Raw genomic sequence first — 144,179 nt, forward strand, 5'->3', positions numbered from 1 at the left:
TAAGGTGTTGCTTTAGTATAGCTCTTTGTAGCTAAAGTGTTAAGGTGATGCTAGGTGGTTACTAAGGTGTTGCTTTAGTATAAGTCTTGATAGTGTTGCTAGTTAGTTGCTAAGGTGATGGTAGGTGGTTTTTAAGGTGTTGTTTTGGAAAAGACCTTTGTTGCCAAAGTGTTGCTAGATAATTGCTATGGTGATGCTGGGTAGTTGCTAAGGCGTTGCTTTAGTATAGGTCTTTGATGCTAATATGATGCAAGATAGTTGCTAAGGTGTTGCTAGGTGGTTACTAGGGTGTTGTTTTAGTTTATCTCTTTGTTGCTAAAATGTTGTCAAATAGATGCTCAAGTGATGCTAAGTGGTTGTTAAGATGTTGCTTTAGTATAGCTCTTGATAGTGTTGCCAGTTAGTTGCTAAGGTATATTTAGTATAGGTCTTTGTTGCGAAAGTGTTGCTAGATAGTTGCTAAGGTGATGTGAGGTGGTCGCTGTATATTTGCTGTGGCATAGCAATTTCTTTTTCAAGTGTTGCTAGATGATTGCTAAACTGGGGACATGTCCCCCCCAGATTTATAGTGACCTCATCCGAAATCTAGCATCTACAAGCATAAACGTTGGGGTTTTAATTGAATTAACTGTACGTTTGTGGAGTTCTGTGTTCCACAATGCCCTCGTTTTTAAACTAGGAAGCGTTCAGTTCAGAGGTTACATTGTTCGGAGCTCCGTGTTCCAGTTCCAATGTAAATTTAACGCACCTTCTCAAGTCCGGGGTTCTAAGGAGCTGGTAGCTGCCTGTAGACTACAGACACAGGCAGTTACCAGCTCCTTACGGTACGTGTCCACTGGCACTTTTTTTCAACGCAATCCGCTGCGCTGGATCTCCTTGCTCGTTTTTGAATTAAAATGAAGCAACAGAAGTAGACAGTCATAAGTTTAATATTTTTATTTTTTTACCAACCTCACTGTAACCTATAGCTCTATAAATCCATATTCTGCCGCTTTCAGCTTCTCTTCTGTGGTTGAAAGGCGCCTGTTCTGTGTGTGTGTGTGTGTGTGTGTGTGTGTGTGTGTGAAGATGCAGCCTGCTCTTCCCTGATTGGCTGGACGCAGCCTGCTTTTCCCTGATTGGCTGGACTGGACACAGTGCGGCGGCCGGATTTATTTGAATAAAGTTGAGCCGGAGGGCGGAGCTGCGTTAAACGCAACGCAACCCGGCATGCACCGAGGCATGCAGCGGCTCTCTCCATTGATTTTATGTATGATGTTATTATGATGTTATTTTAGTAAGCAGTCGCTGTTAACTGAAATTATAAGATGTAAAATGTTAACATTGTCTTCCTGGTCTTGCCTAGGCTGTAGCAATGAAGAAACAAAAAACAATAACAGCGTTTTTTCAAAAACCAAACAATGTAAGTATCATAGGCCGATTGTCTGTTAACTTCCCCAAATGTGGTAGACTGTTATTATTATTATTATTATTAATTATGTTATTTTAGTAAACAACCCTTTAGCTTAAATTACAAGATTTAAATGTTTACATTGCCCTCCTGGCTGGCAGGCAATTCCTGATGACAGTGAGGCAGGCTGTAGTCAGGTGAGACAGGATCTGCCAGGGGGCAGTGGAAGCCACAATAGAAAAAGACAGCATGAGGAAGACGAGACAGAAGGAATACAGACAGTAGAAGCAGGGAGAGAAGAAGGAGGGAGAAGAGGTGATACAGAGGGAGAGGACTGCGACATGATAATGCAATATCCAAAATCCAAATCAACCTGACCCTAAAGTTTTGACACTGACATTCCAGAAAGCATGGTATGAGAAGTTTCCCTGGCTACATGTTAGTATGGGTACTGAGGGTGTTCTGTGCTTTCACTGCTCGAAATACTTTAAGGCAGGGAAACCAGCACAAGCCAAGAGTATCGACCCAGCTTTTGTCAGCACTGGATTTTCTAATTGGAAAAAAGCACTTGAAAAATGTTCAATGCATGAAAAGTCAGAGGGTCACAAAGTGGCTGTTACAACTGCTGCATATGAAACAAGGCCTGTTGGTACACAGTTGAGCAGTGCAGTTAGTACACAGCAAGCAGAAAACAGAGATAGCCTGTTAAAAATAATAGGAGCTGAGATGTTTCTGGCGAGGCAGGGATTGGTAACCTTGACCAGCTTCTAAAATACAAAGCTGAAGAAGATCAGGCATTCACAAGGTGGTTATCTGGAAAGAGAGGCATGCACACATCTTGGGACTGTCAAAATGAGCGAATAAATTTGATGAGTTCATCAATTATCAGGCAAATTGCAGATGAGATCCAGTCCTTGCCAGTGCTACAATATTCCATTATTATGGATGGAACAAGGGATGTCTCTGGTGTTGAGCAGGAGGCACTGTGCCTACGTTATGTTGACGCTGATTTGTTTGTGCACGAAGAGTTCATAGGGTTGTATGAAACAACTTCTACAACCGGTGAAAACCTTGCCAAGATCATTTTGGACGTTCTGTTGAGGCTGAACTTACCAATATCAGGCCTATGATGGGGCTTCAAATATGGCTGGAAAGTATTCAGGTGCACAGGCTGTTATTCAGCAAGCACAACCACTAGCACCTTATATACATTGTGGAGCACACTGTGTCAACTTGGTCACACAACAAGCTTGCGCGAAATGCACTTCACTGGATACATGACCTTGGCACATTTTTTGGGCAGTCTGGCAAACTTAAAGACAGGTTTAAAGCCATTGTTGCCGCTGAAGGGGCAGGGCCAGCGGTGTCCATCAGGCCTTTATGTCCCACAAGGTGGACTGTGCGCTCACCTGCTATCCGTGCTGTTCTCAGCCAATATGCAATGGTGTTAAATGCATTAGATGAGATGGCTGCAGGTCATTCTGATTCTGCAAGCCGGGCAGAGGGTTTACGTGTCCGACTGCAGCAGGGTGTTGTTGTACTGGGACTCAGTGAACTAGAGGTTCTGAACGCGTCTCTCCGGAAAAACACTCAGACAATGGAGGGCATGCTGTCCATGCTGTCTCCAAGACAGCTTGAAATCAAAAAGAAACACTGAACACTTTGAGGCTATCTTTAAGGAGGCAGAGGACAAGTGCGACAGTCTGTCTCTAGAGCCCATTGTTCTACCACGCACACATAGGCCCCCTAAAAGACTGTCTGGTCAGGCTCCTGCATATACACCTGGATCAGCTGTGGATTTTTACAGACCAGAGTTTTACCGTGTTCTAGATACAGTAGATTCTCAAATCACTGAGAGGTTTATGCAGCCAGGCATTCAAAAATTAAAAGAGCTGGAAAACTCACTTCTGACTCCCATGACAAACGATGCAGCAGTTCCCAAATATCCTGAACTGAATGGAGATGACTTGAGAGTCCAACTCACCTTGTTTAAAAACAAGTACAAGGTCAACACAACTGCAGATGCTGTGCATGCTTTGAAAGAAATGCCCCCTGAAGTCCGTGGCCTGTTTGATCAGGTAGAGAGACTTGTAAGGTTGCTGATGGTGGTGCCCATATCATCTGCTGAGGCAGAGCGCAGCTTCAGTGCGTTACGCAGACTGAAAACATGGTTGCGATCGACCATGACTCAAAAAAGGCTCAACGGCATTGCTGTGTGCCATATTCACCAAGACAGGCTTGACAAACTGGACAGAAGAGATATTGCCCAGCAATATCTTCAGGGAAATGAAAGGAGGAGAGATGTTTTTGGGACCTTTTGAGTCTCTTTCTAGAGGGTACATTTGTTAGGCTGCAGAGAGAATTCTTTTTTTTTATCAATTGTGTTTATTATTTGAAAAAATTTACAAATATACATACTTACATTTCATTTCACATTTCATGCCACTTAGGCTATACTTTTTTTTTATTTATATGAATCTGTTGTTTAAGTGTGTACTGTATTTACTTAAGTTAGTATAATAAGTGTTTTCATACACATTGTTTTGTTTATAATCATTTACATGAAGGCATGTTTGTGAATCATTTCAATTTTATTTTGTTATTTTTTGTTATTTTGTTATTATTATTTTTGCACATAGGTTCTTTGATTTTTTGTTATAATACAGTTTCTTTCAGTTTTTTTCAAGTTTCTGTGCTGAGATTGAGATTTTTCATCTTGTTGACATCAGCAAATGTTAAAATAAAAATTTGCAGAGGGCATGAAGTTTTGGTGTGTGATATGGAATAGTAGGCTGTCAGTGATTTGGCATCATGGTGTAAGAATGCGCGCTGATGGCACTGGGGACATATTGACATACCAGACCAATAACAGTTTCAGTATGGCTAGTGTTGATCAGAAAAGTGAATATTCTAAAGTTTATTGCAGCATATATATATATATATATATATGATTTTACAGCTTGGTCCCCCCCAGTTCAAAATTTCCATCTGCGCCCCTGTAAGACGTTGCTAGATAGTTTCTAAGGTGTTACTCTGTAGCTGCTTTAATAACAGGTTTGTTGCTGTGAGGTTGCTATGGCGTTATCAGGTAGTGCTAGTGATTAGTAGATGTTTCTGTAAATGAACTGTGATGCTGATGTTTCTGTTTTTTTGTCTCAGGTGCAGAATGAGCTTCAGGACACCAGTCCCGTAAACAACAGAGATCTCAGAGATACGGCTAACGGAAACACAGAGTCCTCGCCGGCCACCGTCACCTACGCTAAAGTCCTACGACCCAGCGAACGATCACCAACCTGAACCATAACATCCCCATAACATCCGTACTGTTACATCTTCATTATCACCAGTTCCATAACAACTAACACTGAACTGTACTCAGCACTGGACAGTGCTGGCCTGTAAAACTACGGATCATTACATGTACCATAACATGTAAAACCATGGTGCAAAGCATGACCAATAACATGTAAAAGTACGGAGCAAAGCATGAACAATAACATGTAAAACTATGGAACATAACATGGATCATACCATGTGAAACCATAGACCTGACATGGATCATAACATGTAAAACAATGGACAATAACGTGTAAAACCATGGATAATTACCTGGATCATAACATGCAAATCTATGGATCATTACATGGACCATAACATTTTAAACTATGGAGCATAACTTGGATCATTACATGGGTCAAAACGTAAAACTATGGAAGTAAAACTGTGGATAATTACATGGATCATAACATGTAAAGCTATAGACCATAACATGGATCATACCATAAATATTATGGATTATTACATGATCATAACATGTACACATTTGGACCATTACGTGAATCATAACATGTAAAACTATGGACCATTACATGGATCATACCATGAAAAACTATGGATTATTACATAATCATAACATGTACTATAACTATGGGTCATAACATGGATCATAATATGTAAAAATATGAACGTAAAACTATGGGTCATAACATGGATCCTGACATGTAAAACATGGATGTAAAACTGAACTGAATTTTAACTTTTGTTCTATACAATTTCATCTGAAGTTCAGGAAAATTAAGATGTTATAAGATTATAAAATGTTATAAGCCATATTCCTTACTTTTCTGTAAAAAGAAATCCTGTATTTACCTGCTATATACCCTGGTAACTTCAAACAAAAACTGGATTTCTGTTCCACTTTGCACAGTTTAAAACTAATCTTATTATTATTATAAATGACAGTATTTAGAAGTATGAGCTAGGATAAACTTTTTCAGATGAAATAAAAAATCATAATTGAGTTTATTTCTGAAATGTTAGATATCAGACTGTGATTATGTCCAGCTGTTTTCTGGATGTAATTTAAAGATAATACTTTTTAATTGTTGAAGATTATGCTGTTATAAAGGCTGTATTAAATCAATACTCTGAGTTTAATACTCTGTTGAGGAGCATGCAGAATGGATACAGTACTTTCTGGACATTTTAATTCTGAATTTGTAAGGTGATTTTTAATACATGTTAATAAGTGAAATGAGGCTTTTTGAAGGATCATAATTGAAGAAGACGATTTTTTTCCTCCAGTAGTTTTTGTGATTGTGTGTATGTTTGTGTATGCAAATAGTGAAATAAATAAATACATGTTATTTGCTAAAAACAAAGCAAAAACACACTAAACCTGACATGTACAGTTAAATCTACGATTTTTAACTGTTCTATAAACCTCCTACAACCCAGGAAGAATTAAAACACTCAGGCAGTGTGTTTATATAATGTGTGTTATATAATACAGAGGCTCCATCTACTGGAGTATAACAGTATTGAAAATTAATTGATATTATTAGTTAATATTATTAATGAGGAGATCAGTCACTGTTTAAAATATGAATTTTAGTTCTCATAACGCTCAACAGGGCATCTGTTTACAATAGACAAAACAAGTTAAAAAAAATCACACACTTATTGTGCATTATGGAGTGAAATAAAAAAATGAAAAATCAAGTTTAATCAGGGATGTATAAAATGTTTTTGAAATGTTTCTGGAAATATTTGCAGGGTAGAGTATTCTGATATTCTCTATATATACATAGAGACGTATAGGCAGCTGATCCTGTATGAGTGGAGAGATCTGTTCAGCAACATTACACTGATTTCCACCCACTAAATATTATATTTAGCTCATTTAGCCTACAGCTGTTTAGCTCCACCATCCATCCATTCGAGACGATAACTAAATAAAAACAGCATAAAATAATAAAAACGATGACTGAATGAACTGACTGTCACGCCTCAGCCTGTGTCTGTCTGCTGTCTCATGTTTTGTTTACTCTCCCATGTGCTACTCCAGCACATGGCTTTGTTTTGTTATTTTTCTAGCCCCGCCCTAGCCATTAGCGCTGTCACTTTGTGTCTTGTTTGTAGCCCCGCCCCCTTGTTACCCTTTGTATGAGTGTTTGCTTATTGAGTCTTTTGTATTCTTGTCCTCCATCTATGCTATGAGTTTTCTGTTCAAGAATTATGTTTTGGCGTTTCTTGTTTTTCTGAGTTTTTGCGCTACCTGTGTTTGTTTTTAGTTTCTGCTTTAATTTATCTTGTTTCTTTAATAAATGTAATTTTATCTGCACTTATGTCCTCTATCTGTGTGCCGGGTTAGTGCTGGAGATAAAACTAGCTCCTTTAAAAACTGTGTTTTTCCGTCTACAGCTCTGTTCAAACTATAATTTAATCATTTAAATACTTTAATTAAGGGTTTTACATTATGACCTGATTTCTAGAACTAAATTTTAAATGTAAAATATTTACAGTCACATACCTACAATAATAATATGCGATAAATTATATAGAATATATAAATATATTTCACATTCAAACATTAACAATATTACACAACTGGTTAATAAATGTTTAATTTTTATAAATTGTATATAGATAAATTAAGTATAGCTAATAATTCAAGGGAACGGATTAAAAGCGTTTACATACATTTACACACTTTACATTTTAGTCAACTAAATTGACTGTAACTAAAAACATTTCAGATGACTAAATTATGACTAAAACTAAATCCCAATTTCATCACAAGAATTATAAATAGAAATAGAAAAAGAATAAATAAAATGTTGTTGTTAAAATTAACACTGGTCTTATCAGACCAAAGAACCTTCTTCAATTTGTGCTGAAACTTAAAAATACATAAAAACACACATAAATACGCATTATTCATGTTTTTATTAATAATATGTAACAAATGTCAGAATAAAACGATTCAGATGTTGAAAGTGAGACTCTTTAACAACTCAAAAAAATCTCAAAAAATTATTATTCATGAACATCCTAGAAGTACCCTGCATATATAAGTACCTCTTCTTTACGTATGGTAGTGAGTTTTCACGACCTTCCACTGCCTTCAACAATCTTCTCCCAATAACTCAGTTATCTCTGCATTCTGACTCATAATACCGTATTTTTCACACTATTAGACTCACCAGATTATAAGGTGCATTAGGTGAAACTAATAAGGAACAGGGGTGTCGCCATGTTTTCCTTATAATTCATGTAAAAAGGTTAAGTAAAGTAAAAAAAAAAATCTTAAAAAACATTTTCTTTTAAAGTCAAACGAGGATGTTAATCTACACAGATTTCTCTCCTGAAAACTGTTTATTTGGGTGAGTAAAGTGCTTCTGTTTATTTACAGTGAACTCAGATTTCCAGATTTACACTAAGGCTGGGTGCAGCAGCATTAGCGCTAGCCGCTACACTGAGGAAGCCTGAGTGTTCTGGTAAGTCAGGGTGATATTAGCGGTTTGTCTCACGTAGGTTTGTTTTAACACTCAGAATGGCGAAGAGCTAGCGCAGTTAGTGGCTAATGCTAATGCTGCTCCAGCAGTGCTAGCTGGGGGTTAGCAGCAGAATACACTCCGATAGTGCGGTTAAGGGGGAAATGCTAATGCTGCTCCAGCAGTGCTAGCTGGGGGTTATCAGCAGGCTAAAGGCTGATAATAATTTAATTTAGTGATTTATTTATTTATTCAGTAGGGACATTGCACATTGATCAACATTTCAGTTTCTAAATCATTGTTAAATAGTGAATTAGATTAGCGTACAGAAATACATACATACATACATACATACATATATAAACACAGTACAGTACCACAAACATCATAAAATATACACAGTTATCAAGGATTACCAATTTAGTTTGCTTTCAGACGTGTCATAGGTTTATTGCCTCTGAATGGCAAAGGCAAAAGACAGTGCTAAGCACGGTTAGCGGCTAACGCTAACACTGCTGGAGAACTAAACTGAAACTCCTGTATAACTCTGTACTTCAGTGGAGTGTCTTTACTGCTCCTTAATACCTGACTGATAGAATTCATACATAAGGAGCACCGGATTATAAGAAGCTCTGAACATTTTTGGCAAAATTAAAGGATTTTAAGTGCACCTTATAGTCCCAAAAATACGGTAATTACAGGAGAGGGGGACACGCTGAAGCTGCCCAAACTCCAATCCAAAGTTTCCCAACTCTTTGAGTTTTTATTTTCTTATGTTTTCAACTAGCAAAGGCTATAAAAACTACCAACTGTACCAGTAAACACTAATAGTGGGTTTAAGAAACACTATAATATAATTAAATGCTATAATTAACAAATTATGAGATATCTTCATATATTGCAGGTCTATAACTTCAAAATGCTCTTCTTCTGAAGACGGTTTAAACGTTGATCTCGTCCTCCTTCTTAACCTTAGTGTTCCAGTGGCTCCAGACTGTTAAGATTTTTCATTCTATACAGATGAATTAGTACCAAACTGAAGAAAGCAAACACTACTGTGGGGTAAATGTAAATACAATCCACAAGATGCATTGCTTTTTTTCCTCACTAACATGCAAAACATGTGCCAATTTGTGTCAGAATTGCACACAAACCTCCTTAAAATGCTTTAAATCAGTTTAACTGCATTGTATTGCACTGTGTGTCTGTGCTGTGAATGTCTAAGAGCTGATCACAATGCACAGGATTACAGTTCGTCTAGGAGCACTGCGGAATTCGTGCAAGCACCGAAATGTAAGCACTGTCCAATCAGAACACACTACTGAAATTAGGGTTGGGCTGAAAAACTAGTCAGAAGTGAGCACTCATAGATCTACTTCAAACCAGAGAAAATATTAATTTAGTGACAGGATATAAGAGAAATAAAGACTCTAATTATATAAATGAAGGCCAGGACAGTTGATTTTCAGTGGGTTCTGATTGGACAGTGATTATGTTACATTGTGGCACGAATTCCGCGCTTCTCCTAGATGAACTGTAATCCTGTGCATTGTGATTTGCTTTTGCAGTTGAGCTGATTTAAAGCATTTTAAGTGAAATTCTGGCATGAATTCAGCGTTTGGTTTTTGAAAATGTAAATTCTTCTATATTGTTTTTTTAATAAAGAGATCAAGTGCAGTGAAATGTAATGTAACAGTGGTTTTGCATTTCATTTTTCAACACGTTCTGCATGTTAGTGAGGAAAAGCAATGCATTTTGTGGATTGTATTTACGTTTTTCCACAGAGATGTTTGGTAGGGTTTTTTTAATCTGTCACTAATTCCTCTCTGTACTGTTCACTACAAAAATCAGTAGATACAAAAATCCAGCAGATTCAGGCAGCAGTTAGAGAGGCTCATCAATGCTCTACAAGTCTTTGGAAAAGTAAGAATAAAAAAATGAAAACTGCTATAATCTGTGGAGAAGGACGGATCATTCCAGCAGCTTCTGCAGAGAAAATCAGAAAAATGGAGCACAAAAAAATACATTATTAATTAACTAATCGACCACATCACAAAATAATTCAGCCACACTGATTTTAACAAAATTAAAATTAAAATAGTTTTCTTTAATGTGATTTTTTTAAGTCAGTTAAACAAAAAATATTTAATTGCACCGTAACTTATAACAGACTAATAATTATATAACAGTATTAAGTTGTTAAAATTTAACTAGTGTTTATTAATAATTAGCTGATACATTACTTACTGCAATTTAATACAGTTTATTACAGCTGTAAATACTGTTAATTGATGCTGCTGTGTAATTTTTTATTGCAAACTTTTAACTCAAGTTAATGATGTGAACACATTTTACACATCACTTTAAAACTTTAATGTTAATCTAAAACTATAACAGAATAACAGACATTCACTTACTGGATCGTACTTCTGGTGGTTTTGTGTTCTGTTCTGGTTGTGTAGGAAGCAAAAGGTAATAGATGAATTATGTTGTAGCTTTATTATACAGTTCTTGTATTATTATTATTATTAGTAGTAGTATTAAATCGATATTTTACAGTTTTATTACAGTTTACTGTATCTGACTGGATCAGTGTAACATTTAGTTTAATTTTTCTGTCTGTGTCAAACTAAATTCAAAAATAGAAAATTGTGTATAAAACTTAATCATTATTTTTGAAAAAGAAATTTCATCCAAATTTTCAATTATTTATTTTTTCATTTCAGCCTTTTGCAAACAGGATTTCAAGAAAAATGAAAAGGTGAATCTTCTCTCAGTTTTCAGATTTGCTCATGGTATAATCCAACTTGCAAAATGTAAAAATGTACAAATCATAAATTAAAGATTTTTTTTTTCATTTTTCCTGAAATTCTGATTGTAAGAGATAAAAAACTAAAATTGAAAAATTAATGAAAACTTATTTCTGATACACTGCACTACATAAAAAATAAAAAGATTGTAATGGGCAAAAAAGGAAAAAAATTGCATTACAATTTTTAAAGATACAACATGGGGAAAAATAAATAATGTAGTTTTACATTTTCTCAAGTACTTATTTGAGAACTTTCTTAGGAACATACTTGTGAATAAGGACCAATTGTTTTATATATATATATATATATATATATATATATATATATATATATATATATATATATATATATATATTAGGGGTGTCACGATCTCGATATTTTATCGAAATCGATCGAAATGAGGTCATGGTCTCGAGCATCAAAGTCAAATAGACGATGGAAGATCCCTCCCTCTAAGCTACGCAAGCATGCGCGCTACGCAAATGGCGCAGCGCCAGCACAGCGCATCCTATTCATTTAAATAGAGAAAGACGCCCTCAGTTCAGCTGTGTGTGAGAAAAGCAGAGAACAGCTGCCTTTCAACCCCGGAGGAGAAACTGAAAACAGATTTATAGAACTGTAGATCACAGTGAGGTGGATTAAAAATCTTAAACTTATGATTGACTACACCTGTTGCTTCATTTGAATTAAAAAAACATCTTTCTCTCAGATAAAGTTAATAATATATCTTTGTTAAAGAAAACAACTTGTCATTCTCAGGGACCAAGTCTTATTTTCCATGTTTAACTGTTATAGTAGGATAGAGTTCAGTTTGTTAAGGCTCTAATTGTTGTATTATTTTGTACATGACTGTTCCTGTATTTTTTTATTATATATTTTGTTATGTTGCACATTGCTGTTTTAATAGTACACACTGCTTCTACCAAAAAAAGCCACTAGATGGCATTACACTTTCCGCAGTCCCCCTAGTGGCCATTCCGCCGGCGGAATGGAAATCGACTCGGCGGACATTTTGATTAATTATAAACAAATAAATAATGTTTTTGCGGTGAAACCGCTCTGATATGACGGGAGACTCCCCTGGCTCTGTGTGTGTGCAGCGGTGTGTGCGTGAGTTCAGGCAGTCAGACGGGAGGAGGGGGAGAAGGGGGAGGGGTGACATACACAGCAGCACACACACAGAGGGGCTTTAAACAGCTCAGCCTCTACAGAACCAAAACTAATAACTTAACTTTAACTTTTTTCACCTTAAAAAATCATAAACACCTACAGCAACTACAAAATACAGTTTAAACCCGAATAAAACCGCTTTATACATGTTAAACAGCTTACTCACCCAAGATGAAAAAAACGCTATTTTTCAGTGGAGCATTTAAATCCTGAACTTCCCCATCGAAATTTAATCCATCAGGGTTGAGAAATAAAAGTAGTATACAGCTTTCCATTTAGCCACAGATGTCCTCTTCAAAATCCATCAGAGTATTATAATCCAGTGCGCTTTGTTTTTTTGTAATCTGACTCAGAGCGTGATGACTTACGCGCTGAAAAGCGCTGATAATTTATTCAGCGTCGAAAAAAACAAAGCGGGAAATTCGAAAAGCTCCATTGACTTTGACTGACAGCCGTTTCGTCCAATTGTAGACACTTTCAGCTTTCAAACGAGCCATTGTGTGTCAAAATAGACCAATCAGATCCAGAGATACAGCCGTGCGTATGCGCTCCCGTCTCCGCCTATGGTTCTGTGTTTCAGCTTAGCTCCGCCTTTACGCAGCGGTTCGAGGCGGTATATCATTGGTCTGGAAGGCTGTCAATCAGCGAGTTTAGGCGAATCAGCAGTAAATAAGGAGGTTCCTGACCCAGAGGGACAGCGGAAGCAGACGGTGTGTTGTTTTGAGGTGCGTTCACTGTTATTTGGAAGCAAAGCGCTTCGTGGAGCGTTCAACGAACAAAACTTTACACTTATCAGAAGTTTTGCTGGAGCTGTTTGAGTGATTCTGGGGAGCAATTGTACATTAACTCATCAGTGTAACACTATTGATTCGGCCATATGTGTATATATATATATATATATATATATATATATATATATATATATATATATATATATATATATATACTTATGTATATTATGTATATATATATTTATGTATATATATGATATTATGTATATATATTAGTTTTCTTTTTACTTTTGAGTCATTTACAGAGATTTGTGGCTGTATACAGAAGTTTTTGGCCATTTTTGGCCATTTGGCCATTTGGACACAGTTTGGGACACTTGGAGACGTTTTTGGCACACTTTGGTTAAACTTTAATAAAAGTTATAGGCTTATAGGTAGATAAATAAAATTTTGGCTGCTCATGGACAAGTAGTTAGTGCACCTGTATAAGCAGAATTAGTTTGATACCATCATGTTCTTTAAAGATATGATGATTTGTATGTGAAAACAATAGGCGATTTTTATTTTTTTTGAAAAATTGTCAAAATGTATCATCAATAATAGGTTATTTAATTTACCAAATACTGAAAACCAATGGGTCCATTTTTGGACCCCAAGTATCTACTTTCATATGAGCCATTGATCACCAGGGTACAGTGTACAGTTAAAAAAATATTCAAAGCTGAATAGAGGGACCCTCAAAACAGGCGAAAATTCAATTTTTTGGCCACTGTTAAAAGGGGTTAATTAAATTATTTAAATTTGAGCATTAGTGCCTAATGTGGTGTATTACAGATCACTTGTATCACTTTGCATCACTTATATCAAGCCCACCTTTTAAAATAAGATATTGTAAATTTGATGAATCAAACCAATGACTGACCATAGACTAATCTAAAACTGGCATAGACCTCTCTGCTGTAAAAAAAAAAAAAGAAAATCGAGAATCGAATCGAATCGTGACCCTAAAATCGGAAATACAATCGAATCGAGGATTTAGAGAATCGTGACACCCTTAATTAGACATACATTCTGTAATTTAATATTACAAAATGATTTATTTAAACTCATCATTTTGGAACTGAACTAAAAATGAGAACATATCTGGTCAGAGTAACGTTTAGCAGTTTATTTTTCTGACTGTATCAAACTTAATTTGAAAATAGAACACATAACACAAATCTGATGGAGTAATCCAACTTGCAAAATGCAAAAATGAAAAAAATCTGAAAATAAAGAAAAGATTCCTTTTTCTTTCATTTCATTTTTCATTTTTTCGGTCAGAAAATTTAATTAATAAACGTTACACTGACCCTATCCAAATATCTTAACATTTATCCTAAAAAGTAAATTAAGTAAAAAGCTTACCTTTAACGGAGAGATTAATCTGCTGGATGAGATTTTTGTTTTTCTTCTGTATCAGGAAGCATCTGTATTCTCCTTCATCAGAAGCTCTGATATCCTCCATCAGCAGAGAGCAACTTCCCCTCAGCAGATCATCCTCAGAAACAGAAACTCGACCCTCATATCCTGAACCCTGATAAACATCCTCAACACATCTCTCAAACACCAGCTGAGAGGAGATTCTCCACTCTATACAGAGGTCCTGAATAAAGCTCCCTATCTCACAGGGCAGGACCACCGAGGAGCCCACCTGAGCCAGGACAGGTGAGGAGCTCACCTGAGTGAGGACAGGTGAAGGAGGAGAGTCTAGGAGAGTGAGAGGAGGAGGATTCAGTACAGATAGTTTTACCAACCATAATATATTTATTATAACAGCTTATGCAATCACACTACAGTTATTATAAATTCTACACTTTATTGTTATTTCTGTTGGTGTCACTTAATAATAATACTACCTTTATAAAGGGTTTATAACTGAATTATAAAAAGGTCTATTATTGGTTATTATATTAAAATCCCTTATTAACATTTATAAGCAGTTATGATACATAAACTATAAAAGTGATTTTCCTGAAGGAAACGCAGGATGGTTGTGCAGCTAAAAATTGCTCCCACCGTTTGCTATGTTGGTAGCTAAGGTGCTGCTAGGTGGTTGCTAAGGCATTGCTATGATATCCATGGTGGTTGCTATGGTTTTGCTAAGCAAGCAATTGCTAAGGTGTTGCCAGGTGGTTGCTAAGGCATTGCTATGGTACCCATAGTGGTTGCTAAGCAATTGCTAAGGCATTGCTATGGTGCCTGTGTTGGTTACTATGTTTTACTAAGCAGTTGCTAAGTGGTTGCTAAATGGTTGCTAAGGTGTTGCTATTGTATGTGTAAATACGTAATTTAATTGCTAAGTTTAATAATTTAATCAGTAATGAGAATGTGGTATACATTTACATATTAAACGACTGAATTGGCATTCTATATTATTCACTGTTCACTGTTTCTCAGTGGTTTTTTTTCTTTTTATTAGTGTTTTTTTGAACTGATTATTACTATTACTTTACTAAACTATTAATAAATGTATTAATAAGTCATGTATATACCCTTTATAAATGTTGTCCTTTTTGAAAGTGATCTTTGTTATTTCCACTTGGTAACACCATAAAAATCACATAGCAACACCTTAGCAACCAACTCCTATACTGTAACAGCACCTTATCAACCACCTAGCAGCACCATGGCAACTAGGGGTGGGCGATATTCTAAAAAAAAAGACAAATTGTGATATTCTTCAAAAATATGATAAATTCTTGTTTTGAATTTTTAAGTTCTTAAAACTGAAAAAGGACAGTTTTATTCAGTAGAAATTAGCTATTTATTTAATAGCTATTTATAGCTATTAAACAGGCTTTCATGGGAGAATGGCACTAGATTTTATAAGTGATGTCATTTCCCTCTCACCTGCACAGGTAACCAGGAAGATGATCATGAGGAAGAAGATCTGGGGGAGGATGGTCTTGAGGAGGTGGGTGATCATGAGGAGGATGATCTGGGGGAGGTGGGTGATCTGGAGGAGGATGACCTTGAGGAGGTGGGTGATCATGAGGAGGATGACCTTGAGGAGGTGGGTGATCTGGAGGAGGATGACCTTGAGGAGGTGGGTGATCATGAGGAGGATGACCTTGAGGAGGTGGGTGATCTGGAGGAGGATGACCTTGAGGAGGTGGGTGATCATGAGGAGGATGACCTTGAGGAGGTGGGTGATCTGGAGGAGGATGACCTTGAGGAGGTGGGTGATCATGAGGAGGATGACCTTGAGGAGGTGGGTGATCATGAGGAGGATGACCTTGAGGAGGTGGGTGATCATGAGGAGGATGACCTTGAGGAGGTGGGTGATCTGGGGGAGGATGACCTTGAGGAGGAGGGTGATCATGAGGAGGATGACCTTGAGGAGGTGGGTGATCTGGGGGCGGCTGATCCTCATCTTTATTGTTTGTTAGGGTAGAATCTCTAAAGCAAATTTAAAAAAGAAAAAAATTATTCTACTTTAACCCTGTATAACTATTTACCAGTATTATTATTAATAGAGATGTATGTGTGCAGTTGTTATATTAATAACTATGTTAACTATGTTATATTAATTACTAAATTAACATTCTGTAAAATTCACTGTTCACTATTTCTCAGTGTTTTCCTGTATATTTGTGTTTTAGCTGTTTAGCATTGAAAACATTTAATTAGAAATTAGAAATAATAAGGAATAAAATAGTAAAATATGATAAATAAATTGAATACTAATTTTAAATCAACATTTAATATATACGAATAATATATATATATATATATATATATATGTAAAATAGAAAATTCTAAAATACACATATTGACAAATTGACACATAAAATATAAAAGAAATAAAAAATGGTAAAATGATCAGAATGATAAGAAATAAAATAAAAAATAATAAAGAACATAAGAATAAAAATATTAAACATTAGAATAAAAAATAAATAAATAAAAATAAATTAAATAAATTACATAATAAGCATAAAATATTTAAACAGTCTTTCTAAAGGTGATTAGAAACTAAAAGTTTAAAATGAATCAGTGATCTCAGTGACTGAATAGAATCAGAATAGACTGTAAACGAGCCAATGAAAAAGTTTATAGGCCAACAAAACAATAGCTTAGCCACGCCCACTGCACTGAAAAAAAACTGCCAAAAAGAAAAATTAAAAGATTAAAAATTATATGTATGTAATTTTTTATTACACTTTTTATTATGTTGATTTTAGTGTTAGGGATGATTTGTGAACAAAAAAGGTTAAAATCAAATCTACAATGAAAATGTAAAACACTTCCAATCCAATAAACATAAAAACAGTTACTTATTTTAGTTTAGGATTTAGATTTAATGTTAATATAGATATTATATTATACATATATTATACTATTAGAGTCTTCCTTTGTTTGCATTAGAGAAAGAAAACACCATTATTATTATTATTATTATTATTATTATTATTATTATTATTATTATTATTATTATTATTATGGCACATAATTCAGGTCTGAAAGGGTTAAATGTCATAGTCTAAAGATATTAGAGGATATTATTTGCAACAAAACTAATTAAAAATAATCCAGTTAGTAGCTAGTAAATAGTATATTCACTGTATATTAACTGTTACAGGTGTTATTACAGTGTAATTACACATGTATATTAATGGCATTGGTTAAAACAGAAGTTGCAGAAGCTGTACTACTGTAATGCATCTGTAAAAATATATACAAAAATTAAGAGAGCACTTCTTCAGTTTCTGAATCAGTTTCTCTGATTTTACTATTTATAGGTTTATGTTTGAGTAAAATGAACATTGTTGTTTTATTCTATAAACTACAGACAACATTTCTCCCAAATTCCAAATAAAAATATTCTCATTTAGAGCATTTATTTACAGAAAATGAGAAATGACTGAAATAACAAAAAAGATGCAGAGCTTTCAGACCTCAAATAATGCAAAGAAAACAAGTTCATATTCATAAAGTTTTAAGAGTTCAGAAATAATCATTATTTGGTGGAATAATCCTGGTTTTAATCACAGTTTTTTTCATGCATCTTGGCATCATGTTCTCCTCCACCAGTCTTACACACTGCTTTTGGATAACTTTATGCTGCTTTACTCCTGGTGCAAAAATAATCTCTAGTCCCGTAGTCCTAATTGGTTGAAATGTATTGTTGGATGTATTGTTATACCTTAATAACAAGCCAACAATATATTTTAACCAATCACATGAACTTTGCTCGTTTTAATTTAACTTAATTTGTGTGAATTGTTCCACAAGGTTCCACAAGGCTCAGTGCCGGGCCCTATATAGTTTACAATGTATATAAGTTGACGTGTACAGTGTCTACTAAATTTTGGAAACATTTTTATATGCGATTTTAAATTGTAACAATCTTATCATAAACATTACACATAAATGATAATATTGGTGTAATAGAAGCAGTTCTGTTACATTACTTGTACAAATTTAAAGATACATTATCTGAGTTAATAATAAAAAATGATAAAATTATGCAGTAACTTCTTGAAATGATTCTGATATCAAATCAGGTTCCTTATTTGTGTAATAATATTTTCATTCAGAGTAAATACTGAAACATCTGTTCCTATGCCATTTGAACAACTAAACATTTATAACAGAGGTGTGATAGTAAAAAAGTTAAGAGAGGAAGTGAAAATCTTACACATGGTATTTACCCCGAGCGATCCGGACGCCCTAAGTACTTAAACAATTTCCTGTTTTGCACCTTTGTCATAAACACAGTGATCTCACATAGAAACAGTGATCACACATTAACACATCATATTTAATGTACTAAAGTTCACTTCTGGTGTTCCACAAGGTTCAGTGCTGGGCCCTATATAGTTTACACTGTATATAAGTTAATGTGTGTGTTTGAATTTTGAAAACACTTTTTTGCCAGGGTTTTATTATTATTTTTTTTTTTTCAATTTTATTTAAAGTTGTTTTATTGAGTTGGTAACCCAACTTAGTGTAAACAGTTTAATAAAATATTAAATGTTTATTTTTATATATATATATATATATATATAAATAATAAATATATATTTTTTCATAACTTGTCTGATTCAGTAGTTTTATTCTCTTCAAAATCATTGGACATTTATTATTATTTCACTAAAAATATTAAATAATACTACATTTAATCATATATGCGATATTAAATTCTACCATACTTATTATAAACATTACACATGAATTATAATATTGGTGTAACAGGAGCAGTAAACGCTTCTGGTTCCTCTGAGAGTTTTGGTTACTTGTACAAATTTAAAGATACATTATCTGAGTAAATAATAAAAAATGAATTATGCAGTAACTTCTTGAAATGATTCTGATATCAAATCAGGTTTATTAACAGTCACTTGTACTGATATGTTTTCAAGCAGTTCAGTTTGGTGGTTTGATGGTTTGTGATCATGCATCTTCCTCTTGATTATATTTCAGAGGTTTTTAATTTTGTAAGATCTGGCTAATTTTTTAGGTGCTCTCTTGTTTTTTCTTTATATCCCTGACATTTCATAGTTAGTTACTGTACATATACTTAATATATGATTTCACAATTACTAAAAATGTGGTCCCGTAGTTCTAATTGGTTAAAATGTATTGTTGGATGTATTTTTATACCTTAATAACAAGCCTACAATACATTTTAACCAATCACACAAACTTTGCTCGTTTTAATTGAAATTAATTTGTGTAAATTGCTGTTGAATTGTGATGTGTGAGCAGTGGTGTCGGTATCAGATTGTTGTGCATTTTGTCTGCAATCCATACGCCCACTCTGTTACAGCAAGCTGCTGAAAAAAGATCTTTAAAGTAAAAATTAACATTAATTCTCTATTTGTGTAATAATGTAAATACTGAAAAATGTGTTTCTATGAAATTTGAACAACTATACATTTTCTAGTCAACTATACGTTTTCTAAACTAAATTTACTGTATCAAATTAATTTTAACTTAATTTTAATCAAATAATGTGATCAGTTTTAGCTTTCTTCCATTTTTTAAAATCTCTTTCTAAATCTGAGCTCTTTTTAGGTAGAATTGTATAAAGTAGTAGAAAGTTAGGTAGAGGAAGCGTGAAGTTTTACACGTGGCATTTTTTCCCCGTGCGATCCGACCTCTCGGATTTTCATACAGAACTATTTTCCTGTTTATAACCTTTATCATATACAGAGTGATCACACATTAACACATACAAACATCCTGTAAAATAGAAACAGAAATAAACAGAACTGATCATACCGTTAACCTCTGCCCCTCTTTCACACTCTCGCTAGTATCAGAACGAACTTCCGGGAGAATCAGTTCCGGCAGCACAAACGTAAAGATACAGTATCGGAATAAATGCTAAAAATGATGCTAAAAAAGTTCACTTCTGGTGTTCCACAAGGTTCAGTGCTGGGCCCTTTATAGTTTATACTGTATATAAGTTAATGTGTGCAGTGTTTGAATTTTGAAAACACTTTTTTGCCAGTTTTTTTTTTTTTTTTCATTTTTAATTAAAGTTGTTTTATTGAGTTGGTAACCCAACTTAGTGTAATCGGTTTAATAAAACATCAAATGTTTTTTTTAAATAAATAATAAATATATATTTTTTCCTAACTTGTCTGATTCAGTAGTTGTATGTATATGTAAGGCATTGGACATTTATTATTATTTTAATAAAAATATTAAATAATACTACATTTAATCATATATGCGATATTGAATTCGAAAAATGTAAATACTGAAAAATGTGTTCCTATGAAATTTGAACAACTATACATTTTTCATTCAGTGTAGTCGGATGTTGAAAAAACTAAATTTACTGTATCAAATGTATTTTAGATAGATAGATAGATAGATAGATAGATAGATAGATAGATAGATAGATAGATAGATAGATAGATAGATAGATAGATACTTTATTAATCCTGAAGGAAATTTAGGCATCCAGCAGCAACAACACAATACAAGAAGAAACATATTCAAACAAATCAAAACACAGAAGAATAGAATAGAAAATATATAAGGCTATAAAAAATGTACTATACAAGGTAAAGATCTATCTGTAAACGAAGCAGTGCAGTAGATGTTGCTAATGGTCATAAATAATTAAATAATTAAATTGTTAACAGAGCAAAGTGCAATGTGCAATGAAATGATTGCGAAAGCGACTGATGTGACATAGAATATAACATAAATATGCATACGATAGAAGATAGATCTGAAAAGAGAATGTGAATATGTGAATACCCAATCATGAGTAAAGTTTTAACTTAATTTTAATCAAATAATGTGATCAGTTTTAGCTTTATTCCATTTAAAAAAAAATCTTTCTAAATCTGAGCTCCTTTTAGTAGATTTAGTAGATTAAGTAGAGAGGAAGTGTGAAGTTTTACACGTGGCATTTTCCGATCGCTCGGATTTTCCTACAGAACTTAAACTATTTCCTGTTTTGCGCATTTATCATAAACACACAATGATCACACATAAACACATACTGTAAAATAGAAACAGAAACTCTGAACAGAACTGATCATACCGTTAACCTCTGTCCCTCTTTCACACTGTCGCTAAAATTCACACATTCACCTCAGAATCTGAACGAATTTCCGGGAGAATCGGTTCCGGCAGCACAAACTTAAAGATACAGTATCAGAATAAAAACTAAAAATGATAAAATTATGCAGTGATTTTTTTTTTTTTAGGTAATTCTAACATCAAATTTAATGTTCTAAAGGTCACTTCTGGTGTTCCACAAGGTTCAGTGCTGGGCCCTATATAGTTTATACTGTAAATGAGTTGATGTGTGCAGTGTCAAAATTTTGAAAACTTTTTTGCCATTTTTTTTTTGTTTCACTTTTATTTAAAGTTGTTTATTGAGTTGGTAACCCAACTTAGTGTAATCGGTTTAATAAAACATTAAATGTTTTGTTTTTTTTATAAATAATAAATATATATTTTTTGTAACTTGTCTGATTCAGTAGTTGTATGTATATGTAAGTCATTGGACATTTATTATTATTTTAATAAAAATATTAAATAATACTACATTTAATCATATATGCGATATTGAATTCTACCATACTTATTATAAACATTACACATGAATTATAATATTGGTGTAACAGGAGCAGTAAACGCTTAATACAAATTATACAATTATGCAGTACATTTTTTTACTTATTGTAAAATCAAATGTAATTTATTGATGATCACTTCTTCTAGGGTTCCACAAGGTTCAGTGTTGTGACCTATATAGTTTATTCTGTATAAAACTTAATGTGTGCAGTGTGTCAGTGTTGTATTGATATTTTTTATTTTATTTTATTCTTTAATAAAGTTGGTGTAAACAGTTATAAAAAAAACCCATAATACAATATATTTTAAATAGTTCTGTTTCTCATTCAGTTTATTGTATATGAATGTACAGTATGTGTATATAAATCATTATACATTTTTAATTATATTCATAAAAAGTAAAAATAATAAATAATATTGCATTTCATCACATATTTAATATTAAATAAAAATACTGTAAATTCAAGTACTGTATGCTCTAAACCGGAAAAAACTCTAATCTGTTTTTTTTTTAATCTCTTTTTTATTATTGAATGATTAACACTGATCTTAACTGAGGTGAGTGAGATCCTGCAGTTCTTTAAATGTTGTTCTGGGTTCTTTTGGGATCTCCTGGATGAGTTCTTCATGCCCTTCTGGAGTAATTTTGTTCAATCGGCCTGGTCACTCCTGGGAAGGTTCACCAGTGTTCCATGTTTTCTCCATTAGTGAATAATAGTGAATCGCTGTGGTACACAGAGGTATATACGCGTTGCCGAGTAACGGCATATATACACAGTACAGTTTTTAATAATTGCCTCCACCAGCACCTTTTGTGGAAAAAAGGGAAGGAAAATCGCTCGGCTAATGCTGTCTGACAGCCAGAACGCTGTGTGTGTGTGTGTGTGTGTGTGTGTGTGTGTATATATATATATATATATATATATATATAATTTTTAATATTGATATAACACTTCAGGAGAGGATCCGTGCTGAGGACGGCCAATCAACCACTTCTGGTATAGTTGGTAGATATTTAGAACAGGCTTATTTAGGGAGCCCTTCCTTAGGGACAACAGCGGCAGCTGTATTTATTCCAGAATTGCAAGTATCCATAGGCAGGAGGCTGACAAATAATTGATCTGTGTTTGCAGCTGAACTTGTGGCTATCCTGCTGGCTTTGCAATGGGCCGAGGAGACATGCCCTTTGGGTCTGGTGATATGCTCTGACTCTTTGGCTTCACTACAGTGTATTCGGTCTGGTCGAACATCATGTAGGCCCATGGGCGCAGATGGCACTGGGGACGGGGGGGACATGTCCCCCCCAGATTTATAGTGACCTCATCCGAAATCTAGCATCTACAAGCATAAACGTTGGGGTTTTAATTTAATTAACTGTACGTTTGTGGAGTTCTGTGTTCCACGATGCCCTCGTTTTTAAACTAGGAAGCGTTCAGTTCAGAGGTTACATTGTTCGGAGCTCCGTGTTCCAGTTCCAATGTAAATTTAACGCACCTTCTCAAGTCCGGGGTTCTAAGGAGCTGGTAACTGCCTGTAGACTACAGACACAGGCAGTTACCAGCTCCTTACGGTACGTGTCCACTAGCACTTTTTTCAACGCAATCCGCTGCGCTGGATCTCCTTGCTCGTTTTTGAATTAAAATGAAGCAACAGAAGTAGACAGTCATAAGTTTAATATTTTTATTTTTTTTTACCAACCTCACTGTAACCTATAGCTCTATAAATCCATATTCTGCCGCTTTCAGCTTCTCTTCTGTGGTTGAAAGGCGCCTGTTCTGTGTGTGTGTGTGTGTGTGTAAGAGGCTTGTGTGTGTGTGAAGACGCAGCTTGCTCTTCATTAAATGCATCACTACGGTTACTTCATAAACATGGTACAGGACTTTGTCGGCATTGTTTATAAGAAGAGACTCCTGAACATGTGCTTTTACGTTGCATTCACTATTCAGAACACAGGCAGAGTTTAGTTGACTCCCTCAGAATTAAGGGGCACACAGACATCTCTATGAAGGGTTTACTATTAAGTGGCTTAGGTATGGGATGGGTACACAAGCAGGTTCTGTTATTTTTACGTAATGTCCAGGTGTTTAATTTTGTCTGATTTTTGTTATTATTGATATTATTATTTAATAATTATTGTTTATTTTTGTTTTATTTTTATTATTATTATTTTATTTATTTATATATTTTTTTCCTGTTGTGCACTCTCCTGAAGTCTTGCTCCATACTCCAGTCCAGTGGGTGGCGGTAATGCGCCTGTATTTGGTTTGCCAACCGCCATAAAACCTCAAAGAAGAAGAAGAAGTTGGCTGCGTCCGAAATCGCGTACTTAAGCAGTACGTACTGGATTGGGGTGAGTACGCACTGCTTGTTGAGCAAAGCAGTACGCTTTTTCAGTACGCCAGACCGCAGTACGCACGCAGCCTCGGACGCACTACATCCACCATCTTACCTCTGACGCCCTTTCACCTCTCACCCCTCCTAACCAGCGGCACACTTTACAGAGCTTTACCCTAATTAATTTCATTAAAATTCCCTCATTAATCAGCTCTTATTAATAAATAAACCCCCAAACTGTCCTATTTAATAAACACTGACTGTAAATAAAACTTAAAATTAATATTTCCTCAAATATGAAATATTTAATAATAAATATGAACGGACTGTTTAATATTCATGAAGTATATTAATAATACTAGCTTATGCAACAAAACAATTATCAAAAAGTTTCAAAGATAAATACCAAAATGTTAATTAATTCCTGCCTTTCCATTTCACCAGAATTTCCTTTTCTAGCATAAATATTTAAACACATGATCCTTATTGTTATACATTATCTTTTACTGACTGCATTAAACATAAAGGCAACATATATGCATTACTGATGTAAATCAAATATGCTAGAACCAGTCAGTTTCTGGAAAACTGGGGATCATATTTGGCAATAAAATGTAAATTAAAAAAATATTTTAGTTATTTTATTTAATATAGTTTTTCCCTCACTTGCATATTTACACAAATACATTTCCCACAAAATACAAGAATGACAAGTCTTTAAAGTAGCTTTATTTATTTTTTTTATTCATTGTTCATTTTTCTCCCTCTCTTCATCTTCATCCTCTCGAGTAGGAAGGATAGTTGAATCTGAAACACACACAGATTAAAACAGTTTAGCTTGGGCATTAAACAAATATAATATAAATTCTGAACAACATAAAAGTCTAACCATCCTGGCTGGTTAGCTAGCTATTTAATAAAACTAAATAAAATGGTCAGATTTTGGTTATAATTTATTAATGTGATTTTTGGCAACCAGTCTGTCTGTCTGTTGAAAAGCCTCTCTGATATCAGCAGCCTTTTTTCTCAGATGAGTTTATACAGACTGATCAGTATTAAGTTAAACCTGCCCCAGCTCCTCAGCACTGCAGCAGTATACAGGGCTGTAGTGAGTTAGTAAACGCTGGTGTTGTAGAACAGAAGATTAATAAAGAGTTGTGATAAGTTTGATAACTCTAAGCTAACTGATCTCAGTAGCACAGGGCTAACGCTGCTCAGTAAAGCAGTTCAGATACGAAAATAAAGATATTCTGTCTGCAACAGCATTAATAACAAACCCACACCCCTATAACTCGCTACTTTAACTTAAACTAACCCTCATAAATCTCTCATTTACAGCCTGATATCACAAACAACCAAAACAGTTTATATATCTGAATCTCCTCACCTCATAAACTTCTCTCTCTCCACTCCTCTCCTCCGCCGCCCCGCCGCTCCGCCGCCCCGCCGCTCCGCCGCTCACTGACGGGTCACTCAGCTCAGCGCGGCTCCCGGTGGATTGTGGGAAATATTAGCGGGTGAAGTGTGCTGGGCTTGTATACTTAAAAATGTCTCCCGGTGCAGTACGTCATCCGGGAACTTTTCGCGTACTCAAACTCGTCTACTGCGCATTCGGACACACTACCCGATCTCGCATACTGCTTTTGCATACTGTTTAGTATGGAAGTACGCGATTTCGGACGCAGCCCTAGTTGCGAGACCCGCAATGCATTTTGGGACACATTTAGCTCGCTTAGTAGGCAGCGAAGTTTATTATAAATCATGATGCCCTCAAAATCACGTTTGAATCCCCCCTTATGATTCGGACACTCAAAGAAAAATGGCTGACATACTCAATAGTGCCCTAACTAGTAAATAGGGAGCCATTTCAGTCACAGCCTGAGTCTTCGCCCGCTGTGAGTGCTGGGGACTTCTGCGCTCCGACCGGAAGCACCGCGAACCGTGAGTCTGTTGCTATGGCTACCGAGGACGCCATCTCCGTGAGCTCTGTGTGAACCGTGAGTAACGAATCAACTGACTCGGTTGACTCATTCGATTCACTTTCGCTTTCGCTGACTGAGTGGAGTAATAAGTGCACCAACATACTGGGCCCCAACAAAACACAGCGCTTGAACTGTTTATTTGGTGTTTCACCTCTTATCGGTGGTGTGGTTATTAAGTTTGAGTGTTTAATACTCATTGTTTAATCCGAGGGTTTTATTTGTGTATTTTATTTTATTTTATTTTATTTATTTATTACGCCGAATTTATGTTTATTACCCAGAGATTAATGTGTTAAATTTGATTTATATATCTGAAGGGGGAGTGTTTTGTGTTATTTGAGACCTGACCTGGGATTATTTTATTTTATTTTTTCTTCATATGAGTACAGAGACATTCGGAGAGCTAAATAAATAGCTCCACTTTTATTTCTACTAAGTCACGTGTTTTTGTGTGTTTTTCTTTTTAAGATATTGAAATGTTTATGTTATGGAGGCACCATTTTATTATTTGAGTTTTAGCTTATTCAGCTAAAGGGTTATCGTGTTATTCTCAACCAATATTAATTTGATATAATTCTGGGTTAATATTGGATAATGCTGTAGAGTGTGGGGCTGCAGGTTTTATATTGTAGTGGTTCAGTACTGTTATTCTAGCTGTATTTTAATTAATATTATTATGTTTAGTTATTTAATGAGACCGAGGCCGGTGGAAGAGTGTGTAGAGGCATTACAGATATAATTACTGAGTAAACTACACGGAGGTAATGTGTTTTAGTGTTTTTGTTTAATGTGTATTAGCATTAGCCTAACATTGCTACTGAGCTGTTTAGGCTAAAGGGGATTTGGGGTTATTTTTATGTGTATTAATATTAATATAAATGTTTGTCTCTTCATAGGAATCATATGGTGTAGCCACTGTTTTCCCATATCTGTTAATGCTTTTATTTTGTTTTATTTGCCATTTCAGACTCTAAAGGGTATTTTGGTCTAAAATAAGAAGGTTCTGTTCCTTGTAATGCTAATGGTCAGTTAATGCTCATTTTAAATGAATTGACTGCAGTGTAATATTTACAGCTATGTATCTAGACCTCTTTTAGTATTGGAGGTGTATTTTATTGATTAAGGTACTTATAACTTGTTTTTGGCACTGCCTTTTTTTGTTAGGTGGGCTATCCCCTTTTCAAATTATTTTTACTTTTGTATTTTATAATAAATTCTAAATAATATTTTGTAAATCATGTTAAATACCCCTCTATATTTGACTCTATATTGACCACTCTAAAAAACATTTTTACTTTTGTCCTATAGGACCTGTTTTTATTTTTATTGTTTGACTTCTACTATCGAGTCTGTGAGAAAAGGGGAATGTTTAAATGTACACTTGATCCTCTTTTGATATTTTATTGAATAAACTGTTTTTGTATTCAAACAGCTGTGTGATCATTTTAAAGTGAACCATTGTGGTGAAAAATTATTATTACTATAAATAGTTAAATAGGGCTCTCTCACCCTTTATAATCAGAGAGTGGCGTAGTCTATATTTACAGGTATATAAGTAGTGGAGGCCACATAGTTAAGAGCTTTAATCATCATGTCCTGCAGAGGGTGCAAGTGCACAAAACACATAACTCATATTGTTAAACACTCCTATAGAGAATAAAGAAACAGGAAAGTTCATTTAATTATATGAACTTTGCCATTTACCAAGTGCCTGGCTTTAAGACATGCATTAAGAAATACAGGTGTTGGAGAATGAAACTGAAACACCTGGTTTTAGACCACAATAATTTATTGTGGTGACGGACAGTTCTGGTGGAAACAGGAGAGTTGAGGTGCACATTGAATTCTGTGTGATTTGATCAGCCGTGGTTTTATGTTTTTTGGATACAATCCGGGTTAGCACCCGAACATCCCTTTCAGACAACTTCCTCTTACAGCGTCCACAGTAGGGCTGCCACAAACGATTATTTTTATAGTCGACTAATCACCGATTATTTTTTATGATTAGTCGACTAATCGGATCATACGTTAATTGAATATAAAACACAGTTTATCACAATAGAATGCAGCTGCTATTATACAACCATCATTAGATTTCAGCTATGTGCTAACTAAAAATAAAAACAATTAAAATCATAGTTCATTAAACCTTTAATGAAATATGCAGCTTGTTGTAACAGACAGTTATTTTACTGTTTAGCATAAAGTGTAAACAACTGTGTAAAATAAGGATAAGGCACTGGCATTTATGAAACATCTCAACCGTGAGGTTGTTTGAACTATTATGAAAAAAAAGTACATTAATAAAAATGCCTCTCTGTCCAGATATTGTGTACATTACCGTACACAGGGCAGCTGTCTGCACAGATCTGTTTGGCAGAGGAGAGCGTTTGGTGATTTTACACCACACATGACTGATCTGTGAGTTTACTGCACCGAAAAGCACTGAAAACAGAAGCCACTGTCAGAATGAAATCCTTCTCTGTAGTTTATCGGTTTGGGACGGCATTTGTGACAACGTCTGGGTCTGGATCCGGATCGCGGTCCGCCTATTAGTGACCTCTGTTTTAAAGCTATCAAGATGAGTAAGTTAAGTACTAAGTTAACGCTCCGTTTACGCTAATTTTAGCAGCTAAATAGCAATTTAGCTTCTTCGTCATTTAATCAGCCACAACATGCCTCCTTTTCAGGTGCTCGTGCATCGCGGTTGTGCTGCCGAGGAAGGCAAGTTCTTCATTGCAGATATTGCATTGCACGCGTTTCACTTTTATTTTCTTGGTGATCCCACACTTTTGAGTTCTGTAGCGGGGTAGCCATGAAACCAGAGCCTGTCTGTATAATGTCCTGAGATGTCGTCCACTACCTACCCCGGTTTCCACTACTGCGCATGTGCGTCCAGGACAGAAAGGCAGTCGCAGCAGTTTGGAGAGAAAAACAAAGAAAAAAAAATACGACTAATCGACTATTAAATTAGTCGTCGACTATTTTAATAGTCGACATAATCGTGACTAGTCGACTAATCGTGGCAGCCCTAGTCCACAGTTAATCCTGTTGGATGTGGTTGGTCCTTCTTGGTGGTATGCTGACGTTACCCTGGATACCGTGGCTCTTGATGCATCACAAAGACTTGCTGTCTTGGTCACAGATGCTCCAGCAAGACGTGCACCAACAATTTGTCCTCTTTTGAACTCTGGTATGTCTCCCATAATGTTGTGTGCATTGCAGTATTTAGAGCAGAACTGTGCTCTTACCCTGCTAATTGAACCTTCACACTCTGATCTTACTGGTGCAATGTGCAATTAATGAAGATTAAACACCAGGCTGCTCCAATTTAGCCATGAAACCTAAAATCCCACACTAAAATGACGACAGGTGTTTCAGTTTCATTGTCCAACTCCTTTATATATATATATATATATATATATGTGTGTGTGTTTTGTTCTGATTTTGCCTTAAAAATCTCTCCAATCTTATACAGTCATTTTCAAACAAAAGCTGCAGAAGAAGGAAGAGAGTGTCAGGAATGAAACTTGGCCTAAGGTTACTAAGGTTGTTTTTGAGGGTGTGCTGATGCTATAATGGTCCAGGTATTTGCACTATGGAAATACAAGCTGTTGCACGCACACACGTACTGCCCTCAGGACATTATTATCTGTAAACGAAACTAACAGATACACACAGCCATGGAAAGCACCTGCTCTATATCTGTACTTTAGTATTCATTACAGGAACAGAACAATGGAAACCTGTATTTTTAATTTATCACATTACAGAGATATAAAAACACATTGATATAGTGTTTAATTAAAATATTCTACATTAAATGAAGCTGTATGTATAAACCCTGTCTGTCCGCAGGTTAACCTCAGCAGCAGGATGTTCTGTTCTGTTTGTTGTTCTTGTTTGATGTGTTTTTCCTGTGAAATGAAGAAGAGTTCATGCAAAGTTGAAAGAGTAAAGAATCAATAAACAGGACTCTGATCCACCTGTATCAGCACAACACACACACTATGCAGAGTCTTATATGATTAGTGAAGCTAGAAAACGGGATACTCGGTGTACAAACATGGTCATAATGTTATGCTTAATTGGTGTATGTTAGTATTTGTTCATTTAGACTGAAAAACTCTGGACTAGGAAAACTTACAACTGACAGGTTGAAGCTTCCTGAACAGGATGTGTAGACTGGAAAAACAGAACATTAGCATAAAGCCATCTAAAGCCAAATACACATGCAAAGTTCAGGATCAGGATGTGACTGGCAAATGTCCTAGATTTCAACAGAGACAAGAGGACAACCTTAAATCAATACTGCAGAACCACTGAAGAGTTTATAGTTACAGCTGCAGGTAAAAGTATGTGAACTCTTTGGGATTATACTTGGATTTCTGCATAAATTGGTGAATATGTGTTTGCATGGATTTATTGAACATAACATGATAACATTCACAGTGAGGGTGGGGGAAAAGTGTGTGAACCCCTAGACTAATGATAATCTTTTCTAAGAGCTATATACTTAGAGGCAGGATGTGCTGAGATTAAAGGATGTTGGTTAAAGCTGCCCTGCCCTATAAAAACCACAACACACCAGTTTTGAGTTTTCTGTTCTTAAGAAGCATTGCTTGATGTCAATCCCGAGCAAATGCCTCTTAGAAAACCTACGTTCAAGAATTGTTGAAGCTTGCATGAAGCTGGAAAGGGTTATAAAAGTATCTCTAAAAGCCTTGATGTTCATGTGTTCATGGAGAAAGTTCAGCACTATTGCTGCTACTCTCCCTAGGCGTGGTAAAGTCCTGTAAAGATGACTGTAAGAGCACAGCACATGCAGAATGATCAATGAGGTGAGGAAGAATCCTAGAGTGTCACCTGAAGACTGAATACAGAAATCTCTGGAACATGCTAACATTTATGTTGACAAATCTACAGTAAGGAAAACATTAAATATTAAACAAGACTGGAACAACTACAGGAAACGATTGGTTGAGGTTTTTGATGATAAAGGAGGATCAACTAGTAATTAAATCCAAAGATTCACATAATTTTACCCCCCCTCGCTGTGTTTAATAAAATCATGCAAACATATAAATTATTGTGTGGTTTTAGTTTAATCAGACTGTGTTTGTCTATTGTTGTGATTTAGATGAAGATCAGAAAACATTTAATCACCAATTTATGCAGAAATACAAGTATAATCCCAAAGAGTTCACATACTTTTTGGTCTGTTATCACAGATTCCCCTGAGTCCAGTGGGCGGAGCTTCTGGACATGGTGAATATAAGGCTTGTGTTGTGTAGAGTAAACCCACCTTTACCACAATCCCTAATCTGTAGGAACTGTGTGAACTGCATGGGATAAATGATCACAATAGGAACATTAGAAACATCAACAGCTCTCTACATGCTGAGATATTTTTATTTCATTTTTTCTGAATAATAAAAACAGTAACTGGGTAATAAATGTATGTTAGATCTACTCATTGTAGTTAAACCGAAACCAATAGTGCAGAGCAGCCAGAGAAGCTCCCAATCCTGATCTTAACCAAACAAGTTTAATTTACACTCAGGAGACATGTACTCCAGCTGATTAAACATGACAAGCCTACCTAGCAAATATTCCACCAGGTAAAGCTATTTACTGTACACACAGAACCAGCACTCACCTGCTCAGTCACACCACTGGAAAATAAATATAAAACACAGCCACCATGCATTTTTACTGCCCCCTGTTTTAAAGAGTTTATTAAGAGCTTTCTTACCATCACAAAAACTATTAGAATAACTAGATGTTAAAAAAACTATGAGAGAAATGAACAATAACAAGACGCCCACATATAACAGCAGAGAGTATCTCATTACACAGTGCTGAATTACAACAGCTTCCCTCATAATAACATGATATCAGACACCTGTACACATAATCTTTCCAATCAGCAGCTCAGTGGAATAGTTCATCACATGCAGTGATCTACAGCATGAAGATCTCAAAGTCCTGAAACAAGATCAGGATTACAGAGCTGAGCTTATTAACACATTCATACTGAGTTCACTTCACAAAGTTGTAGCTCTAATTTTCAAGCTTTTCTCATGAAATTGGCAAAAAAAAAGCTCTCATCAGAAGTACATCATGGGCTGATTCCCATATTATACTCAGCAACCGGGGTGTTGGCATAAGATCATATGTAATCTTGGGCTTGGTTAAATGAAAGGGCCCCCCTATTTTATCAATACATAGGAGAGAGTCTTTAGCCGTGCACCTCGCAGCTTGATTTAGGGCGTATTCAGTGATTCAGTGTGTCTTTGCTATCGTAATGACGGGAAAAGTACACAAAAAAGTCATGTACTAATTCTCTTAATTAATCATGGGTGTGGTACATTTTGGGTGTGACGTAAAATAAACCAATCAGAGTGTCTCTTGCTCACCAGGTGAGCTCTGTCTTTGGTGGATTGCTATTTTAACGGTGCAGCTACCTGGACGTGTTCAACAAACTCTTCTCAGCAGAGGAAACTGAGCTGCTGGTTGACGCTGTGAAGGAGCTCCAGCAGCTCATTTACGGGAACAGCAATGTTATTTTATTTACTATTCTGTTTATTGTTGATGTAAAAGTTGGGTTTGTGCTGCTGTGTGTTCATGTGATCAGTTTTAGCTCTTTATGGATATATTTATGGATCAATGACTGGATTAAAACAAGTGAGTCATTTCACAATGTTTTTCCAACTAACTCTTTGTTTTATAACGAAACGAAACTGGCTCAAGGCTGACATTTACCACACAAGAGATCACCACAATCAGATAGAATGTTGAATGAAATGTTGTTAGGAATGAGAAAATGTTTCGATAATAACACGCCTGTTCTCAGAAGTCACGCAAAGCATCAAAGGCCTGAGGTCAGATTCCTGATTGGTAAGCAACACAGCTAACTCATGTTTCAGTAATTAAAACTGCATGAGTGCCACAATGGTGGAAAGCTAAGTCGCATGACCTTTTGTTTTCTTTATTAGTGTGTCATTGAATTAATCATGAATTACAGGGGTTGGACAATGAAACTGAAACATCTGTCATCATTTTAGTGTGGGATTTTAGGTTTCATGGCTAAATTGGAGCAGCCTGGTGTTCAATCTTCATTAATTGCACATTGCACCAGTAAGAGCAGAGTGTGAAGGTTCAATTAGCAGGGTAAGAGCACAGTTCTGCTCTAAATATTGCAATGAACACAACATTATGGGAGACATACCAGAGTTCAAAAGAGGACAAATTGTTGGTGCACGTCTAAATATATCTACAGTATCTAAATCTATCCTATTGATTTTTCTCTTGGCCTCCAAGACAAGTAGGAGACAGCAGCACTGGTGCATATTTATTTATAAATTAATTAAAGCTCATTTAGGTATATCTGGTAAATTCCCATCATATCTGTGTAATCTGCTTTCTTTTTCACTGCGTAACAGTTTCTATGATTCTCGCTCTTCCAGAAAGCTCCTCTACAACATTCCAAAGATTAGTTTAGAACCTATTTTGCACCATGATCTTTACAATAATTCTGTGATTGAAACACAAAAAATAGGAGTAGCTGCTCCTAAATGCTTTCTCTCTCTGTTTTGAACATTGATGTTGGTTTTGTGTTTATTCTAAATATCTGTATATGAACATGTAATTTTCTGTAATTGGAAATGTCTGTCTTGGACAGATCTCCCTAAAAAAAAAAAGAGATTTTATTCTTAAGGATCAACCTCTTGGTTAAATAAAAGTTAAATAAAGGAAATATAATGCATTTATTACTAGTGTTTCTCAAAAGCTCTTTTATCACTTTTATTGAGTTTCATGTGTCACTGTTCTTATTGTGTAGGATAACAATAAGCTGTTTATTATTTTGCTTGCATAAAGCTAATATTGCAGTAAACAGATGACACTCCTAAACATAGAAAAGTGAGGCCTTGAATTGTGTAATCGATCCATGTTTTAGAAACACTTCTTATAATGTGATAAAGAACAGAGATAATTCCCAAAACAGAGTTTCTTCCCAAAACCAGCCCAGAATCGGTCCTCATTATTTACTATTATTTAATCTTATTCAGGACAATGTAAAAAAAACACCACAAAAAATACTGACTTGTAATTTTATGATTTTATTATCATTTAAACTTTCACATTACAAAAATAATCTCTATAAAAAATGATTTCTGAGTTTAGAAAGTAAGTGTTACACACAAGCATTACACATTACATCACAAATCTCGAGTGTATTATTGCGATTATACCACAGGTCTACTATCTCCATTAATTAAAGATTTTGAGTTAAACAGAACAAGAAAATGTTTTGTTGTAAAAAATAGTTCCATTGCTGCTCTGTTTGTAGCTGCGCTGTATAAAGCTCTGCATTATCGGACATTTCAGTTAAAATTGTGGAAATCTAATTTTACTGTAAATAAACAGAAGTGCTTTGTAAACAGAAGGTGAGAAATTTGTGTAGATTAAAGTGCATAGTTCATTTGACTGAAACTTTCAGCTTAAAATACTCTATATTAACTGAAAAATATATACACAAAAGCTTTTATTTTAAAAATAGCAACTCTTAACCTGATATTGGTGCCTGATAATGTGTGTAATAATGCATATTTTCAAAGCGCTGGGCCTGGTTTAGCGTTTCTGTACTGTGTCTCTATAGAATCCAGCACCCCTCTAGTGGTGTATAATGACATGACGCATTTGGATTGTATTTGGTTTGTAAGCGCTGCATCGTTGCTAGGTTACCTGTATGTGGAGGAGTAATACATGGAGAGCTTCGTTTATAGTGCATTCCCAGCTGATAATGGCACTCATAGAACGCCTCTCAGCCAATCACATTGAGGGGTCGGAACTAACTGTGGTATAATAACAAATAACAAAGACAGGTAGAACCTCACTGCACTAAAAATTAAAAGATTGCACTGTGAAAAAAAAAATATATATATATATTTTAAAGCATGTTGGAACAACTCAAGAGAAAACCTTGCCGTGCCTCTCTTTAATATTCTATTAACATTTAGGGACCATCTCTCAATTTCACCGTATAATATCATATATCAATATCATGTATCATTATTACCGTATCTAGCGTTTCTGTGCTTTGCTGTTGAAAATGTTTTTTAGATCGCTCTTAGTCTGGATCCTAATCCTAAACCCTAAACCTGTCCTGAGTGACTCTAACAGGAGCAGAAGCTCCAGACAGTTTAGCTCTCGGGATCTTCGGATCTCACAAGCCTCTCTACCACGACAAGGTGACGATCCATCAGAGAGGATTTTCAAGGTTTTCTCTTGATTGGTTCCATGCTTTGCCATTTTTCATGTGTTGCGCAGTAGTGTGTTTGTGAGAATGGTGAACATTAGGATCTGTGAGGGAACACTGATCAGTCCTGCGCTACCTGTAAAAACACAAAGAGAAAAAACAATAGGTTTATTGCTCTTTATAAATCTGTAATGCTTTCAAAAAAAAAAAATCTAATTTAGGCCTGTTTTCTGTTTCCTATCACTACAATGCCTCCAGCACTCGGAGGTGAGGGTGAGGATAAGTGCACGCCTCCTCCGATACATGTGAATTCAGACTCCAATCAATATGGCATCACTAGGCAGCATCACAGAGCATTTGGAGTAAAGAGCCGGATTGCCAGCTGTGATACATCAGCTAACAGTACTTTACTCTCTCTCTCTCTCTCTCTCAGACTCCGGCTGCTGATGGAGAAACAGCAGCATGACCTACTGTACTCTCTCTCTCTCTCTCTCTCTCTCTCTCAGACTCCGGCTGCTGATGGAGAAACAGCATGATCTACTGTACTCTCTCTCTCTCTCTCTCTCTCTCAGACTCCGGCTGCTGATGGAGAAACACCAGCATGACCTACTGTACTCTCTCTCTCTCTCTCTCTCTCTCTCAGACTCCGGCTGCTGATGGAGAAACAGCATGATCTACTGTACTCTCTCTCTCTCTCTCAGACTCCGGCTGCTGATGCAGAAGAGTTCCACCCAGCAATCTAACATTTATACATAAATATATTAACAAACGAATGAACAAACAAACTAGTACAAATAAGCATTTGTTAGTTATTGACTTACTTGATGTCTTGGGTGTGTCCTGCTTGTCTGTGAAAAAAATAATAAACACAAATATGGAATATTAAGGTAAGAACTTACAGATCACATCAGTCTTTTTATTATTATATAAAGTATATAAAAATAAATGCTGCATAGAGAGGTTTAAATTACACAACACATTCACTCACCTGATTGATATTTTATGTTGTTCTGCTGTGGAGGTGCAGGTGAATCTTTGGGAAGAAAAAAAAAGATATATTTTTTACTTTTTTAGCACAAACATTTCAGCAAACTATTCATAATGTTTAATTCATTTTACTCAGTTTTTTTGTTATGCAAAATGTTAATTTTCCCTTATCTTATCACTTGGCTGTGTATGAGTGACCCACAACATACTGCACACCCATTTATAACCATGGTGACCATGGATATGCACTCAAGTTATATGATTTGATATATACGACATGATAAGTTTGATGAGTTGTAAGTAGACTTTGACTTTGTAAGCAGACATTTATGACCCAACCTTGGACTTGAACCTCACGATTCCAACAAACAGGAATGATCAGTCGGCTGGTGTTGTTTCCATGTTATAAAATCATAGAACTGCTCTACATATGGTTTATTTAACTGTACTGTAGAGCTAGCAAGACTAGTAAGTTTTAGTAGTCATTAAGTTTTTGAAATTTAAGGATGTCACTATTTTTGTGAAGAAGAAACAACAGGAAGTTTGTTGAATCTTTTTGAGAATATAGCTGATAAGAAGGTTTGTAATGCTTTAAAGATTATTGGATGCTGCTGGACTGTTTATATCCAGTGAGTTTGGTTTCTCTACCAAGTGTTTCAGCTGTTATAACTGGAAGCTTCATTCTGAGAAGATTATTGATGAAAAATTATTTTTATAGATGAGCTGCTCTATAGCAAAGCAATCTTTGCAGTTGTTTTTCAGCGCCAGACTCTTTCCTTACCATTTACTGAGAGCTCCACTCTCTGGATGAATTCCCATTCAGTCTGGATGGACCTCTTCCATCTTTTCTTTACCAGCAGGTAACTCTCATAAACTCCAGCATCTTCAGCTTTAACCTCCTTCAGAACCAGAGAACAGTTTCCTTTCTTCAGTTTATCTTCAGGAACATCAACCCGATATTCATACCCCTCCCCCTCATAATGCTCCTCCCCCAGACGCTCAAACACCAGCTTAGAGGGGATTTTCCACTTAATATAAGGGCTTTGTTCAGATAGCTGATTACTGGCTATGTGTTTACAATCACAGTGCAGAACAGCTGAGGAGCCCACACTGACAATCACTGAGATCTGTGCAGAAAGAGGGCCTGAAACATATAAAAAATACAGGTTGATGGTGAATGGATGGTGGATAAATGGATTGATGATGATTAGATTGATTGATTAATTAATTGATTGATTCTTCAGTTTGCTCCTCTTGAGGAAGTTATTTTATCTTCAGTCTTTTTTACAGAGAGATGTTTTCTTGATGTTTTCTATCACAATTTGCTGGTGTTTAAATGAATATACAGATTTGCAGTTTTATAACAGAGTTGACCAGAACATCCGGACTGACATAAAATATATATTTTCCAATGACAAAAAATATATATCATATCCAAGTCCATTTACAAGTTGTAATCGAAATAAACACACAATAAATAGACTACATATTTTCCTGTTAATTAAATTGTAATGTATGAATCAAGAGGTGAAGACAATAATATATTATCTATAATATGGTGTTCATATAAATATACAGTGGCGTGAAAAAGTGTTTGCCCCCTTACAGATTTCTTTAGTTTTTGCATTTTTGTCATATACTTATATTTTCAGATTATCAAAAAAAAAAACTTATAATATCAGACAAATATAACCTGAGTAAATATTAAAAACACTTTTTAAATAATAATTTATTTTTTTATGTAATAAAACTAAAAACTAAAAATAATAAAAAATAATAAAACTATTCAAACCAATCTAGCTCTGTGTGAAAAGGTGTTGAATTAACTGTGATTAGTGATTAATCACTTTTTGTAGAGCTATATATATATATATATATATAGAGAGAGAGAGTGATGGTAACTTACGTGCACAGACTGCAATCAACATGATGAAAGGCTGAAGCAGGGCGACCCTCATGGTGCTGCAGTATGACATACTAAAGGTCAAAAGAAATAAATGCATCAGTTGTTGAGCTTTACAATATGATAACATACCTGCCCAGGTGTCTGACCTCGGGGGTTGATGGAAACAAAGCCGTCAGTGTGATCTCAGTTTCATGTTTCTAATGATAACATTTCCATTTCCCTGTTCCTTAAATAACATTTTCTAACCTTTAATGCAATAGTGTTCCTTACTTTTAACAGGTAATGCATCAGTTAGAATATTTGTATCTTTCACTACTTTTAACATTACTTTTAAAAGACCATCATATAAAAACACAATAGTTTTACACTGAACACTGAAATGTTAAAATTGCTGTAGTTTTGTTTTAGTTTTAGTTTTTGCAGATATGTGAGATGAACCCTTTTTATATCATATGTTGATCACAGTAATTAAGACAAGCAGAATAAGTTTCATACTGAACAAAAATTACTTTTAACTAGTTTTCCTCGATCCTTAATGTTTAAAACAGGTCAGTTTGACCCAGAACAGAACAAAGAAAGGGTTGCAAAATTTTTTTTAAAAACACTACAAAAAACATTTTAAAATGCATTTTATTCCGCCTCTGCAGCACCATAACCGGTTCAGCTGTGTTATGGGTGTGGTTGATGATTACATGTACTTTTTTCTGCAGACATGCTGACGCTCAGAATGCATTTTTTAAATTTGGGGGTGGAGGGTGGAGTCAGCTAAAATCAGGGGGGGTTATTGGCCCTTTAACCTGTATATATTAACTATGACTAGTCAGTAAATATTAATACAGTGATGTTTAAATTCACTTTTATTTTAAAACTAACGTAAGTAAATGTGTTGAAGCTTATTACGGATACATAAAGAGTATTAAGACAGGAACATCCTGACCTGAGATCGGATATCAGTGTTTTTGTTCCACTGGAAATACAAACCATGGGAACTGACAAAGAGGTATAAAGAGGTATAAAGCATGCCTTGCTTTTTTATAATGAACAAAAGCATTATGATGAATAATCTGTTGCTCGGCCAGTTGGACAAGTCTGGACCCATATGCACAACTAGTTTTTTTGTTTTGTAACAACATTGCACTGTTAACCACACCCTACCAACTGCACGTTAACTCTACATCGTCACCCATACAAAAACAAACATACGGCAATATACAGTACACAAACTTATAAACAAAAAAGTATATAAACATACATTACTCATACACGGTTTAGAAATGATGACATTCTTTAATTTTACCAAATTAAAAACCTCTGGAATATAATCAAGAAGAAGATGGATGATCACAAACCATCAAACCACCAAACTGAACTGCTTGAATTTTTGCACCAGGAGTAAAGCAGCATAAAGTTATCCAAAAGCAGTGTGTAAGACTGGTGGAGGAGGAGAACATGATGCAAAGATGCATGAAAAAAAAAACTGTGATTAAAAACCAACCAGGATTATTCCACCAAATAATCATGATCTATGCATCTTTTTTGTTATTTCAGTCATTTCTCATTTTCTGTAAATAAATGCTCTAAATGAGAATATTTTTATTTGGAATTTGGGAGAAATGTTGTCTGTAGTTTATAGAATAAAACAACAATGTTCATTTTACTCAAACATAAACCTATAAATAGCTGTATATCTACAAAACTACACCTTTAATCCATATGTTTTTATATGTGTTTGATAGACGGTACACATTTTACACATACTATTTTTAAATAGTACACAACACATTTTTAAATAGATGCTCAGCCTTGTATTGTTTATAGTTCATATATATTTAGTGTTAATGATAGAGAGAATAGATCTTACCTGAATCTCAGATCAGGATCGTCTGTACAGTCAATGTCAAAGTGTTATCTAGTCGTACAGTTAATGTAGTTTCACCCTCTAAGCACTGCCTCTCTTACCCCTCCCCCTCTCTGTATGTGAGCTCTGGGAAATTTACCTGTGACTCACCTGAGCTGTAAATCAGATCCCTCAGTGTTTACCGCAAGCACACAGAGACAAAGACACAGGTATTGAATGAACAGGTATTGGTGTGCTTTTCTCCGTTTTTTTTGTTTTTCAGTTCCTCTTTCAGGTCTTATAACACAGTAATTATATCAGACAGACACATGCCCTGATCTCTTTTACTCCAGAAGACATACGACTGCTCAAAAATATCATCATTTAAAATGTAAAAGGAAGCAGAATTGTTATATTTTCATGGAACTGATCATGTTTTGCTCAAAATTTTACCAAGCGCCTTTTTTTTTTATTATTATTATTTTTGAATGTCTAGACTTTAAATATATTCACACCTAAAATATAGTTTTGAAAATAGTTTAGACTAGAGTGTTTATGAGTTATAAGAAAGCATAAGAATATTGATGATTTGAGCTCATTACATGGCTTATTAATTATTACTTTGATAAAATACATGGAGAAACAGCATCAGGTGGAGTTATTTATTTCTCTTGATAATCAATAATCACACCTCTAGGATACATGTAGATACTAAAAACCTAAAGACACTCAGAGCAGCCTATGCCTTTCAGTATTTTAATCAGAACCAATAATATTTCAACTAATAACAAAACTGATTTACCAAACTAGATATTTATTTTCAGCTGCTTATAATAATAACAAATATTATAATAAAGGGTTATTCCACAAAATGATGAGAAAAACACTTTTATTCAGGACACATGAAGAAAACTATATACAAAAATAAAAACTTTTTAGTCTAAATAAATAAAAAAAAATAGTTTAGTGAAAAATAAACTACTTAGTAAAAATGTGCGAGTAAAATAAAAACTATATAAAGTAGTGCGCACACCATACCTAGCTTTAGTTTGAGTAAAGCAGGTAGTTTCACACTTTTGAGTCTTTATTTACTGATATTATTTGGTTTGAAACATCATATAAATATGTTTGAAGCACTAAAGGTAAATAATGTTGGTTGGGGAAGGAGATTTTCACACTTTTTTAGGTGTTTTTCTCTCAATGGGTTTCTTGTAGATTTAGCTTTACTGCACTGGGATGTGATCACTATTTTAGAAAGAGGATGCTCGCGAGTCACATATAATCTCCCAGAATTCAGAACGAGTGCCCCAAACGCGCACTGCACACAAACGCGCACACAAGCCACAGACTTTTATTCTCTAATCGCGTGTGGGAAGGAGAGAGAGAAAACAGAGAGGGTTCTGATTGGCCTGTTCTCTGCAAAGAGTCTGTGAGACAGCCAATCAGTTTTTAGTGTGGGCGGGCAGTGTTTTTCCCCCTCCCGGACGGGATTTGTTCAGTGAGTGAGAGAAAGCAGATCATGGCGGAGGCAATATTAATAATTATTGATGAGGGGGTGGTTGGGTAACCTCCCTGAAATCAACTTCACGTTTTACAAGTGAATTTTACCTGAATTCTACTGTAACAATCTGGCAACCCTGGTGCCTCGCTGTCCGCTCCGTTTGTCTGTCTGTTGCTTAATAGCAACACTCACAATGCATTTTGGGACACATTTAACTCACTTACAGTATGTCCCAATTCAGGGGCTGCATCCTTCGAAGGACGCGGTCTATGAAGGTGTGTCCTGTGAAGGATGGGTAGGCTGCGATGGCAGTACTGAAATGGGACAGTCTACCCTACGGTGTATTTCCTGTTTCCTGTTTGAGATTCTACCCGCCACAACTAAAGTCAGAGCTGAGAAATGAGCCAGAGATTTTGATCTAGTTTTGCTTCAGACCAAAAAATACCAAATTAATTAAGTCCAGGTTAATTAACTGTGCAATTACTTAAATATTTTAAATGTGAACGAGTGGAACTGAACATACACAAATAGAAGGGTGTTTGAAATGAAGTTGGAAAAAACAGAATAAATTAGAATAAAGTATTATATTGTTTTTTATATATATATATATATATATATATATATATATTTATATATAGAGAGTATTATGTAGTTTATAGATATATATACATATATATATACAGCCGACTCCTCTGCTGACTCCACCCTTTTCCTGCTGAAATAAGCCGGCGCGCAATGAATCTTGGGATACTGTAGGCTGTGAAGGATACACCCGGTGCATCCTTCGTTTCTGAGGAAAAGAAGGCTGCATTCGTCAGCTGCATTCGATGACGCGCCGTGGTGATGTAATCAGCCTTCAAATGAGCCCTTCAAAGGATGCAGCTCCTGAATTGGGACACATGGATAGTATACAGCTATGTTTACTATAAATTATGATGCACTATAGGAATTTATAGTGACCTGAAAACTAGTAAACAGGGACCCGTTTCGGTCACAGCCTCTCTCTTATTATTGAATCATTAACTCTGATCTTAACTGAGGCTTTAGTGAAATCCTGCAGTTCTTTAAATGTTGTTCTGGGTTCTTTTGGGATCTCCTGGATGAGTTCTTCATGTCCTTTGGAGTAATTTTGTTCGGTCGGCCGGTCACTCCTGGGAAGGTTCACCAGTGTTCCATGTTTTTTCTCCATTAGTGTATAATAGAGAATCACTGTGGTTCTCTGGAGTCCCAAAGCTTTAGAAATTACTTTATAATCTTTTCCAGACTGATAGATGATCAATAACTTTGTTTTTTCTCATCTGTTGTTGAGTTTCTTCAGATGGGGCTTTAATAATAATAATGTGCTGCTTTTATCTGAGATCTTTTATCTGCTTCATGTTGTCAGAAAGGTTCTATTATTTAAGTGATTCTTGATTCTACAGGTCTGGAATCAGTAATCAGGCCTTGATTGTGATTAGTAGTGAAATTGAACTCAGCTTTACAAAAAGTGTGATTAATCACAGTTAATATATAAGTGGGGGAACACTTTTCCACACAGGCTTTTTAATAAATTAAATCATCATTTAAAAAGTCTTTTTAAAATTTGTCTGATTTTGTCTGACAGTTTCTTGCATGCATGCAGTTGTATGTTTTATATATGTTTTCAGTCTGCAGAGTATCTGTAGTTTTGTGAGAGTATTAGTGCATGTTGAGGTCTGTAGGTCTGTTGTGTGAGGGGTGTATAAAGGACAGGATGTGGTTGATGAGAGGAACGTTTTGTCTTCATCTGCTTCGTCCACCCCTGGCCTATAAAATGTTTTGTGGTCATCAGTATATTTATTTTTCCTTTACGTGATAAAAGCTCTAGCTCTGGATCTGTAGTAGAAATGGAGAAACTCTTTATTCTGCAGCTTCTGATTGGTGAGTTTACCTGTTTTATTCATTAATTAATTAATTATGGGAGTTAACAATAATTATATTAATATTTCATGCATGTCTGCAGGTTTAGAGCCTGAATGAGTTTATATGTCTGGGTTTAAACTGGTTTTATTTTTTATTTTCATTTTTATTTATGTTAATCTTTCCAATATGTTTTTATTTGGACTGTGTGGTAGCAGATGATGTACTTTTAGCCGTTTTTAGCTGTTTTAGTTTAGAGATAATTTCAACAGCTAATTCTTTTACATACTTTTTCAAAAACATTTTACAAACATTAACATGACGTTTTTAATGTTCAGTATACAGTTGTAGTGAAGAGGTACAGATGTAGATTCTTATGTTTATTCTGCCTCTTTGATTTTAGTTTTCCTTAATGACAAACATTAAATTTAGGATCAATTAAAAGAAAAGAAAAATCTGCATAAAAAAACAAGTAAAAAAAACATAGGTATGCCTTCAGATCAAGCCAGCTTTATTTTTAAAGCACAGTTACAAAACATTAACTGTCAAACAAAATTCTGTACAAAATCAGAAATAAGACCCATATAATATTCTTAATATAAATTTAGGTTAGAAAATAAAACTAATATGTGAAATGAAAAAAAAAAACAGCAGATAAAACAGCAAACTAATAAAACATACAACTCTGAGAGTAAAGAAATGCCTTTAGAAATAAAGAGTTTCACGTTTCTAACATAGAAAACAACGTTATGAAATCTTTATGCTGACTGTTCCTGAGTTTAGGTGCAGGACTGAATTGCCCACTGATTCTTATACTTCAGTGGGAGTGTAGAAAAGCTAAAAGCAGATATTTAGAGGAATTTAACGAATGATAAAAAGACAGAGCAGATCTGATATGCAGCTAATTCCTAATATATTGTGGCGTCTGTGTGTGCGTGTGTGGATGCTGTATGCCTGTGTGTGCCTGTCTCGGTGTGCCCGCCTCTGTGTGTTGTATGTGTGTGTGTGCCAGCCTATAGTGTGCCTGTGGGGGCGGGTTATGTTAATCCGGGGCCAGTGGGGCATTATGGGGGCATTGTTTTGGGTGGGTTAAGGGGATCTACCATCCGGTAGATTCATAGCTGGGTTGGTGGCCTCAGGGCTGTTTGTACTGTGGTGGCAGTTGGGTTTCGCTCTCCTAGCCTTGTTAAAGGCTGTAAGCGAGTGGCAAGCCAGTTCCAATAAAGAGCTTTGAGTACTTGTCATGAGTCTCACGGGTCCTCCTTCCTCTTCCACGCCACATTTGGTGTCAGAAGCGGCCCTGCTGGATGATATGGAGATGCTGGCAGGGGAAATCGAACGGCTGAAGAGGATAACGGCGGACCAGCAGACGAGGGGCAAGACTCACCAGCGGAGCGGACCCAGACCTGACGGCGCCAGCAGGCTGTCCGAAGGTCGAGCCCGCGGAGCGGATGGCGCGAGGACGGCAGCACCGGCTCACGGAGTGGACGGCGCGATGACGTCAGCGCCGGCTCGCGGAGCGGATGGCGTGGAGACGGCGGCGCTGGCTCCCAGAATGGACGGCGCGCTGACGGCGAGCTTGACGGCTCATCCCCGCCTGGCATGCTATGACGGCAGCGCTGACTGGACGGCCTTCGAAGCTCAGCTGGAGATCGTGGCGGGCCGTGCGGGCTGGACGGATGCTGAGACGGCGGCCAACCTCTGTCTGGCGCTGCAGGGAGACGCACTGAGGGTGCTGATCGAGCTCCCCGCGGAGTGCCGCTGCGAGCTGTCTGACTTGACACGGGCGCTGAGAACCCGCTTCAGCCGTCAACCTTCCGAGGCGGCCGCCAAAATGCTAGTGGCGGACCGGCGCCGGCAGCGGGGAGAGACTTTGGGCGTGCTGGCATCTGAGATGGCTCTGCTAACCCGCCAAGCTTATCCGGCATTCCCGCGAGCGGCTCAGAGAAGTCTCGCGCTGGATAATTTCCTGCGCGCCCTGGAGCCAGGCGAGCTGCGCAAACATGTGAGACTGGCCGACCCGCAGACCCTGGAGGCCGCGGTGGAGGTGGCTGAGCGGTCCGAACTCATCCTGTCCAGCCATCCGGGACCGTGGGGGGCGTCGCCCGGAGCCCATGATCCACCGAGATGGAGGCGGAGCCGGCCTGATGCGCAACTGGAGTGCTGGCATTGCGGGGGGGCGTGGCCACAAGCGAGCGCAGTGCGGCCGGCCGGGAAACGGAGCTGGGACCACCAAGTGAGGGTTACGGTGGCCCCAGGGATTCTAGGATTACCCTCGGGACCTGATCACGGAGCTGTCGGACCCGGCGGCTATTTTCTGAAGTGCACGCTGAATGGAGTAACGGTGGACGCGCTGGTGGACACGGGCTCGTCAGTCTCGCTGATAAAGCCTGAGCTCGCGATGGATGTGGCAGGCGAGTTTGGGATGGACTGCAGCCGGCGCATCGCTCTCTCTTCGGCCACCGGAGATCCTATCGCTCTCCTGGGATTAACGGAGCTGACTGTTGATGTTGGCAAGGGCCCCTTTCAGCAGGAGTTCTGGGTCGGGCACATCAACGACCCGTGCATTCTGGGCAAGGACCTGCTCGCACGCGTTGGAGCCGTTATTGACTGTGCACGGGGCTCGGTGCTGGTGACTGGACTCCCCGTAGAGAAATGCGACGAGTGCGGGGTAAGTGAGCCGGGGGGCGGCAATGTGTGTGATTCGGTGCACGATACGGTCGAGGGTCCGTTAGATGCGGGGTTAATTATCGATCCGATTGAAGAGATGCTGGAGCGCAGTTGTGTGGGCTTATCAGAGCCCCAACAACTGCGCTTACGCGACCTGATTGAGCGTTTTCGCGCTAGCTTCGCTGTGTCTGAGCGCGAGTGTACTAGGACTAGCCTCGCGTTTCATTCTATAAACACAGGCGACGCCCAGCCCATCAGGCTGAGACCGCACCGTCTGGCATTTGCGAAACGCGTGGCGGCTGAGCAGTTAGTCCGTGATATGGCGAGTGCGGGCGTTATTGAGCCTTCGAGCAGCCCGTGGTCGGCCCCGGTGGTCCTTGCAAAAAAGAAGGACGGGAACTGGCGTTTTTGTGTTGATTATCGCCGACTTAACGCTGTCACGAAGCTCGACTCTTATCCGCTTCCCAGGATCGACGATACGCTAGATCAGCTGTCAGGCTCAGCCTGGTTCAGCTCGCTAGATTTGAGGAGCGGGTATTGGCAGGTGCCCCTGGCTGAAGGGGATAGGGAGAAAACCGCTTTCTCGCTTGGCTCGGCTCTATGGCATTTCACGGTGCTCCCGTTTGGGTTGTGTAACTCGCCGGCTACTTTCGAGCGTCTTATGGAGCGCGTGTTAAGCGGGATCCCGCGTTCGTGCTGCGTTGTTTACCTGGATGACGTCATGGCGCACGGGACCGACTTCGACTCCGCGCTCTCTCACCTCGAGGTGGTGCTCGGCGCGATTCAGGCGGCTAACCTGAAGCTCAACCCGGCGAAGTGTAACTTGCTGAGGCAGCACGTGAATTTTCTGGGCCATGTAGTGAGCGGTGCTGGTGTGGAAACCGACCCTAAGAAGACGGAGGCTGTCCGTGACTGGCCTGTCCCACGTAACGCGAAAATGGTTCGTAGTTTTGTGGGGCTCGCGTCGTATTACAGGCGGTTTATCAGGGGGTTCGCGGACGTGGCGGCGCCGCTTCACAATTTAACTAGACCGGGTGTGACATTCCGTTGGTCTGACGAGGCGGAGCGAGCGTTCGAGGAGCTAAAAAGCCGTCTATGCAATGCTCCCGTTCTAGCGTATCCGAATATGTCGGAGAGCTTCATTGTGGATACGGATGCGAGCGATCGTGGCCTCGGAGCGGTTCTATCACAGGTTCAGGACGGCTCAGAGCGCGTAATAGCATACTATAGTCGCCGCCTAGACAAGGCGGAGCGTAACTATTGCGTGACGCGCCGGGAGCTACTCGCGGTGGTCGAGGGCCTTAAGCATTTCCGACCGTATGTGTATGGGGTCCCGTTTCTGCTGCGCACCGACCACGCCTCGCTTCAGTGGCTCATGCGTTTCCGCGAGCCCGAGGGCCAGCTCGCACGCTGGATATCTAGGCTTCAGGAGTTTAGCTTCGAGGTTGTGCACCGACCGGGCCGTAGCCATGGTAACGCGGACGCTTTGTCGCGCCGGCCGTGTGTGGCCGTGGACTGTAAGCATTGCGCTCGTGCGGAGGAGAAATCCGCTGAGACTGCTCATTGCGCTGCAGTCTCAGCGGATGTGACCGGCGGTGTAGTGGTGGCGCAGGTGTCCGTGGAACAGATACGAGATGCGCAACGGGCGGATCGCGACTTAATGTGGGCCGTACACGCGCTCGAGGCGAATGTCACGCCGTCGTGGGAGGAGGTGGTGCCGTTGGGTCCGGTCGCTAAAGCGCTGCGCTCCAACTGGGCTAGCTTTAGCTTGTCTGATGGCGTGCTGTGTCATACCTGGGAGGATCCGGCGAACGGGCAGCGCGTGTTCCGGGTGGTGATACCGCGGGCGCTTAGGGATTCGGTCCTACGGGGAGTCCATGGGTCGCCTGGGGCGGGGCACTTTGGCGTTACCAAAACTCTGAAGCGCCTGAGACAACGTTTCTATTGGCCTGGGTGCAGGGCTGATGTGGAGCTCTTTGTGCACTGCTGTGACGTGTGCGCCGCCAAGAAAGGCCCCGCGAGGGCGCCTCGCGCCCCACTTCACCCCTATCAGTGCGGCGGCCCGATGGAGCGGGTGGCCGTGGATGTGTTGGGCCCCTTCCCGGTGACGGACTCTGGGAACCGCTATGTCTTAGTGGCGATGGATTACTTTACAAAGTGGCCGGAGGCCTACGCGGTGCCGGACCAAGGGGCGGTCACTACTGCAGATGTCCTGGTGCGGGAGTTCTTCTGCCGATTCGGGGTTCCGGAGGAGCTGCATAGCGACCAGGGGAGGAACTTCGAGTCGGAGGTCATGGCGGAGGTCTGCCGCATCTTGGGCATTCATAAAACCAGGACGACGCCCCTTCATCCGCAGAGTGACGGGCTGGTGGAGCGGTTTAACCGCACGCTGGCGGCGCAGTTGGCCATGGTGTCGAGCAAAGGCCAGCGGGACTGGGACAAACATCTGCCGGTCGTGCTGCTGGCCTGCCGCTCGGCCGTGCAGGAGACGACAGGATTCACGCCGGCCATGCTTATGTTTGGTCGCGAGCTGAGGACGCCGGTGCTCTGGCTTTCGGGGCGCCTCCTGATGGGGGCGAGCACGCTACGGACGCGCCCGCTTTCGTTTCGCGTCTCCTGTCCTCACTGGATTTAGTGCACGGGCTCGCGCGCTCGAACCAGTCAGCTGCCAGACAGAAGCAGAAGCGCGCGTATGATACGCGCTGCTTTGGGGACCCGTTGGAGGCGGGGGCGAGGGTGTGGCTGTACAACCCTCAACGAAAAAAAGGACTGTGCCCGAAACTTCAGTCGGCCTGGGTGGGTCCGTGCCGGGTGCTGTCCAGGCTGGGGGAGGTTGTGTATAGGATCCGGTGGGGCAGACGCACTATGATTGTGCACCGGGACAGGCTGGCCCCGTATAGGCCGAAGCTGCTGGACACTGGGGACGGCGGTGCGGTACCCGCCGGCCCTGCACCTGAGCCTGTCCAGAACTCTGACTCTGTGGAACCGCTGGCGGGTGGCGCTTTGCCCGGCCCCTCCAGGCTGCCGCGGGTGAGGAGGCCGCCTGCCCGCCTGAATGACTTTGTGTGTGATTGATTGTAAAAAAAAAAAAAAAAAAAAAAAAAAAAAACATGTTTTGTTGTTCATGGGGTTTATTGTTGGGTTTGTGGGGTCGCCGGGACGGCTGACCCTTAAGGGGGGGGCTATGTGGCGTCTGTGTGTGTGTGCGTGTGTGGATGCTGTATGCCTGTGTGTGCCTGTCTCGGTGTGCCCGCCTCTGTGTGTTGTATGTGTGTGTGTGCCAGCCTATAGTGTGCCTGTGGGGGCGGGTTATGTTAATCCGGGGCCAGTGGGGCATTATGGGGGCATGTTTTGGGTGGGTTAAGGGGATCTACCATCCGGTAGATTCATAGCTGGGTTGGTGGCCTCAGGGCTGTTTGTACTGTGGTGGCAGTTGGGTTTCGCTCTCCTAGCCTTGTTAAAGGCTGTAAGCGAGTGGCAAGCCAGTTCCAATAAAGAGCTTTGAGTACTTGTCATGAGTCTCACGGGTCCTCCTTCCTCTTCCACGCCACAATATTTTATTTTACAGCTCTAAAATTTCACCTGCCAGTGGATCTTTCCTGTAAAACCTTCCTTTAAAACTTTCCTGTATGTCTGATCGGCCCCAAGCTTGCATGTTTTGTGATTGATTTTGTGATTTATTATTTTTAAACGGAGGTGCCTGGTTATACTGGTTATAGAGAGTTGGTACTTACAAGTACTTTGGCACAAGTAAGACAGAATAACATTATTTTATTTTATATACATTAAGAGATCACTTCACTTCAGTTTCTGAATCAGTTTGTCTGATTTTGCTATTTATAGGTTTATGTTTGAGTAAAATGAACATTGTTGTTTTATTCTATAAACTACAGACAACATTTCTCCCAAATTCCAAATAAAAATATTGATCATTTAGAGCATTTATTTACAGAAAATGAGAAATGGCTGAAATAACAATAAAAGTTCAAATAAAACAAGTTCATAAAGTTTTAAGAGTTCAGAAATAATCAGTATTTGCTCTTCGTGTCTCTTTTTTCAGGTACCTGCAGACCAACCCAGGAGATCTCAGCTGATCTCAGATCTGTGTCTCCTGGAGAAATCATCACCCTGCACTGCAGCATCTCTACAGATTATGAGATTTCATGGTTTCATCAGAACTCTGAGCAGCAGATGAAGCTGCTGACCTCTGCTGAACGAGGAAAAATAAATAAATCATTTTCATACAGATTTAATATAAATAATAAAGATCATTATGATACAGTTGAGAACAGCAGTTCAGTGAGTTTAGTGATTATAGGAGTTAATGATACAGATCTGGGACTGTATCACTGTGGAGGAAGAAACTACTCATCATTCTTACAGTTCGGGAAACCAATCAAACTCACCTTCACAGGTAAGAGCTCAATATCATAACTAATACAAACATAACTACATAACTAAATTAACATAATTAACATCATTAGCAGAATCCCCTTTATGTACCTACTGTTACAAAACACTTTGGGGAGTTTGGGGAGGTGCAGTAGTTGTAATATTGAGTTTACCACAAACAGCAGTGCATTGCAGGAAGTTTTAGGGTCCTATTTTACTGATCTATAGACGATCGGTTAGCTGTGCACTGTGCAGCTTGATTTAGGGCTGTGTGTCAGTGTGTCTTTGCTATCATAACCACAGGAAAAGTACATGTTGCACGTCTCGTAAAGCTGTGCAAAAGTCATGTACTAATTCTCTTAATTAATCATGGGCAGGGGTGCAACTACATACTTTTTGAGGTGCATGCAAACGGACTATCGCAAACAGACTAAGGCTCTGGGTGAGCTTTATTTTTCTGTGGTAAAGAAGGGTGATCAATCGCGCAAAGCTTTTTTCCTCCGCCAATATAGAAACACGCCAGAAATTTACCTGAACACACATCATTTTCAGACCACCACGCCCATCAGCTTTAAATTTATCCTAAAGTCCAACGCTATTTTAAGGACGCGTGCAAGGCGTAAAAACAGACTGTTGATGGGTGGCAACGCGCCACGCTACACGCCTTGCGTGGGGTGTAAGATAGGGCCCTTTGTCTGTTAAAAAAAGTTTATTCAGCTGTAGGCCTGGACAATAATTCGATATCGGTATTTATCGCGATAAGAAATGTTTCAATAACGGTGATATCAGCTTTGTGGTATATCGATATGTATTAGAATCACGGACAGGCGTTTTTTACTGGCGTCAGCTCGCCCCAGAGCTCAACACATTCAGCCCCCGTAGCTGGGCTACGTCAGTGCGTGATGACGTAACCACACAGGCACGTAGCCAAATAGGCTAGGCTAGGCAAGGCTAGGTTAAAATGGCTAGGCTCGGGTCCGCTTCGCTACGCAGCAAAAATGTCTCGCGCTGGAGACAAACGGAGCCGGGACGAGCGGATCCAAGGCTAAGGTAGACTCGATTCGGTCGGCCCCGGATCCGCCCCCCGGAAGCAACTCCACTACATACAATATTTTTCTTATACTGACTGAAGCACTTTTATAGCTTATGTTGTAACTAAGTTATTCATAGTTGATAAAGCCTGTAGGTTTGTTTATTTGACGGGAAAATATTGTTGCTTTTACGTATATAAAGGCTTATTGTATTCTATATCCTAGTTGAAACACTTGTTTTAATCTGTTAAATTTGTTCACAAAGAATAAGAAGCTCTGCCTCTGTTGTAATTTAAAGTTATTTTTATTGGTAATAGTTATATAGGCTTATGTTTGACAGGGATGTCATGTTATTATTTTGCTATATGCAAATAATATTGAGCATTGATTTATTTTGACTACTTTTATTTCTAAAGTAGTAAAGTTTTTGTGAAAGGAGGTTTCAAAGTCTTAAATTAAATTTTCAGACAGTAGTAGGTACAGATTTCCATTAGATAGATAGATAGATAGATAGATAGATAGATAGATAGATAGATAGATAGATAGATAGATAGATGTGCATATAATGAGGGTATCTGATGCCAACCATACAAAAAGTGCAAATACACAGTTATATAATAATTTAAATTCGCATTGCTGCAGGGATTGCAGGGCTTCTTAGCAGTTTTCTGAGGCCTTCAAAGTATTTATATCGATATCGAAATTATATCGTATCGACCGAAATTTAAGGAATATATCGTGATATAAATTTTGGCCATATCGTCCAGCACTATTCAGCTGCTAAAGTAACGCGCAGTAACGGGGCGTGAGAAATAGTAACGGTGTTATAGTTACAGTCGGAGTAATTAGTTAGATTACTCGTTACTAAAAAAAAGGAAAGGCGTTAAGGCCTCGGCATACTTCATGCGGAGACGACGTTTGCGTGGCTCTAGCGAACAATGTGACGTAATTGCAGAGAAAACGAACAGGCGCGGACGTCGCACAGGGGCTTCGTTCGCCGTGTCGCGCACATGGAAGCTGGGCACGGCTGAAGACACAACGCAACAAAGGCTGTGATTGGTCGTTAAAAAAGAGGCGTGCCAAGAAAACAAGCATGGACGATTTTGAAGAAATCTTCTAGGGTATGTTTATACACCTCGAGTATTTCACACGTTGCCATACCGGAGCTTGTTTACACAGAGCGCGATGGTTTTCCGGTAGTCATGAAAGTAAGCGTTACTAACGTAACAGCACCACCTGCAGTTGTGGAGCATGCGAGACAGGCAAAGCGAAGCCGCAGAGAGTATGCCAGCTCGAAAGCTTGCGAAAGCGCGCTTGACTTCGTGCAATGCTCACGAAATTCGTTTCGCTGGAAGTATGCCGAGGCCTTTAGTAACGCCGTTTATAATAACGCCGTTACTACCATCACTGCTAATAATACAGCTGAGCTGAGAGAAACGATTTGGGGCTACTGAAAGCCCAGGCCAGGTGACGCCCCTGTGTTTTATCATACATGAACAAACACCTCTTACAGAAAATACCGACCAGAAATCATTTTCCGGCATCGACTTGGCGCCCCCTCTAGTGCAGCGCCCCTATGCGTCGCATACACTGCATACCCCCTTTTTTGCGCCACTGATCATGGGCAGTGACGGTATAGTTACTTTGAAAAAGTAATCCGATTACTGATTACTCCTTTAAAAAGTAACTTAGTTACTTTATGGATTACTTGATTTTAAAAGTAACTAAGTTACTTTACAAGTTACTTTATTAGTTACTTTCAGCAGCTGCAGACACCGCCTCCCGCCGCCTTAACATAAACATTATAACCAGTTTTGCCATTATTCCCTTTATTGGAAAATGCATTTTTAACAGCAACAATTTATCTCTATTAAGTTGAACTATTTCCTAAAAAAATAAGTTTTTTTTTATAAAAAATAAAAAGATTAACTTAACATAAATATTTTTTTATGATTTTACTAAACATAAATACTTGTTTTTATAAAAAATATATAAAATAAAGAAAGTCTTTCTTGACCTGAAATATTTAACACTGTAAAACTGAACACTGAACCTGTTGTTCTCTGCAGGGCAGCAAGGAGTGGTTTTATAAAACAGAACCGTGTATATGGTCTAGACCAGGGATCACATATTTGCAGACGTTGTCCAATACGGACCCATACCGGACCCAACTACTGAGAAGGATTTAATTCTGACAGTGTTCATTTAAAGCACCGGAACTTTTCTTGTCTTTACGGTATTGTGCGCTCTGCGCCACAGCGAACGTGTGGTGTAAAATCTTTAAACGCTCTCCTCTGCCAATCAAATTTGTGGCAGACCGCTGCCCTGGCTAGTGAATTGGGACGCAGCCGCAAAAAAACGCCTTTATAAAGAGATAGGGAGCCCGAGAACTGGCGAAAAACGAAAACGGGCGGAAACTAAAGACACGCCGAGCGCGAGAGAGAGAGACAGGGGAGAAAGCGAGACGCGTGTGATCGGGGAAGAGCGGAGGGGGAATGGGTAAGGGAGCGGTGTGTGTGTGTGTGTGTGTGTGTGGAGGAGATGAGGTGGAGAGAGAGAGAGAGTAACGCACAGTGACTTAAATAAGTAACTTTAATCTGATTACTGGATTGGAAATAGTAACGCGTTAGATTACTCCTTACTGAAAAAAAGGGTCAGATTAGAGTAACGCGTTACTAACATCACTGATCATGGGTGTGGTTAATTTTGGGCATAAAGTGAAATAAACCAATCAGAGTGTCTCTTGCTCATCATTCTCTTTAAGAGTAGATCAGGTGAGCTCTGTCTTTGGTGGATTGCTATTGTAACGGTGCAGCTACCTGGACGTGTTCATCAAACTCTTCTCAGCAGAGGAAACTGAGCTGCTGGTTGACGCTGTGAAGGAGCTCCAGCAGCTCATTTACGGGAACAGCAATGTTATTTTATTTACTATTCTGTTTATTGTTGATGTAAAAGTTGGGTTTGTGCTGCTGTGTGTTCATGTGTGTGTAATAAGTGGGGGTGTACGCTCGGCTCGGCACGGCGCCTGTGTTACCGAGATAGCGATGAACGTCTGACTGTTGGCGTCTGTCTAGGTTGTATTCAGTCAGTGGAGCTCCTGTGTTTTCTGTTAGCAAGATAAACAAGATAAAACTGCAGTAGAGTAAATAGAATTATATTTCTAATAGTTTTCTCTGTGTGATGTTTAGATGTTCCCTTTCTCTTAACAAGTGTAATTTACACCACCCTTGTAAAATAAAAGTGTATTAAGAATATTTTTGTATTAAGAAAAGTTTTATAGCTTTAAGTATACTTAACATGGAAAAGTACTAGTATCAAAATACACACTTAAATACATACTAAATATACTATTTTGGAACAACTTATGGCAACTTAAATATATTTCAGTTGTAATTAAGCTATATTTAAATACAATATAAAACAGAATTATTAAATTCAACTTTTATTCCGTTTTATTACGTAGATTTAAGTATTTGTTTTTTAAACATACTTTTTAATACACACTTGAAGTATATTGTAAATGTATTACTCTGCAAATTGATGCATGTATTGTGTACAGCTTAATGACACTGAAAAAAAACTACACTAAAGTGCACTTTAAGCAGTATTTAATGCCACTATATATGTTTTCTATCAACACAATGTTCTTATTTTAAAGCCAAATGCTTAAAAATACATTTTACGGAAATACAGAGAAAGTATAATTATTGTGTATTTTCATAAAGTTTATTAAATTGAAAATGCACTTTTAATATAGTGTTCTTTACCTAATTTGAACATAGTTTTAATTCTCTTAAGTACACTTACTTTTCACAGTGACAACAATGCATAAAAGTTATATTTTTGCTATGTTACAGTGTTTGATTGGCTCTAAAGGCATGGGTTGACTTCCAGTGTCCTGAATTGTAAAATGCAATATATCTGCAATACTATCATAAGTATCATAAGGTTATATTAATGTACAAGAGTTTCAAATGAAAATATGAATATTTATTTATTTATTAATGGCAAATAATGATATAAATACCTCATATAAAATAAAAATAAAATATATCATATATTTTATATATTCCTGTATGATTTCAGACTCTGAGTGAATGGAACAGGTCTGAACAGACTGGTGATGACGGATTTCTGTGTTTCTGTGTTTCAGATAAGAATATTCAGAGTAACGACTCTTCAAACACTGACCGTTCTCCAGATCCTCCAGATCTCCACTATATTATAAATATATTTGTATCCAGTATGTGTTCGGTCTCTGTCCTGATCAACATCATCTGTCTGAGTGTGTTCTGTTACAGAGCGAGAGGTGAGATTATCCTTAATTAACTCCCATATTCACCCAATACAGCATCTTATTTTATGCATTTTTTATTATTTTTAGACTCCAGAATAGGTTTATGTATTCAATTAAAAAATCTGATTTATTATAATGTATATATATTTTGTGTGTGTGAATGCTTTTACTGAATTAAATACAATTTTGATTTTATTTCAGGCAAGTGCTGCAGAGCTGCTGGTGCCGGCGACTCAACCAACAAGGTACCATAAACACTTCAGATACATTTACCATTTATAAAGTGATTTATTTATTTCTTGTTTGATCAGAAATTGAATATGATGTAAATTAGCCAGTTTACACCTAGAATTACTTAAAGCGCATCAGGATGTGGTCTCAGGAGATTAATTTTAACAGATATATGGTATTTTTAAAATATAATTTTAAAAAATCTGAGATTTACATCTAGATTAATAATTCAAATTCAAATGTATTTTTTATATTTATTTATTTATAATTGTATAATTATATGTATATATATATATATAAATATATAATTATAAAAAAAATTAATAGCTAAAACATACTTATCTGATTATCTAAGAAGTTGATTAAGATAATTAATATAATATTGGTAACAGTTATCTAAAATATATAAAATCTCTCTTAACTTCATGTCTTTTTTGATTTTTTGATATCTTATACAAACCACTTCAGGATGTGGTCTCAGGAGATAGATTTTAACAGATATATGATGTTTTTAATATAATAAAAAAAATCTGAGATTTAAATTTATATTAAAGATTCAAATTCTTGTCATATGACTCATATATATATATATATATAACACTCTCATTGAATGACAAGTGAAAATATAAAGTGATTAAACTAAAAATAGGTCTTAAAATTTTTCTTAAAAATATTCAATAGCTAAAACATAATCAGCTTCTTAGATAATCAGATAATTAAGATAATTAGTATAATATTGATAAGTTATCTGAGGTAAACGATCTATTTTAACTATATGTCTTTTTAACTATATGTCTCACAAGATACATTTTAACAGATATATAATGTTTTAAATATAATAAAAAAAATCTTTTACATTTACATTTATATTAAAGATTTTTTAATATAATTATATAATATATAACAATATAATTGAATGTTAAGTGAAAATATAAAGTGATTAAACTGATAATTAAGATAATTATTATAATATTGATAAGTTATCTGAGATAAACGATCTCTTTTAACTTCATGTCTTTTTTGATCTCTCTAAAACAAAAATCTCACGAGATTTTAACAGATATATGATGTTTTTAATATAATTTTAAAAAATCTGAGATTTAAATTTAGATTAATAATTCAAAATCTGATACCATATGACTTTTGTCACATCATTTTCTGTATGCATGCATGTGAAAATAAGTGATTAAACTGAAATAATAGGTCTTATAAGTCTTATAAATACGATAAATAGTAAAAAAAGATAAAAAAAATCTCTTATTTTTATTTGTGTATCAGTTCATCATCTCTTAACCATAGTTTAGCTGTTTCGGTTGTAGCTGATTTGATGGTGATCTGTGCTGCATGTGTGAACAGGATGTGGGGGAGTGTGGTCCAACAGACCATTTTATTTTTAATGCATGTCTGAGAACACTTTGGTTTTAGTGGTGACCTCCAGCACACTGACATTTATACCTTTCAACCCCCAACTCTTTAACAGTCAACAGCATTTAATTTCATTATTGCATTAATTATTACATTTACATTATTACATTAATTTTTAAGCTTTTATGCAATTTTTACAAACATACAATAAGGCTCCATTAATTAACATTATTTACTACAGAATTTCTCAACTAATTATTTAATTGACATTAGTTAGGACATTACTAATAAATACAAAATTATCCAAAAGCAGTGTGTAAGACTCGACTCGGCTCGGCGCCTGTGTTACCAAGATAGCGATGAACTTAGTATTTATAATATTTTTATATATATTTAATATATATTTAATATATATTTTTATATATTTATTTTTTTATTATATTTAGCATGGAAAATAACATTAATTTCAAATAAAATACATACTTAAATACATACTAAATATAATATTTTGGAACAATTTATTGGAGCTTATATATATTTATTAGTATATTTCAGTTCTAATTAAGCTATATTTGAATACAACATAAAACATAAGTATTAAATTGTACTATTTTTTTCCTTTTTAACTTCTGCTAACTTAAGTAGATTTAAGTATTTGTTTTTAAAACGTAATTTTTAATACACACTTGAAGTATATTGTAAATGTATTTTTCTGCAAATTGATGCATGTATTGTGTACAGCTTAATGACACTGAAAAAAACTACACTAAAGTGCACTTTAAGCAGTATTTAATGCCACTATATATGTTTTCTATCAACACTGTTTTTATTTTGAAGCCAGATGCTTTTGACAGAGAATTGAAAATTAAATTAAAATTAAATTTTATTAAATTAAATTCAAAATTAAAATGTATTATTAAAGTAATATATATATATATATATATATATATATATATATATATATATATATATATATATATATATATATATATATATATATATTAAATTAAAATGTATTGTTAAAATTATTAAAATTAAAAATATATATATTTTAAATTAAACTAAAAATAAATTTAAAATACATTTTATTACATTGAAAATGCACTTTTAGTATAGTATTCTTTACCTAGTGTGTGTAAGTGTGTAAGACAGTGTGTAAGACTGGTGGAGGAGAACAAAAGCCGAGATGCAAAAAAACTGTGATTAAAATCCAGGGTTATTCCACCAAATATTGATTATTTCTGAACTCTTAAAACTTTATGAATATGAACTTGTTTTCTTTGCATTATTTGAGGTCTGAAAGCTCTGCATCTTTTTTGTTATTTCAGACATTTCTCATTTTCTGTAAATAAATGCTCTAAATGAGAATATTTTTATTTGTAATTTGGGAGAAATGTTGTCTGTAGTTTATAGAATAAAACAACAATGTTCATTTTACTCAAACATAAACCTATAAATAGCACAATCAGAAAAACTATATGTATATATATTTATATATATATATATGTGCTGTTGATGCCCTCAGGTGGAGGATCTGCAGTACGCCAGTCTCCAGCACTCAGTGATGCCGAGAGGAGCTGCAGGAGGAACTCCAGCCTCTACTTCAGACAGTGTGATCTACTCAGGAATCAAATCCAGGTCTGGTAGACACTCACAGCCTTAGGATATATACTGTACATATATATATGTATATATATATAATTTAGAACAAATCTTAATTTTTTAAATGCTTTGTGAAATTTGCTTGTGTTTCTTGTTCTATTCATAAAGTAAACAAATCAACAGACTGTCTTTTTTAGTACAAAAAATCGCTAAAGTGCCGTATCACTGTTAAAAGAACTGTTAAAAGTCCCTGTAGAAGTACTTTTAGGAAACTTCAGGAAAGTTTCAGATGCTTTAAAAAACATTTTTTTTTAACAGAAGAACATTTTCTTCCTCAAAGTTTTTAAAGGGTTCCTCTACACCAGGGGTCGGCAATAGGTGGCCCGTGAGGTTGTTTGAACTATATAATGAACAATAATGAAAAAATAACTAAATAAATAAAATGCTTCTCTGATGAGCTTTTGTTTACATACCTCCCCTGTCTCTCTCTCTGTCGCGCTCGGCGTGACTTTAGTCTTTCGTTTCCACTCGTTCTCATTTTTCCGCCCATTCTCGGGCTCCCTATCTCCTTATAAGGGTGTTTTTTTTCCTGGTCGTGTCCCAATTCACACGAGTAAATTGGAGTGTATTGGAGCGCGACCCTGAAGATATGCATTTGATCCTGCATGTGGATCGATGTGATTAATTATTTTTTTTCCCTTTTTTCTGAAGTTTACTTTCTTTGAGATCAACTGTTCAAATTGTGCAATTGGGTTCAACCACCCCTCTGGGCTGGAGAGCTATGAGTCTGTAGCAGCACTCCATCCCATTACACTTCATTTTACAAAACAGATTTTTTTATTTTTGGCCACGTATTGGTTGGGAAAATATCTGGCCCTCGGTCAAACTCAATTGCCGACCCCTGGTGTACAGTTTCAAACTGAAGAACTCTTAAAAGTTCCTTTTAAAAGTGTTCAGTGGTAAAACTGCTGACTGTAAAGATGCATTTGGTCTGAAAGATGTGTTGTGATTAATGTATTGATGTTGAAATAAATCACATATATAAATTAGAGTATGTGTAGAAAAGGCCTGTTTATTCTGTTAATACAGATCATCAGATACAGCAGTGCTGCTGGAGTTTTTAAACACCTCAGTGTGATAGATAGACAGATCAGTATGTATAAGTGTAGGTAGGTAGGTAGGTAGGTAGGTAGGTAGGTAGGTAGGTAGATAGATAGATAGATAGATAGATAGATAGATAGATAGATAGATAGATAGATAGATAGATAGATCTGACATTGCTGCTGTATTGAGAATAGTCCAAAAACAGTTTCTTAAAAAGAGTATCCTGTGGGCAGTTGTGTCCTGTGGGTAGCAGCTTGTGGGAAGTGTCCTGTGGGCAGTGTCCTGTGGGTAGCAGCTTGTGGGCAGTGTCCTGTGGGCAGAATCCTGTGGGCAGTGTCCTTTGGGTAGCAGCTTGTGGGCAGAATCCTGTGGGCAGTGTCCTGTGGGTAGCAGCTTGTGGGCAGTGTCCTGTGGGCAGTGTCCTGTGGGTAGCAGCTTGTGGGAAGTGTCCTGTGGGCAGTGTCCTGTGGGTAGCAGCTTGTGGGCAGTGTCCTGTGGGCAGTGTCCTGTGGGTAGCAGCTTGTGGGCAGTGTCCTGTGGGCAGTGTCCTGTGGGCAGTAGTGTCCTGTGGGCAGTAGTGTCCTGTGGGTAGCAGCTTGTGGGTAGTGTCCTGTGGGCAGTAGTGTCCTGTGGGCAGTGTCCTGTGGGCAGTGTCCTGTGGGCAGTATCCTGTGGGCAGTAGTGTCCTGTGGGTAGCAGCTTGTGGTTAGTGTCCTGTGGGCAGTATCCTGTGGGCAGTATCCTGTGGGCAGTGTCCTGTGGGCAGTAGTGTCCTGTGGGCAGTATCCTGTGGGCAGTGTCCTTTGGGTAGCAGCTTGTGGGCAGAATCCTGTGGGCAGTGTCCTGTGGGTAGCAGCTTGTGGGCAGTGTCCTGTGGGCAGTGTCCTGTGGGTAGCAGCTTGTGGGAAGTGTCCTGTGGGCAGTGTCCTGTGGGTAGCAGCTTGTGGGCAGTGTCCTGTGGGCAGTGTCCTGTGGGTAGCAGCTTGTGGGCAGTGTCCTGTGGGCAGTGTCCTGTGGGCAGTAGTGTCCTGTGGGCAGTAGTGTCCTGTGGGTAGCAGCTTGTGGGTAGTGTCCTGTGGGCAGTAGTGTCCTGTGGGCAGTGTCCTGTGGGCAGTGTCCTGTGGGCAGTATCCTGTGGGCAGTAGTGTCCTGTGGGTAGCAGCTTGTGGTTAGTGTCCTGTGGGCAGTATCCTGTGGGCAGTATCCTGTGGGCAGTGTCCTGTGGGCAGTAGTGTCCTGTGGGCAGTATCCTGTGGGCAGTAGTGTCCTGTGGGCAGTATCCTGTGGGCAGTATCCTGTGGGCAGTGTCCTGTGGGCAGTATCCTGTGGGCAGCAGTATCCTGTGGGCAGTATCCTGTGGGCAGTGTCCTGTGGGCAGTATCCTGTGGGCAGTAGTGTCCTGTGGGCAGTATCCTGTGGGCAGTATCCTGTGGGTAGTGTCCTGTGAGTAGTAGTGTCCTGTGGGTAGCAGCTTGTGGTGGTTTTCTATCCTGTGGGTTTTAAGTATTGAGAAACAGTGTGTAATTATTATATTAGATTATTTTATTAATGATTAGAACTGCAGAGAGTCTTATAGGATGATTGGAGCTGAAATAAAATGGATAATAAGTGTAGAAACTAGAAGGTGGTCATAATCTTATGTCTCGTCAGTTTACAGTATAAAATGAACAGTAAATAAAAGGCAGGTGAGAGCGTCCTCTGCTGGAGGTTCTCTGTAGTGCACTTATTGTATTATTGCATTATTGTGTAAAAGTAAGGGGATTATTTAATAATAAATCTCTGTATATGTTGTTGTATGATGCTTTAATTGTTGCACACTTAATCTACTGTATTGAAGTCTGGGGGAAAAGTGTATAAAACAATTACAAATTATATTCCTGTTCTACAGAAAAAAGGCTGCAATAATTATTATTACCACTTTAAAATAATCTCTTAACAAAATGTAATTGGATGTTTGAAGGTAATGTATTTTTATTATAGTGTCTTATATATAAACAACAAAATCAATTTCAAATTTCAATCATTTTAACTGATAAAACTGATAAAAGTGTATTTGATGGATGACTGTAATATTTACTAGTAATAGTTCGGTACCACTTTATATTAAGACTACTTTATAAAGGGTTTATAAATGGTTTACAATCAGTTTATTAATGGTTACTTATTAGGTTGTAAATGCCTTAAAAATCATTAATAATCAGTTATAACACAGTTATAGCGTAGAAAGGGCAACAATATAGATGGCTGTGGGTTCACTATTAAGCAAACAACAGGTCATTGTTGCCCTTTCTATGTATGTGTTATAACTGATTATTAATGATTTTTAAGGCATTTACAACCTAATTAGTAACCATTAATAAACTGATTGTAAACCATTTATAAACCCTTTATAAAGGTAGTCTTAATATAAAGCGGTACCGAACTATTACTAGTAAATATTACAGTCATCCATCAAATACAATTTTATCAGTTTTATCAGTTAAAATGATTGAAATTTGAAATTGATTTTATTGTTTATATATAAGACACTATAATAAAAATACATTACCTTCAAACATCCAATTACATTTTGTTAAGAGTTGTTAGGAGTTGTTATAATATTAAGGGGGTAGAGATGTTTGTAAATCCTAAATTTGGAACTAGTTTAAAAGTGCATTGAATGTTAATTTAAGGAATAATATTATGGAATAATGTGGAGAGTGATGTTAAAAATGCTAGATCAATGTGTTTAATGTGTTTAAAAGAATGATAAAAGCTGGGTTGTTTAAAATATGAAGTAGTATAATGTGTAAATATATAAACTGTTGTTTGAGAAGGATTTGATATTTTTGTTTAGTTTAGTTTTTTGGAAAATGACTATTGTTCAAAATTATTTTTGGGGATAAAAGGGGGCAGATATTATAGGATTTCTTTCGTATCTCTGCTGCCTTTCATTTTATTTGTGATTTGTATTATTTTCTCTTCTGTATATAAAATGTATTTTGTTTATAATGATTAATTATTAATAAATCTTCTAAATAAAATAAAATAAAAATAGTGTTGCTGTTCTAGATCAGTCCCTGGTGATCATGGATCTCAGGAACTTGCCTGTAGGTGGAGCATTGCATAATCTAAATGGTATAATATTAAATTCGCACAGCCCCTCACTGAGTTAATACCATCCAGAAGCCACTCTGCAGGTTTAAGGACCTAAAGCATCCTAATCCTATAAAGCTAAAAGTATTAAAACTGTGAGACATGACCCTCTAGTGGGCTTTAAGGGAATTTTAAAGCGCCACTATTTAAAAAGCTTTTTTTCTGCTTCTGGTGCCACAGTTATTATATACTAACGTAATAATATTACACCTTTTTACAGTAAAAACTAACTTTTTATTATTAAGAGTTATTGCTTATTTATATTTTACTCTTTGTTTTAGTACAACTGACTATTAAACCATACGCTGTCCATTTAAAGCTTCATATGAAATTATGAGCTAAATAAGTATATTTTAGACAACTAAATCAAGAGAGTGAATTATAATCTGCTTTATTTTATAGATATTTAAAAATATATAACAATATAAGTCAGATAATGTCATCAGTATGTTTTTTTTAATTTTTTTTTTTTTTTTTTTTTTAATTTCTACACTTTAACAGCAGGGACACATCGACAACTTTCACAAAAAAGAAAGAAAGAAATTAAACTACTAATTTTGTTTGGGTCAATCCAATTTAGCAATGTTCACTTTATTTCATATTTATAATGGTAAATATTTTGATAAATAAATGATTTTTTTTGTTTGACCTTTATTTAACTTTTGACCTTGAGAACTCTTACACATTTTCTAATTATATATCTCATATATTATATATGTCATATACTGTATTAAAAAAACATGTATGAGTGAAACAAGCCAGAAAAAAAGCTTTTTCTCTTCAAAACAGCTGATTTTTTTTTATTTTTTTTAAGTTTCTGGAACAAATGAAATGTTATGATGTGATCTTTTAATCCTACTGTTGTTATTATTTTTTTCAGTATAAAACATCTTCTGTTTGCCTTAATTACTGTAATCAACATGTAACCCCCTGCAATAAACAAAAACTAAAACAAAATTCAATGTTATGTTTTAATGTTATGTAAAGCTGTTATCTCTAGTATGTTGGTCTCTCAAAAATAGTAAAGTAGTGAAATATTTAAAAAAGTTTGAACATGTATTTTTTTTTTTTTTTGAAGAACGTCTGCATTACCTGTTAGAGGTAAGGAACACCACTGCAGTAAATATTAATAAAATAATTAGTAATGCAGTTAGTAATAAAATATTCACACTGCTTGTTTGGATTTTTTTTGTATAATTTTTATTTTGGATAATTATTATTTTGGATATTAATTGGATAATTAAACATGCACCGGATCAAATTAACTCGGGAACACCATTGCTGTTCCTGACTAATGAACATAATAGGATGGTTAATACAATATATAATACATTATACAACAGTTAGTTCCGACCTCACAATCTGATTGGTTGAGAAGTGATCTAGCCGTGATGATATATGTGATAACATCACGGCCTTCTCACACTAAACCTGTATCACTCCGCCGACGCGTTGCCGAGTAACGGCGTATATACACAGCACACCTGCAGCAGCGTTAGCTTAGCACAGGCTAGCGCTCAGCCGCGGCACGCTCGCCCGCAGAGCTGGCTTGTCTTTCATGGAAAAAAGGGAGAAAGAATAGAAAATCGTTGGTTAATGCCGTCTTACAGCCAGAACGCTAACCAGCCAGGCTAGGCTAAGCTAAGCTAATGCTGAGCTGAAGCAAGTTACGCTAACCTAACCACAGTCCAGCTGGCTAGCTAAAACCACTAACACCACCCAGGAAAACAAGCAGAAATGCTAAAATTCGTGGCTATCTCCTGAAGACGACTCCACGGAGCAGGAGAGGAGAGTATCAGCGTTATTTCACCCTCCTAACGTTACCATCTTCACTTATTCACAATTCTGATTTCAAGCTAACTTTCGTGGTGTTAGTCTGCCTGAACCATACACTGTATGTAGTTAAGTTGTGGTGGAACTACTTTTTGGCGGAAGGCTCAGTCCATATTAAAGCATATTCAAACTGAATTTCTTAAAGTTCTTTGATTTATTTTATTTATATATTTAGTAAAAAAAATAAACTGTTGTATAAAAGCAATAGAACACTCGAGGTCGTGTGTTATCATGAATAACATCACGGCTGTGATGATCTACAGTACTCGCCTTCAGCTCGTGCCTGCGACCGAATCACAGCCGTGATGTTATTCATGATAACACACTCCCTCTCCTGTTCTATTGCTTAAATATATAATACAATATATTCTCTCCTCTTCTTTCTGGTGATTTCTGGTTACATTGTGGTGATTTATTATTTGTTTTTTTTGTTTTTGTTTTTTTGGTGACCGCTGTAATTTTCATAAGTAGCCCAAAAAAAGCTCAATTTAGCGGAAAAAACTGCAAACCTGCCAACTCTGAATGTAGGCATAATGAAGGAAGGGACGGAGATGAGGAGCGTTTTATATTGGGTTTAAGTCATAGCGACACCTAGTGTTTAAACTTAAAATCTCAAATTATTAAAAACCTGCTTAACAGCGGGACAACTTTCATTTTATTTCTGAAATGCTTGTAGCTTGTAGTTTAGACACCCCTGCCCTAAAGGTTCCTCCATTTATTTGTAGTTTTAACAGAGCAGACTGCTGGTTTTAATGTTGAGAAATCCCCTGCCTGCCCGCTTCCTGTGGTCCATGTATAGTTGTAGGGCTTGTCTCTACAGCTCCTGATTTATATTGTCTGTTATATTTCCTTCTATTGTGCCCAACTGCCTGTTATTGTGTAATATCAGGCTTTAGGGGGAAATACATCCTTGCATCACTTTTTATTGCAGTAGATTAAATGTGGTTAGATTACTAATGCTTCCCTGAAGGACTAGTCTAGACTAGTCTAGAGAAATAAAAGTGTATTAAAGTATATTAAGCATTATTATACTGTAGTGCACTAAAGTGTTCCTGTAGCCACTTTATTATTAATCAGTATATTTAAAGAGTGATATAATAAAAGAACTTTTTTATACTTATTATACTTTAATTACAGTATAAAAATAGTACAAAAGTATATTTTAAATTGTTCTAAGTGTACTTAACTGTACTAAATAACTAAAATGGAACTATTTTAAATATACTTAAGTAACATTTAAACATTTAAACTGCTTCATGTATGTAACCCCATATATATTTTAAATATGCTTACAGTAAAATTATAATATATTTAATAATGATTATTACAACTGTATCACTATTATATTATTATACACAGTTATACTACAGTATATTTACTAAGATTTAATGTTAAATATATGTGATCTATATTTACATTAGAGCACAAATATACTTCATATTTCTTTTGTAAGTAAAAGTATATTTTAATATACTGTACTACAGTTTTTAGCATGTTGCAAATTCACTTTATATTTTATATATGATATTAAATGTGCTTTTTAACACTGTCTCCTATAATGTACTTCTATGTATATTTTCCTAAATATAATTACAGAGCATTGAAATACATTTTAACTGTTATATTAATGTAATGTAACATGATACATTGTACTTTAAGTGAACTACTGTAACAGTACTGTAAAAAGTATTTTAGTTATTGAATTACATTAAACTAAAAGTGTACTTCACGGTAGTCTATTTTTATTTTAAACACACTATATTGTACTTTTTTTACTTTTAAACATTTAATGAAAGCATAATATTAATGTACTTTTAATATATTTTAAGTAAGTACATAAATAGACATTTCTCAATATGTTTTAAATAAAATTAAGTATAGTTTTTCTTTTTCCAATAAGATCCAGTAAGTTGCAGTAAGTTTAGGCTGATTTTCAGGAGTGATTTATCTCCTGATATGAGTATCTGATTGCAGTATTTGTGAGTAATAATGATACTCAGATCCTGTTCTGCACGTTTTTCTTTCATTTCTACAGAAGAGTTCTGTGTTCTTATCAGTAGTAAAGTCACTGTGAAAGTGAAGCTTTCATTTTTCATTCATTAAACGCATTCATCATGGATAATGTACTGTTATTTACTTAGTTTTTTCTTCACAAAGTTTTCTGTGACATATAATTAGGCCTGTTACGATGACAAAATGTTCAGGATGATATATTGTCCCATCAAATTATTGCGATAAATAATAACATTGTCATTTTAAAGCAGCACTATTAAAAATGCTTTTTTTCTGCTTCTGGTGCCACAGTTATTATATAGTAGCATAATAATATTACACCATTTTACAGTGAAACTAACTTTATATTATTAAGAACAGACATTGGGCTTCCAATATAAAAATATCTTTATATCCTGGGACTTTTAATAACTCTGTGCACTAAATATTAAACATTATAAAAAATAAAGTAACAACAAATAGATTAAAGTACTTTAATACTTTATACTCTTGACACAACACAAAGGCAGTTGCAGATTATATTTGTTCTGATCATATATGTATATATATGCTGTAAAACACAAATCAGCTCAAAAACACAAGAGTCCATCTGATCAACACACAGATGCTCAGCAGGTCAGAGCTCTTGCTATAAATGTATGAAAGTTTTTAATGTAACTGTTCACTGTGTGGAGGCTTAAAGCAGGATCTCTCTGGGGAACAATGTTCATAATCAGTTTTCCAAAAAAGCCAATATGCTCCTAAACTGGAGCCGTGGAGCGTGGCTTTAAAACAAAGTCCATCCGGACTGGACTTCTCTAAATCTTCTGTAAAGCGGTTTACAAGTTTTGAGAAATCCTATTAGCCTCGAATACGTTCCCAAGCTAACACACCTCCACCCAATGGCCATTAATTATCATGACAGACCTACATATAACCATTGATCCATTTAAAAATGATATCATACACAAATATAAGCAATAACAGTATTGAAAATGAAATGGGTTATTAATAAGGAGATCAGCCACTGTTTAAACATGTGGACAATGAAACTGAAACACCTGTCATCATTTTAGTGTGGGATTTTAGGTTTCATGGTTAAATTGGAGCAGCCTGGTGATCAATCTTCATTAATTGCACATTATTGCACCAGTAAGAGCAGAGTGTGAAGGTTCAGTTAGCAGGGTAAGAGCACAGTTCTGCTCTAAATATTGCAATGCACACAACATTATGGGAGACATACCAGAGTTCAAAAGAGGACAAATTGTTGGTGCACGTCTTGCTGGATCATCTGTGACCAAGACAGCAAGTCTTTGTGATGCATCAAGAGCCACGGTATCCAGGGTAATGTACCATACCACCAAGAAGAACCAACCACATCCAACAGGATTAACTGTGGACGCTGTAAGAGGAAGCTGTCTGAAGGGGATGTTCGGGTGCTAACCCGGATTGTATCCAAAAAACATAAAACCACGGCTGATCAAATCACGCAGAATTCAATGTGCACCTCAACTCTCCTGTTTCCACCAGAACTGTCCGTCACCACGATCAATTATTGTGCTCTAAAACCAGGTGTTTCAGTTTCATTGTCCAACCCCTGTAGCTGCACTGTTGGCATGTTACAGCAGCCATAACAGGCTGAAATATCCTACTTTTGGTGCATTTTGGAGCCAAGCATTACAAACTGTTTTGAGGCTTTTATTAAGTTTTATCAGTGATGTATAATTTTTACTGAAATGATACTTGTGGTTTAGAGCATTCTAAAATTTCTCTGTACATAGAGATGTATAGGGATCTGACCTTTTATGAGTGGAGACTTTCCTGTAATAACTTCACTGTTTTCCAGATGTTTCATTGAGCTGATCCAGCCTACAGCTGTTTAGCTCCAACACTCATAATAAAAATATCTCAACAGTATGACCACAGATATCAACAGTGTATTACCAAGAGGCAGTAATCAGGAGGGGTAATAGGGGTCCCAGGATTTGCACAGTGGTTCTACTTGAGGGTAGAACTGGCACCAGCCTCAGTCAGTCAGGGTCTCTGTGAATTTATTACTACACTATTTGGCCTTTGCAATGCTCCACATTCTAGCTGGATACCCTCTAAACACATACAGTACCTCTCATGAAGTGGTATGTGCTCCAGAACTTCAGCAATTACAGTAAAAGCCCAGTAGAGGATGCACTTTCTGCTTGAGAAATTATGCTGCATTCTGTTTGAACTGGGATGTTGGAATTTCCTAGTTCATAGTAGGACATTTTACCCAGAACAGAACTACAGGTTGGATTTTCTACTCAGAAAGTCAGAAGAGCCTAATTGACTCCAAGAATATCAAGAGTACTATTAACCTCCTAACAGACCTTGGCCCATATATGGGCTACAAGTGTAGGTGGTTTAAAACTCTTTTTCTCTGCAGTAAAATAACTTATAACAAGTCCTGCAGTCTTCTACAAGACACGAGGAGACGTGCTCTGTTTCACTTAAATCATTTTAGATCAGGTTTCAGGCCCAAATTCTTGAATTTAAAAATGGACAACAGTAACTAAACAACAGGTTCAGAGGACATGAAGTTTTTAAAACTTAAAAGAATTGATTTTAAAATGTTTAAATATTTAGAAAAGCACACATAGTATGATTTGTATTCATTATATTGTATTAATTTCTTTATATATTACAATAATAAGGATTTTCAGTAATGTTTCTTAGTCTTATCAAACATGAAACCTGTTTATCTAATACTTAACAGAAATCCTCAAGATGTAGGCGTGTAATATCCGTTAAACAGTTTGAGTTTGATTATCTGAAGACATAATTCTATGATGATTTCATGCACAAACTACTGTATAATGCAGTTTTATCAACTGATTTTATATGGGGCAATGCTAACAATGATAGCTGATATCTGAATGTTTAAAGTGAAGTAATTCTCATCTAAGCTTTAAACCTCCTTCAGAAGATGCTGGATCTGTTCTTCATAGACGTTTTACAGCTTGTGTTTAAAAGTAGTGGTTGCACTTTATTTTACGGAACATTTTTAAACAAATAATGTCTTTTTCATTTGTGAATAAAGCTTTAATTAAACATTTGTAAATTCTATATTCACTAAAAGAGAGATTTACTCTGTGTGACTTTTATCAGTATGCAATTGTTAGTATGTTATAGGGAGATAATTGCTAATAATTGCTTTATTATTCGTTCTAATGCACATCAAGTGCATTATAGAAACATGACCTATTATCTAGTTCTACATGTTATTAGTTTGCATTATTGTTCAAACTATATTGATGTTTATTGAGTATTTAGAGTTTAATAAGTCACTAATACACTAAAAAGAATACTCTGTAACAGCAGGAACACATCGACAACTTTCTTTATATATATTTGTTTTTATTTGCCTTAAAAAAGGTATATATAAATAATATATAGATAGATAGTTAGATACAGCAGGTATACATAGTACACAAAAGTTACAAAATAAGATAAGACAATGATACATATAAAAATATAATGTTAATATAAAAAATATCCTACTATATGATTAGTTGGTTTATTTGTTAAAATAACATTTTGTTTTAATATTAAAATCTAAATAAATGTTAACCAAAACATGCTTTTAGGCATAATCTATTTGTAAAGGCTCGGAACACATAAATGCAGGTTCTCAGCATTACTGTCTGTAAATCTTCCTCATTACCTTCTCTGGGCTTTTATTATGAAAATAAGCTGTAAGCTGAGGTTCTTCCTGTTTCTGTTTTTATCTGTGCATTTAGTATCTTCCCCAGTGAATAGTGATTTTATGAGTTTCCTGCAGATAAGGGAATGTTTAAGTGATGTTTGCTCACTGTGATCACTTCCTGTCTGTATATTTTACAGCTGCTTCCAAGAAATGTGTGTAGTTATATCAGTAAAACGGATATTTCAGTGGATAAGTACTGTTACTGCAATTTTACTTTTAAAACATTAGTATTTGTAGCTTAAAATTTAGGACAGTGTATAAAATGATAACAAATGTTATGTTTTAACTGAATTCCCACATTTTAGGACTTTTACTTTTACTACTAATTCATTGAAAACACCAAAGATTTTGGGAAAGTAAAGCATTTAAAATTTCTATATAAAAAAAAAAGAACACAAAGGTCTGTATCACATTTACCAACTAACATCCTGATAATCTCCATGACTTTACCGGGTAAACATTCTTTACAGGACTGACGAGACAAAAGAGGAACCTTTTGGAAGGTGTGTGTTCATCCCTTACATCTGGCGTAAAACTATAAACTAATACATAATTTCAGTAAAAAAAAGATCATCATACTGAGTGTAAAACGTAAAACATGGTGGTGGTAGTGTTATGCTAGATAACTTGCTGTAATAGATGGAAGCAGGAATTCTGCTGTTTTTAACAGAAAATCCTGAAGGAGAATCAGAATCCTCCATCTGTTCCTTACTGACCTCAAGCTCAGAAGTACTTGGGTTCTGCAGCAGGACAATGACCCAAAACACACAAACCCCTAAACTTCACTGTCTCTGAATGGATTAAAAAACTAAATGAAGGTTTTGGAGTGCCTAGTTAAAGTCTGATTGAGATGCTGTGGATGATCTTAAACAGTTTTAGACATTTATGCTGGAAAGTCCTCCAATGTGTCTGAATTAAAATAATTCTGTAAAGAAGAGTGGAACTAAATTCCTCCACAGAGATGAGAAAGACTCGCTATCAGTTATCAGTAAAGCTTGATTGCAGTTTTTCCGTCATAGGTTGCCGTCAAACACTTTTTCACACAGGGTTAGATAGGTTTAGGGATATTTTTCCCTAAATAAAGTGCTTTTTATATTTAGTCAGATTGTATCTGTCTAATATTAGTGATATACTGTAAGTGTAATATAATATAAGTGTTTAATAAAACATCTGTAAACTGAGTTTACGGATTTTGTCAGTTTATATGGAGTAGTATGTTTGAGAGGATGGTGGAAGTTATGATATGTGAGGGAACGCTGATAAATCCTGCATTTCCTGTAAAACACAAAAGAAGAAAGTGTGAAAAGAAATAATTATTAATACACATAGTAAATTCGTAAGATGCATCGATTCATATACATAACTTAATATATTTCTTTTTTCTTAAAATTGAAATGTTGTGCAGAGAGTAGTAAAAGCTGTGCAATCCATATAAATCCATAATAAATATATATTTCTGAACACAATGATAAAAACATTATTTATTATTCCATAGCAAAGTATAAAGAAGCATGCCAATGCAGACCAGGGGCATAATCATAAATCAAAAATATACATTTGGTATAAATAGCAATAGTACTTCTGAATATATACAGCTCTGAAAACTTAAAAATGATGAGTTTCTTTGATTTTACAAATTAAAAACCTCTGGAATATAATCAAGAGGAAGATGGATGATCACAAACCATCAAACCACCAAACTGAACTGCTTGAATTTTTGCACCAGGAGTAAAGCAGCATAAAGTTATCCAAAAGCAGTGTGTAAGACTGGTGGAGGAGAACATGATGCCAAGATGCATGAAAAAAACTGTGATTAAAAACCAGGATTATTCCACCAAATATTGATTATTTATGAACTCTTAAAACTTTATGAATATAAACTTGTTTTCTTTGCATTATTTGAGGTCTGAAAGCTCTGCATCTTTTTTGTTATTTCAGTAATTTCTCATTTTCTGTAAATAAATGCTCTAAATGAGAATATTTTTATTTGGAATTTATTATTATTTTATTATTATTATTATTATTATTATTATTATTATTATTATTATTATTATTATTATTATTATTATTATTATTTGGCTTAAACTTGTACACAAGAATCAGAATAACTTGACCGTGACTTTTTTGTGCTTATTTTTAGTTAAATTACTTAAATTAATTCTTAGTAAGACTGAATAAGATCATTATTAATAAAGTAAAATAAGTAAAACAATATTATATTTACGCAATACTAGTTAAGACAACCATTCAAGGTTTATTGCCTGAAATTCTTACTTGCTAAGATTTAGTTTTTTTTGCAGTTTAATGCAAGTTATGGGCAAACAAATGCATGTTTTTTAAGATTGAAATGAAACAGAATCTCCATTGTGTTGTGTATCTGTGGATCATGTGCTGGACTGGTACTGTTGTTTACTGTGTGATTCAAAAGGTTGAGAAAAACAAGTTACTTTTATTAGAAAAATCATGCAAAACCATGTGATTTCTGTCCCTGAAGCACAAGATCATGTTCCACATTTCCAAAGTTTAACTCAACAAATAGACTTTAACTGTTGGGTAATAAGGAGCAGCAATAATATGAATCATAAAGATCAAATTCTTTGATTTATGATCATCTAAAATAGATTTTTAAATAATCAGCAAAACGTCTGAAATCTCAGAAAATATAAATAAAACACATTTGGTGACAGTTAGTTGAGTAATAAGTGAAATATAGATTATAAAACCAGGAGAACTCTTCTTATCTCTTTATATCTGAATACACATACACTTAGATATATAAGTGGATCTTGACCTTTCCAATATGGCGGCTGTTTACACCCAAAACACACCATGATTGATTAAGTGTCTTTTGCACATTCCAAACCACACAAGCTGTACTTTTCACGCTGTTATGATAGCAAAGACACACTGACACGCCCTAAATCAAGCTGCACGGCTTAAAACCTAAATAAACTTAACTAGTGCCATATATTTATTATATTTTATAGTTTATAATAACTATGCATTTATGGATTAACTTACATTACACCATTCATGATATCTGTAGAACTGATATTATTTTGTGCTGTATCCAAACTTAATTATTTGATATTATTAATTATATATATTCTAATATATCCATCCACCCCTCCAGAAATATACACCAATAGCAATATATTTGATATCTGTTAGCCTAGCTGTGTTAGCCTTCTTAGTTCAACGTAAAATTAGACTCCAAATATGTCTCGCCTATAGATAATAGTGCTGTCTTTATCTGCAGTGAATGTATAATTGTAAAAAAATATATATTTTAGTTTTTTTATTAATAATTTGATGAGTATGGTCTCTTCGCATTTTTTTAAGAAATATTGTAAGTTAGTTATGATTACTTACTTGATGCGAGTCGTCTTATGTTGAAAACCTGTCCTGTAGAAAAATGAAAAACATAGTTTCAGTCCTGTCTAGATCGGTCACAGACTCTAGCTCTCACACTAAAAACTCAATTTCCCAGAATGCACCTGCATCTAGTCTCTAGGACATGCTGGATCACGTGACGCTTCGTGTTCCAGCTCACCTGATTACTGATATTTCACACCTGTCTTCCCCTGTATAAATAACCCCTGTTTCCCTCGTTCAGTGCCCGGTATTTAATCTACTTATTTGTTTTCCAGACTTATTTTTGTATTTTTGACCACTATTTTGCATAGCCCCTTTGTTAGACTTCTTGTTGCCAACCAATTTTTGTATTTTTGACTACCCTTTTGCCTTTTCTTCTTATAGATTTAGTCCTTTGCTTCATAAACTGTGTGTTTGGACACCGTAACACATATAGGGGTAATTTATCTTCACTCCACTTTAAAGTTTCTTTCCAACTGTATTTTCATAAATATATTTATACATCACAGTTGGACTAAACTATAAGATATATAGGGCAGTTTCCAACTGCCAATAGTGATTAAGACTAGGCTAAATCCCTTGATCTTCAGTCTAAGTGCTTTACTCACAGGTCAATAAATACAGAGAAATATTTCTGTATGTGTAGATCAATACATATTACCCATATCAGCCTAGTCTTATATTCATATTTTATTCCTAATAACTTTTATATAAAATCCCTGAAGTAATTCCCTTTATCCGCTTCCTCCACTAATGGATTTGAAATAATAATGGCCTTAATGGCCATTTATCGTAAAAAGTTCTTAAAGAATGCCTTACAGTACACATTACACAGCTTTTACTGCTCCCAGAGCAAAATATCTCAGCATTTTATGTTGCAAAATAACTTTAAAATACATTTTATTTTTAGGCATAGTGTCTTGTACATTGACCTAATTGCAAAATTAAGATATGTAATTAAAAACATTAATAAAAACTACTTGGAAAACCGACAAAATAGCATTTCTAACTATAAACCTTACCATAAAATATAATTATTAAAATCTATCAGAGATATATGTTTTTGCATTGTTGTCTGATTCATAATAAATCCATTATATTTAAATTGAAATACACATTTTAGTTGTGTCCCTGTGTTTCACTCAGTCCTGTTCCCGTAACACATTACCCTGATCATCTGAAACATCTGGAACATTCTACAACAGGAAGTCACATCTACAACAGGAAGTGACATCATCAGCTGGTTGTTCTGAAGATCATGGGAAGATCTATATATATATATATATTATTACATTTTTTTTCATTAAAAGCTGTAATATTATAAACCATATCAGTCCTGCTTAAATTTTTTATAAACATTTGCTATTTTTTTAAAAATGCTTTTATTGTGGTAATTTGAAACTCCTAGTCTCTATCCACCTTCAGACAGCCTGCCACTGTTTTATCTGATTTTAGTTTGTTTTTTTGTGATCTTTTATGATCTTTTTTTTTTTAGTTATTTTTTTTAGTTTTTAAATCTTGGTTCGTTTTAGCTGTTTTTTTTTTACATTTTTTGTTTCTTTCTCTCATTTTATTGTTTTTAGTTTTTGTTTATTTATATTTTATGTGTTTAGTTTTTGTAGTTTAATTTGTTTTAGTTAACGTTTTAGCTTTTAATCTTTTTTTATATAAGCTGTTTTTTACACATTTCTTTTTTTTGTTTCTTTCTTTTCTTTTATTGTTTTTGTTTATTTATATTTCACTCTTTTATGTGTAGTTTTTATTTATTCATCTGTAGTTTTGTGTTTTTAGTTAATGTTTTAGTTTTTTTTATCCTGGTTTGTTTTAGCTGTTTTTTCACATTTCTTTTTTTTTCGTTTCTTTCTTTTATTTTATTGTTTTTAGTTATTGTTTATTTATATTTTATTCTTTTATGTGTTTAGTTTTTGTAGTTTATTCATCTGTAGTTTAATTTTTATTACCTTTGATTTTTTTTAAACCCATACATCACCCAGTGCCCCTCCCAAACTACTCCTCATATTTTTAAGCCTTTTTAAATATAATCTGAGGGTGGAGTCAGATAAAATCAGGGGGTTTAGTTACTGTTTAAAGTTATATATAATTTTCTAAAAGCCATCTACAATAATCTCCTTACCGTGTACTGAGAGCTCCACGCTCTGAATAAAGACTCGTTTAGACTGTAGGGATCTTTTCTGTTGTTTCTCCAGCAGGTAACTCTGATAAACTCCAGCATCTTCAGCTTTAACCTCCTTCAGAACCAGAGAACAGTTTCCTTTCTTCAGTTTATCTTCAGGAACATCAACCCGACCTTTATACCCCTCCCCCTCATAATGTTCCTCCCCCAGACGCTCAAACACCGTCTCAGTAAACGTTCTCCACTCGATGTACAGGCTCTGATTGGACGGATTTATGGATTTATTCCTCCAATCACACGGCAGAACCGCTGAGGAGCCCTCGCCCACCGACATGAAGATCCGAGACTGAGCTGAGAGAGGACCTGCTCAGAAACCAGACGTTAATTCATTTCAGCACATAAATGTATTAAAATTATAGAAATTGTCAAAATGTTCTCCTCCTCCACCAGTCTTACACACTGCTTTTGGATAACTTTATGCTGCTTTACTCCTGGTGCAAAAATTCAAGCAGTTCAGTTTGGTGGTTTGATGGTTTGTGATCATCCATCTTCCTCTTGATTATATTCCAGAGGTTTTATATTTGGTAAAATCAAATAAACTTTTTAATTTTTTTACAGAGCTGAATGTTTAATTTACATGCATTTGTATATTTTTGCCAATGGATTTTTTTTGCAGTGTGGGTTACTTAAATCATTTGAGGAAGTTAGTTTCCTTGCCATTTTTAAGGAATGTTCACTGAAAACTTGAGTTAATTAAACTTAAATTCTTAAAAAAATATACCAAAAATCTAACTTTATTTAATAGGTAATTAAATAGAAGAAAAATAAAAATGAAATAATATAGAGTCAACATATGGAGACCAGAAATTATGAAATGATATCGGAGGTAGACTGTGGGGGTGACTACACACTGACAGTAAGAGTCAAATAGACGATGCCAGAAAACAATGGAAAAAGGTGTATAAACTCGAAGATCCCATTAGAATGTTTGGAAATATTATATATTTTACATTAACAGACTTAATTTATTCAAGCTCCAACTAGTTGAACGCTCACCTGTACAGGTGGAGAACCACAGGACGAGTGCCCAAAGCAAGGTGTTCATGATTGTATCTGTAAAAAACAAACAAGAATCATAAGAAAATCCTATATTTAATATGATTTAAAACAAAGTACAGAAACACAGAGCTGAGACTGTTGAGATGGGAAGAAGTACCAGGTCTTATAATAGCAGCCAGTCTGCAGTCTGGCCTCTGTTCCTGGAAATAGCCTGTTCTGTTTCAGACCAGACAGTTAGTCTGTTCTCTAAATATAAATATATATTATATTTTCAGGGAATAACCATTTAAACAAGCAATATAAGGGAAAACATTTATATGGAATTACATTTATAACCATTTAGACCCCACAAAAAAAAAAAAAAAAAAAAAATATATATATATATATATATATATATATATATATATATATATATATATATATATATATATATATATATATATATATAAATTATATGTTATATATTTTATAATATTCATACAAGACACCAATATATTGGGTCATCTAACTATTATTTGTTTCTTATGAATTTTTAATGTATTAAAAGAGTTTCTCCTGCTTTTTGTTGGAGTAACTGTCTCTACTGTTCGGAGAAGACTTTCTAGTAGATTCTGGAGTAATGCTTTTAGAATTCATTCAGTGACAAGAGCATTAGTCTTATTAGTGCTCTTCCTTTCCTGGGGTGGTCCTGATGAGTGCCAGTTTCATCATTATAATGTTTTTGATGGTCTTTTTTGCAACTGCACTTGAGGATTCTTCTTTTCAGATTGGCTGACCTTCATTTCTTCTTAAAGTATTTTTTATTCTTTATTTAGTTGAGTAGTTGTTTCTTCTCATAACCTGGATTCGAACATTACTCAAATATTCACTATTCACTGTATACCTGTAACTCTACCTCTTCACTACTTTACTTTAACTGATGCTCTCAAACACTTTATTAAGAGACAAGAAATTAAAGTAATTAACTCTTGATGAGTTCAGCACAGCTGTTAACTGAAAGCCTGAATTCCAGGAGACTGTACTCTAAAATCTAATCCAGCAGAGATGTAGTCAGTCACTTAGATGCATGTAGAGACATGTAGAGGCACGCATGGTATGCGGTGTTATTATTGTCCTGCAGTTACACTGAGTTCTCTGCTGTAGAGCTGAGTGCAAACCTAAACTACTATTCAAATCAATACAAGCTACTGGATATGAGCCAATCAGAAACTCTGGATCTGATTTCATTCTCAGTTTAAATGTATCAGCCAATAAGCTGATAGAAAAGCATACAATATGTGATCATCAGATATTAAAAAATATCTTTGCAAATATATATAAAAACATATAAACCCCAGATAAGTGAAATATATAGAATTATATCACCATAAATCCACATTTCTGTACAATAAATCCACTGTTTCACTTTATCTACACAGGAGAAAAATAATAGAGGATAGAGAAGAGCAGAATATAAATACTGTTACTGTTTCTAAAAGCAGATCCATCAGCATCACTGAAGCACCAATCACTGCATAGTTAATTATATCACATATAAATCATCTTCATTCAGTTTCACAGCTGTTTTATAGCTTACCTCACACTGCTTACCTCACACCTTCTTTCCTGACAGTGAGACGGAGGTCAGTCTGGAAAATCCGCAGGGAGGGGCTGTGTACATAACTGCAGGGAATGTTGGCTGCTGTTCTTCTGAAAGTGAAAGTAAAAGGTAAAAGTGGTCCAAATCTGATTTTCTCTACATTCAAGATGTGTCCTGATGCATGTTGCCAACAGTCTATTTTCACTCCTATTTCCTCCAGCCTGGTTTAAACAGCAGCAGAGCTTCTGAATATATCTACACTGATGGGCGTGGTGTTCTGGAAATGAGGTGTGTTCAGGTACATTTCTGGAGTTTTGCTAGTTTATCTTGACAGCGGGAAATAGATAGGTGCGCCACTGACTGAATACAACCCTGACAACAGTCAACACAAACCCAACTTTTACATCAACAATAAACAGAATAGTAAATAAAATAACATTGCTGTTCCCGTAAATGAGCTGCTGGAGCTCCTTCACAGCGTCAACCAGCAGCTCAGTTTCCTCTGCTGAGAAGAGTTTGTTGAACACGTCCAGGTAGCTGCACCGTTACAATAGCAATCCACCAAAGACAGAGCTCACCTGATCTACTCTTAAAGAGAATGATGAGCAAGAGACACTCTGATTGGTTTATTATTTCACGTTACGCCCAAAATTATTATTAACCACACCCATGATTAATTAAAGGAATTAGTGCATGACTTTTTGTTTGTTTTGAGCCACACAAGGTGTACTTTTCACGTTGTTATAATAGCAAAGACACACTGACACGCCCTGAATCAAGCTGCACAGTGCACAACTGACAGCTCACCACATATGTGACATTCCTGTGAACAATCGTGTGCAATACAGCATTGCTTTACCCTATGTTTCGGTTTTATTCTTCCGTCAGACTCTCAGGAGTTATGATTGAAGTCAGACTGCAGCTAAGCATATTACACTCACAAGTAAACGTATGTGAACTCTTTGGAATTATACTTGTATTTCAGCATAAATTGGTCATTAAATGTGTTCTGATCTTCATCTACATCACAACAATAGACAAACACAGTCTGATTAAACTAAAACCACCCAAATAAATTATATGTTTGCATGATTTTATTAAACACAACATGATAACATTCACAGTGAGGGGGGATAAAAGTATGTGAACCCCTAGACTAATGATAATCTTTTCTAAGAGCTATATAATTGGAGGCAGGATATGATGAAATTAAAGAATGTGTTGGTTAAAGCTGCCCTGCTCTACAAAAACACACACCAGTTTAGAGTTTGCTGTATTTAAGATGCATCGCTTGATGTCAATCCCGAGCGAATGCCTCTCAGAAGACCTACATTCAAGAATTGTTGAAGCTGGAAAGGGTTATAAAAGTATCTCTAAAAGTCTTGATGTTCATGTGTCCACGGTAAGACACTCTTACACTCTCTACAAATGGAGAAAGTTCAGCACTGTTGCTGCTACTCTCTCTAGGCGTGGTAAAGTCCTGTAAAGATGACTGTAAGAGCACAGCGCAGAATGATCAATGAGGTGAGGAAGAATCCTAGAGTGTCAGCTGAAGACTGAATACAGAAATCTCTGGGACATGCTCACATTAACATGTTGTGTTCAATAAAATCATGCAAACATATATAATTGTTTGTGTGGTTTTAGTTTAAGCAGACTGTGTTTGTCTATTGTTGTGATGTAGATGAAGATCAGAACACATTTAATGTGTTCCAAGTAATCCCTAAGGGTTTCAAATAAAGACTCAATAAAAACTGCTACAGGAAGACGTCTGGCTGACCCACATGGAAACAGCAGCTTTAGCCTTTAGCTCAGATTAACATGAATAAGGACTGAGTCTCAGTTTCAGCAGAGAAGAGAGTTAGAATTAGAATTAGAGTAGAACTGCAGTTATAAAGATATTTATAAGATAAAGAGATTTTTTTGACCGGTAGTATATATAGTTATAATATACTGAATAAACCTAGTTTAGGTATATTATTGTTGGACAGCAGGCTTTTGGACATTCTAACAGTATCTGGTATCTATATAATCTAAAGGTTATAGTATTGTGCTGCTGTTCACTGAAGGAAACAGGATGTGGGCCGTGTGGTTAAAGGTATAACTGACCTGCTCAGTCTCTGCATGCGTCTATAGAGTTGTGGTGGTTATCAGTAGCTGTATATCTGTATTAGTGTGAGATTAGTGCAGAGCTGGATCCGAGTGAGAAATGGCTAAACTCCTCTTCATCTTTATTCTGCAGCTGCTGTTTGGTAAGTTCATGTGTTTTAATTAATTAATTGATTGACAGAAATTATATATTTTGTACAACAAAACCTCATGTGGCTTTAACTCACACATTGAAATCCTCAAGAGGAAGATGGATGAAAAACCAGTGTATCCCCACTGTAGGATGTTAACTAGCTAGCATTAGCTAAGCAGGCTAATCTAAAGAGCTACAGCTTGACTAAAGTTTTCCCCTTCCACTGGTTTTGATGTTAAACTGAAAAAAATAACCAGTTCCGGGTTATTTAAGTCATGGCCGGAGAACAAAAGCTAGCTTGCTGTCTCTCTCTTATAACGTTCATCTGGGTAGATTGACTGGCTGGATTATATTAATAATATTAATATGGCTAGCCTTAGCTTTAGCTAGCTAGCACAGTAACATACTTTAAACAGATCTTAAACTGAAATGGCGATTGATCTCTACTGATTTTGTGAATCTATTCACGTTGAAGTACAGGATCTTTGAGGAAACTATGAAAGATTTGACCTCTATAAGATTTCTGTCTTCTTTTTTTGGAGAAGAAGTGCATTTGGGAGACGATAGTGATGCAGGTGAATGAAGTATGTTCTCTAGAATCCTTTCTAGATATTCTCTGAGTGCTTCTTTGCACTGAAAAACCTACTATGCTTTAGTTGTAGTGGGCAATTAACTTTTCAGGTTCCAGAACCGATTTTTATTGGTGGAAATGTGCTGAAATCAGGTGCGCTAACCAGAACATTGGTGGAATTAGAGGACTATTAGAGGCATGTCTAGATTTATCCATGTGGTCAAGCTCTCGCCAAGAGGTACACTACCTCTTAGAGAGTCATTTTATAAGGAAACAAGAAAAGCACTTTTATTCTGAATGAATTCACTACAGAATGCAACCTGGATTGTGTTTTAATGTAATAAATGGGTTCTTTCATTGATTTTCACTATTATCTATTGTTTTGTTATTTTACTCTTTTTCAGGTACCTGCAGACCAATCCAGGAGATCTCAGCTGATCTCAGATCTGTGTCTCCTGGAGAAATCATCACGCTGCACTGCAGCATCTCTACAGATTATGAGATTTCATGGTTTCATCAGAACTCTGAGCAGCAGATGAAGCTGCTGGTCTCTGCTGAACGAGGAAAACTGGATAAATCATTTTCATACAGTTTTAATATAAATAATGAAGATCATTATGATACAGTTGAGAACAGCAGTTCAGTGAGTTTAGTGATTATAGGAGTTAATGATACAGATCTGGGACTGTATCACTGTGGAGGAAGAAACAGATCATCATTCCTACAGTTCGGGAAACCAATCAGACTCACCTTCACAGGTAAGAGCTCTGTAGCCTATCAGAAAGCAGTGGGTGTGTCTTATAGTTCCCTTCAACATGAAAGAAAGGTTTTGTGTGTTTATCTCTCCTAACATATCAAAAAATTATATGAACTGATCATCACACAGTCTCCAACTAGCCTGGGGCGCGTTTCCAAAAACGTTCTTACGACTAAGAACTTCGTAACTTCATACTTAAGAACCTTTTTTTCATTACAATCGTTTTCCAAACACCTTCATAAGATTCTTCTTAACCTCATTCTTAACCTAAGAGAATTCTGACCTACTCATGATTAATGATTTACGAATCTATCTAGTACATCTCCAAAAATGTAAATATTGTTGAAAATGTGAAACTCAAATTATCTACAGTTGCAAGAAAAAGTATGTGAACCTTTGGGATTATACTTGGATTTCTGCATAAATTAATCATTAAATGTGTTCTGATCTTCATATACATCACAACAATAGACAAACACAGTCTGATTAAACTAAAACCACACTAAAATGATATGTTTGCATGATTTTATTGAACACAACATGTTAATGTTATCATGTGCCAGAGATTTCTGTATTTAGTCTTCAGCTGACACTCTAGGATTCTTCCTCACCTCATTGATCATTCTGCATGTGCTGTGCTCTTACAGTCATCTTTACAGGACTTTACCACACCTAGAGAGAGAAGCAGCAACAGTGCTGAACTTTCTCTATTTGTAGAGCGTCTGTTTTACCGTGGACACATGAACATCAAGACTTGTAGAGATACTTTTGTAACCCTTTCCAGCTTCATGCAAGTCAACAGATCTTGAACGTCGATCTTCTGAGAGCTTGATCTTTAGTGTGAGGCATGATTCACATCAAGCAATCAAGCTTCTTAAGAACAGCAAACTCAAAACTGGTGTATTTAGGTTTTTATAGAGCAGGGCAGCTTTAACCAACACACCCAATCACATCTCATCACATTCTGCCTCCAATTAGCTCTTAGAAAAGATTATCATTAGCCGAGCGGTTCACATACTCCCCCCCTCACTGTGAATATTAACATGTTGTGTTCAAAAATAACCATGCAAACATATCATTTTTGTGACGTAGATGAAGATCAGAACACATTTATTCAGCAATTTATGCAGAAATCCAATTATAATCCCAAACAGTGAACATACTTTTACCTGCAACTGTAGACTGTATTAAACACAGAGTGATCTATTTTAAGCATTTACTTATTTTATTGTTAATGATTATGAAGCTTGCAGCCAATAAAAAAACCAAAAATCAGTATCTCAGAAAATTAGAATAATATATAAGACCAATTGGTACTTTTGGCAGTGTGGGCAGTGTGCCAAGTCCTGCTGGAAAATGAAATCCGCATCTCCATAAAAGTTACACTGCAGAAAAACTAAATCTTAGCAAGTAAAATTTTATAAATTTAAGGCAGTAAATCTTATTTTCTTCTCTGATAAGACTTTTTGTTTTACTAAGCATTGTGTGTAAGTGTTAGATTATTTTGCTTATTTTAGGGATAATTATCTTAATCATTCTTACTTAGAATTTGTACCTTATTTTAAGTAATTTGAACTCAAAATAAGCCCAATCAAGCAGCAATCAAGTTATTCTGATTCTTGTGTCCAAAAACAGCGGCTTTTCTGCTTGAGAAATTAAGTTTGCTTAATATACATAAATGTGTCTTAATTTGCATATATTTTGTCTAGTTTTTGCCAATGGATTTTTTGCAGTGTGTGAACAAGTTAAACAAGTGCTGTAAGATTTTCCATACCAAAGATGGTATGTATATATATTGTATGTATATATATATATTTTTAGCTAGAATATCATGGGATATTGTAATTGAACAGTTTAATTACATGATGAAGGTCAGTTCAGATTGGTTAAAGTAGTTGAACAGGTGTTGATCATTTCTGAAACTGAATCTCTCAGATTTCAGTATCGTTTCTCTATTCAGATTCAGGATGTGTGTTTCAGAATATATGGGGTTAATAAATCCAGGTGTTAATAAACGTACTGTTCTTTTCTCTGTGTTTCAGATGAGAATAATCTGATTAATAACTCTTCAGCTCCGCCCAGCTCTCAGATTTCTCCTGATCCTAATCTCTACTGGATTATAATTATAATCCTAATCTCTGTCTGTATGATTACTCTTACCCTCCTGTGTGTGATCTGTTACAGAGTAAAAGGTGAGACACAAATTTACACAATTAAATCAGGAATTACTGAGAAATTTTGCAAGAAAAACATGCAAATATGGTTAAGTTTAGAAAAAGTAAATATTTTCTATAAATATTGTGTCTATTATACTCTATAAATATACTTGCATTTATAAAGCCTTAAAATATGATTATACATATTTATTACAACAGTTATATACATGCTTATTAGGCATCATGAACTGAATATTGTGATTACAATGCATCATACACGGTGTGCTTGTAATTCAGCATGATAAACATGTGGATTAAATGATCATATTTTATATATCTCTCACTATTAATACTGTATATTCTCAAGAAGATGGAGATCTGTCGCTTTACTTAGAGTGTACAATGACACGTTATATTACATTATAAACTAATTATAAAGCTATTATAATGTAATAAATTATAATAAATGTACGTTTTTAAAAGTTCCTTTAAAAAAAACACATTTATTTTTAGAAAAGGTCATCACATTACTTTTATTATATGAATTAAACTTTTGCTTTTATATTTAAAGCTTACTTCTGAGTTAATTCTTTCATGTATCAGATCGGCGCTGCAGTGATACTGATGGATCATTTGATAAGGTAACAGAAATATTCATAAATGATAATATGACAGTAACACAGCTGTATCTGTTTGATATAATTGGTTAAATTAGCTCTACTGTTATTTAATCTGCTTTTTTTGTCATTTCAGGACATTAACCTGCACTTCGCCAACATCTACCAAACTGCAGAGAACCACGGCGTCCTTACTGCTGTGATTTTTGAGGATATAGATCGTAACTAAAGTCCTGTGAAGATGTTTTAGAGCGCCCCCTATCACGTGACTGTTGGCTGGATGGAATGATTTTGGATGTTGAGATCTGACGCTTTATTTCATTATTTTATTAGTATCTGTGCACCTTAAACATATACAATTATACACATTCACAAAAAAGTACAGATATACAGTAGTGCACAGCATTATGATTAAGCAGAGAAGTTTAGCACTCTAACAACTGATGGGTAAAAGCTGTTACTAAACCCTGATGTTCCCTGATTAGTGGAAGTGAGCAGTTTGATAAGTTTGTTGAGTTGGGCTCTTTAATCAGTTCTGTTTGGGTTTATAAAAACTGTGGCATTTTTTAAAGGAATCAGCCAATGTTCTTTCAGTTTTAGTGAAACCATCAAAACATCACATTATATGTCTTCAACAGGGGGCACTGCACAGTGGTGGTGAATTATTTGGTTCCTAGCAAAGGAGTTTGACATTCATTTGACATAAAATGAATCAAAGCCCACCCTAAAGGGACTTAGAACAACATTCGTGGAATTACAGTCAATCACAAAAACATTTTTTTTGTACTTCTGTTTATTATTAGTTAAATCCAACCAAAGGTTCCTTTACAACATAAACATGTTACTCCACATTACATTTACTGTTATTTATAACATTTATTATAATTAGTTTGGGAATTATGTACTTATTTCTTTACCTACTTTAGTCCACATTGTGTGTAAGGAGTCTTAAAGCATGACTGGCTAAAATACTATTCACTGTTATATATATATACAAATAAACACAACAGAGGATATCATGATTATCAAAAATTATTCGGATCATGTTCATTTATTGTACGATAAATCGATATTGCAATTATTGTGACAGGCCTACTGTTATTACAAAAAATGATGTGTGCAATGTCTGAATTATATAAATATAAAACAAAAACTGTTCAGTTATCACCTAATACTTAAATAATATAACAAATTTAATTTATTTTAGGTTATTATTATTATTATTATTATTATTATTATAATGTATTGGCATGTCAATTCTGTTGTATACTTTTTGTATAACTTTACTTAGAAAATGGAAATACTACAAGATACTTTTCTAAGCTATGCTGTTTTTATAGCGGTGGTGCTGAATTTAGCACCATAGTAGTGCCTAAATCTGCACCCCGCCAGGAAAAGCAGATGGAAACTGTGAACGTTTCTGTTTGTAGGGTTTTATGTACTTTCATTTCAAAACTCTCGACCGGCCCTACGATCTAACTGCTTCAGTTTTAACTCGGAGGCACTGAGTACTTATGCAAGGCTTACTTAATTTTGCGTTTAATTGACTCTGTGTTATTAGATTCTTGATTTTCTGTCTAATCAGAAGCAGGTTGTCGAAAATAACAACTCTGTTTCTGCTACTCATATTCTGAAAACATCTTACCGCAGGGCTGTTATATCAGATTTACAGTAAATCAAGTATGATGATGCAGATGATGTAGAGCAGTAAAGAGACGGTGAGCAATGGAGTGTCCACATAGCCAGGAAAAACTGGGGCACGTAACAGCAAAATTAAGGCTAGTAATGACAGCATCATAGAATAGGAGAGTAGTATAATCAGCGGTAGCGCGAGCAGTCCTACTCACTCAGTTGTCGTGCAGTGCAGGATCACAGCAATTCAGCAGGTAAATTCAATCAGTAGTCCGAGCAGAACTTCCAGCTGGCGGGGAGACAGTGTAGAGAGTAGACGCGGCGATGCGGCCACCTCCAGCGGCGTGCAGAGTAGAGTACAGTCCCGGCGGTGCGGCCAGCTCCAGCCGGCGTGCAGAGTAGAGTACAGTCGCGGCGGTACGGTCAGCTCCAGCGGCGTGCAGAGTAGAGTATAGTCCCGGCGGTGCGGCCACCTCCAGCCGGCGTGCAGAGTAGAGTATAGTCGCGGCGGTGTGGCCAGATCCAGCGGCGTGCAGAGTAGAGTATAGTCGCGGCGTTGCGGCCAGCTCCAGCGGCGTGCAGAGTAGAGTATAGTTGCGGCGGTGCGGCCAGCTCCAGTGGCGTGCAGAGTAGAGTACAGTCGCGGCGGTGCAGCCACCTCCAGCCGGTGTGCAGAGTAGAGTATAGTCGCGGCAATGCAGCCACCTCCAGCGGCGTGCAGAGTAGAGTACAGTCCCGGCGGTGCGGCCAGCTCCAGCTGGCGTGCAGAGTACAGTAAAGTCGCGGCGGTGCAGCCACCTCCAGCCGCGTGCAGAGTAGAGTATAGTCGCGGCAATGCAGCCACCTCCAGCGGCGTGCAGAGTAGAGTACAGTCCCGGCGGTGCGGCCAGCTCCAGCTGGCGTGCAGAGTACAGTATAGTCGCGGCGGTGTGGCCAGCTCCAGCCGGCGTGCAGAGTAGAGTATAGTCGCGGCGGTGCAGCCACCTCCAGCGGCGTGCAGAGTAGAGTACAGTCGCGGCGGTGCGGCCAGCTCCAGCGGCGTGCAGAGTAGAGTACAGTCGCGGAGGTGTGGCCAGCTCCAGCCGGTGTGCAGAGTAGAGTATAGTCGCGGCGGTGTGGCCAGCTCCAGCGGCGTGCAGAGTAGAGTACAGTCGCGGCGGTGCGGCCACCTCCAGCGGCGTGCAGAGTAGAGTACAGTCTCGGCGGTGCAGCCACCTCCAGCCGGTGTGCAGAGTAGAGTATAGTCGCGGCGGTGTGGCCAGCTCCAGCGGCGTGCAGAGTAGAGTACAGTCGCGGCGGTGCGGCCACCTCCAGCGGCGTGCAGAGTAGAGTACAGTCGCGGCGGTGCGGCCAGCTCCAGCGGCGTGCAGAGTAGAGTATAGTCGCGGCGGTGTGGCCAGCTCCAGCCGGCGTGCAGAGTAGAGCAGGGGTTCTCAACTGGTCTCAGCCCGGGACCCACATTTTCTCATGGTCATTAAGTCGCGACCCACTTTTGTATAATGCAAACCAACAAATTTATTTTTGAAAAGTGAACTTCAAAAATATGTAAACATACATATGCATTCAAAGTGAATTTAAAAGTAAAAACGTGCGGTACCATGCAAACTGTATGTATACAAGTAACTACAATAAAATTAAACATCAAAACTGCATAAAATAAATAAGGCGACAAAATTAGATATATCACTTCTCTGCATTCAGCATTCTTTAGTAAAAAAAATAGAAGGACCATGCCAACTGCATGTGTAAAAGTTACTGCAAAAAAATAAATATCAAAACTGCATAAAATAAATAAATCTACAAAACCAGATGTTTTCACCCAACCTGTCTTTTGTGAAAATCAGTGAGACAATTGGGCATGTACTTTACTTTTGATCAGAGTTTCAAAGTCTGGGGTGACAGTAGACAGAGTTACTCTCAGATCATGCTCAGTGTTCAACCTGTTTCTCTGCATTGATTTTAGCTGGACCAAGGTGGAAAAGCCACTTTCACAAAGGTAGGTTGTGCTGAATGGTAGGATCGTTTTGATTGCAAGAGAGGCGAGAGATGAATACTCAGCCATCACATCGCTGCACCAGAATTGGGAAAGACTTACGTTGCCGAATCTCTTTTTCAGTGTCTGGTCACATGACAGCTCCACCAGCTGATGTTCTTCGTTGCTTGGTAACATGACGCTTTCAGCCGGCGTGCAGAGTAGAGTATAGTCGCGGCGGTGCAGCCACCTCCAGCGGCGTGCAGAGTAGAGTATAGTCGCGGCGGTGCAGCCAGCTCCAGCAGCGTGCAGAGTAGAGTACAGTCGCGGCAGTGCAGTCACCTCCAGCCGGCGTGCAGAGTAGAGTATAGTCGCGGCGGTGCAGCCAGCTCCAGCGGCGTGCAGAGTAGAGTACAGTCCCGGCGGTGCGGCCAGCTCCAGCCGGTGTGCAGAGTAGAGTATAGTCGCGGCGGTGCGGCCAGCTCCAGCCGGCGAGCAGAGTAGAGTACAGTCGCGGCGGTGCAGCCACCTCCAGCGGCGTGCAGAGTAGAGTATAGTTGCGGCGGTGCAGCCACCTCCAGCGGCGTGCAGAGTAGAGTATAGTCGCGGCGGTGCAGCCACCTCCAGCGGCGTGCAGAGTAGAGTATAGTCGCGGCGGTGCAGCCACCTCCAGCGGCGTGCAGAGTAGAGTATAGTCGCGGCGGTGCGGCCACCTCCAGCCGGCGAGTAGAGTATAGTCGCGGCGGTGCGGCCACCTCCAGCGGCGTGCAGAGTAGAGTATAGTCGCGGCGGTGCGGCCACCTCCAGCCGGCGAGCAGAGTAGAGTATAGTCGCGGCGGTGCGGCCAGCTCCAGCGGCGTGCAGAGTAGAGTATACATTTACATTTACATTTTCGGTATTTAGCAGACGCCCTTATCCAGAGCGACTTACAACAGTGCTTCAAAGTTACTTAAGTTATCCAAAGCTAGTTTGTAGACTAGGATCAAGAGATACACAGAGCTTAATCATGTTTAGAACCCTAGGAACCTCTTCTTTTTTTTTTTTTTTTTTTTTTTTTTTTAGTTTAGGAACTCTTTAAAAAGATGTGTCTTCAGTCGACGTTTGAAGACGGCGAGTGACTCTGCTGTTCTGACATCCAGTGGAAGTTCATTCCACCACCTTGGTGCCAGCACAGAGAAGAGTCTGGACGTCTGTTTTCTGTGTGTTTTGAGTGATGGAGGTTCGAGCCGAGCCGTGCTGGAAGCTCTAAGAGCTCTTGGTGCAGATCTGGCTTTGACCATCGCCATCAAGTATGAAGGAGCTGGTCCGTTTTTTGCCTTGTAGGCCAGCGTCAGGGTTTTGAATCGGATGCGGGCGGCAACAGGAAGCCAGTGGAGGGAACGCAGCAAAGGAGTCACATGACTGAACTTCGGAAGATTGAAGACGAGTCGTGCTGCAACATTCTGAATTAATTGTAGTGGTTTGGTGGCTCTCAGTGGAAGACCAGCCAGTAGAGAGTTGCAGTAGTCAAGTCTTGAGATGGCAAGAGACTGCACAAGCACCTGAGTGGCTTCCTGAGACAGAAATGGTCGAATTCTTCGGATGTTGTACAGGAGAAATCTGCAGCACCGAGTCAGATTTGCAATATGGCTCGAGAATGATAACTGGTCATCCATTACTACACCAAGGCTTCGTGCTTCTGCCGATGGAGTGACCAGTGAGTTGTCGAAAGAGATGGAGAGATTGTTGTGAGGGCTTGTAGTTCCTGGGATGAACAGAAGGTCAGTCTTGCTGGGGTTGAGTTTTAGGTGATGAGAACTCATCCACATCGAGACATCACTGAGACATGCTGAGATGCGGGATGAAACCTGAGTGTCGGAAGGAGGAAAAGAAAGGATTAGTTGAGTGTCGTCCGCATAGCAGTGGTATGAGAATCCATGAGAAGATATTATTTCACCCAGCGAGCGAGTATAGAGTGAGAAAAGAAGAGGACCAAGCACCGAGCCTTGTGGAACCCCAGTGGAGAGTCTGCATGGAGCAGATGTTGCCCCTTGCCAAGTTACCTGGTAGGAACGGTCCTCCAGGTACGATGCAAACCACTGCCATGCAGAGCCAGTGATTCCAAGGCTGGTGAGGATGGAAAGGAGAATGCTGTGGTTGACCGTGTCGAAAGCAGCAGAGAGATCAAGCAGAATCAGAACAGATGACAGGTTGGTAGCTTTTGCTGCATGGAGCTTCTCTGTAACTGAAATGAGGGCAGTTTCAGTAGAGTGTGCAGGTTTGAAGCCAGACTGGTTTGGATCCTGAAGATTGTTCTGAGTGAGAAAGAGAGAAAGTTGGTTGTAGACAGCACGCTCAAAGACTTAGGAAAGGAAAGAGAGGAGAGAAACTGGCCTGTAGTTGCCAACATCCAAGCTGTCTAGAGTTGGTTTCTTCAAGATAGGAACCACTCTGGCAGTCTTAAAAGTTGATGGAACATGACCAGATGATAGAGAGGTGTTAATGATGTGAGTGATGAATGGAAGGAGGTCAGGAGCAATTGTCTGAAAGAGGGAAGATGGTAAAGGGTCAAGTGGGCAAGTGGTTGGATTGTTAGAATGTAGAAGATGAAGGATTTCATCTGTGGAAAGCAGAGAGAAGTGAGACAGAGAAGTAGAATGTGGAAGATAGAGCTTGGTGGGAAGGGTAGGGGCGGTGCGGCCAGCTCCAGCGGCGTGCAGAGTAGAGTATAGTCGCGGCGGTGCAGCCACCTCCAGCGGTGTGCAGAGTAGAGTATAGTCAAAAACAAAAAAAAAAAACATAGGGGACACGGGGAGAAGAGGCAGTCACACAGAGACGCCAGCGATCCTCTCACCCGGAACTGATGTCAGACGAGACGAGACGAGACACTTTTACAGGAAACTCTGTAACTATTAAAAGTAGATTTTTTTTTCCTTTAGAGAAATTACAGATAAATCCAGAGAGCGGTGAGTACTGTTTCCTACACCTTCAAATAAAGACTATTGGAAACTGGAGAAAAAAAAACTGCTACAGGAAAACGTCTGGCTGACCCACATGGAAACAGCAGCTTTAGCCTTTAGCTCAGATTAACATGATTAAGGACTGAGTCTCAGTTTCAGCAGAGAAGAGAATTAGAATTAGAGTTAATCTAACAGGAGAAGAACTGCAGTATTAAATTTATTTATAAGATAAAGAGAATTTTTTGACCGGTAGTATATATAGTTATAATATACTGATTAAACCTAGTTTAGGTATATTATTGTTGGACAGCAGGCTTTTGGACATTCTAACAGTATCTGGTATCTATATAATCTAAAGGTTATAGTATTGTGCTGCTGTTCACTGAAGGAAACAGGATGTGGGCCGTGTGGTTAAAGTTATAACTGACCTGCTCAGTCTCTGCATGCGTCTATAGAGTTGTGGTGGTTATCAGTAGCTGTCAGTATGTCTGTATTAGTGTGAGATTAGTGCAGAGCTGGATCCGAGTGAGAAATGGCTAAACTCCTCTTCATCTTTATTCTGCAGCTGCTGTTTGGTAAGTTCATGTGTTTTAATTAATTCATTTATTGACAGAAATTATATATTTTGTACAACAAAACCTCATGTGGCTTTAACTCACGCATTAAAAACCTCTGGAATATATTCAAGAGGAAGATGGATGATCACAAACCATCAAACCACCAAACTGAACTGCTTGAATTTTTACACCAGGAGTAAAGCAGCATAAAGTTATCCAAAAGCAGTGTGTAAGACTGGTGGAGGAGGAGAACATGATGCCAAGACATGCTATAAAAACTGTGATTAAAAACCAGGGTTATTCCACCAAATATTGATTATTTCTGAACTCTTAAAACTTTATGAATATGAACTTGTTTTCTTTGCATTATTTGAGGTCTGAAAGTTCTGCATCTTTTTTTGTTATTTCAGCCATTTCTCATTTTCTGTAAATAAATGCTCTAAAAACAATATTCATTTTACTAAAACATAAACCTATAAATAGCAAAATCAGACAAACTGATTCACTTTTACATTCCAACCAGTGTCTTGAAGAAACACTCTTTTATATAAAGTGTTCTGAACTTTAAACTGTAATATCAAATTAGATGTAAAATGAATGTTTAACATGAATGTTAAATGCTAAATACAGTCCAGTGTACACTCTTGTAAAACCAGTGTATCCCCACTGTAGGATGTTAACTAGCTAGCATTAGCTAAGCAGGCTAATCTAAAGAGCTACAGCTTGACTAAAGTTTTCCCCTTCCACTGGTTTTGATGTTAAACTGAAAAAAATAACCAGTTCCGGGTTATTTAAGTCATGGCCGGAGAACAAAACAGGTTTAGCTAGCTTGCTGTCTCTCTCTGCTAACGTTCATCTGGGTAGATTGACTGGCTGGATTATATTAATAATATTAATATGGCTAGCCTTAGCTTTAGCTAGCTAGCACAGTAACATACTGTGGCGTCTGTGTGTGTGTGTGTGGCTGTTGGAGGCCTGTTCTGTTGTGCCTATATGTGTCTGTGTGTGCCAGGCTACGTGGTTGGTCCCTCCCCCGTTGCCTAGGTTATGGGGAGGGGCCATGCAGATGAGTGCCAGTTAGGGCACTCACCGTAATGTAGGTTAGTGGGAGGTTTAGGGACCTGGGTGTGTTTGTGTGTGTGCGGGGAGTTGGGTTTCGCTCTCCTAGCCTTGTAAAAGGCTATAAGTGAGTGGCAAGCCTGTGAATAAAGAGCTGTTGAGTACTTGCAATGAGTCTCACGAGTCCTCCTTCCTCTTCCACGCCACATTTGGTGTCAGAAGCGGCCCTGCTGGATGATATGGAGCTACTGGCAGGGGAAATCGAACGGCTGAAGAGAACAGCTCCCAGAGTGGACGGCGCGATGACGTCAGCGCCGGCTCGCGGAGCGGATGGCGTGGAATCAGTGGACGGCGCGCTGACGGCGAGCTTGATGGCTCATCCCCGCCTGTCATTCTATGACGGCAGCGCTGACTGGACGGCTTTCGAAGCCCAGCTGGAGATCGTGGCGGGCCGTGCGGGCTGGACGGATGCTGAGACGGCGGCCAACCTCTGTCTGGCGCTGCAGGGAGACGCACTGAGAGTGCTGATCGAGCTCCCCGCGGAGTGCCGCTGCGAGCTGTCTGACTTGACACGGGCGCTGAGAACCCGTTTCAGCCGTCAACCTTCCGAGGCGGCCGCCAAAATGCTAGTGGCGGACCGGCGCCGGCAGCGGGTAGAGACTTTGGGCGTGCTGGCGTCTGAGATGGTTCTGCTAACCCGCCAAGCGTATCCGGCATTTCCGCGAGCGGCTCAGAGAAGTCTCGCGCTGGATAATTTCCTGCGCGCCCTAGAGCCAGGCGAGCTGCGCAAACATGTGAGACTGGCCGACCCACAGACCCTGGAGGCCGCGGTGGAGGTGGCTGAGCGGGCCGAACTCATCCTGTCCTGCCATCTGGAACCGTGGGGGGCGTCGCCCGGAGCCCATGATCCACCGAGATGGAGGCGGAGCCGGCCCGAGGCACAACTGGAGTGCTGGCATTGCGGGGGGCGTGGCCACAAGCGAGCGCAGTGCGGCCGGTCGGGAAACGGAGCCGGGACCACCAAGTGAGGGTTACGGTGGCCCCAGGGATTCTAGGCTTACCCTCGGAACCTGATCAAGGAGCTGTCGGACCCGGCGGCTATTTTCTGAAGTGCACGCTGAATGGAGTGGTGGTGGACGCGCTGGTGGACACGGGCTCGTCAGTCTCGCTGATAAAGCCTGAGCTCGCGAGGGATGTGGCAGGCGAGTTTGGGGTGGACTGCAGCCGGCGCATCGCTCTCTCTTCGGCCACCGGAGATCCTATCGCTCTCCTGGGATTAACGGAGCTGACTGTTGATGTTGGCAAGGGCCCCTTTCAGCAGGAGTTCTGGGTTGGGCACATCAACGATCCGTGCATTCTGGGCAAGGACCTGCTCGCACGTGTTGGAGCCGTCATTGATTGTGCACGGGGCTCGGTGCTGGTGACTGGACTCCCCGTAGAGGAACATGACGAGTGCAGGGTAAGTGAGCCGTTGGGGGGGGATGCGTGTGATTCGGTGCACGTTATGTTCGAGGGTCCCTTAGATGAGGGGTTAATTATCGATCCGATTGAAGAGATGCTGGAGCGCAGTTGTGTGGGCTTATCAGAGCCCCAACAACTGCGCTTACGCGACCTGATTGAGCGTTTTCGCGCTAGCTTCGCTGTGTCTGAGCGCGAGTGTACTAGGACTAGCCTCGCGTTTCATTCTATAAACACAGGCGACGCCCAGCCCATCAGGCTGAGACCGCACCGTCTGGCATTCGCGAAACGCGTGGCGGCTGAGCAGTTAGTCCGTGATATTGCGAGTGCGGGCGTTATTGAGCCTTCGAGCAGCCCGTGGTCGGCCCCGGTGGTCCTTGCAAAAAAGAAGGACAGGAACTGGCGTTTTTGCGTTGATTATCGCCGACTTAACGCCGTCACGAAGCTCGACTCTTATCCGCTTCCCAGGATCGACGATACGCTAGATCAGCTATCGGGCTCAGCCTGGTTCAGCTCGCTAGATTTGAGGAGTGGGTATTGGCAGGTGCCCCTAGCTGAAGGGGATAGGGAGAAAACCGCTTTCTCGCTTGGCTCGGCTCTATGGCATTTCACGGTGCTCCCGTTTGGGTTGTGTAACTCGCCGGCTACTTTCGAGCGTCTTATGGAGCGCGTGTTAAGCGGGATCCCGCGTTCGTGCTGCGTTGTTTACCTGGATGACGTCATGGCGCACGGGACCGACTTCGACTCCGCGCTCTCTCACCTCGAGGTGGTGCTCGGCGCGATTCAGGCGGCTAACCTGAAGCTCAACCCGGCGAAGTGTAACTTGCTGAGGCAGCGCGTGAATTTTCTGGGCCATGTAGTGAGCGGTGCTGGTGTGTAAACCGACCCTAAAAAGACGGAGGCTGTCCGTGACTGGCCTGTCCCACGTAACGCGAAAATGGTTCGTAGTTTTGTGGGGCTCGCGTCGTATTACAGGCGGTTTATCAGGGGGTTCGCGGACGTGGCGGCGCCGCTTCACAATTTAACTAGACCGGGTGTGACATTCCGTTGGTCTGACGAGGCGGAGCGAGCGTTCGAGGAGCTAAAAAGCCGTCTATGCAATGCTCCAGTTCTGGCGTATCCGAATATGTCGGAGAGTTTCGTTGTGGATACTGATGCGAGCGACCGTGGCCTCGGAGCGGTTCTATCACAGGTTCAGGATGGCTCAGAGCGCGTAATAGCATACTACAGTCGCCGCCTAGACAAGGCGGAGCGTAACTATTGCGTGACGCGCCGGGAGCTACTCGCGGTGGTCGAGGGCCTTAAGCATTTCCGACCGTATGTGTATGGGGTCCCGTTTCTGCTGCGCACCGACCACGCCTCGCTTCAGTGGCTCATGCGTTTCCGCGAGCCCGAGGGCCAGCTCGCGCGCTGGATATCTAGACTCCAGGAGTTTAGCTTCGAGGTTGTGCACCGACCGGGCCGTAGCCATGGTAACGCGGATGCTTTGTCGCGCCGGCCGTGTGTGGCCATGGACTGTAAGCATTGCGCTCGTGCGGAGGAGAAATCCGCTGAGACTGCTCATTGCGCAGCAGTCTCAGCGGATGTGACCGGCGGTGTAGTGGTGGCCCAGGTGTCTGTGGAACAGATCCGAGATGCGCAACGGGCGGATCGCGACTTAATGTGGGCCGTACACGCGCTCGAGGCGAATGTCACGCCGTCGTGGGAGGAGGTGGTGCCGTTGGGTCCGGTCGCTAAAGCGCTGCGCTCCAACTGGGCTAGCTTTAGCTTGTCCGATGGCATGCTGTGTCATACCTGGGAGGATCCGGCGAATGGGCGGCGCGTGTTTCAGGTGGTGATACCGCGGACGCTTAGGGATTCGGTCCTACGGGGAGTCCATGGGTCGCCTGGGGCTGGGCACTTTGGCGTTACCAAAACCCTGGAGCTCTTTGTGCACTGCTGTGACGTGTGCGCCGCCAAGAAAGGCCCCGCGAGGGCGCCCCGCGCCCCACTTCACCCCTATCAGTGCGGCGGCCCGATGGAGCGGGTGGCCGTGGATGTGTTGGGCCCCTTCCCGGTGACGGACTCTGGGAACCGCTATGTCTTAGTGGCGATGGATTACTTTACGAAGTGGCCGGAGGCGACCAGGGGAGGAACTTCGAGTCGGAGGTCATGGCGGAGGTTTGCCGCATCTTGGGCATACATAAAACAAGGACGACGCCCCTTCATCCGCAGAGTGACGGGCTGGTGGAGCGTTTCAATCGCACGCTGGCAGCGCAGTTGGCCATGGTGTCGAGCAAAGGCCAGCGGGACTGGGACAAACATCTACCGGTCGTGCTGCTGGCCTGCCGCTCGGCCGTGCAGGAGACGACTGGATTCACGCCGGCTCTGCTTATGTTTGGTCGCGAGCTGAGGACGCCGGTGGCTCTGGCTTTCGGGGCGCCTCCTGAGGGGGGCGAGCACGCTACGGACGCGCTCACTTTCGTTTCGCGTCTTCGGTCCTCACTGGATTTAGCGCACGGGCTCGCGCGCTCGAACCAGTCTGCTGCCGGACGGAAGCAGAAACGCGCTTTGGGGAGCCTTTATCTGTGGGGGCGAGGGTTTGGCTGTACAACCCTCAGCGTAAAAAGGGACTGTGCCCGAAGCTTCAGTCGGCATGGGTGGGTCCGTGCTCGGTGCTGTCCAGGCTTGGGGAGGTGGTGTACAGGATCCGGTGGGGCAGGCGCAGGATGATTGTGCACCGGGACAGGCTGGCCCCGTATAGGCCGAAGCTGCTGGACACTGGGGACGGCGGTGCAGAACCTGCCGGCCCTGCACCTGAGCCTTACCTGAACTCTGGCTCTGTGGAACCACTGGCGGGGGGCGCTTTGCCCGGCCCCTCCAGGCTGCCGTGGGTAAGGAGGCCGCCCGCCCACCTTCTGGACCCTCCCCCGTTGTCTAGGTTATGGGGAGGGGCCATGCAGATGAGTGCCAGTTAGGGCACTCACCGTAATGTAGGTTAGTGGGAGGTTTAGGGACCTGGGTGTGTTTGTGTGTGTGTGGGCAGTTGGGTTTCGCTCTCCTAGCCTTATTAAAGGCTATAAGTGAGTGGCAAGCCTGTAAATAAAGAGCTGTTGAGTACTTGCAATGAGTCTCACGAGTCCTCCTTCCTCTTCCACGCCACAATACTTTAAACATATCTTAAACTGAAATGGCGATTGATCTCTACTGATTTTGTGAATCTATTCACGTTGAAGTACAGGATCTTTGAGGAAACTATGAAAGATTTGACCTCTATAAGATTTCGGTCTGTTTTTTTGGAGAAGAAGTGCATTTGGTAGACGATAGTGATGCAGGTGAATGAAGTATGTTCTCTAGAATCCTCTCTAGATATTCTCTGAGTGCTTCTTTGCACTGAAAAACCTACTATGCTTTAGTTGTAGTGGGCAATTAACTTTTCAGGTTCCAGAACCGATTTTTATTGGTGGAAATGTGCTGAAATCAGGTGCGCTAACCAGAACATTGGTGGAATTAGAGGACTATTAGAGGCATGTCTAGATTTATCCATGTGGTCAAGCTCTCGCCAAGAGGTACACTACCTCTTAGAGAGTCATTTTATGAGGAAACAAGAAAAGCACTTTTATTCTGAATGAATTCACTACAGAATGCAACCTGGATTGTGTTTTAATGTAATAAATGGGTTCTTTCATTGATTTTCACTATTATCTATTGTTTTGTTATTTTACTCTTTTTCAGGCACCTGCAGACCAATCCAGGAGATCTCAGCTGATCTCAGATCTGTGTCTCCTGGAGAAATCATCACCCTGCACTGCAGTGTTTCTGCAGATTATGAGATTTCATGGTTTCATCAGAACTCTGAGCAGCAGATGAAGCTGCTGGTCTCTGCTGCACGAGGAAAAAAAAATAAATCATTTTCATACAGTTTTAATATAAATACAGATCATTATGAGATCACTGAGAACAGCGGTTCAGTGAGTTTAGTGATTATAGGAGTTAATGATACAGATCTGGGACTGTATCACTGTGGAGGAAGAAACAACTCATCATTCCTACAGTTCAGGAAACCAATCAGACTCACCTTCACAGGTAAGTGCTCTGTAGCCTATCAGAAAGCAGTGGGTGTGTCTTATATTTCTCTTCAACATGAAGGAAAGGTTTTGTGTGTTTATCTCTCCTAACATATCAAAAAATCATATGAACTGCTCATCACACAGTCTCCAACTAGCCTGGGGCGCGTTTCCAAAAACGTTCTTACGACTAAGAACTTCGTAACTTCATACTTAAGAACCTTTTTTTCATTACAATCGTTTTCCAAACACCTTCATAAGATATGTTCTTCTTAACCTCATTCTTAACCTAAGAGAATTCTGACCTACTCATGATTAATGATTTACGAATCTATCTAGTACATCTCCAAAAATGTAAATATTGTTGAAAATGTGAAACTCAAATTATCTACAGTTGCAGGTAAAAGTATGTGAACTCTTTGGGATTATATTTGGATTTCTGCATAAATTAATCATTAAATGTGTTCTGATCTTCATATACGTCACAACAATAGACAAACACAGTCTGATTAAACTAAAACCACACTAAAATGATATGTTTGCATGATTTTATTGAACACAAGATATATTAATATTCACATCTGCAAATCTGGAAGTATACTTAAGAGCATTAAAAGCGTGTTCAAATTAGGTAAAGCAAGTTCAAAATAATAAAAGTGCGCACAATGTGTGCATCAATACGCAAAATAGTACATTTACAATATACTTGAAGTGTACAGTTGCAGGAAAAAGTATGTGAACCCTTAGGGATTACTTGGAACACATTAAATGTGTTCTGATCTTCATCTAAATCACAACAATAGACAAACACAGTCTACTTAAACTAAAACCACACAAACAATTTATATACTGAATGTTTGCATGATTTTATTGAACACAACATGTTAATGTTATCATGTGCCAGAGATTTCTGTATTTAGTCTTCAGCTGACACGCTAGGATTCTTCCTCACCTCATTGATCATTCTGCATGTGCTGTGCTCTTACAGTCACCTTTACAGGACTTTACCACGACTAGAGAGAGTAGCAGCAACAGTGCTGAACTTTCTCTATTTGTAGAGCGTCTGTCTTACCGTGGACACATGAACATCAAGACTTTTAGAGATACTTTTGTAACCCTTTCCAGCTTCATGCAAGTCAACAGATCTTGAACGTCGATCTTCTGAGAGCTTGATCTTTAGTGTGAGGCATGATTCACATCAAGCAATCAAGCTTCTTAAGAACAGCAAACTCAAAACTGGTGTATTTAGGTTTTTATAGAGCAGGGCAGCTTTAACCAACACATCCAATCACATCTCATCACATCCTGCCTCCAATTAGCTCTTAGAAAAGATTATCATTAGCCGAGCGGTTCACATACTCCCCCCCTCACTGTGAATATTAACATGTTGTGTTCAAAAATAACCATGCAAACATATCATTTTTGTGACGTAGATGAAGATCAGAACACATTTATTCAGCAATTTATGCAGAAATCCAATTATAATCCCAAACAGTGAACATACTTTTACCTGCAACTGTAGACTGTATTAAACACAGAGTGATCTATTTTAAGCATTTACTTATTTTATTGTTAATGATTATGAAGCTTGCAGCCAATAAAAAAACCAAAAATCAGTATCTCAGAAAATTAGAATAATATATAAGACCAATTGGTACTTTTGGCAGTGTGCCAAGTCCTGCTGGAAAATGAAATCCGCATCTCCATAAAAGTTACACTGCAGAAAAACTAAATCTTAGCAAGTAAAATTTTATAAATTTAAGGCAGTAAATCTTATTTTCTTCTCTGATAAGACTTTTTGTTTTACTAAGCATTGTGTGTAAGTGTTAGATTATTTTGCTTATTTTAGGGATAATTATCTTAATCATTCTTACTTAGAATTTGTACCTTATTTTAAGTAATTTGAACTCAAAATAAGCCCAATCAAGCAGCAATCGAGTTATTCTGATTCTTGTGTCCAAAAACAGCGGCTTTTCTGCTTGAGAAATTAAGTTTGCTTAATATACATAAATGTGTCTTAATTTGCATATATTTTGTCTAGTTTTTGCCAATGGATTTTTTGCAGTGTGTGAACAAGTTAAACAAGGGCTGTAAGATTTTCCATACCAAAGATGGTATGTATATATATTGTATGTATATATATATATTTTTAGCTAGAATATCATGGGATATTGTAATTGAACAGTTTAATTACATGGTGAATGTCAGTTCAGATTGGTTAAAGTAGTTGAACAGGTGTTGATCATTTCTGAAACTGAATCTCTCAGATTTCAGTATCGTTTCTCTATTCAGATTCAGGATGTGTGTTTCAGAATATATGGGGTTAATAAATCCAGGTGTTAATAAACGTACTGTTCTTTTCTCTGTGTTTCAGATAAGAATAATCTGATTAATAACTCTTCAGCTCCGCCCAGCTCTCAGATTTCTCCTGATCCTAATCTCTACTGGATTATAATTATAATCCTAATCTCTGTCTGTATGATTACTCTTACCCTCCTGTGTGTGATCAGTTACAGAGTAAAAGGTGAGACACAAATTTATACAATTAAATCAGGAATTACTGCAAATATGGTTAAGTTTAGAAAAAGTAAATATTTTCTATAAATATTGTGTCTATTATACTCTATAAATATACTTGCATTTATAAAGCCTTAAAATATGATTATACATATTTATTACAACAGTTATATACATGCTTATTAGGCATCATGAACTGAATATTGTGATTACAATGCATCATACACGGTGTGCTTGTAATTCAGCATGATAAACATGTGGATTAAATGATCATATTTTATATATCTCTCACTATTAATACTGTATATTCTCAAGAAGATGGAGATCTGTCGCTTTACTTAGAGTGTACAATGACACGTTATATTACATTATAAACTAATTATAAAGCTATTATAATGTAATAAATTATAATAAATGTACGTTTTTAAAAGTTCCTTTAAAAAAAACACATTTATTTTTAGAAAAGGTCATCACATTACTTTTATTATATGAATTAAACTTTTGCTTTTATATTTAAAGCTTACTTCTGAGTTAATTCTTTCATTTATCAGATCGGCGCTGCAGTGATACTGATGGATCATTTGATAAGGTAACAGAAATATTCATAAATGATAATATGACAGTAATACAGCTGTATCTGTTTGATATAATTGGTTAAATTAGCTCTACTGTTATTTAATCTGCTTTTTTTGTCATTTCAGGACATTAACCTGCACTTCGCCAACATCTACCAAACTGCAGAGAACCACGGCGTCCTTACTGCTGTGATTTTTGAGGATATAGATCGTAACTAAAGTCCTGTGAAGATGTTTTAGAGCGCCCCCTATCACGTGACTGTTGGCTGGATGGAATGATTTTGGATGTTGAGATCTGACGCTTTATTTCATTATTTTATTAGTTTCTGTGCACCTTAAACATATACAATTATACACATTCACAAAAAAGTACAGATATACAGTAGTGCACAGCATTATGATTAAGCAGAGAAGTTTAGCACTCTAACAACTGATGGGTAAAAGCTGTTACTAAACCCTGATGTTCCCTGATTAGTGGAAGTGAGCAGTTAGATAAGTTTGTTGAGTTGGGCTCTTTAATCAGTTCTGTTTGGGTTTATAAAAACTGTGGCATTTTTTAAAGGAATCAGCCTATGTTCTTTCAGTTTTAGTGAAACCATCAAAACATCACATTATATGTCTTCAACAGGGGGCACTGCACAGTGGTGGTGAATTATTTGGTTCCTAGCAAAGGAGTTTGACATTCATTTGACATAAAATGAATCAAAGCCCACCCTAAAGGGACTTAGAACAACATTCGTGGAATTACAGTCAATCACAAAAACATTTTTTTTTTGTACTTCTGTTTATTATTAGTTAAATCCAACCAAAGGTTCCTTTACAACATAAACATGTTACTCCACATTACATTTACTGTTATTTATAACATTTATTATAATTAGTTTGGGAATTATGTACTTATTTCTTTACCTACTTTAGTCCACACTGTGTGTAAGGAGTCTTAAAGCATGACTGGCTAAAATACTATTCACTGTTATATATATACAAATAAACACAACAGAGGATATCATGATTATCAAAAATTATTGGGATCATGTTCATTTATTGTACGATAAATCGATATTGCAATTATTGTGACAGGCCTACTGTTATTACAAAAAATGATGTGTGCAATGTCTGAATTATATAAATATAAAACAAAAACTGTTCAGTTATCACCTAATACTTAAATAATATAACAAATTTAATTTATTTTAGGTTATTATTATTATTATTATTATAATGTATTGGCATGTCAATTCTGTTGTATACTTTTTGTATAACTTTACTTAGAAAATGGAAATACTACAAGATACTTTTCTAAGCTATGCTGTTTTTATAGCGGTGGTGCTGAATTTAGCACCATAGTAGTGGAAAAGCAGATGGAAAAGCAGGAAAAGCAGATGGAAACTGTGAACGTTTCTGTTTGTAGGGTTTTTATGTACTTTCATTTCAAAACTCTCGACCGGCCCTACGATCTAACTGCTTCAGTTTTAACTCAGAGGCACTGAGTACTTATGCAAGGCTAACTTAATTTTGCGTTTAATTGACTCTGTGTTATTAGATTCTTGATTTTCTGTCTAATCAGAAGCAGGTTGTCGAAAATAACAACTCTGTTTCTGCTACTCATATTCTGAAAACATCTACAGCAGTCCTACTCACTCAGTTGTCGTGCAGTGCAGGATCACAGCAATTCAGCAGGTAAATTCAATCAGTAGTCCGAGCAGAACTTCCAGCTGGCGGGGAGACAGTGTAGAGAGTAGACGCGGCGATGCGGCCACCTCCAGCGGCGTGCAGAGTAGAGTACAGTCCCGGCGGTGCGGCCAGCTCCAGCCGGCGTGCAGAGTAGAGTACAGTCGCGGCGGTGCGGCCAGCTCCAGCCGGCGTGCAGAGTAGAGTACAGTCTCGGCGGTGCAGCCACCTCCAGCCGGCGTGCAGAGTAGAGTACAGTCCCGGTGGTGCGGCCAGCTTCAGCCGGCGTGCAGAGTAGAGTACAGTCGCGGCGGTGCGGCCAGCTCCAGCCGGCGTGCAGAGTAGAGTATAGTCGCGGCGGTGCGGCCAGCTCCAGCGGCGTGCAGAGTAGAGTATAGTCGCGGCGGTGCAGCCACCTCCAGCGGCGTGCAGAGTAGAGTATAGTCACGGCAGTGCAGCCACCTCCAGCGGCGTGCAGAGTAGATTATAGTCGCGGCGGTGCGGCCAGCTCCAGCGGCGTGCAGAGTAGAGTATAGTCACGGCGGTGCAGCCACCTCCAGCGGCGTGCAGAGTAGATTATAGTCGCGGCGGTGCGGCCAGCTCCAGCGGCGTGCAGAGTAGAGTATAGTCGCGGCAGTGCGGCCAGCTCCAGCCGGCGAGCAGAGTAGAGTATAGTCGCGGCGATGCAGCCACCTCCAGCGGCGTGCAGAGTAGAGTATAGTCACGGCGGTGCAGCCACCTCCAGCGGCGTGCAGAGTAGATTATAGTCGCGGCGGTGCGGCCAGCTCCAGCGGCGTGCAGAGTAGAGTATAGTCGCGGCGGTGCAGCCACCTCCAGCGGCGTGCAGAGTAGAGTATAGTCGCGGCGGTGCAGCCACCTCCAGCGGCGTGCAGAGTAGATTATAGTCGCGGCGGTGCGGCCAGCTCCAGCGGCGTGCAGAGTAGAGTATAGTCGCGGCGGTGCGGCCAGCTCCAGCCGGCGAGCAGAGTAGAGTATAGTCGCGGCGATGCAGCCACCTCCAGCGGCGTGCAGAGTAGAGTATAGTCACGGCGGTGCAGCCACCTCCAGCGGCGTGCAGAGTAGATTATAGTCGCGGCGGTGCGGCCAGCTCCAGCGGCGTGCAGAGTAGAGTATAGTCGCGGCGGTGCGGCCAGCTCCAGCCGGCGAGCAGAGTAGAGTATAGTCGCGGCGATGCAGCCACCTCCAGCGGCGTGCAGAGTAGAGTACAGTCGCGGCGGTGTGGCCACCTCCAGCGGCGTGCAGAGTAGAGTATAGTCGCGGCGGTGCGGCCAGCTCCAGCCGGCGAGCAGAGTAGAGTATAGTCGCGGTGGTGCGGCCAGCTCCAGCCGGCGAGCAGAGTAGAGTATAGTCGCGGCGGTGCAGCCACCTCCAGCGGCGTGCAGAGTAGAGTATAGTCACGGCGGTGCGGCCAGCTCCAGCCGGCGAGCAGAGTAGAGTACAGTCGCGGCGGTGCAGCCACCTCCAGCGGCGTGCAGAGTAGAGTATAGTCCCGGCGGTGCGGCCAGCTCCAGCGGCGTGCAGAGTAGAGTATAGTCGCGGCGGTGCAGCCACCTCCAGCGGCGTGCAGAGTAGAGTATAGTCGCGGCGGTGCAGCCACCTCCAGCGGCGTGCAGAGTAGAGTATAGTCGCGGCGGTGCGGCCAGCTTCAGCCGGCGAGCAGAGTAGAGTACAGTCGCGGCGGTGCGGCCAGCTCCAGCGGCGTGCAGAGTAGAGTACAGTCCCGGCGGTGCGGCCGGCTCCAGCCGGCGTGCAGAGTAGACTATAGTCGCGGCGGTGCGGCCAGCTCCAGCGGCGTGCAGAGTAGAGTACAGTCCCGGCGGTGCGGCCAGCTCCAGCCGGCGTGCAAAGTAGAGTACAGTCGCGGCGGTGCGGCCAGCTCCAGCCGGCGTGCAGAGTAGAGTACAGTCTCGGCGGTGCGGCCGGCTCCAGCCGGCGTGCAGAGTAGACTATAGTCGCGGCGGTGCGGCCAGCTCCAGCGGCGTGCAGAGTAGAGTACAGTCCCGGCGGTGCGGCCAGCTCCAGCCGGCGTGCAGAGTAGAGTACAGTCGCGGCGGTGCGGCCAGCTCCAGCCGGCGTGCAGAGTAGAGTACAGTCTCGGCGGTGCAGCCACCTCCAGCCGGCGTGCAGAGTAGAGTACAGTCCCGGTGGTGCGGCCAGCTTCAGCCGGCGTGCAGAGTAGAGTACAGTCGCGGCGGTGCGGCCAGCTCCAGCCGGCGTGCAGAGTAGAGTATAGTCGCGGCGGTGCGGCCAGCTCCAGCGGCGTGCAGAGTAGAGTATAGTCGCGGCGGTGCAGCCACCTCCAGCGGCGTGCAGAGTAGAGTATAGTCACGGCGGTGCAGCCACCTCCAGCGGCGTGCAGAGTAGATTATAGTCGCGGCGGTGCGGCCAGCTCCAGCGGCGTGCAGAGTAGAGTATAGTCGCGGCGGTGCAGCCACCTCCAGCGGCGTGCAGAGTAGAGTATAGTCACGGCGGTGCAGCCACCTCCAGCGGCGTGCCGAGTAGATTATAGTCGCGGCGGTGCGGCCAGCTCCAGCGGCGTGCAGAGTAGAGTATAGTCGCGGCAGTGCGGCCAGCTCCAGCCGGCGAGCAGAGTAGAGTATAGTCGCGGCGATGCAGCCACCTCCAGCGGCGTGCAGAGTAGAGTATAGTCACGGCGGTGCAGCCACCTCCAGCGGCGTGCAGAGTAGATTATAGTCGCGGCGGTGCGGCCAGCTCCAGCGGCGTGCAGAGTAGAGTATAGTCGCGGCGGTGCAGCCACCTCCAGCGGCGTGCAGAGTAGAGTATAGTCGCGGCGGTGCAGCCACCTCCAGCGGCGTGCAGAGTAGATTATAGTCGCGGCGGTGCGGCCAGCTCCAGCGGCGTGCAGAGTAGAGTATAGTCGCGGCGGTGCGGCCAGCTCCAGCCGGCGAGCAGAGTAGAGTATAGTCGCGGCGATGCAGCCACCTCCAGCGGCGTGCAGAGTAGAGTATAGTCACGGCGGTGCAGCCACCTCCAGCGGCGTGCAGAGTAGATTATAGTCGCGGCGGTGCGGCCAGCTCCAGCGGCGTGCAGAGTATAGTCGCGGCGGTGCGGCCAGCTCCAGCCGGCGAGCAGAGTAGAGTATAGTCGCGGCGATGCAGCCACCTCCAGCGGCGTGCAGAGTAGAGTACAGTCGCGGCGGTGCGGCCAGCTCCAGCCGGCGAGCAGAGTAGAGTATAGTCGCGGTGATGCGGCCAGCTCCAGCCGGCGAGCAGAGTAGAGTATAGTCGCGGTGATGCGGCCAGCTCCAGCCGGCGAGCAGAGTAGAGTATAGTCGCGGCGGTGCAGCCACCTCCAGCGGCGTGCAGAGTAGAGTATAGTCACGGCGGTGCGGCCAGCTCCAGCCGGCGAGCAGAGTAGAGTACAGTCGCGGCGGTGCAGCCACCTCCAGCGGCGTGCAGAGTAGAGTATAGTCGCGGCGGTGCGGCCAGCTTCAGCCGGCGTGCAGAGTAGAGTACAGTCGCGGCGGTGCGGCCAGCTCCAGCGGCGTTTAGAGTAGAGTACAGTCGCGGCGGTGCGGCCAGCTCCAGCCGGCGTGCAGAGTAGAGTATAGTCGCGGCGGTGCGGCCAGCTCCAGCCGGCGTGCAGAGTAGAGTATAGTCGCGGCGGTGTGGCCAGCTCCAGCCGGCGTGCAGAGTAGAGTATAGTCGCGGCGGTGCGGCCAGCTCCAGCCGGCGTGCAGAGTAGAGTATAGTCGCGGCGGTGCGGCCAGCTCCAGCCGGCGTGCAGAGTAGAGTACAGTCCCGGCGGTGCGGCCAGCTCCAGCCGGCGTGCAGAGTAGAGTATAGTCGCGGCGGTGCGGCCAGCTCCAGCCGGCGTGCAGAGTAGAGTATAGTCGCGGCGGTGCGGCCAGCTCCAGCGGCGTGCAGAGTAGAGTACAGTCCCGGCGGTGCGGCCAGCTCCAGCCGGCGTGCAGAGTAATTATTAAAAGTAGATTTTTTTTTCCTTTAGAGAAATTACAGATAAATCCAGAGAGCGGTGAGTACTGTTTCCTACACCTTCAAATAAAGACTCTTAGAAACTGGAGAAAAAAACTGCTACAGGAAGACGTCTGGCTGACCCACATGGAAACAGCAGCTTTAGCCTTTAGCTCAGATTAACATGAATAAGGACTGAGTCTCAGTTTCAGCAGAGAAGAGAGTTAGAATTAGAATTAGAGTAGAACTGCAGTATTAAATTTATTTATAAGATAAAGAGATTTTTTTGACCGGTAGTATATATAGTTATAATATACTGAATAAACCTAGTTTAGGTATATTATTGTTGGACAGCAGGCTTTTGGACATTCTAACAGTATCTGGTATCTATATAATCTAAAGGTTATAGTATTGTGCTGCTGTTCACTGAAGGAAACAGGATGTGGGCCGTGTGGTTAAAGATATAGCTGACCTGCTCAGTCTCTGCATGCGTCTATAGAGTTGTGGTGGTTATCAGTAGCTGTCAGTATATCTGTATTAGTGTGAGATTAGTGCAGAGCTGGATCCGGGTGAGAAATGGCTAAACTCCTCTTCATCTTTATTCTGCAGCTGCTGTTTGGTAAGTTCATGTGTTTTAATTAATTAATTGATTGACAGAAATTATATATTTTGTACAACAAAACCTCATGTGGCTTTAACTCACACATTGAAATCCTCAAGAGGAAGATGGATGAAAAACCAGTGTATCCCCACTGTAGGATGTTAACTAGCTAGCATTAGCTAAGCAGGCTAATCTAAAGAGCTACAGCTTGACTAAAGTTTTCCCCTTCCACTGGTTTTGATGTTAAACTGAAAAAAATAACCAGTTCCGGGTTATTTAAGTCATGGCCGGAGAACAAAACAGGTTTAGCTAGCTTGCTGTCTCTCTCTGCTAATGTTCATCTGGTTAGATTGACTGGCTGGATTATATTAATAATATTAATATGGCTAGCCTTAGCTTTAGCTAGCTAGCACAGTAACATACTTTAAACAGATCTTAAACTGAAATGGCGATTGATCTCTACTGATTTTGTGAATCTGTTCACGTTGAAGTACAGGATCTTTGAGGAAACTATGAAAGATTTGACCTCTATAAGATTTCGGTCTGTTTTTTTGGAGAAGATGTGCATTTGGTAGACGATAGTGATGCAGGTGAATGAAGTATGTTCTCTAGAATCCTCTCTAGATATTCTCTGAGTGCTTCTTTGCACTGAAAAACCTACTATGCTTTAGTTGTAGTGGGCAATTAACTTTTCAGGTTCCAGAACCGATTTTTATTGGTGGAAATGTGCTGAAATCAGGTGCGCTAACCAGAGCATTGGTGGAATTAGAGGACTATTAGAGGCATGTCTAGATTTATCCATGTGGTCAAGCTCTCGCCAAGAGGTACACTACCTCTTAGAGAGTCATTTTATAAGGAAACAAGAAAAGCACTTTTATTCTGAATGAATTCACTACAGAATGCAACCTGGATTGTGTTTTAATGTAATAAATGGGTTCTTTCATTGATTTTCACTATTATCTATTGTTTTGTTATTTTACTCTTTTTCAGGTACCTGCAGACCAATCCAGGAGATCTCAGCTGATCTCAGATCTGTGTCTCCTGGAGAAATCATCACCCTGCACTGCAGCATCTCCACAGATTATAAGATTTATTGGTTTCATCAGAACTCTGAGCAGCAGATGAAGCTGCTGATCTCTGCTGAACCAGGAAAAATAAATAAATCATTTTCTCGAAATTATAATGTAAATGAAGTTCATTACGATATTACTGAGAACAGCAGTTTAGTGATTAATGGAGTTAATGATACAGATCTGGGACTGTATCACTGTGGAGGAAGAAACACATCATCATTCCTACAGTTCAGGAAACCAATCAAACTCACCTGCACAGGTAAGTGCTCTGTAGCCTATCAGAAAGCAGTGGGTGTGTCTTATAGTTCCCTTCAACATGAAGGAAAGGTTTTGTGTGTTTCTCTCTCCTAACATATCAAAAAAATCATGAGTAGGTCAGAATTTTTTGACCGGTAGTATATATAGTTATAATATACTGAATAAACCTAGTTTAGGTATATTATTGTTGGACAGCAGGCTTTTGGACATTCTAACAGTATCTGGTATCTATATAATCTAAAGGTTATAGTATTGTGCTGCTGTTCACTGAAGGAAACAGGATGTGGGCCGTGTGGTTAAAGATGTAACTGATGTGGGGTGGGTTTCCCGAAAACGATCAATCTTAGCGAATAACGAACGAACTAACGAATGACGTGAGTAAAGAACGAGCCAGTTCTGCGAGTGTTTCCCAAAGAGCTTCGCAACGAGAAAATTAACGAAGGAGGTTAAAGAACGTCTTTGTTGACTCCTCCCCCGAAACAGCGCACTCAATCGATCCACAAATATCGATTCAACACTGCAATATGCAGTATTTATTCACTATTACACCATAAAAACGTAGAACTGTGTTGTAATTAACAACATTATACAAATTATAATATTTAAATTACAAAAGGATGTACTTTGGCATTAATAAAATACTCCTAAAGATACATATGACTAAATAAATACTCGAAAATCTAATCTATTTTAAAACATTAAACTTTTTTTTACTTTTTTAAAAATATTATTGTTAATATATATTATATTAATAGATGTTATACTAATATTATTAATAGTAATATTGATAGTAATATTAATTTATTATTATAATTATTAATAATATAATAATAATATATATATATATATATATATATATATATATATATATATATATATATATATATATTAAAACCAAAAGGAGTATGTTTTATTATACTTTATACACTCTGTAAAGCTCCAGCTCATCCTAAATCACCATCTCAGTTGGGTTTAGGTCAGGGGATTGTGAAGGCCATGCACCTTTTTGTTTACTAGATTATTCCATATGCGTCAATTAATAGTTTTCATGGTTTTAATATTAATCGACAATAAAAAAAAATGAAATAAAAACATTGAATGTGTCCAACTTTTGATTGGTATTTATGAGCTGACACACCCCAGAGTTTGCCCAGATGAACGGCCACAACGTTGGTTAGAAGCAGCTGATTAAGGAATATTATTAAATATTACCTGCACATTCACCGATACCCTTTACAGTACGTGTAGGTGTGATTAAATGATTAAAGACACCGCAGGCGTCCCCTGCACCGGATCTACAGTACCAGGAATTTTACCAATAGCATGGAAATATATAATGTTGTGCTGTAATTCCCGGGCTGGTGGGAAGTGTATATAAGTGTGTATTCCACAGTAACAGCCTGATTACAGAATCCACGGACTTGCTGACTTTGCAGCTTTGCTTAGACCGTGAGCATCATCTACAGGAATCTGGATTTTAATTATTTATTCGTGGGTTTGATTGGTCAATTCCAATGTGCCCAGTTAGATTACAAGCCACAGACAAAGTTGGCATTATAATATAATATAATATAATATAATATAATATAATATAATAAATAATTCACTCACTTACTCACTCATCGTCAACCGCTTTATCTGTTAAGGGTCGCGGGGGAGGGGAGGGGGGGGGGGAGGGGGGGTTGGAGTCTATACCAGCCGGCATCGGGCGGAAGGCAGTATACACCCTGGACAGGCCGCCAATCCGTCGCAGGGCAGACATACACACAGGCACTTCCACTCACACACTCACACCTAAGGGGCAATTTTTAAGTCTTTGGACTGTGGGAGGAAACCGGAGCACCCGCAGACACGGGAAATAATATAATATAATATAATATAATATAATATAATATAATATAATATAATATAATATAATGTAATATAATATAATATAATATAATATAATATAATATAATATAATATAATATAATATAATATAATAATTATAGAATTATAGAATTATAGAATTAATTGTAACATAATATAATTGCTTCAACCACGGAAATTATATTTTTTCTCCCTCAATATTGGCGGTCCCTGGTGTTTAAGGTGCTGAACTGCAAGTCGAGGTCCCCTAAAGAAGCTCTTAAGAATAACGACTGGGTCAGGGCACTCGTTAATCTGCGAGCGAGTTTACGTAGTACTTTAGTTACGCACCGGTTTGGGAAACACTCTTTAATTAACGATCAATCTTAAGTACGAGTTAACGAAGTTCTTAGCGTTACGAAGCTTTCGGGAAACCCACCCCTGCTCAGTAGCTGTCAGTATATCTGTATTAGTGTGAGATTAGTGTGAGAGTGCAGAGCTGGATCCGAGTGAGAAATGGCTAAACTCCTCTTCATCTTTATCCAGCAGCTGCTGTTTGGTAAGTTCATATGTTTTAATTAATTCATTGATTGACAGAAATTATATATTGTGGCGTGGAAGTACTCAACAGCTCTTTATTAACAGGCTTGCCACTCACTTATAGCCTTTAACAAGGCTAGGAAAGCGAAACCCAACTGCTCACACAGCACAAACAGCCCTAAGGTCACTAAACCCACTAGGAATCTACCGGATGGTAGATTCAGAGTGGTGCCCACCACTCTGCATAACCCCACCTAAAAGGGAGGCCCCACACCTGACATCCACTCACACACAGGCACACAGAGGCGGGCACACAGAGACAGGCACACAGCAGCCACACACACACACACAGACGCCACATAGCCCCCCCCTCAAGGGTCAGCCGTCCCGGCGACCCCACAAACCCAACAATAACCCCATGAACAACAAAACATATTTTTTTTTTTTACAATCAGTCACACACAAAGTCCTCCAGGCGGGCGGGTGGCCTTCTCACCCGTGGCTGCCTTGAGTGTCCGGGCAAAACGCCACCCGCCAGCGGCTCCGCAGAGCCAGAGTCCGGGCCAGGTTCGGGATCAGGTCCGATAGGCCCCGCCCCGCCGCCCACCGTGTCCAACAGTTTAGGACGGTAAGGGGCCAACCGATCGCGGTGCACTATCATTCTGCGTCTGCCCCACCGGATCCTGTACACCACCTCCCCAAGCCTGGACAGCACCAAGCACGGACCCACCCATGCCGACTGAAGCTTCGGGCACAGTCCCTTCTTACGCTGAGGGTTGTACAGCCAAACCCTCGCCCCCACAGATAAAGGCTCCCCAAAGTTTCTGCTTCTGTCCGGCAGCAGACTGGTTCGAGCGCGCGAGCCCGTGCGCTAAATCCAGTGAGGACAGAAGATGCGAAATGAAAGTGGGCGCGTCCGTAGCATGCTCGCCCCCATCAGGAGGCGCCCCGAAAGCCAGAGCCACCGGCGTCCTCAGCTCGCGACCAAACATAAGCAGAGCCGGCGTGAATCCTGTCATCTCCTGCACGGCCGAGCGGCAGGCCAGCAGCACGACCGGTAGATGTTTGTTCCAGTCACGCTGGCCTTTGCTCGACACCATGGCCAACTGCGCTGCCAGCGTGCGGTTAAAACGCTCCACCAGCCCATCACTCTGCGGATGAAGGGGCGTCGTCCTGGTCTTATGTATGCCCAAGATGCGGCAGACCTCCGCCATGGCCTCCAACTCGAAGTTCCTCCCCTGGTCGCTATGCAGCTCCTCCGGAACCCCGAATCTGCAGAAGAACTCCCGCACCAGGACATCCGCAGTAGTGACCGCCCCTTGGTCCGGCACCGCGTAGGCCTCCGGCCACTTCGTAAAATAGTCCATCGCCACTAAGACATAGCGGTTCCCAGAGTCCGTCACCGGGAAGGGGCCCAACACATCCACGGCCACCCGCTACATCGGGCCGCCGCACTGATAGGGGTGAAGTGGGGCACGGGGCGCCCTCGCGGGGCCTTTCTTGGCGGCGCACACGTCACAGCAGTGCACGAAGAGCTCCACATCAGCCCTGCACCCAGGCCAATAGAAGCGTTGTCTCAGGCGCTTCAGGGTTTTGGTAACGCCAAAGTGCCCAGCCCCAGGCGACCCATGGACTCCCCGTAGGACCGAATCCCTAAGCGCCCGCGGTATCACCACCTGAAACACGCGTTGCCCATTCGCCGGATCCTCCCAGGTATGACACAGCACGCCATCAGATAAGCTAAAGCTAGCCCAGTTGGAGCGCAGCGCTTTAGCGACCGGACCCAACGGCACCACCTCCTCCCACGACGGCGCGACATTCGCCTCGAGCGCGTGTACTGCCCACATTAAGTCGCGATCCGCCCGTTGCGCATCTCGGATCTGTTCTACAGACACCTGGGCCACCGCTACACTGCCGGCCACATCCGCTGAGACTGCAGCGCAACGAGCAGTCTCAGCGGATTTCTCCTCTGCACGAGCGCAATGCTTACAGTCAATGGCCGCACACGGCTGGCGAGACAAAGCGTCCGCGTTACCATGGCTACGGCCCGGTTGGTGCACAACCTCGAAACTAAACTCCTGGAGTCTAGATATCCAGCGCGCAAGCTGGCCCTCGGGCTCGCGGAAACGCATGAGCCACTGTAGCGAGGCGTGGTCGGTGCGCAGCAGAAATGGGACCCCATACACATACGGTCGGAAATGTTTAAGGCTCTCGACCACCGCGAGTAGCTCCCGGCGCGTTACGCAATAGTTACGCTCCACCTTGTCCAGGCGGCGGCTATAGTACGCTATTACGCGCTCTGAGCCATCCTGAACCTGTGACAGGACCGCTCCGAGGCCACGGTCGCTCGCATCAGTATCCACAATGAAACTCTCCGACATATTCGGATACGCTAGAACTGGAGCATTGCATAGACGGCTTTTTAGCTCCTCGAACGCTCGCTCCGCCTCGTCAGACCAGCGGAATGTCACACCCGGTCTAGTTAAATTGTGAAGCGGCGCCGCCACGTCCGCGAACCCCCTGATAAACCGCCTGTAATACGATGCGAGCCACACGAAACAACGAACCATTTTCGCGTTACGTGGGACAGGCCAGTCACGGACAGCCTCCGTCTTTTTAGGGTCGGTTTCCACACCAGCACCGCTCACTGCATGGCCCAGAAAATTCACGCGCTGCCTCAGCAGGTTACACTTCGCCGGGTTGAGCTTCAGGTTAGCCGCTTGAATCGCGCCGAGCACCACCTCGAGGTGAGAGAGCACGGAGTCGAAGTCGGTCCCGTGCGCCATGACGTCATCCAGGTAAACAACGCAGCACGAACGCAGGATCCCGCTTAACACGCGCTCCATAAGACACTCGAAAGTAGCCGGCAAGTTACACAACCCAAACGGGAGCACCGTGAAATGCCATAGAGCCGAGCGAGAAAGCGTTTTTCTCCCTATCCCCTTCAGCTAGGGGCACCTGCCAATACCCGCTCCTCAAATCTAGCGAGCTGAACCAGGCTGAGCCCGATAGCTGATCTAGCGTATCGTCGATCCTGGGAAGCGGATAAGAGTCAAGCTTCGTGACGGCGTTAAGTCGGCGATAATCAATGCAAAAACGCCAGTTCCCGTCCTTCTTTTTTGCAAGGACCACCGGGGCCGACCACGGGCTGCTCGAAGGTTCAATAACGCCCGCACTCGCCATATCACGGACTAACTGCTCAGCCGCTACGCGTTTCGCTAATGCCAGACGGTGCGGTCTCAGCCTGATGGGCTGGGCGTCACCTGTGTTTATAGAATGAAACGCAAGGCTAGTCCTAGTACACTCACGCTCAGACACAGCGAAGCTAGCGCGAAAACGCTCAATCAGGTCGCGTAAGCGCAGTTGTTGGGGCTCTGATAAGCCCACACAACTGCGCTCCAGCATCTCTTCTATCGGATCGATAATTAACCCCGCATCTAACGGACCCTCGAACATAACGTGCACCGAATCACACGCATCCCCCCCAACGGCTCACTTACCCCGCACTCGTCATGTTCCTCTACGGGGAGTCCAGTCACCAGAACCGAGCCCCGTGCACAATCAATGACGGCTCCAACGCGTGCGAGCAGGTCCTTGCCCAGAATGCACGGATCATTGATGTGCCCAACCAAGAACTCCTGCTGAAAGGGGCCCTTGCCAACATCAATTGTCAGCTCCGTTAATCCCAGGAGAGCGATAGGATCTCTGGTGACTGAAGAGAGAGCGATGCGCCGGCTGTAGTCCACCACAAACTCGCCTGCCACACCCCTCGCGAGCTCAGGCTTTATCAGCGAGACTGACGAGCCCGTGTCCACCAGCGCGTCCACCGTCACTCCATTCAGCGTGCACTTCAGAAAATAGCCGCCGGGTCCGACAGCTCCGTGATCAGGTTCCGAGGGTAAGCCTAGAATCCCTGGGGCCACCGTAACCCTCACTTGGTGGTCCCGGCTCCGTTTCCCGGCCGGCCGCACTGCGCTCGCTTGTGGCCGCGCCCCCCACAATGCCAGCACTCCAGTTGCGCCTCAGGCCGGCTCCGCCTCCATCTCGGCGGATCATGGGCTCCGGGTGACGCCCCCCACGGTTCCGGATGGCTGGACAGGATGAGTTCGGACCGCTCAGCCACCTCCACCGCGGCCTCCAGGGTCTGTGGGTCGGCCAGTCTCACATGTTTGCGCAGCTCACCTGGCTCTAGGGCGCGCAGGAAATTATCCAGCACGAGACTTCTCTGAGCCGCTCGCGGAAATGCCGGATAAGCTTGGCGGGTTAGCAGAGCCATCTCAGATGCCAGCACGCCCAAAGTCTCTCCCCGCTGCCGGCGCCGGTCCGCCTCGGAAGGTTGACGGCTGAAACGGGTTCTCAGCGCCCGCGTCAAGTCAGACAGCTCGCAGCGGCACTCCGCGGGGAGCTCGATCAGCACCCTCAGTGCGTCTCCCTGCAGCGCCAGACAGAGGTTGGCCGCCGTCTCAGCATCCGTCCAGCCCGCACGGCCCGCCACGATCTCCAGGTGGGCTTCGGAGGCCGTCCAGTCAGCGCTGCCGTCATAGAATGACAGGCGGGGATGAGCCGTCAAGCTCGCCGTCAGCGCCACCGACTCCACGCCATCCGCTCCGCGAGCGGCAGCAGGCTGTCCGAAGGTCGAGCCCGCGGAACGGATGGCACGAGGACGGCGGCGCCGGCTCCCAGAGTGGACGGCGCGATGACGTCGGCGCCGCCGTCCTCGTGCCATCCGTTCCGCGGGCTCGACCTTCGGACAGCCTGCTAGTGCCATCAGGTCTGGGTCCACTCCGCTGGTGAGTCTTGCCCTTCGTCCGCTGGTCCGCCGTTATCCTCTTCAGCCGCTCGATTTCCCCTGCCAGCAGCTCCATATCATCCAGCAGGGCCGCTTCTGACACCAAATGTGGCGTGAAGGAGGACTTGTGAGACTCATTGCAAGTACTCAACAGCTCTTTATTAACAGGCTTGCCACTCACTTATAGCCTTTAACAAGGCTAGGAGAGCGAAACCCAACTGCTCACACAGCATAAACAGCCCTAAGGTCACTAAACCCACTAGGAATCTACCGGATGGTAGATTCAGAGTGGTGCCCACCACTCTGCATAACCCCACCTAAAAGGGAGGCCCCACACCTGACATCCACTCACACACAGGCACACAGAGGCGGGCACACAGAGACAGGTACACAGCAGCCACACACACACACACAGACGCCACAATATTTTGTACAACAAAACCTCATGTGGCTTTAACTCACACATTGAAATCCTCTGGAATATAATCAAGAGGAAGATGGATGATCACAAACCATCAAACCACCAAACTGAACTGCTTGAATTTTTACACCAGGAGTAAAGCAGCATAAAGTTATCCAAAAGCAGTGTGTAAGACTGGTGGAGGAGAACATGATGCCAAGATGCATGAAAACTGTGATTAAAAACCAGGGTTATTCCACCAAATATTGATTATTTCTGAACTCTTAAACTTTATGAATATGAACTTGTTTTCTTTGCATTATTTGAGGTCTGAAAGTTCTGCATCTTTTTTGTTGTTTCAGACATTTCTCATTTTCTGTAAATAAATGCTCTAAATGAGAATAGTTTTATTTGTAATTTGGGAGAAATGTTGTCTGTAGTTTATAGATTAAAACAACAATATTCATTTTACTCAAAGATAAACCTATAAATAGCAACATCAGAGAAACTGATTCACTTTCACATTCCAACCAGTGTCTTGAAGAAACACTCTTTTATATAAAGTGTTCTGAACTTTGAACTGTAATATCAAATTGGATGTAAAATGAATGTTTAACATGAATGTTAAATGCTAAATACAGTCCAGTGTACACTCTTGTAAAACCAGTGTATCCCCACTGTAGGATGTTAACTAGCTAGCATTAGCTAAGCAGGCTAATCTAAAGAGCTACAGCTTGACTAAAGTTTTCCCCTTCCACTGGTTTTGATGTTAAACTGAAAAAAATAACCAGTTCCGGGTTGTTTAAGTCATGGCCGGAGAACAAAACAGGTTTAGCTAGCTTGCTGTCTCTCTCTGCTAATGTTCATCTGGTTAGATTGACTGGCTGGATTATATTAATAATATTAATATGGCTAGCCTTAGCTTTAGCTAGCTAGCACAGTAACATACTTTAAACATATCTTAAACTGAAATGGCGATTGATCTCTACTGATTTTGTGAATCTATTCACGTTGAAGTACAGGATCTTTGAGGAAACTATGAAAGATTTGACCTCTATAAGATTTCTGTCTTCTTTTTTTGGAGAAGAAGTGCATTTGGTAGACGATAGTGATGCAGGTGAATGAAGTATGTTCTCTAGAATCCTCTCTAGATATTCTCTGAGTGCTTCTTTGCACTGAAAAACCTACTATGCTTTAGTTGTAGTGGGCAATTAACTTTTCAGGTTCCAGAACCGATTTTTATTGGTGGAAATGTGCTGAAATCAGGTGCGCTAACCAGAGCATTGGTGGAATTAGAGGACTATTAGAGGCATGTCTAGATTTATCCATGTGGTCAAGCTCTCGCCAAGAGGTACACTACCTCTTAGAGAGTCATTTTATAAGGAAACAAGAAAAGCACTTTTATTCTGAATGAATTCACTACAGAATGCAACCTGGATTGTGTTTTAATGTAATAAATGGGTTCTTTCATTGATTTTCACTATTATCTATTGTTTTGTTATTTTACTCTTTTTCAGGTACCTGCAGACCAATCCAGGAGATCTCAGCTGATCTCAGATCTGTGTCTCCTGGAGAAATCATCACCCTGCACTGCAGCATCTCCACAGATTATAAGATTTATTGGTTTCATCAGAACTCTGAGCAGCAGATGAAGCTGCTGATCTCTGCTGCACGAGGAAAACTGAATACATCATTTTTTATTAGATTTAATATTAATACAGATCATTATAAGATCAGTGAGAACAGCAGTTCAGTGAGTTTAGTGATTATAGGAGTTAATGATACAGATCTGGGACTCTTTTACTGTGGAGGAAGAAACACATCATCACTCCTACAGTTTGGGAAACCAATCAAACTCACCTTCACAGGTAAGTGCTCTGTAGCCTATCAGAAAGCAGTGGGTGTGTCTTATAGTTCTCTTCAACATGAAGGAAAGGTTTTGTGTGTTTATCTCTCCTAACATATCAAAAAATTAAATTAACTGCCCATCATACAGTCTCCAACTAGCCTGGGGCGCGTTTCCAAAAACGTTCTTACGACTAAGAACTTCGTAACTTCATACTTAAGAACATTTTTATTCATTACAATCGTTTTCCAAACACCTTCATAAGATATGTTCTTCTTAACCTCATTCTTAACCTAAGAGAATTCTGACCTACTCATGATTAATGATTTACGAATCTATCTAGTACATCTCCAAAAATGTAAATATTGTTGAAAATGTGAAACTCAAATTATCTACAGTTGCAGGTAAAAGTATGTGAACTCTTTGGGATTATACTTGGATTTCTGCATAAATTAATCATTAAATGTGTTCTGATCTTCATATGCGTCACAACAATAGACAAACACAGTCTGCTTAAACTAAAACCACACAAACAATATATATACTGAATGTTTGCATGATTTTATTGAACACAACATGTTAATGTTATCATGTGCCAGAGATTTCTGTATTTAGTCTTCAGCTGACACTCTAGGATTCTTCCTCACCTCATTGATCATTCTGCATGTGCTGTGCTCTTACAGTCATCTTTACAGGACTTTACCACACCTAGAGAGAGTAGCAGCAGCAGTGCTGAACTTTCTCCATTTGTAGAGCGTCTGTTTTACCGTGGACACATAACCATCAAGACTTTTAGAGATACTTTTGTAACCCTTTCCAGCTTCATGCAAGTCAACAGTTCTTGAACGTCGATCTTCTGAGAGCTTGATCTTTAGTGTGAGGCATGATTCACATCAAGCAATCAAGCTTCTTAAGAACAGCAAACTCAAAACTGGTGTATTTAGGTTTTTATAGAGCAGGGCAGCTTTAACCAACACATCCAATCACATCTCATCACATCCTGCCTCCAATTAGCTCTTAGAAAAGATTATCATTAGCCGAGCGGTTCACATACTTCCCCCTCACTGTGAATATTAACATGTTGTGTTCATAAATAACCATGCAAACATATCATTGTTGTGACGTAGATGAAGATCAGAACACATTTATTCAGCAATTTATGCAGAAATCCAATTATAATCCCAAACAGTGAACATACTTTTACCTGCAACTGTAGACTGTATTAAACACAGAGTGATCTATTTTAAGCATTTACTTATTTTATTGTTAATGATTATGAAGCTTGCAGCCAATAAAAAAAACCCAAAAATCAGTATCTCAGAAAATTAGAATAATATATGGGACCAATTGGTACTTTTGGCAGTGTGGGCAGTGTGCCAAGTCCTGCTGGAAAATGAAATCTGCATCTCCATAAAAGTTACACTGCAGAAAAACTAAATCTTAGCAAGTAAAATTTTATAAATTTAAGACAGTAAATCTTATTTTCTTCTCTGATAAGACTTTTTGTTTTACTAAGCATTGTGTGTAAGTGTTAGATTATTCTGCTTATTTTAGGGATAATTATCTTAATCATTCTTACTTAGAATTTGTACCTTATTTTAAGTAATTTGAACTCAAAATAAGCACAATCAAGCAGCAATCAAGTTATTCTGATTCTTGTGTCCCAAAACAGTGACTTTTCTGCTTGAGAAATTAAGTTTGCTTAATATACATAAATGTGTCTTAATTTGCATATATTTTGTCTAGTTTTTGCCAATGGATTTTTTGCAGTGTGTGAACAAGTTAAACAAGTGCTGTAAGATTTTCCATACCAAAGATGGTATGTATATATATTGTATGTATATATATATATTTTTAGCTAGAATATCATGGGATATTGTAATTGAACAGTTTAATTACATGATGAATGTCAGTTCAGATTGGTTAAAGTAGTTGAACAGGTGTTGATCATTTCTGAAACTGAATCTCTCAGATTTCAGTATCGTTTCTCTATTCAGATTCAGGATGTGTGTTTCAGAATATATGGGGTTAATAAATCCAGGTGTTAATAAACGTACTGTTCTTTTCTTTGTGTTTCAGATGAGAATAATCAGATTAATAACTCTTCAGCTCCGCCCAGCTCTCAGATTTCTCCTGATCCTAATCTCTACTGGATTATAATTATAATCCTAATCTCTGTCTGTATGATTACTCTTACCCTCCTGTGTGTGATCAGTTACAGAGTAAAAGGTGAGACACAAATTTACACAATTAAATCAGGAATTACTGAGACATTTTGCAAGAAAAACATGCAAATATGGTTAAGTTTAGAAAAAGTAAATATTTTCTATAAATATTGTGTCTATTATACTCTATAAATATACTTGCATTTATAAAGCCTTAAAATATGATTATACATATTTATTACAACAGTTATATACATGCTTATTAGGCATCATGAACTGAATATTGTGATTACAATGCATCATACACGGTGCGCTTGTAATTCAGCATGATAAACATGTGGATTAAATGATCATATTTTATATATCTCTCACTATTAATACTGTATATTCTCAAGAAGATGGAGATCTGTCGCTTTACTTAGAGTGTACAATGACACGTTATATTACATTATAAACTAATTATAAAGCTATTATAATGTAATAAATTATAATAAATGTACTTTTTTAAAAGTTCCTTTAAAAAAAACACATTTATTTTTAGAAAAGGTCATCACATTACTTTTATTATATGAATTAAACTTTTGCTTTTATATTTAAAGCTTACTTCTGAGTTAATTCTTTAATTTATCAGATCGGCGCTGCAGTGATACTGATGGATCATTTGATAAGGTAACAGAAATATTCATAAATGATAATATGACAGTAATACAGCTGTATCTGCTTGATATAATTGGTTAAATTAGCTCTACTGTTATTTAATCTGCTTTTTTTGTCATTTCAGGACATTAACCTGCACTTCGCCAACATCTACCAAACTGCAGAGAACCACGGCCTCCTTACTGCTGTGATTTTTGAGGATATAGATCGTAACTAAAGTCCTGTGAAGATGTTTTAGAGCGCCCCCTATCACGTGACTGTCGGCTGGATGGAATGATTTTGGATGTTGAGATCTGATGCTTTATTTCATTATTTTATTAGTTTCTGTGCACCTTAAACACATACAATTATACACATTCACAAAAAAGTACAGATATACAGTAGTGCACAGCATTATGATTAAGCAGAGAAGTTTAGCACTCTAACAACTGATGGGTAAAAGCTGTTACTAAACCCTGATGTTCCCTGATTAGTGGAAGTGAGCAGTTTGATAAGTTTGTTGAGTTGGGCTCTTTAATCAGTTCTGTTTGGGTTTATAAAAACTGTGGCACTTTTTAAAGGAATCAGCCTATGTTCTTTCAGTTTTAGTGAAACCATCAAAACATCACATTATATGTCTTCAACAGGGGGCACTGCACAGTGGGGGTGAATTATTTGGTTCCTAGCAAAGGAGTTTGACATTCATTTGACATAAAATGAATCAAAGCCCACCCTAAAGGGACTTAGAACAACATTCGTGGAATTACAGTCAATCACAAAAACATTTTTTTTGTACTTCTGTTTATTATTAGTTAAATCCAACCAAAGTTTCCTTTACAACATAAACATGTTACTCCACATTACATTTACTGTTATTTATAACATTTATTTTAATTAGTTTGGGAATTATGTACTTATTTCTTTACCTACTTTAGTCCACACTGTGTGTAAGGAGTCTTAAAGCATGACTGGCTAAAATACTATTCACTGTTATATATATACAAATAAACACAACAGAGGATATCATGATTATCAAAAATTATTGGGATCATGTTCATTTATTGTACGATAAATCGATATTGCAATTATTGTGACAGGCCTACTGTTATTACAAAAAATGATGTGTGCAATGTCTGAATTATATAAATATAAAACAAAAACTGTTCAGTTATCACCTAATACTTAAATAATATAACAAATTTAATTTATTTTAGGTTATTATTATTATTATTATTATTATTATTATTATTATTATTATAATGTATTGGCATGTCAATTCTGTTGTATACTTTTTGTATAACTTTACTTAGAAAATGGAAATACTACAAGATACTTTTCTAAGCTATGCTGTTTTTATAGCGGTGGTGCTGAATTTAGCACCATAGTAGTGCCTAAATCTGCACCCCGCCAGGAAAAGCAGATGGAAACTGTGAATGTTTCTGTTTGTAGGGTTTTTATGTACTTTCATTTCAAAACTCTCGACCGGCCCTACGATCTAACTGCTTCAGTTTTAACTCGGAGGCACTGAGTACTTATGCAAGGCTAACTTAATTTTGCGTTTAATTGACTCTGTGTTATTAGATTCTTGATTTTCTGTCTAATCAGAAGCAGGTTGTCGAAAATAACAACTCTGTTTCTGCTACTCGAATTCTGAAAACATCTTACCGCAGGGCTGTTATATCAGATTTACAGTAAATCAAGTATGATGATGCAGACGATGTTTCACTGGTAGAATAATAATGAAACAGCGAACAGAAATAGGGTGGAAATAGGCCTTTTGTATTGAAGTAATATAAACAACATGACCCTGAATACATCAATGAATAAAATAAAAAGAAATGGTTGTAAGGTGAAGGGGTATGAATACTTTTGCAAGCCACTGTATATAGAGAAGGTCAATACACTTTCCATCCCAGCTCTATCAGAGTGCAGCTTATAATAGAATCCCTATACACTGATAAAGATAAGAGCATGTGATTAGCTTTACCCGCTAATGGATCAGTGATCCGCTAATGGTTCTACCGAGAACATTTTCAACAACCTGCTTCCTGCTTCCTGCTCACACAGGAAATTAAAAACTAAAAAAACAAAGTGATTTTTTTAAGTTGTGAGACTTAATAATGAATATTTTTACACATCTGTAAGATAAATCTGAGTTTGATCAATCTGTTAATATTCTATATCATTTAAATTAGGCCTCATGCAACAATCACTCTACCGCCACCGTGCTTCACAGTTAAAATAAGGTGCTTATTTTAAAACACAGCGTTTGATTTTATCCATATATATATATAGTGATTAACACACTTTTCACCAAATCCTATTGCACATGATTGACGTATGATTAACATGACTTATTTGATCAGAACGTACATCACACATTTTATAGAAATAAAAAAATAAAGCCAACTTAAAATATAGTGATGTTTTAGAATTAATATTTTAGATTTTTACACATATTAAAAATGAATTAAGTTTGAGCCTTAAAACTTTAAAATCAAGTACAGTAAATTACCCATTTTTGCATTTTTAAAGTGTGATCTTATTTATTACAGTAATTTATAAAATACTTTCTAGTTTTAAAGGATCTGAAGGATTTGACTGATAAAAGTACGGATGTTTAAAATTTAAAGTCTCTAAAAAATGGTTGACATTAGTTTTGTGATTAATATTTATTGTATTTTCTTAATTTGAAGAACACAATAAGAAAACAATAAATGTTTCAACTCAATTGTCTGTTTTATTACGGCTGTTTTAAATGCATAAACTTCCCAAACTTTTCCAAACGTCCCTTTACTTTAGCCCCTGACTTAACAACATAATACTTATAATGCTTATAATGTAAAACTAAAATAACATTTCATAATTCATCAAATAAACAATAGTCAAATAGACAATAGTGCAATATTGATGGTGATTGAGATGGAATGACAGTATAAATAGTATATATCAGTAGTGCAAATATGGTATATGTTATATTATATGATATATGGTATATGTATGATATATGGTATATATATGGTATATGGTATATATATATGGTATATGGTATATATATGGTATATACATATGGTATATGGTATATATATGGTATATGGTATATATATGGTATATATATGGTATATGGTATATATATGGTACATATATGGTATATGGTATATATATGGTATATATATGGTATATGGTATATATATGGTATATGGTATATATATGGTATATATATGGTATATGGTATATATATGGTATATGGTATATGTATGGTATATGGTATATATATGGTATATATATGGTATATATATGGTATATGGTATATATATGGTATATGTATGGTATATGGTATATATATGGTATATATATGGTATATGGTATATATATGGTATATGGTATATATATGGTATATATATGGTATATGGTATATATATGGTATATGGTATATAGATTGCAGGAGGGTTAAAGAGCAAAAAACTTCAATTCCCATCTTAACCACATTTTAATTACTTTTTAATGTATATATTATTATTATTATTTTATTTATTTTTGTATGTGCATTTGTAATTTGGGTGAGTGTCCTGTTGCATGGCCCAAATCAGCTTCAACTTCAGCCTGTTTAATACAAAATATTCAAAAATTCATGCAGTAATTCCCTCACTAGTACGAAGGTGGCCAATACAATCAAGTGAATATTTAAGATTTAAACATATGAAAAATATATTTTTCTGAACTAAAGGTTTCAAGTCCACACAACTGGTGCCAATTTTCTTCAAAACCTAGTTTGAGTTTGAAGTTTGAGTTCCATAAAACTCAAAAAAATCCAGTGCAGAAAGTTGCTTTTTCATTTTTAATTTCCTCACATTTTTTATTTTTACAGTGTAATCTAATTTATTACACTAATTCTACAGAATTCTACAGAAATCATCTCATTGGGCTTATTATAGATTGTAACTGTTAATAACAGAGAGATTTAATTAAAGAGTAAAATATTCCGAAACATAAATTCCCATCTTACCCCCCCAAAAAAATACTATTTAATAAAAGTATTATTAATATATATTATACCAGAAATATATACTTACTGAATTATTGTAATTTCCATTTACACATTACTCTCTTTATTAAAGCACAATAAAACAATAAATAAAAAACTCTGATGATCTAAAAGCAGAATTAATTTTAGTTTATTGTTATTTACTGTTTATACAGACATGCATATATGCAGAAGTTTGTTCACCCCTGATCAAATAATACATTATTGATGTTCTGGTTATAAAACACATAAACATAAACAGTACAGTCATGCACATTTCAGACACAGTTTCTATTTATTTAATGCATGCAATACAGTGCAAATAAACATATATATAAATATATAAAACATGCCTTTATCTTTCTTTCATCAGAATTGTTCAGTTTTGTATTTATTTACTTTATAATTTGGTATACACCATTCTACACAACTTTTACCACTATTAATAGCAGTTATTCAATGTTGGATCCAAGTGTAGGGCAAAATGGAAGATTTTATATTAATTATATATTTTTAATAGTTTGTTTATTTGTAAATATGATTCACTTACACATGGCTATTATTTAAATATATGCTTTAATATTATTATGTATTATTGTGTATTTTTTATAGAACAGAAAGGAAGTGCTTGTAGAACTTGAAATTGATTCTCCACAAAAGAGACTGAAAAAGGATGGAACAATAAATGTTGCAAAAGAGGTGTAAAAATAAGCAGAAAAAGAACAAAGGCAAAAAAGATTTCTCAACAATTAACCAGTTAAAGTTAAAACATGCTGAGAACAGCTCAAATATCTCTCTCTCTTTCTTTACTTTGATTTTAGTCAAATAAATCAAATTACTCTTATTTTTTTCCTTTTTTTTTTAGATTTCTTTGCTTTTTTAGCCATTTGCGTTTTTTTAGAGAAGAAAGCAAATGTTCTTTTTTATTTTCTTTTCTCTCCTCTTCTTATACCCTCTGTTCCCAGTCACCCCTCTACAAAGGTGCGACAGAGAAGTGTGGTTTCACTGGGGTTTATATAGAGGGCTGCACAGGTGCGACTGTTTGCTACTGATCACCGCCGGGGATTATGGGAATTGGAGTTCAAGGACCAAACTCCACTGATTTTTCAGTATTTTCAATATTTTCATTAAATAGTACATTCAGCTCATTCACAGTACAGATAATAACGCCTAAACAATAGATCATTCTAAAAGTAGAGGTAGACCTGCATGTGTAATTTGGATCATTGTCCTGTTGCACGACCCAAATCAGCTTCAACTTCAGCCTGTCTAATTTAGAACATGATTCATACAGTAATTCCGTCACTGGCAGCAAACTACATTTCTCAGTTCTCAGTTTCTTAAACTTATATTAACTAATGTATAATATATAGCGTTGCACAAACTACATTAATCTGATTAATGTAAAATTTATTATAAATACAACTTATTTTTTAAGTTGATCCTAATGGATACAATACACATTTTATAAAACTTGAATTAGGCCAAGTAAAAGCATAAAGTGAATTTTTAGGTTTAACACTTTAACACTTTAATCTTTAAAGCTTAATACATATGAAAATGAATAAGATCAATTGATTTTTTTTTTCAGATTTTCTTCAAATTTTAGAAGTTTGAGTTCCTTAAAACTCAAAAATTTAGTGCAGTAGGTTGCCTTAAAAATTATTTATTTATATTTTTTTTTTGCTCAACTTTTTTATTTTTACAGTGTGACCTAGTTTATTACGCTAATTTCTAAAATGCTTTCTAGTTAGAACAGATCAGTAGGATCTGAGTGTTTTATAAGATTTTGAAATGTGTTAACATTTTATAGAACGGAAAGGCCTCAGTTCTATTGACGTAGATTGTACACCGTACTACCACCACCATGCTTCACAGTTAAAATAAGGTGCTTACTTAAAAAACAGTGTTCATTTTAACACAGATACATAATGATAACACACTTTTTAACAAATCATATTGCACAGTCCCACTGTCAGTCTTTTTTGTTCACATTTATCTAGACAAGCCTATTACACATTATATTTTACTCAAAATATTAACTACAGAATAAAGAGTGTTTTTACTAAAAAACAAAGAGAAAAAACATCAAAATGTGTTATTGGGTCATGGGTGCATAAACTTTTGCATTAGACTGTTTCCATTAAATACTGAATACTAAATTTACGTATATACCTGTATAGTAAATATGACCTGATCGGTTTCACTTGCTCAGGTAACAGGTAAAATGATGAGTAGAGCACTCTTTTCTTTTTTGTTCTCTTCAGAACAAGAAGAGCCAGACAATCAGAAGAATTCCTGTGATCTTTAGTGAAGGACAGTTCACCGTAGCATCATCTAAAGAGAGACATAAAGAGGGAATAAGATCTAAGTTAATCTGGGTTCACACTACGCGATTCTAATTCAGATGTTTTGCATGTTTAGATGTTTTTGTAGATTGCAACATTGCATCTATAGGTTGAATGGAAAACTGAAGCTGGAGGATGAGATAAAAGAGCTCATCAAGTGACAAATATCTAGCAGGTTTAATATCTGGACCAGTTGGTGACTCTAAGGATGTTTTCACACTTGTGATCCGGATCAGTTGATGAGTTTGTTTATTAGGAGCGTTTCTCCCTCTGTTTGGTTTGTTTTCACACAGGTATAAAAACCTAAACGCACCAAAATGTGAACCAATAAACCACGCGAGCACATAAGAGTCTCCTCTGAGACGAGACACCAAATCACGTTCTCACCACAAGTGAACCGCTCTACCTTTTTTTAAATTCCTGAAACGGAAACTATACAAAATTCATAGCGCTAGCTTTTTTATGAATATCTATTTATTTATTAATTACATTTTTTATAATTGTATTTATCTCTAACATGCTCCAACACAGGAGGGTTAAGAAAACTAGCACATGCCTCCTCCTCTGTTGAACCTCTTTAGCAGAGTAGCATCACAGCGCTAACACTCGGAGGAAAGCAGCGCAGCGGCTTGGTTCTGATACATCAGCTCACAGACGCAGCCTTGTGCTGATCCACATCACCCTAGGAGTGATGAGGAGAAAGAGCGAGCACCATCTACTGTACTGTACCCACCCAGAGAGAGCAAGGACAACTGTGCTCTCTCAGGGCTCCGGCAGCTGATGGCAAGCTGCATGATCGGGATTCAAACCGACAATCTCCTGATCATAGTGCATAGCAGCGCTTTAGAGCGCTGGACCACCTGGTGAAAGATCACAATCATGTAATTTATGACACTTTTTCACTGATTAGTAGTGTAGGGCACAAACCACACCCACTATAATATCATGATTACATGACAAACGAGTTGAGTTTAGTGTTTAGAATCATCTGATCACTCTAAAAAGTCATGTAGTGTGAATCTGGTATTAATATTCAGAGTTTAGAGAAATGTGTTGCATGCCATGCATTATATTCCCTCTATTAACGTTGATGTTTTGATAATGTTAAACCGTGTGATTCTTGTTTAGAATATATTATACAATAAAATAAAATAAAATAATGATTTAAGCTATATGTTTACTCACCTGTTGCTCCCAGTTGTAGATTTGCCTCAGCATGCTGACTTGATTCAGGAGATTCTTTAAAAGAAACAGTGAATTATTATTATTATTATTATTGAGAAAATATAGTGTTAAAAAGATATACAAATATGGTTGCCACATTGCATCTACTCAGTGTTCTGATTCATGCAGTGATAAACAATTAATTATAAAATCCTCATAACGTTCAGGGTGTAAAAGAGCTTAAATTTGAACAAAAGAAACAAGATTCGCAATCTGAGAAAGGGGAAATAAATTGTGGCCACATGAAAAACCCAGTAAAAATCCAGAATTAACTTAGTTCACTATTGAGAAGAAAAGAGTTCTTTATTTCATCAGTCTTCTTCTTGAGTTAATAAAGAAACTAAATATCTAAGCAGTCTAAGATCAAGGTGAAAGTAGAAGAAACTGTAGACACACCAGTTCTAACAGAAAGAGAAAGTGAGGGGGTTTCCAACAGAGTGCAAGCATTCGTTTAGCTGCAGTAATTCCTGCAGATATTCTGCATTTTTTAGAAATAGAAAGTTCAGAGTAGTCATTCTATAAGAACAAAGAAAGAGAACAGGGGACATTTAAAGAAAGCAGATTGGAAAAAAGATCAGCAATTTTGAACCAAAAAACTGCAACAGGAGGCCCTCCTAAAACATATTAACATATAAGTTAAGTTAAGCCGAGTAAAGAAAACTGTAATTCTTAAAAACATTAACATCTGTTAATCTACACAGATTTCTCTAATGAAAACGTTTTATTTAAATAAGTAAAGCTTTTCTGTTCATTTACAGTAAGCTTAGATTTACAGATTTCTACTAAGGCTGGGTGCAGCAGCATGAGTATTAGCGGCTAGCCGCTAGCCAGGGTGATATTAGCTAGCGGGTCGTCCCACGTAACTTGTTTTAACTACAGTTTAACTACAGTTCGATATACTCTTCTCTGAACAGCAAAAGAGCTAGCGATTAGCACGGTTAGCGGCTAATGCTAATGCTACTCCAGCTGTGCTAGCCAGGGTTAACAGCAGGCTAGAGTTTGACATACTCACCTCTGTTCGGCGAAAGAGCTAGTGCTTAACGGGGTTAGCTGCTAATGCTAATACTGCTGGAGAACTAAACTGAAACTGACTAATAAAAGTTCAGGGTAGTCATTCAATAAGACAAAGAAAAAAATACAGGGGACATTCAGAGAAAGCAGATTGGATAAAAGCTCAGCAATTTTGGACCAAAAAGCAGCAACAGGAGGGCACTCCTAAAACATATAAAGAAATGTATCACATATATTAGAATTACAAACATTACATGTGTCACGTAGAACTTTCATAAGAAGCATCTTCTTATGCATCTTGAATATTCAACCATACATCATCCCATTTAAAAATTCTAAATCAGAAAGCCCCAGATAATCCTGTTTCAACCTACATTTCTACTTAAAGCAGCACTAGGTAGGATTTCTTTTATTTTTGATCTTTTTAAATAAGTAAAATTACAGCTTGAAACTCACTGCAGCGCTGCATTGAGGTGTAATAGGAGGAATAGCGGTGCTCTCGTGTCTGTGCCGGAGCTCCTCTGAAACCAAACCAGACTCTGTAAGTTTTCCGAGGCGGCCGCGACCAACGCTTGCGAGAACTGTGACCTGCTTTCCGACCTTTAGTTCTAACAGTTCTACAAGGACTACTGGTTCATTCTTTACAAACTAACATACAGGCACTCTGGCAGAAGCTGGAAAGAGACCGAATATGTCTGTGAAAGCCAGAAAACGAGAAAGAGAAACTAATCCGCCTGAAACATTTATTACACTCTACAACTGTAGGGGGAGCCCATGAGCACAAAATCTCAATCCTACCTTGTGGAGCTTTAAGTATTGTAATGAAGTATTTGTACTTCATTATACCTCTTGTAATGTGTTGTTTTCTGGACTAGAACAGGAAAAAAGTACCTTCGTCTTCTTTTGGCTGAAGACTCTTAAATAATGGTACACTGAAGGGACTATACTCAAATCTACAGGTTCCTCCGTGGAAAGTCCGGTCAGTAAGGAAAACAGCAGGTGGTGAGGGGAGGTACTCTATGGGACTCCATGGGAATGACCAGCTTCTTGGTTAGAGAGTCATCCATGACTAATGCTTACAACTATTTCTCTCTAAATGAATCACCCTACATCAGAGAATTGGACATTGGGCCAAGGTGTGGTCTAACTCCTTACAATCCATGAATCACCCCTTCTTCCTGCACTGCCTAACCTACTAGGGACTTAAGTAAGCATGTCTTAGGCTTGCTTCTATTTGTAGAAGCCCCCAGAGAAGCTGGGCTGCTTTAAGGCACGGTGGCTTAGTGGTTAGCACATTTGTCTCTTAGCACTGGGGTCTGGGGTTCAAGTCCCTATCTGGGTGGAGTTTCCATGTCCTCCATGTTTCTGTGTGAGTTTCCTCCCACAGTCCAAAAACATGGAGATCAGGTAAATTAAATACTCTAAATTGAAGTGTGTGTGTGTGTGTGTGGTGTGTATGTAAGTGTGTGTGTGTGTGTGTGTGTATGACTGTGCCTAGATATGGATTGTTGGTTCTCTGTTCTGGGTAATTGCTGTAGTGCTGGATGCAGTCCTCCAGGTAGACGTGGTTGTTTCCGGTTGAGAGTACGCTGTGCGCTATTGGCTGCTGCTTCTCACCGGTGTGGAGATGATTGTTGATGTGTAATAATGTGTTTGTGTGTAAACGTGTAAATTGTAAAGCGTCCTTTGGTTTCTAGAAAGGCGCTAAATAAGTTGAACTTCATTCATTCACTTCATTCATTTGAGGACCCCAAGAAATATGGACCCCCTCCAAGCCTAGCTTAACTGCTGTTAAATTACATCATCTGTCTTGTTTATTCCTTCCTTCCTTCCTTTCTATTCTTTCTTTTGCTGGCTGCTATCAGCAACTACTCGTCATTCCTGCAGTAGTAGTAGTAGTAGTAGGTAGGGCTGTGAATCTTTGGGAATCCCACAATTCGATTCAGATTCGATTCTTGGGGTCACGATTCAATTTTTTTCAGATTCTTTCAAATCCAAACGATTTGATTCAAAAACGATTATTTTCCGATTAAAAAACGATTCTCGATTCAAAAAGATTCCCAGGATCTACTCCAGTCTGCTGGCATGAAAGCAGAGTGCATTTATAAAGATTTTATAATAGAAAAGGTTTTATCAGCCTATTGCAATAATGTAAACACACAAAGGTAAATCCAAGACAACATGTCTGATTTATTTATGCTTGCACACATTTTTTAAACGTGTACAAACACAACACAATAATATCTTTGAGGCTGACACTCAATCTACTTGAACTTCTCACAGTTATCAGAAAACTACATTAAAGTAATAAAACTGTAGTAAAATAAATAAAATTGGTAGGCTTAGGCTAGCTGCCAGAACTTGCCACTACACAAAACTTAAATTATACAAAAATACTGCTCTTTCTGTAAAAACAACAAATTGCTTCGTACAAGAACTAGGCTTAGGCTAGCTGCCTATTTCTGAGAACATGCCACTTCCAGAAATAAAATTACACTTTTTTCCTTAACAAATCACAAAAATTACAAGTATATGAAAGTGCTTCCAAAAATAAAAGTGCTGTTACATTAATAAAATGGGCAGGCTTAGGTTAGCTGCCAGGACTTCCACTTCACAGATGAAATAAAACAAAAAATACTGTAACCCCTCTTTGTGTAAAAACTACAACACAAAAGGTTTATAGCAGCCTCTATAAAGAAATAGGCATTGCCTTCAGATTTCTGAGAGCATGCAAAATGAAATTAAACAAATACTGCAAATAACAAAAATGCTTGACACAACTAAATTGGCAGTAATCAAATCTGTAGGTTCTTCTGCAGGAAAATAAGCTGATCTACATGCTCAGACGAAAGACAGCTCCTCTGAGCTGTAACTACATCTCCAGCAGTGGAGAATACTCTCTCTGCTGCCACACTTGTACCAGGGATACATAGATAGCGTTTAGCTAATCTGGCTAGTAGAGGGAAATCTCTCTCATTGGACTTCCACCAGTGAAGGAGGTCTTCTGAGAGAGAAAGTGCAGGTACATCCAGATACTTGTTCAGCTCCTCCTCAGCCCTGGTGCTGGCTGATTTGGGTGAATGTCTTGCCCAGCAGATTCACCAAAGCAGCAGATGTTGTTCTCCTTTTAGGGACAGGACCTTCTTCTGGGCTTGCCTCTGGCTCCACAGGACTGCTGTCAGCCTTCCCAGGATTCTCCTGATCCTGTCGGAGGAAAACATATATTGTTTTAGTTTGGTAACAAGGTCCCTAAGATTATTCTGTTATTTGCCTTTTTTATTTGTATTCTAAAAATATTTACATTAATTAAAAATACTATTAACATTATTACTAATATCATTTATTGTATTCTTATGGTCTATTCTCTTAAGTATTTATAAAAATAAAACTTATAACATCTTATCAATGTGTTTTACACTTGCTTTGTGTAAAGCATTTGGTTTGATGAAATATGCTATTTATAATCAATGAAATCACATATTTTATATTATAAATATAATATACTGCTGTGTACACATACAGGTATGTTTTTTTAAAGGGTATTAATAAATTGTAGGGTAGTTTAATTTTACCTCAAGAGCTGCCTCTTTTATCACATCTGCATGGATGTCCAGCTGTTGTTCTTTGACAAGGAAAGGCAGTGCTTTAAACCTGGGGTCGAGTGTAGAGGCCTTGTGGAGAAGCTTTTGGGTCTTCACACTGCTGTATCGCTTGGCCAGATGGTGAAGCATGCGCTGATCAGCTGGTCGTGTTGGCGCTGTCTTCACTGGATTATCCAATTTTACCAACAACTCTGGGTGATGTCTTTCCAGGTGAGAACTGGGATTTGAAGTATTCCCGAAATACTTTACTTTACCGTTGCAATCTCTGCAAATCGCATAAGTCATATCAAGCCCTTTCTTACCTGGGCCGGGTTGACGGTAAAATCCAAAGTGTTTCCAAATGGTTGCTTTCAAAGTCCGGGGAGCCGGTTGGATTTCTTTTTCCTCCATACTTCAGCGGCGCTTCAAGAAACGACACTACACACCCCTCTGTAGCCTACTAGGCTTGCATGCCTGTACATTACCAACGCTGCTTCCTTGTTTTGCCTAGCACTTCGGTGGCTGAGAAGGCACACCCGCACCCGCAAAAAAAATGATTTTTTGAAAATGAGAATCGATTCTGAATCGTTCAATGTTAGAAATGCGATTTGAGCTCGAATCGATTTTTTCTGCACCCCTAGTTGTAGGAGGAGCTTCTTTTAGGGGGGAGGTATTCTGATAACAGTGTTGTTGTAACATATATTTCAGACTATAACTCTCTACTGCAGAAACCCTTCATGTGCTTCAGCTAACAATTCAACGTAATTGCGTGCACATGGAACAAGGAAGCTGGGCAAATTACGCCACAACTATGTGACAACGCCTGTGATTGGTCGTTAAAAAAAAAAAGCATACGAGACAGGTAATGCAAAGCCGCAGAAAGCTCGCATCAGCTCACCTCTCGTTCAATGCTCACGAACTTCGCTGTAAGTATGCAGAAACCTTTATGCATGCATTTCTTTCAATTCCTTACTTGCTGCCACAAATTCTTTCAGATGGTTCAAAATTCTGTGTCCAAATCAATATTCTTTTACTTATTTACAAAGCTCTACATAACCTTGATCCATCCTTTTTTGTCTACTGGCCTATTGACTTTCTTTATCTCTTAACTCTCACATTTATAGATGCTCTTAATCTTTACAGCTTGTGTCTAAACCTAATGTTTTCTTGCATGCACGATTATTCTTAATGTCACGATGTCTGTTATATTATTCATGCATTATTCTTCTGCTTTTACTGTTCATGCATTTTAACATCAATTTAAAAGTGCATTTTATTTTAGTTTTACACCACTTAAACAGATTATTGCTTACCATCTACTGAGAGCTCCACGCTCTGGATGAAGACTCGTTTAGAATTCAGAGCTCTCTTCACTCGATTCACCAGCAGGTAACTCTCATAAACTCCAGCATCTTCAGCTTTAACCTCCTTCAGAACCAGAGAACAGTTTCCTTTCTTCAGTTTATCTTCAGGAACATCAACCCGACCTTCATACCCCTCACCCTGAAACTGCTCCTCCCCCAGACGCTCAAACACCGTCTCAGAAAGCGTTCTCCACTCAACATGAGGACTTGGGTTGAGAGAAACCTTCCATTCACATGGCAGTACCACCGAGGAACCCACTCTAGCCGTCATGAAGACTCGAGACTGAGCTGAGAGAGGAGCTGTAGTTAAAAAATTAGAATTCAGCACATTTTATGCAGCAGTCGACGTTACTGTGCTGTAAATTTTCTCTGTAGAAGATGTTTAGGAGGAAACTCACCAGAAAACACAGTGAGTAACAGGATGGAAACATGAAGGAAGGAAACCATGATGATGATCTCTGGAGGAACGGACCATTCTGTACAACACATTAAACCAGAATAAAAACATATTCAGACCTGTTTCTTATGATTGTGGCATAAATACTGGTGAAAAAGGGGTGTATTAACAGTTTAGTGACTGAGTGCATTAAAGTGCATTACAGAACTTTACTTTACTACATCCTGTCATCATCATCTCCATTATCATAATCATCTCCATGGATTTATATTGGTTTTAAATGTGTCTCAGGCCACCTTCTAAAGTGGCTTAAGTGATCAGATTTGTATCTGTCGACTTTTTATAATAATCAAAATAATAATAATAGTAATAATAATAATAATAAAATATCTAAATAAGTATACTAAACTCTTACTACCATAACTTTACCCTGAAACTGTGATTTAGGCTTTACAAATATAGTACATGAACTTCTTGCTGGAAACATGCTCTAATATTGTGCTTCTTTTGTCTTTTTACCTTAAAATATACACATACGAGTAGCATGGTTTGACAGGGTAGCACAATTTGACAGAACACCTGATGACGTGGGCGTATCTGTGTGGAGTATCTGTGTGGAGTATCTGTGTGGGCGTATCTGTGTGGAGTATCTGTGTGGAGTATCTGTGTGGGCGTATCTGTGTGGGCGTATTCCAGATACACCCGTATCTGTGTGGGTGTATTCGTGTGGGCGTATCTGTGTGGGCGTGTCTGTGTGGGCGTATCTGTGTGGGAGTATTTGTGTGGGCGTATCTGTGTGGGGCGTGTCTGTGTGGAGTATCTGTGTGGGCGTATCTGTGTGGGCGTATTCGTGTGGGCGTATCTGTGTGGGAGTATTTGTGTGGGCGTGTCTGTGTGGAGTATCTGTGTGGGCGTATCTGTGTGGGCGTATTCCAGATACACCCGTATCTGTGTGGGCGTGTCTGTGTGGGCGTATCTGTGTGGGCGTGTCTGTGTGGGCGTATCTGTGTGGGGCGTGTCTGTGTGGGCGTATCTGTGTGGGGCGTGTCTGTGTGGGCGTATCTGTGTGGGGCGTGTCTGTGTGGGCGTATCTGTGTGGGCGTGTCTGTGTGGGCGTATCTGTGTGGGAGTATTTGTGTGGGCGTATCTGTGTGGGGCGTGTCTGTGTGGAGTATCTGTGTGGGCGTGTCTGTGTGGAGTATCTGTGTGGGCGTATTCCAGATACACCCGTATCTGTGTGGGTGTATTCGTGTGGGCGTATCTGTGTGGGCGTGTCTGTGTGGGAGTATCTGTGTGGGTGTATCTGTGTGGGAGTATCTGTGTGGGTGTATCTGTGTGGAGTATCTGTGTGGACGTATCCGTGTGGGTGTGGGCGTGTGGGCGTATTCGTGTGGAGTATCTGTGTGGGCGTGTCTGTGTGGGAGTATCTGTGTGGGCGTGTCTGTGTGGGTGTATTCGTGTGGGCGTGTCTGTGTGGGAGTATCTGTGTGGGCGTGTCTGTGTGGGAGTATCTGTGTGGGCGTGTCTGTGTGGGTGTATCTGTGTGGGCGTATCTGTGTGGGTGTATCTGTGTGGGTGTATCTGTGTGGGAGTATCTGTGTGGGTGTATCTGTGTGGGCGTATCTGTGTGGGTGTATCTGTGTGCGTATCTGTGTGGGTGCTGGTTTGCTGCTGTGCTGCTCTGCTGCTGAAAGCTTGCTTTAATCTTCAGCTTCTACACTTTTCTCTGTTTTCTTCTCTTTTACTCTCTTCACACTTACTAATCCACTTTTAGTCTGCTTCCTCTTTGCTCTACACACCTATTAATCCACTCTCAGTCTACTTTTATAGACTTTTTCCTCAGGTTTGCTGGATTAGCTGTTTGCTGCTGCAGTTTGTTTGTGTAAGTTTCTAATTTCAACTGAAACAAGGTGAGTGCTTTTTTCTCCATGGCTTCTGCTCAGGTTTACACCTGTTTAGAGTGTGGCATGTATAGCTTAGATCCCTTATCCACCGATACTGGTAACAATAGTGGTATTTGTACTAAGTGTGAGATAGTTAGCTCCTTGGTGGATAAGGTGAATAAGTTAGAGCTGCACGTCCGGGGTTTAATAAGGGATAGACAGCAGGATTCACTGTTAGCAGCCCCGGGTGTCTCAGGGAGAGTTAGTACCCCCTCGACTCCGGCCTTAGAGCCCTCACAGCGGGGCGAATGGGTAACGTCTCGGCGGCATAGTCGAAAGGCTAAGGCTAATGCTACCGCAAAGGCCACAGCCAGCCCACCTGAACACCACGCTCCCCCAGTTCACGTGTCAAACAGGTTTGCCCCGCTCAGTGAAGCACCAACTGAGGAGCCTGTTAAAGGTACTCTGGTGATAGGAGACTCTATTGTCCGACACGTGAAATTAGCTACTCCTTTAGGGGCACCAGCGGCAACAGTTACTTGTTTACCGGGAGCCAGAGCACCGGACATTAGTGGCAACCTTAGGTTAGGGAATAGGAGATATTCGAGGGTAGTAATTCATGTAGGGGCCAATGATATTCGTCTGCGGCAGTCTGAAGTAACTAAGGCTAATATTAAAGAGGTGATTAAACAGGCCCAGACGCTGTCCGAGGAGGTAATCTGCTCTGGCCCCATCCCAATGAGGCGTGGTGATGAAGCTTACAGCAGGCTTTCTTCGCTGAACCGCTGGATGTCCAAGTGGTGTGCAGAAAATCATGTGGGCTTTATAGATAACTGGCTACACTTTGAGGGCAAGCCTGGTCTTTTAGGTAGGGATGGTGTCCACCCCACGCGGGAGGGTGCTGCCTTACTTTCATGCAGCATAGCTCATAGTCTTTTAGTTAGTCGGCAGAGTAGTATTAGAAGCTGCTGACAATCCAGAGCCGAGACCAGGCCGCAGACAGAGAGGCTTAACCGACCGTCTGCGAGCTGCAAAGAGACGTTACCTAGATACCAATGTATTCAGACTGTGTCTGTCCCCCGAGTCAAACAAAAACATCAAAAAACTAAAACAGTAAATCTAAATAACTTAACTTATATTAAACAATCATATCCAGACTGTAGTACTAACATTTCAAGCCTAAAGATTGGTTTACTTAATATTAGATCTCTAAATTCAAAAGCAGTTCTGGTGAATGAAATGATAACTGATCAGAAATTCGATATTCTGTGTCTGACAGAAACCTGGATTAGGCCAAATGAATATGTAGCATTAAATGAAGCCACCCCTGCAGGCTATAATTATATACACAATCCGAGATTGTCCGGTAGAGGAGGTGGGGTCTGCATATTTTTCCAAAGTACCTTAGTTAGCAATCGTTCCGTATCCGTGTGGGCGTGTCTGTGTGGGCGTATCCATGTGGCCGTGTCTGTGTGGGCGTATCCGTGTGGGCGTGTTTGTGTGGGCGTGTCTGTGTGGGCGTATCCGTGTGGGCGTATCCATGTGGGCGTATCCGTGTGGGCGTATCCGTGTGGGCGTGTCTGTGTGGGCGTATCCGTGTGGGCGTATCCGTGTGGGCGTGTCTGTGTGGGCGTATCCGTGTGGGCGTATCCGTGTGGGCGTATCCGTGTGGCCGTGTCTGTGTGGGCGTGTCTGTGTGGGCGTGTCCGTGTGGGCGTATCCGTGTGGGCGTATGTGTGTGGCCGTGTCTGTGTGGGCGTATCCGTGTGGGCGTGTCTGTGTGGGCGTATCCGTGTGGGCGTGTCTGTGTGGGCGTGTCTGTGTGGGCGTGTCCGTGTGGGCGTATCCGTGTGGGCGTGTCTGTGTGGGCATGTCTGTGTGGGCGTGTCCGTGTGGGCGTATCTGTGTGGGCATGTCTGTGTGTGCGTATCTGTGTGGCCGTGTCTGTGTGGGCGTATCCGTGTGGGCGTGTCTGTGTGGCCGTGTCTGTGTGGGCGTATCCGTGTCTGTGTGGGCGTGTCCGTGTGGGCGTATCCGTGTGGGCGTATCTGTGTGGGCATGTCTGTGTGTGCGTATCTGTGTGGCCGTGCCCTGTCCGTTTTCAGATTCTCCTCCGCGGTTGAAAGGCAGCTGTTCTGTGTGAGAGGCTCGTATCACACACAGCTGAACTGTTTTGTCGGAGGGCGTGGCTGCGCTCATTTCTTGCGCTATGTAAATGAATAGGATGCGCTGTGCTGATGGACGGGGAGAGGATGCGGGCGCGCCGCACTAACACTAAAATTTTATTTCAAGTCGAGGCCACAAAATATCGTTCTGTTTAAGATCCCTGATTTAAAGTGCTCACAACATACTACTGTCTTCCTCTAAAGAATGAGCCTGCGGACCCCTAGAGGGTGCAGATCCTTCTGTTTCACATTCAGATAAACCGATTCAGTTTGAATCATAAATTAAAATTTGACATCACCACTAACGTGTGATTAGACTAGTCGACTGTATCTCACAGGTAGATGCTAACAGTGCTAAGCTAGCTTCAGATTCAGAACAGCTTAATACCATGTATGTAGGAATCAATCAATCAACCTTCATCAAACATTGAGGGTCACCCTCATTTACAATGTTGCCAAGCATTTTAAACATCAAAGGGACTGAAAACATTATAAAGAAAAAAAACTAAAAGAAATACTAAAATAAAAGAAATACTAATTTTAAATACAAATAAAATTCTAAAAGACCATAAAAAACTAATTGACACATAAAAAGTAAAGAATTTATAAAATATAAAGTAAAGAAAAAGATAATAGTAAAAATAAAGTAAATTGCTAAAATGAATAATAATGAACTAAGAACTTAAGAATCCAAATATAAAACAGTAGAATAAAAAATAAAAAAGGTGTGGTTCTACAATTTATTTTTTTAGTAATATAATACAGAAATAATAAATCTAAAAACTGAAGTTACCACATTCTCAGTAAGATCATTTTACTTTCCTGCTTTCTGCTGAAAATATTTACCCTGATCTTCATCCACTAATTATTTATTTTCCTTCCAGTAACAGGATCCACATAAATATTTTATAAGTATCTGCTGCCAGCTAGAGGAAAACTGGCTCCTCTTTCCACCTCATCCTTAATCTGATTCACTTCTAATTCCTGACACCATGCTAAAAATGCTCTTCAATTAAACCAGATTTAAATCGGGCTCCACAAAATATCACAAATAATCCCTTTAATTACCTGATTACTTTTTAAACAACCCTAAAAAATACCATTATTTATCACCCTACAAAATGTGAGTGTACCTGTTCATCTAAAGAAACACGCGTGTATCTACATTTCTAAATCATATTTAATGAAAAATAAGCTTGAAATTTTTTCTTTAACAAATAAATAGAAAGAGAAAGAGAAAGAAAGAAATAGGAAAGGTTGTTAAAGAATGAAAGACAGACAGAAGGAAAGATATATGAAGTAAATGAAGAAAGCAATAAAGAAAGAAAGAAAGAAAGAAAGAGACTCATACCACAGACGTGTGATCTTCACCATGTCCTCTCGGTTCTGCAGTGTACATGTGTAATCTCAGATCTCTGGTTCTTTCTGAAAGTGAAACTGTCTGAGTCATTCAGTGAGTCATTCCTCCTGTGGTTGAGTAACAACAGAGGATGCACAGAGCTGCTGATTATCATCTGAGCAGATCTGATGAATTATAATATCATATTCCTTTAATGATCAGAGTAAAGCTTTGTAAAATGACTGAGATGATGTTGAAATGATTTTGAGATGATTCATTTGTTCATTTGTTGTGATTTAGATGATGTTTAGATGATTTTAAAATAATTAAGATGATTTTGAGATGATTTATTTGATGTTGAGATCATGCTGAAATCAGGGCTGCACTGGTAATCTGGCGTAGCGGGCAAATGCCCGGTGGGCCGACAGTCCTCAGGGGCCGATACTGTAGGACGGCCCATTGGCCCAGCTTCAATGTGGACTGAACCAATCAGGATGTAGAAAGAAAGCGGCCACACCCCTTATCTGCGTGGTTTAGCTCTAAAAACACGGGCGACTGGAAACAGTTGCACCCGAGAGTGCACGCGGGGTCCGGCGGCCGGCGCTCGCGCTCTCTGTCTCTCCCTCCCTCACTTAATCGTGCGCGCGCTCTCTTTCTTTCTTTTTCTAACTGTTTCTCCCTCTTTTTCTCTCTCTCTTTCTTTCTCTGTCTCTCGCTCGCTCTCTGTCTCTCTCTCTCCCTCACTTAATCGTGCGCGCGCTCTCTTTCTTTCTTTTTCTAACTGTTTCTCCCTCTTTTTCTCTCTCTCTTTCTTTCTCTGTCTCTCGCTCGCTCTCTGTCTCTCTCTCTCTCCCTCGCTTAATCGTGTGCGCTCACTCTCTCTCTTTTTCTAGCTTTCTCTCTCTGTCTCTCGCTTGCTCATTCCCTCGCTTAATCGCGCGCGCTCTCTCTCTCTAACTGTCTCTCTCTGACTGTCTCTCTCTCTCTTTTTCTAGCTTTCTCTTTCTTTCGCTGTCTCTCGCTCGCTCTCATTCCCTCACTTAGTCGCGCGCGCCCTCTCTTTAACTCTCTCTCTCTCTTTTTCTAGCTTTCTCTCTCTCTTTCTTTTGCTGTCTTTCGCTCGCTCTCTGTCTCTCGCTCGGTCATTCCCTCGCTTAGTCGCGTGCGCTCTCTCTCTAACTGTCTCTCTCTGACTGTCTCTCTCTCTTTTTCTCGCTTTCTCTCTTTCTTTCTCTGTCTCTCTCTGACTCTCTCTCTCTCTCTTTCTCGCTCGCTCTCTCTCTGATGTAAGTGATTGACACCACTAATATAATTTAATTCATTAAATCAATCTAAAGCTGATATTTCTTTAAAAAGAACTCAAACACTAAAATGCATCCAGTAATTAGTTAAAAAGTAAAAAATATTTGTAGTTAAAGTAATGCTGTTGTTTTTGTTTTTATTAAAGCGCCAAAATCAGGCTCATTGTTAGTTTGTTCTACCTATAGATCAAAAGATCCTCTCATGATGAGAGTAGGAGTGAACCCTGGTTTAAAGCATTTAATAAAAGAGCTCGAGCCAGTTAGATTTTTCCTTACTGAAAAAATGATCAGTAAGTAATTAAGTAATTAGCCTTACTAATATAATTGGACTCTTCGCATGAGTATAAACTGCCTTTAGAATATTGTATTTACCTCAAAGAGTCAAAATCGAGCCAGGACATACAGATAATTAAAATTACATTACAATCTTTACCCAAAGTTACAACAAATACAGCAAGAAAAAAATATAAATATAAAAGAGTTGTGATTTCTGGATGCTCCTGAGAAGTGTTTCTATTGCTTGTCCCTCAGACTGGTGGAGCACTAGAAGAAGATGGGACACAGCAGACCAGTCCTGTAAAGATGACTGTAAGAGCACAGCACATGCAGAATGATCAATGAGGTGAGGAAGAAACCTAGAGTGTCAGCTGAAGACTGAATACAGAAATCTCTGGCACATAGATTAAATAAGAATGGAGTTGATGGGGGGACACCACAGAGGAAGACACAGCTGTACAAAAAAACACAAAAAGCTGCAGGTTTGAAGTTTGTTAAAAAAGAGCACCTGGATGTTCCACTACAGCAGTCCTGGATAAATTTACTGTGGACAGATGAAACCAAAATTGAGTTGTTTGGAAGGAACACACACACAACGCTATCTGTGGAGAAAAATAAAGGCACAGCACACCATCATCAAAACCTCATCCCAACTGTGAAACATGGTGGAGGGAGCATCATGGTTTACCAAGACATTTTGCAGGGAAACTAAAGACCATCTGTCCTCCAACTGAAGCTCAACAGAGGACGGATGATGCAACAGAACAACGACCCAAAACATAGAAGTAAATCAACAACCGAACGACTTCAACAGAAGAGAATAAATAAATACTCCTTCTGGAGAGTCCTGACCTCCTGAACCCAACTGAGATGCTGCAGCATCATGACCTCAAGAGAGTGACTCACACCAGATATCCCATAATATTATAGCTGAACTGAAACAGTTTAGTGAAGAGGAATGATCCAGAATTCCTCCTGACCGTTCTGCAGGTCTGATCTGCAGCTACAGGAAACCATTGGTTGAGGTTTTTGCTACGGTGCTACTCCATGCTCAAGTGATCTGAATAACATTTTTGGTGGTCCTTAGCGATGTTTCTTTAAGGTAAAAGTTCTAGAAGAAACAGGTACGAGAAGAGGAACGACGCTACGATCCACAGAGACGAGCAGGTAAATCCAGCACCACCTGTAGA

At 39.2% G+C, this 144,179-nt stretch overlaps 1 protein-coding gene and 3 long non-coding RNA genes across 4 annotated transcripts; 2 read left to right on the forward strand and 2 right to left on the reverse strand.

Annotated features, from left to right (window-relative positions):
• Positions 1-25,020: 25,020 nt before the first annotated feature.
• Positions 25,021-25,729, reverse strand: LOC125790078 (uncharacterized). Its single transcript, XR_007430020.1, has 2 exons — positions 25,692-25,729; positions 25,021-25,111 (listed from the first exon to the last, which is right to left on the reverse strand). It is a non-coding gene; the product is annotated as an uncharacterized LOC125790078 (long non-coding RNA).
• A 10,018-nt stretch (positions 25,730-35,747) lies between these two features.
• On the reverse strand, positions 35,748-36,361 carry LOC125790077 (uncharacterized). The gene is made up of 2 exons (XR_007430019.1): positions 36,155-36,361; positions 35,748-36,085 (listed from the first exon to the last, which is right to left on the reverse strand). It is a non-coding gene; the product is annotated as an uncharacterized LOC125790077 (long non-coding RNA).
• A 7,061-nt stretch (positions 36,362-43,422) lies between these two features.
• Positions 43,423-59,427, forward strand: LOC111189549 (uncharacterized). The gene is made up of 5 exons (XM_049473181.1): positions 43,423-43,678; positions 50,388-50,741; positions 55,904-56,059; positions 56,249-56,292; positions 59,169-59,427. The coding sequence occupies exons 1-5, from the start codon at positions 43,645-43,647 to the stop codon at positions 59,304-59,306; spliced, it is 726 nt and encodes a 241-aa protein (XP_049329138.1). The 5' UTR covers positions 43,423-43,644; the 3' UTR covers positions 59,307-59,427.
• LOC125790073 (uncharacterized) lies at positions 44,591-49,885 on the forward strand. Its single transcript, XR_007430014.1, has 2 exons — positions 44,591-44,871; positions 49,814-49,885. It is a non-coding gene; the product is annotated as an uncharacterized LOC125790073 (long non-coding RNA).
• Positions 59,428-144,179: the final 84,752 nt, after the last annotated feature.

This window comes from Astyanax mexicanus, unplaced genomic scaffold (assembly GCF_023375975.1).
Source record: "Astyanax mexicanus isolate ESR-SI-001 unplaced genomic scaffold, AstMex3_surface scaffold_34, whole genome shotgun sequence".
NCBI lineage: Eukaryota > Metazoa > Chordata > Actinopteri > Characiformes > Acestrorhamphidae > Astyanax > Astyanax mexicanus.

What these genes read in the sequence shown, in the direction of transcription:
- LOC111189549 (XM_049473181.1), top strand. Translation starts at nt 43,645, where the DNA reads ATGGAGAAACTCTTTATTCTGCAGCTTCTGATTG. An exon ending in GTTCTGTTACAGAGCGAGAG is followed by an intron (nt 56,060 to 56,248) that starts GTGAGATTATCC and finishes ATTTTATTTCAG; the next exon opens with GCAAGTGCTGCAGAGCTGCT. An exon ending in CCGGCGACTCAACCAACAAG is followed by an intron (nt 56,293 to 59,168) that starts GTACCATAAACA and finishes TGATGCCCTCAG; the next exon opens with GTGGAGGATCTGCAGTACGC.